This window comes from Lygodium microphyllum, chromosome 19 (genome assembly GCF_053477565.2).
Source record: "Lygodium microphyllum isolate KBCC chromosome 19, Lygodium_microphyllum_v1.1.10, whole genome shotgun sequence".
Classification (NCBI taxonomy): domain Eukaryota; kingdom Viridiplantae; phylum Streptophyta; class Polypodiopsida; order Schizaeales; family Lygodiaceae; genus Lygodium; species Lygodium microphyllum.
This window is the reverse complement of record NC_141153.1, coordinates 45,326,904-45,452,500: the sequence shown is the minus strand read 5'-3', so window position 1 is coordinate 45,452,500 and position 125,597 is coordinate 45,326,904. Positions and strand designations below refer to the sequence as shown.

The 125,597-nt window shown below is 40.4% G+C and overlaps 2 protein-coding genes across 8 annotated transcripts; both read right to left on the bottom strand.

Annotated features, from left to right (window-relative positions):
• Window positions 1-4,793: 4,793 nt before the first annotated feature.
• LOC148019817 (protein DEHYDRATION-INDUCED 19-like) lies at window positions 4,794-19,366 on the bottom strand. 2 transcript variants are annotated; one of them, XM_087699998.1, is made up of 5 exons: window positions 19,100-19,366; window positions 18,443-18,582; window positions 18,225-18,300; window positions 17,558-17,831; window positions 4,794-5,170 (listed from the first exon to the last, which is right to left on the bottom strand). In XM_087699998.1, exons 1-5 carry the CDS (start codon window positions 19,158-19,160, stop codon window positions 5,062-5,064), a joined length of 660 nt encoding a protein of 219 aa, XP_087556124.1. In that variant the 5' UTR covers window positions 19,161-19,366; the 3' UTR covers window positions 4,794-5,061. The 2 variants fall into 2 exon arrangements, with proteins under 2 accessions (XP_087556124.1, XP_087556123.1); XM_087699997.1 differs by having other exon boundaries at window positions 17,558-17,835; window positions 18,223-18,300; window positions 19,100-19,361.
• A 15,987-nt stretch (window positions 19,367-35,353) lies between these two features.
• On the bottom strand, window positions 35,354-80,901 carry LOC148019816 (alpha-soluble NSF attachment protein 2-like). Of its 6 annotated transcripts, none has more exons than XR_015694876.1 (10): window positions 80,523-80,901; window positions 80,015-80,064; window positions 79,773-79,845; window positions 79,567-79,646; window positions 60,816-60,967; window positions 60,566-60,725; window positions 60,429-60,476; window positions 60,273-60,353; window positions 40,640-40,783; window positions 35,354-35,485 (listed from the first exon to the last, which is right to left on the bottom strand). XR_015694876.1 is itself a non-coding variant. In XM_087699994.1 (9 exons), exons 1-9 carry the CDS (start codon window positions 80,671-80,673, stop codon window positions 40,727-40,729), a joined length of 852 nt encoding a protein of 283 aa, XP_087556120.1. In that variant the 5' UTR covers window positions 80,674-80,901; the 3' UTR covers window positions 40,365-40,726. The 6 variants fall into 6 exon arrangements, 4 of the variants coding, with proteins under 4 accessions (XP_087556120.1, XP_087556119.1, XP_087556121.1 ...); XR_015694877.1 differs by lacking the exon at window positions 35,354-35,485 and adding an exon at window positions 36,685-36,841; XM_087699994.1 differs by lacking the exon at window positions 35,354-35,485 and having other exon boundaries at window positions 40,365-40,783.
• Between the last annotated feature and the right edge of the window lie 44,696 nt (window positions 80,902-125,597).

Below are 125,597 nucleotides of genomic sequence, written 5' to 3'. Positions count from 1 at the left end.
AAGACAAGTCCAAACATAGGTGAGTCGAGACTCCCTATATGTATCTTGCCCTTGATGGGTCCTAAGTGAAGGTGGGGAAAACTAGAAAGAGGGGTTAAGGTGCTAGAAATAGAGTTAGCTCTAACCAAGGCCATCTAGCATAACTCGGTTGAAAACCTCCAGGTGTAGTGTAATGTCATGTGAGGATATACTACCTTAGTTTTGGTAATATCTTGCATGTCCATGATGCCACTATACTACCTTGGTTTATTGCTAGATGAAGCTAATGAAAGTAACCTTTTGCTACCAAACTCCTCTTTTAATGTTGGCTAGTTTGGGCAAAAGAGATGTGATAAAATATGAGTAATAAAGGTTTTTCAAAGCTTGAAGCAGATAGGAACGAAAGTAGTAATATATGATGAATGCTTGAAGGGCCCATATAGGAATGAAAGTAGTAATATAGTGGCTTTGGTAATCTTACAAGTCCATGATGCCACTATACTACCTTGGTTTCTTGTGCCAGATGAAGCTAATGAAAGCAACAGTTTGCTATCAAACTCCTCTTTCTATGGTCTCAGAGTATGCTCAATGGTATTGGTCAAAGGAGTGTAGGCTAGTTTGGGTATGTGATAGAAGATGAGTGATAAAGGTTTTTCACAGCTTCAAGCATATAGGAATGAAAGTAGTGATATATGATGAGTGCATAGAGGACCTCTATGAGAATATTGGAATGAAAGTAGTAATATATGATGAGTGCATAGAAAACCTCTACAGGAATATGCTCAATCGTGTTGGTCAAAGGAATGTTGGCTAGTTTTGACAAATGAGATGTGCTAGAGGATGAGTCACAAAGGTTTTTCACATCTTCAAGCATATAGGAATGAAAGTAGTAATATAAGAAGAGTGCAAAGAGAACTCTACAAGAATAGTGGAGACCTGTGTAATGAAAGAAAACACTTGGGCATGCCCAAACAAGAAACAAAAGAACTTTGGGAGATTTTGAAGGATAAACAAAGTAAATGATCCACCCAAATAATGAAAGAGGAGTAAGTTGGAAGTTTTATCGACATTAATTGGTCCTTTGGTGCATGTAATGAGGTGCTAATTGGAACATTTAGTATGATCAAACTCAAAAATTCTAACAAGATGAAGGTCAAAGTGGAAGTCAAAAGATAAGAGTTTTCAAGCTTATATAACAAAGGATTTGCATTGATCAACACATTCAGTAAGAGGCTACAGATAAGGGTCAAAGATTGAATTAAATGGGCTACAATGGTTCATCACTTTGAAGTCCCACAACTTATGTTTGAATTTGATTGAGTTCAAGTTTTCTAAGAGGAAGGAGAGGGATAACTCTAGCAAATGTTGGGGGAACTATTTTGTTTGGAATCCTTATGAATGGCCTTTTTCATCAACAAAGAGATAGTCTTCTCTTCCTCAGGACCAAGAGGATCAAAATCAATGAGAGGCATATCATAAGACTCACTTGCAATAGAAGGAAGAGGATTAAGGGAAGACCATTCAGGAAGAAACGGAAAATTCAAGGTCGCATGCATGTTCACAATTTATATTGGGTAAAGAAACCAGAAGTGCAGTCGGATTGTCAATAAGGGCATTCAATTCTTTCCTAACCTTAACAAGAAAGGCAATCCAATAGTTAATTGAGGCTACCTTGACAGTTGATAAAGATTGGTCAAGTAGAGCTTGAGATTGAAAATCAAGGAGTTTTTGTGAAAATATGGGCCCTTGAAGCATGCCATTATAGATTGCATGGCACGAGGATGTGGTTCAAGTTCACTAAGAGTTGCTTTGAAGCCAAGCTTCACTAATGAGGGGATCTCTGTGTTTTGAAAATAAACAAGTCAAAAGTTAAAGAAAGAAAATATTAGGAAAAGATTACGAACATACTAAATTGTTAAAGATAGTCTTAACTTGACCAAAGGTTAATAGGAATAACCAAAGTATATGCGTGTGTGCGATAAACCATTCCCTTCAAAAATTTGAACTATATATATGTGAGAAAAAGCATGTTGTAAGAATTATTTGAACAAAGTTGTGAATAATCATCTTGTATTAAAGGACAATGCTCAGTTGCTACATCCATGAAAGTTTTTTTTAATAGACTTTTAAACCCCTTTAAACTTCCAAATGTCTTCATCTTTTATTCCTGTAATGTGAATCAAGGGTAGATAGGATCCACAACCACCATTATTGCAAGATGGGAATCAAGGGTAGATAGGATCCACAACCACCATTATTGCAAGGCTGAGAGCTATACTTGCATCCATCCACAAAATCATTAGGTGGAAACACTAACTACGAACTATAACAAACCTTAGACCCAAATCAATTTCATAAGGAGACTAATATGATACTTGTTTACAATGTTTCCTTTTTAACCTTTTCAAGCTATTCTCAATTATTAGAATGGATTTATTTTGAATGTTACCTCCAGGAAAATATAAGTGGGTGTTCAACTAAAATATCTAGTTTTGAACCCACACCCCCCCCCCCCCCCCCCCCCCCCCCCCCCCCCCCCTTTCTACCAAGTCAATTTTAACTTATTCATAAAACTAGGTAAATCAATTTAGTATAAAGTACATTTATACTTCAATAAAACCAACCAATTATGAAATGAGAGTAGTAAATTAGGAGCTTCCTAGTAACCAACTAAATTTTCCATAGTGAGGAGTTATAAGTTCATCAAATGTCCAATTATTTTACCCAACAAGCATATAGTATATTCCGTATTTCTATAGTCTATACAAATTTTACAAGAAACAAGCACACAATCTATACAATTTTCATAGCTCACTACATACAAAACAACACAAACTTTAGCTTACAATTACAACTTTTAAATAGGAGTGTACAAGAGTAATGGTTTATATCTAGAAAAGGCCTAATCAAATTGCTCGTGTTTTACTTTCAAGTACCCTTTCTAACTTATTATTACCAATCCATTGTCTTATTACTATTTTACCAAAAGCAACCAATAAGAAATACCAATCAAAAAATCCTCACCATCAATCTTACTTCAAAAGCCATCACTTATAATCATAAAGAACAAAGTTCCAAATCAATACAACTCTACTTTTATAAAATACATACATTGGATGTACGACTATATGGTAGGGTTGCAAAAATTGTATATTTTTTAAAGTAATGACTCTTAAAATAGTGTTGTTTAACATGCATCTATTCTATCAAATATACAACAAACCATGTTGTCAAGGGAAGCACATTATTGTTTTAGCTCAGTTCCGCCAATCATAGGAAACTACATAGGAGCTATAACAAGGAGAGGGAAATCAATGCCGTGAGGCTCCACGATCCTAAGGAATCATGTTATTTGTGATAACATGTCTTACTTAAAAGAGTGTTAGATTCAATGTTCACCCCTGTGATTTGTAGTTTTAAATATGTTTACTCATTTTCAATGTTGATATTGTAATGACCATAATTCCATCACCTTTGTCTAAATTTCCCCAAGCACCATCTTTCATATACTTACAAGCTTGCTCATCCAAGACTCTAAAAACTAACCTATAATTTCAAGCATCAAAAAAAACATTACCTCAAATGTATATGAAACTTCACCCCTTTCCCATTCCACTGGAAAAATGTGTGAACCACCAATAGTCGAATGACATGAGCCCAACAATAATATTTATGCCAAGTATCAACACTAGCAAATAATAATGATAATGATAATGATTATCAACTACGCATTTCATTATTGCCATCTCTATAGTTTGTTTGAAAGATAGTTGATAATGATTTCGTCGCAGCAAATTCCTCAAACTTGGCATTGCATGCAAACCCTTAATAATGGGGCTAGAATTTAAGACACCAATAGACATTTAATGAACCATAAGTTAATCCTAATATCAACTCAGATACAATTTCCAAAGTCATTTCATATGAAGACCCCAGAGGTTGACTTCTCATTCTCATTTACATCATTGGAACCAAGTAGAGCAAACTGACCAATAATTTATCACCGACCTTTTGCTAGCAAACTCTACTGAGCTTATGCACCCACACAAATCCACACGTTCAAAGAGATCGATGGCTCACTACTGATCATTTTGACCAATTATACAACATCCCTTCATCATAAATGAAGTTTCCGATGTGTTTGGGATTCAAAATAGCAAATATTTTGGTCACCTTTTATACAAAGCATCTGACCATGGAAATAAGCTGAATAAAGTTAATATTGTGCTCTAGATAGTCTTAAACACAAAATGATTAGCGCATCACCTTAGCAACTGTTATTGAAGGGACTCATCAGGTTTGATGTAACCACAGGCTATTGAAGAAAATTTAAATTAACCCCAGGCTAAGCAGGGAATGATTAAGTGCATGAGAAAAATGTAAATATGACCAGTTCATACAAGTGTATGTACACAAGCAATCCATAGTTCTAATGAAAGCCCGCACTTCGACATTACAGCATGTATGTAGTGTGTGGTCATCCATGGCATCAGATAAACCTGACAAGACATACATCCGTAAGTACCGCTAGATGCACAGCATATGTTAAACATAATCACTTGTAGATGTTTATTAATCAAATGCTGCTACTGGATCCACTCACATGTGCAATAGCTTGCATGCAAGCGTTTGCAAAAAACATGCTAGCTTGCATGTGTACACAAGCATATAGACACATGCTGTAGCTTGTGCATTTGCCTGTGCGTGTCTATGTGTTGGAGCATATGCAAAGAATACTTGAGCATACATGCAGAGCAGATTTTTAAATTTAGTCAGTTAACCCTGAGAGACCTTTCAAAACCTTCACCTGAATAGAGTACAATAAAAACAGCCTTGTGGACCTTGGGTCTAGATTTACTTTGCAATTCATTCGCCAATATAAAGTGGAAACAGTTGATATATATCAAAGACTAAAATAAATCAACAGCCAACTTATGTGAAAGCTCATCCTTGAAGCTCTAGGTACAGTGAAGGATTCTGTGACTCCAGTGTCATGAGGAGGCTGTTCATGCTTTCACACAGTTGAGAAACTTTTGAATATTTTGACATTGCAAGTCCAGCAGAGAGCTTTTTAAACATCAATTAACCGTCTCCCAAGAGTGTTGAAAGCACAAGCTGCTGTACAAATTTGGCACGTGACGCTGCTTGATGTACCCGTTCTTCATGCTCTTCAGCTGACAACAATGATCGACTGAAAGAAACACCACAGGTTAAGACTCATGGTAAAAAATCTCTTCAATCCTTTTGATCCCTTCAACCCACACCCCTCCTCACCTCCCCTTTCTCCATGCCTCACCCTCCCCCACTACCTACCCCTCTTCCGATTGTTATATGCAAGTTTATCAAACAAGCCCATTTAATGCCAGACACAAAGAAGATAACAATTCATCATATGGCTCGATTGTTCATGCTGAACATCTTGATGTATCATGGGATGTAGCTGTCTATTGTAAGTGGCGCTCACATTACGAGTTTGTTTTAGAGAGGTATTTTTTAAAACATCAATACAGCCTTCTTGTTCTCATCTTCTTTTCATCCGCATATGGATGAGGAACCTAAAGAGGCAAATATTATTGTCTTGAGGCTTTTTGGAACGCTCTATGTCTAAGCATAAGACTAAATGGGAACAATTTTTGCCACTTGTGGAGTATGCTTACTACAACACAGTGTTTAGTTCCACTATGAAAACACTTTGAGATTGTGAAAGGCAAGGAAGGTCTCGTCTATTTTGCATATCTTTGATATTGATAAGTCTATCAAGACTCTCTGATAGACCAAAGCAAAGCAAAAGAAAGAAGTTGATCATCACTACAAAGCTTTAGCATTTGCAAACGGTGATTGGGATCAGTATGAGGGACTATAGCTTATACATTGAACCTACCTCACCACTAGAATATTCGTAACGCCTTTCAACGAATCTGCTGGCTCAAAAGTCAACATGTTGTAGGCATCAATTGGATCGGGTAATCAGTGCATATGTTGTCTGATAATGATGTTGCATGCTTTGCCAATGGTTACACATGCTTCTATCTCACTACAATACAATCGAGAATAACTGCAAGGATTTAAGGGGAAGATCTATCACAAGAAAGTGAAATGTTAACTTGATGCTTCTTAGGCACCTAAGTTGGGACACTTTATGTTGTGCACATGTGAGACAAAGTTGAATGTGTATCACAAGGGCAAGGGACGCTAGCTGGTAGTAGGGGACATTAGCAAAAGTAGTAGTGGACATGAGTCAAATCTTGGTCAGGGACATTGGAAATGACATTTGAGATCATGGGGATTAGAGATTTGAATGATTCAATTAATGTTTGCAAAAAGTTTCACACTTACTTGCAAAGCCAAACGGCTATTCGCCTTGAATTTGCATGTGGAGGGCCCAATGAAAAGGAAAATTTGCCAAATGTCAAGTTTGGGTCAGTTTTGAGCTACATGCAAGTGTATCCTCCTTGTTGCGCTCTTCCTCTCCCATTTTGGTGTGCTTCTAAACCAAGCAAGGCTGGAGAAAACTATGGAGATCAATTTTGGGACAAGATACAACAGGATTTCTAGCGCTATTGACAGCTGTTGGACGTGACTTTGGAGGATTTGACAACATAAAAGACACCTAATTTCTGCAAGGCAATCTGATCCACAGCATTTTTTTGGGATGGAAACAAATGATGACTATCATGCAAGCTTCTAGAGACAGAGAGAAAGAAAGAGAGTTGGAGAACTCCTCTACTGTATTGATCATCTCTTCCTCCTCTTCAACACCGATTTTTTCCAGCATTGATTTGTTGTTTCAGACCTGATTACAGTAGTAATTAGGGTTGCATGGCTGTCTTGGGATGCATGCAGCAAATCTCAGCCATGCATTAAGGATTATTTTGCAACATGTGTATGAGAGAATAGGCACTTGGAACTACTTGGGACTACCCTCATGCATTCATCCTATTAGCTCAAGTGACATTGTTGTTTTAGCTCTAAATATGTATTCTATCATTTGTTGTCCAAAATAATCAAGTTTTTTTTTGTACTAATATTGTATTGTACCTTATAAAATCCTCAAGGTACTAATTAGTACCATACCATATTGTACCTTTTGTACCTAACAACCCTAATTGCAAATCTTCTTGTGTGTATGAGAGAATACGCGCTCCAATTTCTCTCACATACACCTAAATAGGCACTCTAGTTTCTCTCACATGCACCTAAAGAGCAATCCTCAGCAAGGACTCTCATGGCTAAGAACTAAAGAGTCTCAAATGCATAGCCAAAATTTTGCCACCAAAATAAGGCTTCACAAGTGAATCCCTCCATCAATAATAAGTGGGAGAAGCAATTGCCACATGCATGTATCTTATAAAGAGGACACAATTGTCTAGGGAAGGGTGGACTACACCTCAAAGACACATTCTAAAAGCAGCTATGTGAAAGCAAACTGAGAAGAAGGCTTCTTCAACTCAAAGGAGATATGCTCTTGATACATTACAAGCACCTTCAACCTTGCCATCAAGAAGGTGCACCTCCATTTTCACCCATTTGAGCTTTCCAATGTCCTCCATGAGTAACTCAAGGCAATAGCTTGCGCATGGAGTCCATTATCCATACAATGAAACAAAACTTGATCTCCAGCAAACCATCCATGCACGAGAATTGGATACATTGTTGGTAATGACTTGCACCATATTCAAGGGGTGCACCTCACATGCACAATGCAAAGGTTTTTTGGTGGTGGTGGTGGTTGTGTGTGTGTGTGTGTGTGTGTGTGTGTGCGTGCGTGCACGTGTGTTGTCTCAAAGACATAAAGAGGCTTGGGGAGAGAGAGACACACACACACACACAAAGTGTGTGTGAGATTCTTGAATCTTGTTGTTTAGGGAGAAGAGAGTGTGTGTATGAGAAGCTAGAGCTTGATGCATCATGCAAAACTAAAATTTAAACACACAAATATTAAAGCGTAAGCAAGCCCTGATGACTCACGAGGATCAAGTATTTGTACTTTGTCCATGAGCCTCGGAATATAGACCCACATTTGTAATTACTCTTATCATCTTCTTCCTTGCCATTAAATGCGAGTTTACACTCAATAACTATGCATGCAATCTCAATGTCCACAAGTCGATGTTTTCCTCTAAGAAATGTAGCCGGCCCTCTTACATTACTAGGAGCCTGGGGGAGAGCAGATTGCCTCTTTGGTTGCATATGAACCTTCATCCCTTACCTTTTGTTGGAGCCCAACATGAATATTGATTTAGCAACACTTTCAATGGAGGTATTGGTGGAAGATAAGCCAATGTTGGAGGCTTCAACATGGGTAGATATCAATGTTAACAAGTCGCCTTCTTTTCTAGATGCCCCTTTTATCTTGGAAAGAACCTCATCCACAATGTTTTGGCGAATCTTTTTACTTGGATCAACTTGCCTCCCCAATCTTTGAAAGGTGTTGGAGAAGTCCAGTCATGCCACTTGTGTAGCACTCGTCATAATATTTTGCATATCCAATGGTGTGAGTTGGACTTCATGTCCTTTGACACATGGATGGCATGCAAGGTAAACATGTTGTGTTTCTCCCATATCATGATGGAGGTGGAGGCTTGGGAAGGAAAGAGACAAAGACTAAGAGAGAGGGGGAGATGAAGCGAGAGAGAGAGAGAGAGAGAGAGAGAGAGAGAGAGAATCAAATGACATATTAGTGTTTGCAACTTATGAGACCATGAGTTACAATCATTTGTATGATCGTACAACTGTCTAAAAAGAACAATAAATGAAAATGTAATAAACACTAAAAGAAAGCTAAAATCTAAGTAAGAACTCTGGCTGACAAATAAAGAGCTCTAGCTCATACAATCTCATGGATGTGTAAACGACCTAGCTCTAGCCCAAGCAATAATCTCTTATATCTACCTATGGAAGTATCGCCAACATGTGCACGCACACATGAGAGAGAGAGAGAGAGAGAGAGAGAATCTCCTATATCCACCTATGGAAGTGCCACCGACTTTTTACAAAGATAGAGATGGCTTGAGAGAGAGAGAGAGAGAGAGAGAGAGAGGCTTGAAAAAGGGAGAGGCGAGGTGGGGCTGGGCAATGGGGGCTTAAGAGAGGGAGGAAGACGAGGAGAGGCTTGAGAGGGGCACTCAAAGAGCTAGTGCTTGCAACTTAGGCGTACAAACTCCAAATGTCTTCACCATTTTATACCGTGCTATAGCCTTTTCTTATCCTTTGCTATTGTAACAGCAAAAGTGGATACCTCAATCTTGTATGTGTCAAGCTCATCAAAAAGTTCTCCTTGCAATGCCATATCAACCCTTATATACCTTTTAAGCAATAACATCCACCCTTCATGGACCTCTCTGGGTTTTCCCTTTTCAAACAAGATATATAGAGCCCGCAGTATGCAAAGGTGTATACAAATCATCCATTAGCTTCTTTTCAACATCCTGCATCTTTTGCAACTTCTCTACCATGCGATCAATAGCTTCATAAGCGAGGCTCATTATTGCTCCTTCCTTGTCTACTAAGTAGAATACCTTTTAGATGGAGACAAAACCCTTCAAAATCTGTTTGGCTTCTTGCCAAAATGAACCAGTACACAATTTCAAATGTCTCCAAAGTTTATGGAGTTTCGGTCAATTTCAAATTACCAAACGTATAATTAAGTGCAATGTATATCTCTCATCCAAGAGGCCACTCAACATTACAATATGCCAAGCAAGTTACTATTTGTTTAACCAAATTTATCTTACTGAGACTTCTAAAAATTGCAAGGGCATTAAACTTTCTTGTACCAAATATGGCAATCTTTGTTGTTTTCTCCGATACAAGGGAGACCTAATCAACTTTACCAATCTGAGAGTAAGCACAAGCAATTGCATGCACACCTCTTAAAGAATATAGTTGGCATTCTTATTCAACCAACTCACCAACCCAAACACAATTTGTTGCATGGTCCACAAGCATGAATCAAATTTGATGGCCCCACTTCAATGATTATTGGGTTTAGATCTTGAAATTTTAATTTTTCACTCTTCTAGAGTCTTCAAGAAGATACTTCCCATAAATGTTTAATGGAGCAAGCCACAAAATTTACGATAAGCCTATGTCTTGTGTCTAACCAACAATCACATACATAGAGCATCCATACTTATTCCATTTTTCCCTTGCTGTCATCAACTCACTATCAATGCATTTGACCTCCTCTTTTGGTTTCTCTATGCACAAGTTGTCGTAAGTCACACTGGACAGCTCATTACCTTGGCCATCTTATTTGTTTATAGCTTGACTTGGCAATGGTTTTGAGATAGCTTTGCGGGAAATTACAGCTGCTTGTTTTGCCCTTCTATGCACTTGACTTGGGAATGGTTTTGAGATTGCTTTGCGGGAAATTACAGCTACTTGTTTTGCCCTTCTATGCACTTGACTTGGGAATGGTTTTGAGATTGCTTTGCGGGAAATTACAGCAGCCCGTTTTGCCCTTCTATGCACTTGCTTAGTCACATTATGGCTGTTGGTTCTCGTGACAGTGCTATCTTCAATATTGAAAATTTGGATGGAACCAACTACAGCTGTTGAAAGACAGATCTGGCAAGTTTTAGTGCAAGATTTGCAAGTTAGTTGGCCCACTAAAAAATGAGGGTGCCAAACCCGAAAACATTGATGCCAAGGATTAGGCTGCATTGCATGAGCTATGCAAGTCCACAATCATTTTATCACTCTCTAAGCAAGTTCACTACACTATTGTGACTAACAATCAGACTACATATTAGCTTTAGACACAAATTAAGAATCTTTATAACAAGCAAAGTCCTACATCTCAAATGTATTGGCTGAAATAGTTGGTGGACCTTTGCATAAAGGAAGGGACTTCTATGTCTACACATTTGAATGAGTTTCACTCTATCATCATCCATCTAGCTTTGCAAGAGATTGAGTTCAAGGACACTTTGAATCCTTTATTTCAGCTTGGTACTCTACTTGAGTCGTGGGATACTTTCCGTATGGCTCTCTGTGCTAATACCTCAAAGGGGCTGAAATTGCAAGATGTTGAGCGTGCCCTCTTGACAGAAGAGGCGAACAGAAAGAATGTGGATGCTTCCCGTACATCACATGCATTGATTGTGAGAGGCCGGCAAGACAAAAATGGCCACGGTAGAGACTCTCAAACGTCTCAGTCTAAAACACGTGGATAAGTCCCGTGGCCATAAGTCCGGTTTGCTTGTCATTATTGTGGGAAAGCGGGTCATATTCGGCCACAATGCCATAAAATGTGAGAAGACAAGCACAAGGAAAAGGGTAAAGGGAAAGTGCAAGAGAATAATCATGACCGTGGCATTATGTCTAGCAAGTCTAGTATCAAGATTGAGAAGATTAATGTGGTGTAGCTTGATATGTCTCATGATCTCATATTGGCAACCTCTTCCTTGGATGCTTCACAACTGACTAATGCTCTCTATCAGGATATACTCAATGTTGGTTGATAGATTCAAAGGCTTCCTTTCATGTGACCCCTCGTAGAGAGTGGTTTCACTCTTATCGCAATATGACTCGATCTGTCCATTTGGGTAATGAACTGGCATTGGAGACAGTTGGTATTGGTGATGTCCAGCTACAATTTGGTTTAGGCAGCATGTTCGCTCATCATGATGTATGTCATGTACCAGCTCTCACGAAGAGCCTTATCTCTGCTGGCACCTTGGATGATGCAAGTTATTTTCTCTTTTGGTGATTCCTCATGGAAGATTACCTGTGGGAATCTTGTTATTGCATGTGGTACAAAGTCTAGTACCCTCTATCCCTTGCTTGTATCCAAGTCAGTTAACCATATTTTGACCACAGCTATAGTTCCACATGTATTTCTTTGGCATCGTCGCCTTGGACACATGTCTTTCAAAGGAATGAAAATGCTTACTCGTTTGCAATATCTTCTGTCCCTAGACTACAAGTGTTTTGAGTCTTGTGATCATTGTTTATATGGCAAGCAAATATATAGTATGTATATGAAGTCTAGCATGGAGCGCATGGGTGAGCCATTGGCTCTTGTTCAAATGTATGTAGTCCCATGCCCTATCAATCGCACTAGGTGGTGCAAAATACTTTATCACCTTCATTGATGATTACTCACATAAGGTCTAGGCTTACCCTATTAAGTTGAAATCAAATGTCCTGTCTACCTTTCAACATTGGCTTGCTCTCGTTGAGAACAAGTCTAGTTGTAGGTTGAAATGCCTAAGGTCTGATAAGGGGGGTGAGTATGTCTCGAAAGCTTTTGGGCAATTTTACAATAAGCGAGGCATTAAGCGTCAATTGATGGCCCCCTTACACCTCTCTCCAAAATGGTATTGTTGAACACATGAACAAGACGATTCAGGAGAGAGTCCGCAGTATGCTTAGCCAAACAAGCTTACTGCAACACTTTTGGACTGAGACTATTACTACAACCGTACACTTGACTAATAGGTCCCCTTGCATTGCCATTGATTAGCAAGTTGCAGAGAAGGTATGGACTAGGAAACCTCCATCATATGCTCATTTGCACTTCTTTGGTTGCAAGGCACCTTGCCATATTCCCAAGGACAAGCACAATAAATTGGATCCTAAGTCCGCCAAATGCATCTTTCTTGGTTATAGAGATGCAAGTGAGATGGTCTATTGCCTATGGGATCCGCAAGCTCGCAGGGTTATCTGCAACCATGATCTCATTTTCCAAGAGAAAAAGTTTCATAAGTAGCCTGAGCAGGTAGCTGAGTTACGCAATGTGATCTTTCAAGAGGAGCCTCCTACTCCTATACAGCCAACTAGACAACCTCCAGCAGCCTATTGTGCAAGATTAGCTTGCTTTGAGATGCTCTACTAGGGCTAGACATCAACCTGAGCACTTTAGGCCCTCCATGGATTATGTTATGGCAGCAGATGCAAGTGAGCCTCTCTCTTATAATAAAGCCATGCACAAAGATGATAGTCACATATTAAAGCCGAAGAACCCAAGTGTGATTGAGATGGCTCACACCATGATGGAGCATAAACAAATACCTCAATGTCTTTGGGCCAAGGCTATGGCTACTGCAATCCACATCCTTAATTGATCCCCCACTTCAGCCCTTGTTGGTATGAGACCCTACGAGGCAGATTTTGGATCTAAGCCTGATGTTTCTTATTTCAAGGTTTTCGGCTGTGACACCTACGTCCACATTCCAAAGACACAGTATGATAAATTCGAAGCAACTTCCCAAAAATAGGTGTTTGTGGGCTACAGCTCACAATCCTAGGGGTTATCGTTTGTATAATCCCATTAAGCGAGATGTCTACACGAGTCGCGATGTTCAATTTGTGGAAGTTCCAACCTCAAATAGGGATGAGGAGCACCGCATGCTTGGAGATCCACAAGATAGTTGAGCACTGAGCCACCGTTGGTGCCCGTTCCAAAGACTTCAGTAGATGATGCGCACTGAGAAGAGATCCAACCTCCTTGTTGGGCACGAGACACACTCTGTGATTCAGGGATTGAGGGGGTCCCTAAGGAATGGCAACCGCAAGATGGACTACCGCGATCTCGAAAGAACTAAGTACATGCTACTAAGCTTGTTTGTACTAACTAGTGTTTGATGACCCATGTCGTACAAGATAGAGAGCCCACCTCCATGAAGGAGGCTTCGCAATCACAACATTGGAAGAAGGCTATGGAGTAAAAATTGGATACTATTGAGCAGAATAGCACTTGGAATCTTGTGCCTCAGCCTGTTCATAGAAAGGTGATTTGTGTAAAACGGATCTTGAAGACTAAATATCACAATGATGGTGCTCTAGATAAGCATAAGGCACAACTCGTTGCCAAGGGCTTCACAAAATCACAGATGGATTTCCACGACACCTTTGCACCTACAACTCGAATGTCTGCTATTACAACCGTTCTTGCCTTAGCCAGCCAGTTTATCAACTTGAAGTGAAGTTTGCATTCCTAAATGGTGATTTCAAGAAGGAGATCTATATTGAGCAGCTTCCTGGTTTTTCCTCATCAGATGGATCAATGCACAGGTTGAAGAAAACCCTTTACGACCTCAAACTGACTCCATTGCTTGGAACAAGAAGATAGACTCATTCCTCCAAGGGAAATCAGGATAACAACGTTCCTCTTCTAATCCCCAATTGTATATCCACACCTCAACAGGAGGGCACATATTGTTTGTGCTTTATATGGATGATCTTATTTTGACAAGTGGCCATGCCCAAAAGATCAAGGAAACTAAAGCAACACTACACGAGATATTCGAGATGACAGATATGGGCCGCCTTCATTTCTTTTAAAGGCCATGAGATTTAACAAAAGTAAGATATTTCACAGAACTGTACCAATGAAATGAACTGTAAAAAAAAGATAAGAGCATTTTCATTTATGTATACTCGCTATTTTGAGCTTTAGTTATTTCATTATTCACTTCCTTCAGATACAATCTTTCGGCGGTGTGTCCAGGAGTTTTGGGCCACGTTTGAGATGGAGGAATGTAAGGCCAATTCTACTCCTATGGATCTGAATTGGAAGGCTACAACCTATGCAAATTCTCCGACAACGAATACTACCCGCTACATGCACTTGATTGGGTCCTTGATTTAGCTTCTTAACACTCGGCTTGATTTGTGCTTTCCTATAGGTCTATTGGTCAAGTTCATGAGTGAACCCAGGATGATATATCGGTAGGCTACTATGAGGATTTTGCGGCTCCAGAGAGGAACCCCTAATCTTGGTATTCATTATCCAACAAATACTCGAGATTCCCCTTTGGTTCTTACAAGCTGGACAATAGATTCAAATTGGGCCAAAGATGTTGATCACCCCAGGTCAACAAAAGAACATTGTTTTACTTTAGGTGCAATGTTATCTAGTGGAATGGCAAGAAGCAACCCATTATTCCCCTTTCTTCCACAAAGACAAAGTATTGAGCAGCGTCTTCTACCACATGTGAGATGGTGTGGCTTCGAACGTTATTAGGAGAGATTAACTGTCCTCAAACAAGTCCTTCGACACTTCATTGCAATAATGAGAGTTGCATTGCTTTGGCACGAAATCCAATGTTTCATGCTAGGTCAAAGTACATTGAGATTTAGTACCATTTCATTTGGGAGAAGATCTTGAATGAGATCATTGATGTGGTTTATTGCAAGACGTAGGATAATCTTGCAAATTTGTTTACGAAGGCGCTTCCTTAGCTTCTTCTCCGATAACACTCCAATTCCCTAAGTCTTATGCCACGTCTAAGATCTCAGAGGGGATGTTAGAGATTATTCATCCCCTAGACTAGCATTTCTCAAGTTACCATTGGTGCAATCACTTCTCTCGAAGGTACTCTCGAAGGGCATTATTCATTATTCCTGTCAATCAGTGGGCATTTTCAGCAGACACAATGTACGAGTAATTTGTCAAGCAAGTGATGGTGCCATGTGGTAGCTAGAGGACTGATCGCTGATTATTTTATTCATTTATGTTGTAGTCAACAGTTTTTTTTATCAAGTTGGTCAATTTTTGCGCGCCAACTGCATTATTTTATTGTATTATTTTCTCCTAATTAGGCCCACTTGCCAGCCTACCCCACACACTTGTTTTTCCAAGCGCTGCTGGGAGAGATTCAACTCGAGGAGATACATCTACATCCATTGTATATCTACCCTCTTCATTTCTGCATTCATTAACTACATATTTTTGCATTCTTTTGTCTCTTCTCTCTCTCCCATTCTCTTGTGTTCATTTTCTTTCAATCTTTCCATACGCTTAGAGATTAGCTTAGTTACAATCAACCTAAAAGTCAAAGAAGTATCTCTCTCACACACAAGATCATGCCAACCGATATCTTTACAAGCTAGGAGTAAGAAGAGAAGAAAAATAAACCTTTTTTCAAGGTTAATCAACAATACATTGACATGGCTTTCTTCTTGATCTTGAAGCAAAAGAAGAGCTCAAAAGAGAGGTGTTGTAATGACTTTCCAAGTCTATTGTCCTATAAAACTACCATGATAGGAGGGAAATTGAGTGATTTGATGATGAAAAGTAGATGATGATGGTGAATGTGGGTGGGGCCAACATTGAAGCTCTCTTTAGCTATTGTACATGAGTTTACAGCAAGCAAAACTAACGTAGAATGAAAGAGGCAACAACAGTCACTACGAATCCACAAGTAGCTTGACCACCTCATACTAGGTGACTTGACTAGATAGGCCATACGAGTTGTCTCCTACTTTGGATGTGGACCATCATAAACCGTGTGATTGACACTTGTCCAAGGTTTCATCACCCCTATACTAGGTCATGTAGACCCATCTAAAACACCAATCACCTTCCCACATTGAGAATGGGAAATCAAATACCCAATTCAATCCCGCTCATTAGAATTGAGCTATCTTGGAGGGTGTGATGCCAAGTATCTTATGTCAAGTTTCAACCAAAATGTGCTCCTTAGTCCTCCATATTCCTAAGTATAAAGATTGCTTCACTCCTCGATTGCCATGAGATTCTTCTCCATTAGCATTAGCAATCTCTCTAAGACAACGTAGAGGATTAATCACAAGATAAATCCCAACTCTCTCTTCAAATGAAAAAGAGAGCACCATGTGAAAAGCTAGCCTCATTACCCACAATCATAGCACACTACATATGAATTGCAAAAAAAAAAAATTTATCACCTCCTCCTTGGTCTTATACTAAACATACATTGGTGATAACCAATTATGAGACTTGAAAACGTTTTCCTAAAGTACAACAAAAAATCGAGGATACAAGTAAAATGTTCACCTAAAAGAAGATGCTAATCCAACAATGATTATCTTGGGTACATTTAGACAAATGGACAAACGCAAGGGATGTGCATGAGCAAGTTCCAATGTCCACCTTGACACAACTAGCAGTGTAATCTCCTAGAGTGCCTTCTCCCACAAGATCAAGTGTCTCATACGACCTATGGCTAGCTACTAAGAGGAGATGATTCCACCTAGAAACAACCCATTTCAAAACAGGTTGCATGTCATTATCACCAAACACAAAACCTGTAGCTGCTAGTGAGAGTTGTAGGCAAACCATGTTAGATGCATGTCATTATCATACCCAATGGACAGAAACCCCTTGGAAGGTTATCAATGTTGATTGAAATAATTAGACATCACACGTCAGTGACCTTCTTGATATGATTCACCTAAAAGAGAGATCATAGCAAACAGTAACTGTACTATGTAAGAGTAGGTGCATGAATCATAAACGAGCCATACACACGGTTCATTCGCTTTGTCAAAGCTGTGGGTTTTTTGCTGAACAAAGTGCACATGAAGCTAAAATATGGCTATGTGATTAAGTGATAACTCAAGGAAATGGTGATATCACCCCGATGCTTAAAGAACTTTCCTAAAACACCTTTTCCCTCCCTGCAAAGTGTGTTCATGCAGATTACAAGCAAATAGAAAAGTCCTTGCATTCTATCAGATTTTCATTGCAATCAATGACTACACGATGGATTTGCATGCTAAAAGAACATACTTAACTTACAGTAACATTAAAATTGGAAGATTTACTAGTCCTTATTTCAATGTAAAGTGTGGGAAGAAAGAGTTTTACCTGACATTGTGCTCAGCAACGAGAGACTTGCTCTTTGCAGCAACTTCTTCAACAGCAAAGGTCTTTTTTGTGGAGTCGTCAGGTCCCATGTGAGGAAGACTATTTACAAGTGCAGAAAGCAACGAATCTACAGGGTTTCCACCAGATATACCAGTGTTTCTGAAACTACTACTTCCTAAAAGTGCCTGCAACTGTACCTCACGCAACTCCTTGCCCAAAAAGGACGAGGCTCCACCTGATGTGATGGCATTCCTCCTGAATCTTCGCCTTCTTTGCGAGTAGCAAATGTCAAGGAACAAGATAGGATAGTGAACTTGAACAATACACTGAACAATTTTTAACTGAGTTCAAATAACTGATGGCTGCTGAGCTCATAAGCTGAGAGGCGGCATGTCATTAATAAAATTCCATTGTCACAATAAATGACTTGTCATATGCGTCACGTAGCCCCCAAACAGCTTACTGCTGTATGAGACCTTACAAAGAATTAAAACAATTGACCTTGCACACTGTTGACGTGCAAGAAAAAGCTAAATGGAGCTCATCTAAAAAAGTAATTCCCTTAGTACACTAACAAGAAGCTTACATACCTTACGGATGGCATACAGATAACCCCATCAAAAACAAAAAAAGAAGAAAGTATGTAAAGCAATTTAAAAGGATATTTTAAACAGATGGGCATGCTGAATCGTGATGTGCCCAACGACATCCTTCAGAACCTTTGTAGCACACACAGGGCAAACCTACAATAGAACCGTTTCAAGGTGAGTGCTATATAAGCATCATAAAGCCAGAATAAGCTGTTTGTATTGTGCAAAGGGGCATAGATTCTAGGGTACAGACAAATGCCTATGACTGAATAAAGCTTTCAGGTGAAACGCTCACCACACCCTTAGATTCATTAAGATGCTCGCCTTCAAGATGAGCGCAAAGGGTTGAAATTTCGAACTCCTCGAAACAGTAAGGGCAAGGGAACTCTAAACGCACTTCCTCGTCAACATCCAGGTCATCAATGCTCAGCCGATCTGCATACAAAGGGAGCATCATTAACCATAATGCCGCCTTCCTAAGGCTAAAATTTCACAGGAGCAACACTGAAGATAGCTGCCCTGCACTGTAAGAAACGCCGCTATCAAATAGCAGGGCCTGCGATGAGCAACATTAGGCTGCATAGATGCATGTGCTGATGATTCATGATTTTCCTGTTCAGAATCAAGACCTGCCTGCGATAAGCAACATTAAGTTGCATAGATGCATATGCTGACGATTCGCGACTTTCCTGCCAAGAATTAAGACCTGCCTGCGATAAGCAACATTAGGTTGCATAAATGCATGTGCTCATGATTCAGGGCTTTCCTGTCAAGAATCAAGACCTTTGGTCTTTTTCATGGCTGAGGTGTCCTCACTGCCGTTGGAAGGGGGGGTAAAGTGATGGAAAACAATCCTGTTGAGTGTTTGCTGCGTCTCAATTCCCTGGAAAATTTGCAAAGATTGATGTGCAAAAGGAAAACGGAGAAGAGAAATGCGGGGGCGGGGACATACCCCATGGATGCTGATGGCGCATGACGGCAGAGAAGCGGGCGGCCCAGAATTCTTTGTCCATGGCGAGGAATGGAAGGGATGAGGGAACGGGGAGGGAGGGGATCCGGGGGGTATGGCGAAGGAGGAGTCTGGGGGTTAGGGTTTCAGGAGCAGGGGAGGGTCATGGCGTCTCTCTTTCGTCTGAGAGGGGGAGGTGGTGTTTCTGCGTTGGAAGTCTTCTCGTGTTCGCCGAGACAATGATGGGTGATGATGATGCTGGGTGGAGGTGGTGTGTGTGATGTTGTTGTGGTGTGAATGGGCCCCAAACAAACAAACCAACCCAAATCGTCAAATCATGTGGGACGGAGGTAATCCTCTCGAGTCTCGACTTCCCCCGAGCCTCCCGGCTTGGTGGCTCCCGTGCCTCTCTCTCTCTCTCTCACACACTCTCTCTAACGTGGCCTCTCCTCTTACCTCCAACCAGCAGCCCCCCCCCTTGCATCTTCGTGAGCAAAAGGAAAGATGTGCACACCGCTGCAAACAAATCTGACAACATGCTTGACTTGCTAAACAATAACAATTTCCTTGCATAACAATGTTAAAAACCCAATATTACAAGAATCACATAGTCATCTTCCTTTACTCTCAAAAACATGTATGATTTGCGCTTCACCTGCAAGAAATAGCACAATCCTTGCATAGTTACGTGTAAAAAAAAGAGTCCACAAATCACAAGAGGCCTACTTTTTTGGCTAGCTTTATATGCGTGTGTAATGTCCATAAGTAGGTGTGTGTTTGTATCTGTCTGCGAGTGGAAATATCAACCAATCAACAACGCAAAAAATTTATGAACGTAGCAAGTACAATTGATTTTTACAAGGGTTTAGATCTCTATGCTAAAAGGCCACACCATTCAAAGGAACTTGATGGTCCAATACACGCATTACAAGGTGTCTCTAATATGGGCAAGTATCTCATGTATTCATGTTCCACTACTATCTTACTAGTTGCTCCTTGGTTACATCTTACACAAAGAGATTGGAGAAGGCACCTTCTCTTAGTCTAAATTTGGAGATCTCCTTATAACATTATTTGCATGTCGCCCCATCTTTCACATAGAACATGTTGATCACAATGTAAAAATTCATATCTCTTGCATTCGTGTTCCACCACTTTTGTACTAATTGCTCCTTGGCCATCTCTTAATTTGAATCTGGAGATCTCTTTAACACATTCTTTGCATGTTGCCTCATCTTGCACATAGAACGTACACAATGTGGAAATTTGCAACCACCTCACCATTTGCAATGGAGTCCTTAATCTCCTCAAGGGACTATAAACTCTATTGCATTGTCCACCATTTCATCCATAAATTCCCCATGTTAGCCTTACTTTCATCCATGTTGGAACACAAGACATGCATAAGTTGAATTTGTGAGAGTGCACAACAAAAGAGGAATAACACAAAGAGAGAAAGAGAAATCTACACATAATGTGAAAAGAATGTCAAATATAATGATGGATTGATTGGTTCATGCATGCAAACCAAAGCATCAGCAAGGTCACCGGAGACAATGATGGAGTGTGTAGTTGATAGCCCTTGAAAATGACAAAGAAGAATGCTGCAATCTGAGTGTGCACATGTAGAAGATTGAAAGGAATGATCTACCCAAACTAGTGGGCTGGTTATAAAAAGCCACAAAACACCAAATATGGCCAACTTGAAGTCTAGGGCCATAGAAAAATACTATTGCCCTCCAGGCCACCTAGCACAAATCACAAATTATTGGCTCCTAACTACTAGAAATTGTGGACTACATTGTGTGAACACTCTTGATACTCACTTAAGAAGAGATGCACACAAACTTAGTGCTCTAGAACAAGCAGAGCTCTAATGTCCTCATCAAAATTTGACATGACTCACAACTAAGAGATAATGGACTCACAAGATGAGACAACCTAATACCCCCTCTTAGATCCTGTGAGTGTCTAAAGATCCAACAATCTCATATGATGAAGCATAGAAGCTTGTGGAAGAGGCTTCATGAAGAGATCCACCGCGGTGTCCATCATGGGATAGTAGGCCATTGCTAACTCAAAATTCATAATCTATCCCCAAAAAAAGTGGTATTGAACCTCAATGTACTTCATGTGAGCATAAAACACAAGGTTCCTGAGCTATAGAATAAAGCGCACAATACTTAGCCTCCATAGTAGATAAGGCCACGATACACTGCTTCTTGCTACTCCATGAGATAGCTCCCAAACCAAGGGAGAAAGCAAAACCTATAGTGAAGCATCTTAATTCCACATCATCTGCCCCCTCTGAGTCACTCTATCCAACAAGAGTGGCCCTCTCTCCATACATGATCTCGTAGGATGGAGTCCCCTATAAGTAGTGCAACATGTGCAAAGCAACTAGCTTGTGAGACTGAGCAAGATTATTCATGAAAGAAGACAGCAATACCACCACAAAAGAGATATTTGGTCTAGTATGGATAAGCTAGATTAGTGTTCCAACAAGACACCTCTAGTAGCATTAGAAAGGGGGTCTCCGATAGTGACCAATTTAGACTTAGGGTCCATGGTGCAAGAAATAGACTGACACTTGGCCATAACCAAACTTTGAAAGAAGCTCAAACATGTACCTACATTAGAGATGAAGATGCCCTATGCCATCTAGTAGATCTTCATACCAAGAAAGAAGTGAAGGATGCCAAGGTTCATTACATCGAACTCCTAAGGTAAGATCTCACAAGTCTCATCAACCTTTTGTGAGCCACTTCCTATGATAATCCAGTCATTGAGATACAATATAGACTAAAATACACCATTCACCCACAAATTTGTAGTAAAGGCAAGAAATAAGTCGATACTCAGCCATATCAAACTTTGAAAGAAGCTTGAGCATATACATGCACTAGAGATGAAGATACAATGTGCCACCTGATAGATCTCCACACCAAGAAAGAAGTAAAGGATACCTAGGTCCGTAACATCGAACTCCTAACACAAGATCTCACAAGTCCGATCCTCCTGTGGGTCACTCCCTATGAGATAATCAAGTCATCCACATACAAGATAGACTAAAATACATCACTCACCCATAACTTTGTAATAAATGTTGAGGTCATGATTTGATTGATGGAAGCCACTCTTATGTAAGAAGAATCGATCAGTCCTTTTGTACCAATCCTAGGAGCTTGTTTCAGACCACACAAGGCCTTTCGCAATCTATAGATATGTTTCTCCTTTCCTTGCACAAGAAGACCTAGAGACTGTGAAACATAAACCTCCTCCCTAAGTATGTTATCCAAGAAGGTAGACTTCATCAGGACAAAAATGATGGGCTACAAGAGCCAAAATAGCCCAAATAGTAAACATACAAGTGTTAGATGCGAGAGTCTCTAAATAATCCAAACATGCACAATGTGCAAAACCATTGTTGGTAATGAGCCTATCTTTATGCATGTCCAAGGAACCATTAACCAGATACTTGGTCTTAGATACCCAATTCACATCAATCACATTTTGCTTCCGAAGACACGAAACCAACTCCCAAGTTTGATTACATTCAATTGCATCAAGCTCCTCCTACATAGCACAGTGCCAAACATCCAGTGTAAGAGCCTCATCAGTTATAGTATGCTCATGATCTTGAAGAATCCATGACATAAGAGTGTAGGTCACACAAAGTGAACTATCCCACTAGGCATGTATCCTGGATCTAAGTGGGCCTAAAGGGATTGCAAGAACGTGAGTGACATATGCATCCTCCATGAGCCATTGACACCACTGAGGAATGATGATATACTCATCTTCCTCTACAAGAGAGACTAGGAGGCCTCTTGTACCTGTAATGCACGTATTAGGAAAGGGACTCTCCCTCACTGGGTAAAAGGTGCATCCCCTTCATGAAAAGAAGATGGCTCCTCCTTAGATGGCTCAACTTCACCAAAAGATACCTAAGAGGATGGGGAAGGTGTAGAGTAACTCGATGATGAAGAAGTAGAAGGAGGCAAAAAGGGTAAAAGAAGAGCAAAAGAGGGAGAAGGGGAGGGGGGAGGGAGAGGAGTCAAAGATGAAGAAGGAGTGCCAATAGATAACCAAGAAGGAAGGGATATAGCTAATGATTTGATTTTGGGGAAGGTACAACAATGCAAAAGTCGAAGTATTATTTGCGAATATGCACCATTGTAACAACCTTGGTGAGGTAGACATTGATGCTCCAACTTTGATCAAGCCATCTCAAACATGGTTTGATTGGCATGCTCCACCACACCATTCTTTGATGATGAGTTTGGATGGAAATACTCCACTTGATTATTATTTATTCTTACTATGACAATTGAATAAGGGAAAGTATGCCCACATTGTGACTGTTAGAGTTCCCATATACTGTCTTGCTCTCTCTTGCTTGAACCTCCATAGCTCTTGCTTATTTTTTGCTTCTGCTTGTGCTTCCACTCTTACTTCACTTTCAACTAGTATTAGAGCAAGCATTCTAGGAGCTTCACTAACATTGCATTCAACCCAAGAAGAAAGATTGACTTATAACCTTCATGGCAGCTCCATTTTTGTCCATTTGAGGTATGCATTGGCTTCCCTACCTTCAATACTTGTTCCATGTTAGTTGAGAAGCTTTCCAAGGCTTAAACGAGCCTTGTTGAGTGCTTACCAAGCTAAGAAGTAGCCATTCTATCCATTTTGAGTGGATATAGAGCATGATGTAGAAATCATGGTGGGCAACTATGATAGCTTGATAGCACTTTCATATTTTGTCCATAAATTTTACATACGGTATCGAATTGAGATATTCTATATTTAGAAACAAAGAGCTTGATGAGAACTGTAAATCTAAGTACTCATAGAGTTGATTCTAGGTAATTTTCAGTTCTTTGTTTTACACAAAATAGAATAATTATTGTTTGGACATCAAGCTTACAAGATGTAAAGCTTTATGTATCACGTACCTACATCATATTCGAGTCTTCCATATGCTTATATTGATGCTCAACATTGATATTTATGCTCGAATATGTTTATGATGACCTTTGAAGCTTGGGTCTCAGCTCATTGCAAAATTGTGCCTGAGTCCAATGTGAAGATAGAGGAGATAAATGCCTTGGAGTATAGTTCCAATGATTACATACTTGCAACTTCATTACTTGATGCTACTGGGTTGACCGATGCTTCGTCTTCTTACTCTCATTGTTGGATTCTTGATTAGAGGGATTCATTTCATATTATCACGCATTGTCATTGTTTTCATAGCTACTATAATATCATGTGTTCTATTAGACTAAGAGAAGACACTACATTGAATATCATCAGCTTCGCCTTTGGGATTCCCAAGCTCAGAAGGTTATCTACATCCATGATATATATATTCCGTGAGGAGAAGATCCATATGAGACCAAAGTAGGTGATTGAGATATACAATGTGATATTTTGAGCCTCTTATTGTAGTACAGCTAGCCCCAATAAGACACATGCTACAATTACTAATGATGTAGTGGCCTAGGATCTACTTGTTGTTGTATAAGATTATGATGTTTGATAGAGAGAACAAGTTGTACAAGTCCCACATCAAGTCTTGAGATGCTCTATTAGAGCTTTACATCCTCCTTATCATTTTGGGCCCTTTATGCATTATGTCATGGTGATAGATTCTCATGAGTCCCTTATTTATGAGGAGGCTATGAGCAAATGTGATAGCCTCTTTTGGACAAGGATTATGTAGTTTGAGTAGGATTCACTATAGAAAAACTATACATGGGATTTGGTTCCTTTGTCTGGTGGAGGATATGCATTGCCATGCAAAGTGGATACACAAGTGAATAGCATTTTTACTCACACCAAGTCAATATATACAACAAAATTGGTTGCTAAGGACGTTAAGCAAGAGAAGGGAGTTGATTTTTATGAGATATTTCTTGAAGGGAGTGAGTCCTGAGTGGAAGCTTGCGAGTAGAAGCAAGAGCTATGGTGGAAGAAGCAAGAGCAAGAGACATAAGATGTGGGAACTCCAACAATCATGATGTGTGACTAGCCTTCCCTTATTCAAATGTCACTGAAAGAATAAAGAATGAAGTGATAGTAATGGACGCTTGCTACAATGTACAGGTGTGCGGGTACTGTTAATATAACTAATACATGGGTGGCTAGGCACAGGCATTGTAACCCCCAACAACCTCCCACTTAAAGGAAAATGTGCCCCTAGTGAGGAGAGAATGAGAAAAAAATGACAAAGTATAAATGTACATAAAGTACAACAAGATGAGGAAAATATGCCATCTCATCGTACACCCATCATCTTCGTAAGGAAGGCAAAATGTTCCACTAAGAGACTTTTAGTGAGTAGATCTGCATGATTCTCATTGATCAAGACCTTGACAAGCTCAATAGACTTGTCCTCTACCTCCTCCTTGATGAAGTAATAGCACATCTCAATGTGCTTTATCTTCACATGAAAGATTAGATTATTGGCCAAGTGAATAGCGCTCATAGAATCTAAATGTAGTGTAGGGATCATACCAGTCACGCAAAGGTTAGGGCCTAACCATAGACCCTCCTTGCAAGCCTTAGTGGCTACAACATACTCAGCCTCAGTAAGAGCTATGTATTTCTACACCCTAGACATCCAAGAGAGGTGGACTTTCTATCGTCTGCACGTCCTACATAATCAGAGTCACTGTACCCCACGATTTTTATATCCTAGCCACCATAACATATGCACATATCTATTGTGCCCTTCATGTACATCATGATACCCTTCATGGCATCCCAATGTCGCTTGTCGGGTGTAGCCACATAGCGTGCCATGACTTCTACTATAAATGCTATGTCAAGATGAGTGGCTATTGTGGTATACATCGAATTGCCCATTGTGGTGAATGCATAAAGGATCTTGGCCATCTCAGCTCTTTGCTCATTTGATTGTAGGCAATTGGCTCGACTAAACTTCACATGAGAAGGTAGAGGATAGCCAATAGGCTTACCATCCTGCATATGAAACTGCACAAGGACTTTTTGGATATATCCTTTTGTGATAGATAAAGGAGCCCCTTAGAGTGATTGCACATGATATGCATTTTAAGAATATGTGAGGCATGTACCATGTTCTTCATCTCAAAGCTCTTCTCTTGAGTTGAGTTTTCAAGGCATCCTGCTCATCATGAGCTCTCCTAGCAATGAGCATGTCATCCACATAGAGTACCAAAACCATAATGCAACCATCACGAGCCTTCTTCATGTATAGACATGGATCCATAACACTGCACTTATATCCTTGTGAATATGTAAAAGCATCAAACTTATGGCACTATTCCTTAGGTGCCTGCTTAAGGCCATAAATGCTCTTTCTCAACTTGCACATTAGGTGTTCCTTGCCTTTTTCCTAAGAGCCCTGAGGCTACTACACATAAATCTCATCATGTAAGTCCCCATGCAGAAAAGTCGTCTTTACATCCATTTGATAAAGGTCCATCTAGCTAAGCAACCAATGCTAGTACCAAGTGTAGGGTCATCATCTTAACCACATGAGAAAGACTTCATAGAAGTTAACACCATGTTTCTGCTTGGGATGTCCAAGGACACTCTTTAACTTGTATACCCACTTGCATGGCAATGCCTTCTTGCCACTAAGCAAAGAAATTGAATCCCACGTATGATTAGTTTGTAAGGAGTCAAACTTTGACTGCATAGCGCTATCCCATAAGTGACTATCATCTCTGTGCATAGCCTCATCATAAGAGAGAGGCTCACTTGCATCCATCACCGTAACATAATGCATGGAGGGTTTAAAGCACTCAAGTAGACATCTAGCTCTGGTAGAGTGTCTCAAAATAGGTTGGTCATGCACAATAGATGGATCCTAGGCCATTGGAGCATCAATTGTTGTAGGTTGTCTAGCTGGCTCTACGAGAGAAGGAGGCTCCTCCTAAAAGATCACATAGCATACCTCAACTACCTACTCAAATTAGTTATGCATATTTTCCTCATGGAAAACTACATCATGGCTGTAGATAACCCTGCAAGCCTTGGATCCCATAGGGAACATCCCATCTCACTTGCATCCCCATAATTAATAAAGATGCATTTCATGGACTCATGATCCATAACTTTTTGCACTTGTCATTGGGAACGTGGTAGAATGCCTCATAACCAAAGATGTGCAAATGAGCATATGATGGAGGTTTCCCAATATACACCTCCTCTACAACCTCACAATCAATAGCAATGCAAGGGGACCTATTAATCAAGTGTATGGAAATAGTTACTAACTTAGCCTGAAAGTATTGCGGTAAGCTTGCTTGGCTAAGCATACTATGGACTTGTCTTGAATCGTCATGTTTATGTGTTTGACAATACCATTTTGGAGAGAGATATAAGGGGTGGTCAACTGATGCTTAATATCTTGCTCATTGCAAGACTACTTAAAAGCTTTCGAGACATATTCACCCCTATTATTTGACCTCAGGTACTTTAGCCTATACTCATACTAGTTCTCAACAAGAGTGAGCCAACGCTGAAAGGTAGACAATATATCTAATTTTTGCTTAATAGGGTAAGCCCGAACCTTGTGTGAGTAATCATCAACGAAGTTGATAAAGCACTTCACACACCTAGTGACTAACAGGGCATGGGACCACATACATCTGAACAAAAGCCAAAGGCTCACCCATGTGCTTCATGCTAGACTTCTTATACGTACTATAAGTCTTCCTACCATATAAACAATGATCATAGGACTCAAAACACTTATAGTCTAGGGGCAGAAGATACATCAAACTAGTAAGCATTTTTATTCCTTTCAAAGACATATGCCCCAAGGCAACGATGCCAAAGAGATACATGTGAAATTGTAGCCATGACCAAAACATGGTCAACTCCTAGATACAAGCAAGGGATAGAGGGTATTAGACTTAGCACCACATGCAATAACAAGATTTCCACGGGTAATCTTCCATGAGGAATCAGCAAAAGAGACAAAATAACCTACATCATCCAAGGTGTCAGCAGAGATAAGGCTCTTCGTGAGAGCCTGTACATGATGTACATCATGAAGAGTGAACATGTTGCCTAAACCAACAAACTATAGTTGGACATCACCAATACCGACTATCTCTAATGCCAAGTCATTACCCAAATGGATAAATCCAATCATACTATGATGGGAGTAAAACCACTCTGTGAGGGATTATAAAAAAGGAAGCCCCTGAATCTATCAATCAATATTGAGTATATTGTGACAAAGCATTAGTCATTTGTGAGGCATCTAAGGAAGAAGCTGCCACCACATTAATCTCCTCAAACTTGACCCTACACTTGCTAGGCATAATGTTGCGATCATCATACTTTTCCTACACTTTATCCTTTCCCTTTTCCTTGCCCTTATCTTTGCGCATTTTATGGCACTGTGGCCGAATATGACCTGCTTTCCCATACTAACGACAAGTAAGACCAGACTTACAGCCATGGGTAGAGTACCAAGCAAAAATAAATTATGTAAAGTATCCTTGAACTCAATCTCCTACAAAGCTAGATGGTTGATGATGGAGTAAAACTCATTCTGTAGACATAGAAGTCGCTTCCTTCACATGAAGGTCCATCGACTATTTTAGTCAATGCATTTGAGATGCATGACTCTATTTGTTATAAATATTCTTAATTTGTATCCAAAACTGATATACATTCTAATTATTGGTCACAACATTCTAGTGAACATACTTGGGGTGTGATAAAATGATGGTGAACTTGCATAGCTCATTCAATTCAGCCCAATCCTTGGCATAAATGTTTTCAGGTTTAGCACCCTCATTTTTCAGTGGTCTAACCTATAATATGCACAAAAACCTACCATATCTGTGTCTTCCAATAGTTATAGTTGGTCCCATCCATTTTTTCAATATTGAATATAGCAGCATTGTCATGAGAACCACAAGCCATAATGAGACTAAGAAAGTGCACAAAAGAGCAAAACAAGCTACTATATTTTATTGCAAATTAGCCCTAAAACTCCAAGTCTCGCATACCATGTGTTTAGCTCAATATTTTGGTTCTATTCAATAGTACATAGATGGAACCAAATGCTCTAAGATGCTTATATTTTGACTTGTGGTAAAAAATGAGGTTTGCACACTTGAGATTGGGATTAAGAGGCAAAAATAGGAGACTTGCACACTTGAGAATGAGATTGACATATAAAAATAGGAGGCTTGCACACCTAAGATTGGGATTAAGAGGCAAAACATTGATTAATTGATTTTGTACCAAATTTAACCAAAATCTACATGACTATATTAGAAAAATAGATCAATGAGAAATTGATTCAAAGTTGGTTTGATTGTTAGAGGAGATTAAAGTAGGTAGACATTAACGATCCAAGGAAAAAAAAGTCACTGATTTGTTGTAGTAGAGATTTTTTTGATTTTGATCTTGGTAATTGTTGATTGTTGTAGTAGATTGGTTATGTATAACGATTCATCTATGTATCAGACTTTGTTGTGTGCATTGGGAAAGAAATTAATATAGAAAATTCAAGCTCTGGGATGCATGCATAGCTCTCTAGATGATACATTGTTCTTGCATTTGAGTGCAACTCACTTGAGCATTCAGAGCACTCGAGAGGTAGAGAGGAGATATATGAATTGGGGGTTTTGAGTGAAACTAGAAAAAGAGGATAAGGTGATTTTTCCAATTACTTAGGTACTAAAGGATTTGAACATGCCAGAGTGTAACAAATATCTTGACTCATGAGTGTGAAGGCAAAAGGATGAGCACGTACTTGAGAGATCTAGTCTTTCTATCATCATAGAGACATGAGAATGAAGGAATAAGATAGGGAAGAGAGAGAGGCCAAGAAATCATGCATTTTTGGAAAGAGAGAAGTAGGAGGAAGAGAGTTGCCATTGGAGAAATGCATCAACAGATAGGGGTACTACTGTGGAGTGTCAAAGTAACAAGTGCAAATGAGCCTATCATGTAGTAGAGGGATAGGGATTTGTTAGGAGAAGGGGCAAGGGCTACAATAAATAGAAGATGTTCACAATCAATTCAGAGAGAGAGAGAGAGTGTGTGTGTAATATAGATATTGTTTCACTTAAAAATGATGTCCATGCTACTTCTTGAATTGGCTAGAATCTTTACTCAAGTGATAGTTGCACTTAATTGTGATCAAGACAATCAATTTGATCACTCGGATAGTGGCCACTTCATTTGACTCTCCTTAACCGAGCAACAATTGATTTTACCTCTCAATTTGATACTTGTGATGAAATGCACTTGCATGTTGATGGTTGATTGATACCTATTGATTGCATAATACTTAGCTAAATAAAGGGCTTTGACCACTCTCAATGGCATCATGACTACCACCCAAACCCTCATCAACTTGACATTCAAACTTGTGAAGACATGTCTACCGAGTTAGCTTGACTCAAAGTGCAATAATCATATCTTAGTCATCTGACTAAATTAAAGTCAATGATAGACTGAAGGCCCATGATAGGCTCAAATGCAAAAGGGAATGGATTAGAATGCAAAAAATGGTGATAGACTTGAATTCCTGAGTGTTGTGAAGCCTCGACCATGGTGTGAAGCCTCGACCAAATAAGAATGTTGACTATCATTGGTCATGAGCATTAGCTCCATGTACCCTCATTGATCATCAGCACCAAGAGTGGCATGTTGATCTGATTCATATAATTGATGCCAACTAGAATTGTGTGAGTAGTGCCAGTCAAAATTGCACATTAGTTATGTGACTAATGCTAATCGAATCATCACAAAGGCACCGTTGTCATTCGGTGCTCCATATTCACTGTTCTTCCCTTTTTATAGTCATCTCCATGCCTTCTTCTCCCCAAGAACCACAAGTTTTTTCTTGCTAAATCATTTTGATGGCATTTGCAAGTAATGAATAGCATCTCAAGACACTATCAATGCTACGTCTTCATAATATAAAGGACGAGTATGGACAATGGATAGGGGCAATGTTCAAGAAAGATTCATGTGTGTACATGCAATAGAGAGCAACAATCCCTCATTGAGTAAGACAAGGTGATTTATTGAAGAATCATTAGAAAGGTAGATTGCTCGAGTTTAAGGAGGCTTGAGGCAATGGTCTAGTTGCAATAGTACAACATGTTTACACTATAAAGGATTTGAGGCTTCCTCCCCATGATATGCATCACAGATTCCCATGTAATTAAAATCTCCATAGTAATACCCCTTTTCTTTGTTATGCTGCTTTATAATCATGAATTTCATCTACTTATATGTATATTCTCTCCTTACAAGTATTTTTCCATCAACTTTAATAGATGAACAACCCTTTAGGAGCTAAATTGAATGTGTGAAGCTTATGTTGATGTTTGCAGAACTTTTATGGTTGGGAAGTCTTTGCAAAGCATTCTCAACTCTATTTTTTAAAAAAATTTATAAAAATTTGGTACCTATATCTCTAAATCCATATGGTGCTTTTGAACTTCTTCATTGCCTAGCATTTGAATCCCTTATCGATGTGGTCAATGAAGCTACTTGCAACAAAGATGGTAAATTCACAACTCCATAAAGTTCTCTAAGCTTCAGGATCTATGGACCTTTCTTGATTTGTGTCATTTCAAGTTTTCGTGTATATTTTCAAGGCTACTAATTTTCATTGTTGTCCTTCTACATTTATTTGCAAAGGTATAGGTGAAGATTCCTTTGTATCTATTTTTAGAGAAGATTGAAATAAGATGGATGTCCACCCTTGCACCTTAGGTATCACCCCCAACCTAATAGATGAGTCAAAATCTAGCATGTGGACCTTACTTGACTAGGGTTAATAAAGCCCAAAGAGGTAAATTTACTTTTCTCATTCTTCTTTTACATGCATTTTTTGCATCTTGAGGCATCCATATCCATTTGTTAGTGCAAGTGAGTGAGAACCATGAAGGAGGAGCTTACTCTCCTCTTTTTCTTGTCTATATTCAATCACAACAATGGTGAATCATAGGCTTGGATTGTGGAAAGTTTTCACTTGGATTATGCGGCTATCTACTTCACATTTGATGATGGACTATAATGAGAAGGCGAGTAATAGGTGAGCCTACTACAACTTTGAGTCTTCATTCATTCTTTTATATATATATATATATATATATATATATATATATATATATATATATATATATATATATATATATATATATATATATATATATATATATATAGAGAGAGAGAGAGAGAGAGAGAGAGAGAGAGTGTGTGTGTGTGTGTGTTTGGATTGGAGTCTAAAGAGGAGAGAGAGTCATACTCCACTCTTTTGTTGACTTTAAAACAAGTAAAATAATACATAGACTATAAGATTCTCTATTTATGTGGCAAGGAAGTCATTGATTAGTAGTTGAGATGGGAGAAAAATGTAGCCTATCAAATAATGTAAGCAAAGAAGACTAAAAAGAACCGCTTGTAATCCAAGAACATGAAGCTTCAACAAATAGAAACCCAAAGAGGAAGAATAGTAACCAAGATGATAGCTAAAGGTGCCTAAATCTTAACTTGGTGAGAGAAGCCACTAGTTTTGTCTCCATACTAGTAAGAATTCAAATGCAAGTTTGATCCTTGGCCTAGAGAGAGAGAATAATATATTTATCCCATTAATGGACAAGATAGAAAGACGCAACCACCAAGGCATAGCCAAACATCCAAGGCTCTAGCCTAAGAAGAACGTATAGGTCATGAATGTTGATGCAAAAAAAGAAGTATGATGGCCATAGCTCTCGCCATGGTGTACAAATGTTTGCAATGTGGAAGGAGTGAAATGCATTCCTCTAATGAATGGTGGCAATTGATCATGAGCCCCTTGATCATCTTTATAAATAGGATCCAAAGACTCATGAATTAGAGTCTCAAACTTTGAAGAAGAGGAAATATCTACCAAGGGAGCTACATAAGGTGTCTATGACTAGGATATTTGTGGAGGGAGAAAAACATAATCCTCTAAGAAGGAACTTAAGATGGCCTTTTAATGCTAAATAGAAGAGGGATAGAAGGGGAGAGTGCCGCAAATAATCTCCTCAATACTCATGGTGAAATCTATATTGTGGAGTCATATAAGGGAGTGAAAGTGTATAGCCCATGTGGAACCCCTAGTGGGTGACAACCTTTATCTCAAGATGAAGCAGGGTGTAGAGCCAAAAATGGCAAATAGCCATTGCCTCTTGATGGAGTGTATTGCAAGGTTGAGGATCATGCAAGCCATTGAATCCTAAGACGGGTGTGGAAAACCTTTTTAGTTTGTTAAGTGGTCTCCACGAAGGCTTCTTTGGCTTGATGGCCTTCAAGTTCTCGAAACAGATTAGAATACATTGTAGGCATCTTATTGCCTGGAGTATGTAAGAAGTAGGAGAGGAAACGTTCACAGAAATTTGATGGCAACTTACATTTGTCTCCATGAGGGCGTGTTGTCAATGCCTTGATGTGCTCATTAGCATCTTATTCTTTAGAGCATAGAATTTGATAGCCAGTGTATAACAATTTGTATAGCCTAGAACAATGAGTTGGCATAAGGAGTGCCTTTGAGAATATATGTATACTTCATTTGTCTAGGGATCAATGGTCAATGATGACAACCTAAGATAAATGACCTATCTTGTCACAATAGGTGTGCCCGCTAGTCTATACTACACCTTGAAGAAAAGAAGTTGTAGCTCTAGTGTGGCACACTTGTAATAGGACGAGGGAGCAAAAAATAGTCCTCCTAACATCATTATTGAATCTAATTTGATAGTGATCTTGTCACTCCTCACAACAAGTCTTCTTGATGAAGGGTGAGGATCTTTAGCTCAAGAGTGCTCCCACTTTGGAAGCATGTAAAAGTAGTAAATTAACTTGAAAACACATGTAATGGAAGAGTGATGCATGAAATCAAATGATGATAAAATGGCCTTAGTCCTCCCTATCTTTAGGACTGGGTTTGAGGGGTAAGCCAAGGACTTCATGATGATGGAGTGCTTTGAGAGGACTACTTTGTCTTGGCTGATGAAGGGTAGAAAAAGTTGTAGAAGGAATGCACACAATAATGGAGGGATAAATGTGAGTCTTCTAAGTAGAGGGATGTCAAAGAAGACGTTGAATAAATATGGGTAGTGAGGGCAGAAAAATGTAGCCGTCCATATATTTTGGTGATGAAAAAGTGACTTTGAAGGGTAGCAATAGAAAAAGGCATGAGTTTGTTATAAGAAGATGACAACATTCAGTTAGGAGCCCACTCTAGGATGCTATAATAGAGAATATGGCAATTGTGGTGACAACCTCAAGAAGGTGGGCATCAAGCTATATGAACACAAAAATATTAATGATGATGACCAAAAGAGGTGGAGACTACATTAATTCATGAGCAACAACCTCCAAGAAGCTAACCACAAGTTCACAATAGGTCTAAACAATAACCAGGGAGCAACCAACAAACATGGATGGCATCTACAAAATTGTGGGTGGAGGCTCCAAGTCACTCCAAGGGAGGAAGCAACTCCAAAGAAGGACACATTGCTAAGCACCAAGGAAGAGAAGTTGATGAAGTTGGGATAATGCATGCCAATTCAATGTCAATGCCAGCCTTGATTTTGGTGGCTCAACAATGCTTTCATCATTAGTGAGGCTCCAATTACGTAGCATGAGCAATTCACAACGATCCCCTTTGTTGGGCTTTGGTGCGAAGGCAACAAGTCTCAAGTCATGTTTTCCTATGTTGGTTCTATGCCAATAAGGCCCAATCAAGAACCTCTTGCCACAAGTAATGCTTCTACTTCCATGAATTATATACCAATATTCATGGGTTATTTACATTTGCAACACATTAAGCCCTCTATTGAGTTAGTATAATTGCATGAGTTATTGCTATATTAATGGAGTTTAGACATGTAAGTGCCAAAGAAGTTGCAAGATAACATGTAGTCCTCACTTTCTAACTTGATACACACACCCACAAAGGCTATCTTCAACATTTGAACAAGCTCTCTTAAACAAGTGCTCATCAAATCAAATCATGAAAATCGCCTTAGTAAATGGTGATGGATGGAGTCATGCATGTTGCGCTTGGCCTTAATTTGGGAATCTATTTAGACATGACAATGTCAATATCACAAACTTAGTAGATTGTGGCAATATGCAAAGTAGACTTTGTTGGACATTTGTATTAAAATGGACATTCATAAATCTTGGGCATCCACTTATTGGAAATCCTTGCATTGAGACAAGGGATAATGTAGTTAGAATAAATCAACCTTACAATAATTCATTGAGTTTCACATTTACAATATCTACAGAGTTTCAATACCTCAAATTATTGCAACTATAGTGACTTTGGTATCATTATGACACCCTTGCAAGGTTAACATAGTTGTGATAACATGTTTACTACAACGACAACAAGTAAGCAGAATTAGCATCAATATTAGCCAAAACTTGTAACTCTATAATGACCTCATTAAAACTTGCAACCAGATCAAACTTAGACATGAATCACTCAATACCTTTCTTGGCCTAAAACTTTAAACAATATTGTGTTCACATTGAAAAGAAACTATTTTAATACAATAAGCTTACAATGAATCAAATGTAAGATTTTTTTTCTATAATCATGAGTTGGTAGAGATACAAGTATGAAAGAAGAAGATATGAGAGTTTTTCCAAACATCAACATAAGAGGGCAAAGAAAGAGTACAAGCAACAATAAAGTTGAGGCTCATATCTCTATCATTAAGGATCGTAAAAAGGAAGAAGATACAAAAGATAATTGTGCACAAGTACATGACAAATCAATCTAGGAATGAAAATTGTTTAAAGCTCTCCAAAAAGCTTCGATCTTCGCACAACTAAGGGGTTGCATAAATAGATCTACCAAGTTACCATGTGTAGGCACATAAACAAAGTTGATCTCACTGATAGCGAATTACTCCCATATAGAATGATAGTGCACTCCAACATGGTTTGTGTGAGCATTGAGGACTAGATTTTAGTAATTATTTTAGCACAATCATTGTAAATAGCAATAGGAGATAACTAATCAACACCCAAGTCAAAACCAAGCCATCTAAGCCATAGACACACTAAACGATAGTTCTAAAGGTTGCCCTAGATTCAATCTCATAGGTGGAAATTGCTAGAGTAGACTTTCTCTTTTATTGTGACATATATGTCAAGCACCAATATGAGGCAAAGCTGGCTAGTGGGCATCTTATGATAGAGGCAAAGCTGGCTAGTGGGCATCCTAATATCATAAGAGCCAATCCATCACAATCACTAACAATTGTGGATTAGCACCACATGGATAAAATAAAGGATAATAATGTGCGCAATCAAGTATTGAAAGATCCTCTCCATAACTTACCAATGCCTTGAACCTAAGCTATGTGCAAACCTTCTCACATGTGATATTGCAAACTACACATTTTGCCTAAAGAGGCTAACATAGTAAAGAGACCCAAAAATTGACTACTATAACTATAAATAAACTAAATCACCTACATTTTGAAGTCTAATGCAAAAGTAATCACATGCTGATATCCATCAAACCAAATCTTTTAAGTAAATTTTGATTTATTTTGACATCTCACTACCAACTCCATCATTTTGTTATATGCATTAAGTACTCAAATATTAATGTACTAATCCCAATTTTGAGATTTCAAAATACAAGAGTGCAATTCATCTTTGGAGGAAAAAATTGTAGTGTCACCTGGTTCAATGAGCAACGAATCATCCACTTACAACCTAATGACAAGGAGAACGATTTTGTCTTTTCTCACAAAAAGTGCACTCTCAATTGAACTATTTCACAAACCACAATTTAGGAAATATGCATTTATTTCAAACAAAGCTTAAGGATGTTTGCTTAAGACCATTAGAGCCTATTTTGATTTGCATACTATGGCCTCATGTCCCATAACAACACAATAAGGAGCTTGAGAAATATATACCTACTTGTGCAAATCACCACTAAGAAAATTAGTCTTAATGTTCAACTAATTTACATTCTATCCATAATTGTAACGTGTCCCCTAGTATCATCCAGGACACGTCTTAGCAGTCCATCGGAAAGGATGTCTAGAAAGCTCCGCCCGGCACTCCCATGGAATGTTACGGGTTTTGCGATCTAGTTCTTCCCGCGTCTGCCACGTAGCGGAAGTATCCTGGCCGTTCCCACTTAGGATCGACCGGAATTAGGGTTTTCCTAAAGGGTCATTAGCTAACCGCAACTAGCGTCAGACCCGAGCGAACTACTTTACGCAGAAATGCCAGGTCCGAAGCGGATTCACGCTGCACTTGGTTCAAGGAGAATGGGAAACGAGAGGGATGCAAAGCTCAACCTCTCTGCCATAAGGCATAGTCCCATTCCGTTCCCCTAAAACAGCGTAAATCGGGTAAGACGTAACTCTAGGTCATCATTCTCGCTATTCTTTTTGATGATGATGATCATTCCGCTGTTCTTCGAGATTTTTGAGAAAAGTTCCCGGCTAACCGGGACCACCCAACCGTAGGACGGACCCATGGCCCATCCTCCGCACTTTCCTCGGTTTGTTTTAGTTATGTAATTATCTAACACATTAATTTGACATATAACAATCAGCTTCTTTAATTAATCTTGTTAAGCACTGGTTCCTTCACGTAATCTTATCACGTGACATATAAAAACAACATCAAGCAAGTTCTTTTAGCATCTCATCATTTTATCTTTGAAATACAAGAAGTTCCGCCCGTAGGCTTGTCCATAATCTCCCCGAAGGCTAACCAGTAATCTCCAGGGATCACTATTCCAAGCTTCCGCCCGTCAACTAGTATGCGGGCCTCGAGATCCAATCCCGAGTCACGTTAGTCTCTTGTACAGGACCCGGAAGGCGAGGGATTTACGGCCAGAGCCCCCCCTGGCACCCAAGCGTCCTCCTGCTCCAAGTAGAACTCAACGGAGAGACCTCTCGCGGCGGGTTCGGTCCACGTTCCCGGCGCGGTCAACAACCCCCTTGGTTAGGGTCAGGCAGGCAGTCGGGGGTAACTGAAGCTGCCTCTCCCTTCAGGCCTTTAACCTGAAGTATAGGTACTTATTTAATTTGTAATTCATAATTCAAACAGAGCCCTAAAATCTCTAACAAGCACAAACATTTCCATTAATCAACCCAGTTGTATGGCAAACTGCTAAGGAAGTGTTCTTTCCTTTTTTCCTTGTGAATCAATCACAAAATGATTTCATTCATGTTGCGCAAGTCCTGCGATGGAATAATTTGTTTAGATTCTTTAGGCTGACGTATGTCAGGCCTAGGGTTTCTTCATTTAGGGACAAACCCTAGTTTCTTATCTTTATGAAATTATTGTCCTTACGATAACGAAAGTAGTCAAGTGTTAGGGTATGAATGTTTCTATGTTTAGATTGGTTCGGTTAGCTTGTGGAAGGTAATCTTACTTGTCTTGTCACAGTTTTACTATCCTTGTGACAATTAACTTTCCCAATCAATACAGTTTAATTTGGCATATAGCATAATGCCAAGATGATACAAAGGCGACAATACTCCTTGGGACAAAAGGCCTAGCTGAGAAATTAGTGTATACACACTTTATTAGTCCCAAGTCCTCAAATAGCAGGGGAAAAGTGTTAATAGAGTGTCATCCAGCAATTCCCCATTACATTTTCTTTCCAAATGAGTTCGTATACCTAATTTTTATACTTGTTAATTCCTAACATTTAACTTCCGTTTTCTTTAAAGATGAACTCGTGCCAAATAACAACCGTTGTCTTGCTAAGATGTGCAACTAGCAAAGATAACTCCCTAGTAATTTTAAGCATCGAAAGAAACCTTTCAATGAATTTAGCCATTTTACCATGATTCGTTGCGAAAAGAATAAGACTAATGGTGCAAGATATGATTTCTACACTTATAGTAAATGGTTAATCTTGCCTATAATTTTATAATGCTTGATGCAATTTGAAGAAAGCTAATTTGTATACATTGTCATTCATAAGCTAACTCCGTTAAAAAATAACTCGAACAAATATATCCTATCCTTAACAGACTTAAAACCGAATTGACACCAAGAAGAAAAACCTGGCTTTGAGGTGAGATATCCACATGGATACCGGGAGATGACCCTCCCGCAGCTACACCTTGGACTTTCTTCGGTGGCATCGTAGTTCGAATGTGAGATAGCCTTTTTCTTTTTCTTCTTGGAATTCCACCGTCTTCTCCTTCCTTATCTTTTACACGGCTATTTCTCCCTTACGGAATACCATACGAGGCCATGATGAAGAATTGGATTTTTAAGACATGGGAGTGTGTGGACACCGGCTTGTTTGATAAAACTAAGAACACAAAGCTTAATTAAGAGAGCACTTGCACAAGAAGATCTAAAAAGTGAGTGAAGGAATTAATGTAAGAGAATGGAAGTTTGCAAGGTAGCCTAAGGACAAAGTAGGCCTATGGGTGTGACTTGAATAGTCTAAAGAGCTATGAGGACGGGAAAAGGGCAAGGGCTTAAGGGGGGAAAATTAAAACCGGGAGGGGAAACAAGGGGGCTTAGGGGGAAAATTTAAACCCGGAGGGTAATAAGGACTTTGGGGGGATTAAAATCCGGAGGGGAAAAAACAAGGCTTAGGGGGGGAATTATACCGGGAGGGGGGGGGGGGGGGGACAAGGCCTTAGGGGGGGGAATTAAAAACTCGGGAAGGGGGGAAACAAGGCCTTAAGGGGTTTAAAAATCCCGGGAGGGGGGGGGGGGGGGAAAACAAAGGGGGTTTAAAGAAGAACATAAGGGGGGGTGAAAGGGGGCTAAGAAGGTTCTTTTAGGAGCTTCCCCCCAGGAAGCTTCTAAAGCTTCCACGTGGGGGGGAAAGCTTAATCAGCAGATCGGCGGGACTGGACGGACTGCAGCAGTCGATGGCAATGGTGGAGGGCAGATGTCGGCGTGGCAGTGGCGATTGGTCTTCCTCCCTTCAGCTCGGAGTTATGGCGGCGCTCGGCTCTTCTCTCACGGCCCAGCCTCTTCGTACAGCGGCCCCCTCCCCTCGTTTAAATAGTGGAGGGAGGGGGATCTTTCCTCATGGCGTGTTGGCTTGCATGTCCTCCCTCCCTCCACAGGCTCCACCAAGGAGCTTACAGCTCCTTCTATTTCCCTCCCCCTCCAGCTCGTCAGTCGGCTGGAGGGATAAGGGGGGGGAATTTAAATTTTTTTTCCGTAAGTCCCATTTTTTTTTCCACGCGGAATATTACAATAATGTACAACACCAATGCAAGAAGAGATTGAGTGGTAGTCATACATGAAGTAAGTGCAAAGGCTCAACATAGTCAACCCCTTCTACTTAGCATAACCCTTACACCAAGCTAAGTCTTGTAGCTATCAATGCTACTATTGACTTTTATGTTCCACTAGGTCAACCTAGTATCAATGGCATTTTCCCCTAAATGCAAGTCAAATAAAATCCCATGTGTGATTTTGAGTATAGAGCAAGATCATTAGCAAATGAAAAATAAAAAGCGATCATAGTATGAGTCTTGATAGGAAAAGAAGTCATCGATTTGATACCTTTTATAGTCGAAAAATGCCATTTAGGCCACTCTTTTGACTCATCAATGGTTTGCCTATCTTCAAGCAATGCATTATCAAAATCCATTATTCTATCAACAAGTTCAAATCATTGAGAGATATATGTGGTGGCCACACATGAGTCTGTGTAGATAGCAAAGAAATAATCTCCCCATTAGTATGTCCAATATGAAACAAGGAAAGGAGACTAGTAAGGAGATCTAGAGTATATACACATTTCCTTTAACATGAGATAAAGAATTGCCTTTTACATGGGAGGAAGAACTAGCTACATTTTCAACAAAGAACACATCACTTCTAACAATGAGTTTCTTTATAGTAGGATTATAAAGTCATCCTTTTTATTGTAGATGTTGTATGCTACCAAAATTACACTTCATGACCTTGTCATCTTACTTTGTGTGTGCTTTCATGTATTAAGACTCCTTAAAAAGGAAATAAATATTTCAAACATGCACTACAAATGGTAGATTCATGTAAATTTGCTATAGTCATAAATGAATACTATCATATCTCAAGTCCAAATTGGAACCTTGTGAGGCCAACAATCAATGCCAATTCCATTGCTCAGCTTTCAAACAACAAACCATTATTGCATGCTAAAGCTATGGTACCTTTCAAGGACTAATGTCATGTTCCTAAAGCACAAGTATGCCAAGAAGCAATTGAGCGAAAATTCTCTCTCTCAAGTGTCTATATAATTCTCAAGCTTTCAAAATGTATCATATTAAAGAGAAGAAAACGTATGATGTCTTATTATCCTAAAATATACCAAGAAGTAATTGATCCAAATTCTCTCTCAAGTGTCTATATAATTCTCAAGCTTTCAAAATGTATTGTATCAAAGAGAAGAAAACATATGATGTCTTATTCTCCTAAATTAAGTGAATATGCAACATGAAAACCAAAAATACTAAGAAGACTAGCATGAACATCAAAAAGAAGAATCACAACACCCATAAGGAGCCAAAGCCAAAGAAAGGCTAAAGCTAGGGGAAAAATACCAAGGACATAAACACAAGGAGATAAGAAGAACCACAAGCATCAAGCACCAACATGAAGACCAAAGACACTAAATACCACAAAGCAAAAAGCAAGAGTCCAAAGTTCCAAGCAACAAAGAAAAATATCAAGTGAGCAATTGAAGAGCAAATACTCTCTCAAGAACCCTTGTAACTTATCCCAATATTGTAACTTGAGAGGTCAACCACTGTAGTTTGGGGGGTGGGGTTCTTTATCCACCATCCATTTGACTCTACCAAAGCTATAATAAAGTTGTGAGTTAATCCTATACTAGGCCAAGAGTAAGGGGTAGGATTGTTAAATCATCCAATGTAAAAAAGAGCACAACCTACTATTGGGAGGGGATGTTGAGAATATGCAAGGATAGATCAAGGTTTGCTAAAATTAATATGGTGCAATAGAATCTTAATATAAAGCATGATTGCATGCTAAGTCAATTACATAAATAATGATGCAATCCATGGAAGAGTTTCCTATAAAGAGGAAACTACCACGATTGGAGAATCAAGGTGTATCACCATCGGAGGAAGGTGATGTGTGATTATGGGGCTAACCTTAGAGTCATTGCTAATCATGCACTCGCATATTCAAAAGTGCCTCATGAAAGGCAACAGAACATTTGGGTATGTTAAGCATAACCTCATTGGCATGGCTTCAACCTCCACATGTATGGGCTCTCAATCAAACCTTTACAATGAATTCTCATGCTTCTCCTATATCATCCTTCACTTCTTACTACTCTTGTCTTGCCCATACTTCTCTAAGTTCTCTAGATTTGCTCCTTGTTAGCATGTCATTTGATTCGTATGGTTAATTTTTTGACATATACAAAGAGACGTGAGATTAAATCTTAAAACTACACCATCTTGCTTCAACAAATATACCATTGTTTTAGGTTTTGGAGGAAAATTCAGATTTCAACTATAAAAGAGAGTCTTTTTAGGTTGAGTTTAAAACTAAAGGCTCAAGAAAGCAATTGCAAGACATACGCACAAAAAACCCTTTGAACTCCATACACAATATTTGATTTTCTTCCACAAAACACCCGTTTTTAATAAATCTTCAAACCAAAGGTTCAAGAAAGCAATGGCAAGATTGCCAAAGTGTTATTATCTAGTGATGTGCTGTATACAAGAATATAACATGCTACTGTGGGCATTGTGAAAAGAGATCATACTATATCAAGCAATGGACAAAAAGCTTAGAGATAATGCTACAAAACCATAGGTATACATAATAGGTTAACCATAATAGGAAAAGGGAAATAGAAATTAGAGGGCATGATTACAATATGGTAGAAATACATAGTGTGTTCATGGCATCAACTATCAAAGACTATGTATTAGCAATAAATCCCATCATACATCAAAGCAAGATCTCTAAGATTGTAGATTTAAGATACCTTTTTAGGTCATCCTTGTAGTAGCACACATAACTACACTTCATATGACATTCTAAGTCTACTTACATCACGAAATACCAAACAAGGATGTGCGAATCCAATGGTCATGCTCACATGGATGTCATACCTAGTGGCAATGTGCTACTTTGTCAAGGCACTTCATTTGCAAGGCAAGTCTCAAATTTCTCCATGCAAATGGAATTGCAAAAGTCCTAATGAGGTTACAATGGAATGACAAAGGATTGTAACAGAATGCTAATGTCTAAGAAAGCTTTAAACAACTATATGTACGAAATGAACTGGGTTGCCATTAATGTAAAAGCTTTAAGATGATATTGATTCGTTTACCTTATTCATGCTCTAGGACTTTGAAATTTAAAAGCAATAGTGATTAATCTTGTCGAACTAACTTGTTGCAATCTTTCATTCTTTTGGCTATATATTAATTTGTTTTGTCAAACCTCTAACATGGCTACCATTCTAACAACCCTTACATATTCATATGGTGCCATTTCTATGGAAAGTTCAAGCTTCAAAATAAATTGTATAATGGAACTTGTACTAAATTAGCATGTGAGTGTATAAAGGTCAAAGTCCTTTTCGAAATGTAGTATTTTATTGTCATTTTTTGTGCATATTATAATACATCCTCCAAAAAATTTATTGCAATAATAGACAACACATCATAGTAGTATGCATTGTTTTAACATAGACTTGAAATATTGGAACAATATATTTATTTTTAAATTCATTTCACATGTTAATCCGAATAAAAAAATTCATATTAAAATATTTAAAAAGGCATTCATTTTCAAGTCTGATTAAATGTCAAGTAAATGGTCCACATTAAAATGATTCATTCACAAAATAGCTCCATGATCAATTTATTGGTTACATGATACATAAACATGTCACCTCCTTGTTTCCATTTGATATGAATGTAGCATTGCCTATACTCAATAATCTAATAATTGTTAGTTTAAGGCATGCTAATACTATTCCAATGAGTGCTAATGATAAAAGCCAAGTGTAAGTTTGGGGACACTATGCACCATAAGACTAGTGGGTCCTATATTCCTCTTTTTCTTGCTAATAACCATTGGTAGCCACATCTTATCCATTTAAACTAGCCTCCGAACTTTAATGTGACAATAATGCTTTGTTTATTTTAGAAGCATTTAAGGGGTTCCCTCATTTGTATCTTCACTATCAAAATGGACTTTGATAGAGTTTCTTTTTTGAAGGAGTGTCAACTAAGATATTGTTGGCATCCTTGTTAGCTTCGACACTACCTACTCCATAGTCACACTTTTGTGTAAAATGGTGTAAAATCTTGAGATCCTTGCGTTTCGTCCTTACGTTTCAAATCCATATGTTTGGCTTTCTTGCTTGTGCTCGTATTACTACCACACTTTTGACTAGCACTATAACTTCTTTGCTTGAAACTAGAAGCTTGCCTTAATATATAGTTTGGGCTAAATTCAAACTTGTGATTTGTATCACCATTTGGACCTTGAAGCATAAGCTTTCATATATTGTTCTTGTTAGGTCCAAAGCAAGTTAATATGTTACGTTCAAAGGTTTAAAGCACATATGGGGGGTGCCTTATATCCACGTTCTCCATCTTTTTCGTAATCTCACACCATACCTGGAGTGTTTAATCAATGGAATTGATGGAACATTCAACTCTGAACTAGTGAAAAATCAAAGTCAAGTCACACGCAGCACTGAAGATTACAAGCATGACAATCGTATCCATAACGTATCTTAAGCCTCCAAAGAAATCCCCACATACTGTCGGGACCGATGGTACTACGTCGAGACTAAAAATGTGGTAATGTCACACACACTCTCCTGAGTTGGTACCTGCAGAAGATCAAACAGGTGCCGTGGAATGATAATGATGATGATGATGATGATGGAAAGCTTAAAGCGCATCGTCTACGGTTATTATCCGACGGATCGATCTCTCTCATGGAGATGGACTGAGAGAATGTATCATATGGCTGGCCAGTATGTCAGATCTTGCGCCAATCCCGCTCCGTTCTTTGCATTTGATCTTGCTATGAGAACTACTGACACAGCCAGTCGCATTAGCTGCTGAGGCAAACAGGCCCTCGCATCCAATGTGGAACTTGGAAGCACGCGTGCGTGTTGAAAGTGGATGTGCCCATATGCATTATGTCCCATCTCAAAGTTAACCAAGATTATGAACCATGATACCCCATTAAAACACGTCGAGCTCTCGTTGCAAAATACCTTGGATAAACTCAACGTCCGTCTTTGCAAAATCTCGGCTTCCAGACAAAAGCCTGGAAGGTGAATTGATACTTTGAACGCGTGGCCATGGGCATGTAATAAGGCGGCCAGGGGGAAAAACATCCCTGCAGTGTGGCACTTATTGACATGGATGACATGATGAGCTTGCAACTCAAATTTGGTGTTCTGTCCACGTCCTGCCTTTCTCAACCCTCTTTAGGTGCGCACTAATCAGGTTAAATCAACATCATTCAGCTCCTTCTCCTTAAGAACTCTCTTCGTGTCGAGAAGGATACTTGTTTTCCACTGGTCCTGCATGTGTTATCATAATGATTGAAAGCTTACATTAGAGCAGTTTATCAAAAGCCACACACCTTTCATTGGCCTTTGAGAGAGATGCAGACCACACAAAATCTTACAATATAAAAAGAGAGAGTCATTAAAGACTATTGCAGGCTATCAAGGGCATTATACTAGACACCTTGCACAACAAAACCAACGATGACAACAATGCTAGATTGACAATGTGAAATCATCAGACCATTAGAAACAGGCTGCCATGGGCTTTTAAACAAGAGTTATTCCATCCTACAGCAAACACCTCCACAATGCAAATCATTTCATCAGAAAATGTTATTGCCTCAACTGTCTACTTTCTTTGCTTTGTGGGTAGAACATATGTTGCCAATATGTTTTTTCAGGCTTAGGATAAGCTCCTAAACTGTTTGGCAGCCAAGTTGTGGAGGACATGGGCACATCCATCAATGGCACGCATTCAATAGTTGAGAGCCAAATATTAATTATTTATTTTATGTTCGAGCGGAAAGGGCACGTTGGTTTGTGAACCTTAGTGCAAAAGTTTGAACTAAACTATTGGACAAGAGGTCAAAGTTTGGGCTAGTACACCCAATTTAATATTTATAGCTTAAAATATACTTTCATGCAAAATGTCAAGAAAAAATGCTGAAAAAAGCCAAGCAATGATCATCATAGATTTGGGTGGTGGTCATAGCCTTTGTCACGGGGACATGAAATTTTGAGATACTTTAATCTTGCCAATAACATTTGATTAAGTTATAAATCAAATGTGCAAGGTTGTAACACATGTGATACACATGGCAACTATTTCATGGTAATAGGCCAAGGATCCTGAGGATGCAATGGATGTCAAAGCAAAAGTTGTGATAAGTTATGCCAGTAGCGCTTTGGAGGCTAGTTGGTGTCAATTTTGACCTGACCTTAAAGGACTAGCATTAAGTAATTAATTAATGTCAATCTAAGGGTCAACAAAGGTTGGGGACCACTCCAAGTTGTAAATGACCAAGCCATTTTAATTATAGATGGTCTTATTTAATTTTGGGCAAGGTCAGAAGGGCTAAAATTAATTTTCTGGCATATTTAATCATGAAAATTAGTTAAATGATTGTATAATGCTGAAAAATGAGTTTAAAAGGCTACCACTTGGTAAAAATACCCATGCAAACTAAGAAAAAGTTTTTGGGGGCTAGGTCTTAGTCATTCAATTATTTTATAGCTTGGGGGGAAGAGAGAGAGAGGGGAGGGGGGGAGTTGTTGATTCATTTTTTTATCACAGAACATAAATTTGCTGCAGAACACAGTCATCTAGGGGCCTCAATAGGCAAGGGACAACAAGAAGACACCTTCCAAGGGCTGGCAACATCATTGCTAATCAAGTGACAACATTTTGCAAGTGCCTAGTAGTAGATGACTGCATTAAATGCAGGCTAGAGCAGGCAACAGACACATTTTAGGGTTTTCTCATGAAGAAAATTAAATTTCTCTCTCATCTTGGCTTTCTCTCATCCTTTCTAGTAATTTCTCAAAAGATCTTAGCATTTCTCAACCATTCTCAACAAATCTCAGCCAGATTTGGTGGATAGTAGGAGGATTTCTGTTGTAAAACCCTAAATTTTTGTAGAAAATTAGCGTTTGACAGCACCTTGGGATCTATGCCAACAAGAGAAGGCATCATACACTAAAATCAACACTTGAAATTCGTGGAATTGACACAGATTTCAAATGCCAACCCATCCATTGTAAATTGAGAAAATATTTGGTCGGTTGGAGGTTCCATTTGTACAAGTCCTAGATGAAAATCAAGGGAAAATTGGCCCAAATTGCTTATTGATTGTATGTACAACAAAGGGGTTATTGGATTAGCAAAGGAGATTGTGGAATCTCAACTTGTACACTGTCCATTAGCAATCATAAGTTAAAGAAATATCGAAAGAAGTGCTAGTTTTGGGACCAACTAGGTATCTATTGTCCAAGATTGTTAAGGTAATGTGTGCATTTCAGTTTATGCTCAGTTATTAATTGTTGTGATTAAGTACTTGATCAGATTTTACCACCCTATCCGAAGAGGAAGATTGGTTTCATGGCTCCATTGTCGAGATACCACTCAATCCCTTGATTTGGTGGACCCGAGGCACCCAATTGCAAGCCAAAGCTTTGTGCTAGTACTGATCTTTGCTCTCAGTTGAGAAATTACAACAATGTCTTCATACATTGAGATAGAATCAAGCAGTGATGATGCCTCTCAGTATAAGCATTCACATCGGAATGAAGGAAATGCAATGCTTGATCTTGGACAAGGCTCAAACCATGGACAAAAAGCTGAAAATGTTGTTGTTAGGCAAAATGTAGGTCCTTCAAGGCATAATGACGTTGATGACCGGCAAAGTGAAGAGGAATTTGATGATCAGTTCAAGAATCGGATGAGGGCAGCAACAAATCTCTTTGTTGAATTGGCAAAGGATTCTCACTTCACCTGAGTTTTGAATAATCCAAAGAAGGATAGCAAGGGCAAGAAGAAGAAGTCATCTTCTACATCTTTAGGACAATAAGGTGCATTGAAGAAAATGCCAAAGCCTTCATTTGAAACTCCCAAAGATGCTATGAAAGCAAAAGAGTTAGCACATATGGAGCAAGGAATGCAAATGCAAGGCCATCATGAAAGTGTCAATCCAATGGATTTTGGACAACCAAGCATGTACGCTATGATGGGGCAGCCAAGATACTTCGGTGACAATACGATTTTTCATGCTATGAAAATGATTAGACAGGGACCACATACAGGAACTTATGGCATAAATCCCTATGGTATGCAATGGCCATTGCATGGTGTGCAAAGCCCAATGTATTCGGGTATGGCTGGAAATATGCAAAACCCTATGTATAGTAACATTGGCTTGATGCCTAGGCACAAAGTAGCATGTTTGGTAATGCATCTACACCCTAAATGCTTATGGGGCTCAAGGAATGGGTGCTAGTCATGCAGATGCTCTGTTTGGTGTTGGTTTTGATATAAATTCAGCGAATGCACCCTTTTTGCAGCAGCCAATGTATGACAGCTTGGCACCCAAAGGGATAGCAAAAGACTTTGATGAGGGTTGACTTTCATTCAACAATTTGATGTAGCCTACTTGAGGGAAACCTTCACAAAGTCCTCAAAGATTCGAAAGGCAACCACTTTCTTGAAGGGGAATGCATGGTAATGGTGGTCCACTCTTTTGATGCAAGGTAGAGCATCATCAATATGGGTACAATTCAAGCAAGCGTTTGCAATTAGTTGACAAGTACCTTTGAGGTGGACATCATGACAGCTTGGAATAAGCTCGATGTTAAGGAATGTAAGAATTTAGAGTAATATAATAAGTTTTGGGATGTGTTGCTGATTGTTACTTCTTCTTATCGCCCCGAGTAAGTGGAAAAATATATTTGTGGACTGCCCAAAGAAATTAAGGATTTTTGCATTAAATCCATTGTGTCTAGCATGTCTCGGCTCATAAAGACTATTGCTACAGCAAATACTTTGCTCCATAGGAAGGATTCAAGCTTCCAAGAGAGTGAGGAGAAGCTAAATAAAAAGTTGTTTAAGGTTGAGAAAAGGTCCAGATTTGAAAATTAGCCTGAAAAGAGGCCAAAATAGCAAAGAAATGGCTTGAAACATTGGCACAACGTAGGGAATTGATGGCTACAAAAAAATGTTTTATTTGTGAACAAGATGATCAAGTTGCAAGGGATTGTCCCATATAGGCAACGAGCAAGAAAGTCAAAAAATCAAGGAGATCTTAAGGAAAGAAAAGAAGTCCAAAACATCATTGGAATTGGTGCCCAATGGTGTTAACGATTAGCCACATGATGATGCTATTGAGTTGTGTAGAGCATGGGATAAAATTAGGAATCAACATACATTGATTTTCTTTGATAATGGTACACGAGCCAACTTCATCTCGGTTGACATGGCAGCCCGTCTAAGCATCAAAGAGGATGCATGGGAAAAGTTGAAATGGCATGTAGAAGCCATGCAGAGCCTATCACACCACTCATTGGAAAGCTTCGGTTGCATATATAACGATATGTGAATAGCAGAGTTTTTCATTACTTCACTTGAGGGTTGTGATGTATTGCTTGGAATGCCATGGTGTTACCGTATACATATAGTGATTGATTCTCGTGCAAAAGAGATCACTATTCAACATAAGGAAAAGACACTCACACTTGATCCAAAGTTGAAAGGAAAATCTGTCTTTGTTTTATCTGTAGTTGCCATTTCTAAAGTAATGAAAAATCATCTTTCAATGTACTTGGTTTTTACTAAGGAAAAAGATGATACTGAGAATGTTGGGTCTCACCCATTCAGTTAGTTTACAACTTGGGAGAGAGAGAGAGAGAGAGAGAAGGCAGCATTTGGCCAGTTGGTGGTTCCATTTGTGCAAGTCCTAGGTGAAAATCAAGGGGCAATTGCCCCAAATTGCTTGCTAATTGTATGTATAGCAAAGGGCTTTTAGATCAACAAAGGAGATATTGGAATCTCAGCTTGTACATTGTCCATTAGCAATCAAAGTTAAAGAAATACCGAAAGGACGTCTATTTTGGGGCTAACCAAGTGTCTATTGTCCAAGATTGTTAAGGTAATGTGTGCACTTCAGATTATGCTCAGTTATTAATTGCTATAATTAAGTGCTTCATCAGGTTTTACCACCCTATCCAAAGAGGAAGACTGGTTTCAGCCTTGGGCAGTTTGCTAAGAGAAATAGGCTCTTTTCTCTCTCTTATAAGCTTATGTATTCAACATAGACATGCTAACCAGGGTTGCATGGGGTTGGGCAGACTTCCTCTCACTTGATGACATTGAAATTCTTGTTTGGCTGTGATCTTGATCTCGGCAAATGCTTTTTGAGGCGCTTATACAGAAATTGATGTTTTCAACAGGTCCAGTCAGTTTTTGGAGTCTGCTGGCTCAGTTGGTGATAGCAACTGGTATTAGTGTGAGCAGATAATACTGCGCTGATCTATGAAGAGCAGGTACAAAGACAAATCCCTGGTTAGAGAATGCTAGTGATTGGGCTTCAGAGCAGAATCAGACAGTTGAAACTGAACTGCCACAAGGGGTGCCAAGCTTTTGGGCCACAATCTGTGTCCATCTCTGAGCACAAGCAATCTAGCTCCCCTCAATGTGATTTATTTATTGATTTGTGATTAAGTGAAGTGCATGTTAAGTTTATAATGTTATGTTTTGGGCACATTTGGTGAGTGTTGTTATGACATTGCAATAGTTGATTCAGCAACCTCAGCTTGTTGATTTTATGCAGCTAGTTCCCAATATTAAAGGAAAAAAGGTTGTCCCACATCCTTAACTACCTACTGGGGCTCATGGGCAGTCTTCTCAATCAAAGGCATTGCATGCACTATCACTAATAATACCGAATGTATAGGGACCTCTAATTCAGAAGTATGTTTGTCCAACAAGGAATAATGTGCACTCCGCAGCATGTTTCTTATGAACAGCCAACTATTCCACAACTTGCACCACTTCGTCGACAATACTTTTGCAAGGGTTTCATACTTCAAGTTATGGCTGGTAATGCCCCAAGTCTTAAAATGCAGGAACTAAGTTGCTGGTTTTTACGTTTGGGGGGTTTGTAAACCAGCATGTATGGTAATATTAGCTTGCAATCAAGCAATTAAATTGGTATGTTTGATAGTTGGGAAGCCATGCAACGCAATTTGCTATGCAAGGTCCTGGGGCTGATCCTATTAGCTCTGTAATGGGTTTTGTAGATGTTAGTTTGGCACCACATAAGGCACCATTTTAGATTTTGGAGAGCATGCATGAGGTTTCCAATCAGTTTTTGTCACATGAAATATCATGATTAGTGAGAGCAATTGATGATAAATATTAAGGACAACAAGGACCTAACCAAGGATAATCCAATTAGTTTTGTCGCATGATGGGTCATTGTTCATGTGAGAGACAATTGGCAAAGGCACATGGGACAAAGTGGCACTCCATATAGTCTTAAGAAAGGTCACTGTTAATGTTTGGAATAGATGGCAAATGCGATTTGGAAGAGGATGTATAAAGAATCTGGGGCAAAAATGATGATTGACTTGTTTGTTAGAATTTGCCGATTCTATGGGCAACGCCCAATGTAATTTGTGTGGTGTGGACACTTATTAAAGTGTCAATGTAAGGTATGTACACCTAGTGTCTCAAAAACTTGAAGTAGTGACACTAGGCTCTAGAGTAAAATAAACCTAACTCTAGTTAGTTGGTGGAAGACTGGTTAGGTCAACCCTTGACCTAAACATAAGTTGTACTTTCACTCCATCTTTCATTCAAGCAAGTACACTCTACTCTTTTTGCTTCAGCTCACTCTCTTGCCGTCATTGTCTCTCCTCTCTCTCTCCATAGCTAGCTGCCATTTTCCAACATTTGGTATCAGAGCAGCTGGTACGCACGGATTCCATTCAGCCACCGTCAACCGGTGCCATCCCGCCCAAGGTCCTACTGCTGCCAGCTTGGTTATTAGCTCAAGGAAGAGTTTTCAGCTACTGTGAGGTGCTACTGAAGTGGAGGAGCCGCCGTAGCTAAGCCATCTCTGGTCTACTCCAGATCTGTATAGTTCAGCCATCAGCTCCAAATCTGTCCATTTGCTTCAGATCTATCTAGCTCAGTCATCTGCTCCAGATCTACTGTTTTCAGCCTGCGCGCAGCCCTGTTGTACGCAGTCCAATGCACAATCCCACACACAACCTTGCACGCAGCCCGAGGAGCTGCTGTTTTGGAAGAGCTGCTGTTGTTTTCAGCTCTGCCCGCCATTTTATCAGTCCTGCCCGCCAATTTCTGCAAACCCTAAAAAGTGCAGAAACCCTAATTTTCAGATTTGGGGTTTTCTCAAAATTTCTGGAATTTCCAATCTATTTCAGCCATCTCTTCTCGAATCTCAACTCATGCTACCCAAAAATTTGGGGCTTTTCAGTTTTTTTGGATCCGGCATGCATCACGAGGCAAATTTCGACTATTGTTCACTGCTGTCATGCATCCTTAGGCAACATTTTTGCAGAAATTCCAAAAGGTACAAATTTCTTCAATTTCTTTGAAATTTTAGACAGAAATTTGGGGCTTTTGCCCGATACGCACTCCAAGGCAAGCAACAAGCAATACAACAACATTTAATTGCTATTACAATCAGATTGGGCAGAGAATTTTGGAAAATTTCATTAAATTTTGGAAAGAATTAGCATTAAGTTGCTGTATTTTGTACTTTTGTGGACACACATTTCGAGGCGGGTGTGGTATAACAATATAGTGCTGTAATTTTCTAGCTGAGTGCTGATTTGGGTGGCATTGTGCACACTTTGGCATTTGAGTGACAGTTTGGTTCTTGTTTCTTAATCTCGTGGGAAATTTTTGTACTCTAAGGAGTATACTCTATACTTTAGCATTGAAGTATTTGGCTGCAGATTTTTGTCTATCATTGACAGCATGGCATGTCAAGGGAATAATGATCAGAGCAACATCCTTGGTGTCCTCACTCAGGAGGACAAACTTGATGGCTCAAACTACCCACTGTGGAGTTTTATGGTCCGTAACCTTCTTGTGGCGAAGGACTTCTTGGACTATGTTACAGGTGATTTGCAGCGACCAGGGGATCTTGCACCTCAAACACCTCAACGTAACGCTTCAGGACAGATTGTTGATACTGCTAGTGGTGGTATTGGTGTTGCTACTGCTACTGCTCCTCTCCCTCCTCCTGAGGATCAGAGGAAATGGGACTCAAAAGATGTACAAGCACTTTCTTTGAGTGCCTTGTCAGTAAAAAGGGCAATTATTCTGCACATTCGGTCTTGTAAGACCTCAAAATCAGCATGGGATGTACTTGAGCGTATGTTTGCAGCACACAATGAGGCCAGGATATCCTATATCCTCAGAGAATTGGCCAATGTGAACATGGATGAAGGTGATAGCATGACAAAGCACCTTACTCACATACAGGATTTGCATGAGCAGCTACTCAATGTTGATGAGGTCATTTAGGATGCTGAATTGGTAAACATCACACTGAATTCTCTTCCAGAGTCATATCTTGGTTTCCACACCTCTTTGATGTTGTCTTTGAGGGAGGAGCAGTAGCCTCTCACATTTGTGGAGTTGGAAGGTCGCTTGCTGCTACAAGAGGAACATACTTGGAAAAATGTAGCATTGCATTCAGGTGATGTGGCTATGCTTTCCAAGTTCATAGGCAAAGGAAAAGTCAAGCAAAATGTAAAAAATCAGCAAAAGGGTAATCTTGGACAGCCATCAAATAAGGTTGTCCAAGACAGAAAAGACTAAAAAAAAGGGGGAAATGCCATTATTGCAAGAAGTCCAATCGGCGGTCACTATATCGATGAATGCAGAAAGAGATTGGCCAAAGAGAGAAAAAAGAACTCCAGTTTGGTTGTCCAAGAAACATCAGTTGTAACTAGCCTTCCTTTCGTGGATGTGTGGTAAATCCTTGATTACAACTTAATTACAACAACAAACAATAAATGCAAATCTGAAAATACAAATTTACCTACTGATCTTGGACAATGCACACCCGATTGGTCCCAAAATTGACGCCCCTTTCGGTATTTCTTTAGCTTTATTGAAGAAGAAGTCGATTTACAATGGGATTCTCTCGATTCCCTTCTAAATCCAAACTCCCCTTGCTGTCCAAAGTGACCAGCAAGTCTTCAATCTGATTTTCCCCTTGATTTGGGCACTTAATTGGCCTTCACCCACTTCATAGACGATGGAAATGCCCCAAATTCAATGGCTGGCTAGTCCTTCACCTGAATTTAGCTAAAATTCTGAAATTCACCTTCAGCCCTTTTGAATCCAAGTCTTGGAAACTCCAATTTCTGACACGCTTCTCGAGGCTACTGCTAAACCCTAATTTCTGCTGTAAATTAGAGTTTACAACAGAGAAATCTGCAATTTCTTAGCCTCCAAGGGTTCAAATGCTGAGATCTTCGGAGCAAGGTTGTGAAATGGCTGGGAGATGAGAGAGAAAGATGTAGAGAGAGAAAATTTAGAGTTTTGTCGCGAAGAATGATTGAAAATCAATCAAATACAGCTGCTGCCCTACCATAACAGCTTGTAGATGCAAAGAATCGAAGAAAATCAGTCATTTACTGCTGCTGCCCTGTCTCAACAGCCTATAGATGCTATCACCTGCTGTTGATTGGTCTTCTCCAGCCCCTAGCTGCCTCAGAAGGTCCTCCAATGGCTGCAAATCAAACTAGCAGCATCTCCTTCCTCTCTCTTACAGGCTGAATTTATAAAAATGCCTCTCCAATCTCTAAAGACGTTTTTCAGTCTTACATGGGCATTTTTGACAAGTGGCAACCTTTCCAAATGGTTTTTCCAACATTTTTCATAATTAAATATTAATTTTCAATCTTTAAATACTAAAAATTAATCTAATAATTATTTCAGTGCCCTAAAAAATAATCTGACTAGCCAATAATTAAATTGGCTAGGCAACTTCCATTCTTGAGTGTCTCTGCGCCATCTTTGATCATTAGATTGACGTTAGGTACCATTAAACGCCACTTCTCCAATGTCACCAACTGACACTTATGGCCCAATGGATGACCTAGGCCAACAACTTGCACCAGATACCACCAAGTATCTATGCGGCATAACTTATAGTAACTTTTGCCTTTGACATCCTGTGATTTCTTCATGTCCTCAGCTTGTAAATTTACTTTAACCCCAATTGCACCTCACATATGCAACATTTACTTAATCATGTAATTAAAAATTAATCCACATGTTCAGTGAGGTTTCAAAAATACATATCCTCATAACATTAGCTAGCAAATCTACTGATGATGATACTTCAACCAATTTTGTAGACGAGAACTATCCATTTATCACATGCAGTTATGATTCTTCAATGGCTGATTTAGCATTTAATGCTACTAAAATGCAGCAAACATTGTACTTTGACAGTGGGGCATCAAAGCACATCACTTCCAAGAAGTGTTTGTTTATCTCTTTACATTCAGCCCCTGCTGAGAAGCATGTTACATGTGCGAACAACAACAGTTATGATGTATGTGGCATTGGGACAGTCACTATTACTACTACAGATGGTTGTGATTTCATGCTTCTAGATGTCTTGTTTGTACCTGGCATTACAAAGAGCTTGTTGTCTATCTTTGCTTTTAATAAGCATGGCTTTCAAGTCATCTTTGAGCATGACAAATGCATTGTTAGAGACAGAGAGATGGATTAGGCACTTAGACTGTCCAGCAACTTGCATAAGGGTCTATTTTTGTTGGATACATATGACAGACAATCTCATGATGCTTTAGCAGTTACTACTCTTTCGCCTGCTATGCAAAATGCCGAGCTATGGCATGCTCGCTATGAACACATGAGCTTTGGGAGTTTGATGACCCTTTAAAGATGTCATATGGTAGATGCATTGCCTCCAGTGGAGACTCCACCTCCTCATGCATGTGAGAGATGTATTTTGGGCAAGATGCGTAGGTTTGCCTTCAAAAAGGATGGTGCAGAGCGTGCTGTCCAAAAAATGCAGCTTATTCACTCTGATGTTTGTGGTTCCATGAGGACACGTGCACTTGGAGGTCATCAGTACTATGTTACATTTACTGATGACTACTCTCGGTATACATAGGTGTATGAGTTGAAGGAAAAAACCAATGTGTTCATGCATTTCAAACATCTTGTTGCAAAGCTTAAAGCTGAAACTGACTTAAAAGTGCAGACACTTCGCACACATAGAGGGGAGGAGTATATATCTCGTGCTTTTGAGACATATTTGCTTGATCGTTACACATCAAGCCACTGTTAGAATGGCTCCTCAGCAAAATGGTGTTGCTGAAAGGAAGAATCGGACTCTTATGGAGACGACTCGTTGTATGCTAAAAAGTAAGGGGCTACCTCATAAATTTTGGCTGGAAGGCCTTCAGTGTGCAAATCATGTGTTGAATCGTGCACCCACTAAGGCACTGAAGACGATCACACCGTTCGAAGCTTGGCATGGCAAGAAACCCAAAGTAGACTACTTTCGGGTGTTTGGTTGCATAGCCTATGCACATGTTCCGAAAGAGCCTCATGGAAAGCTTGATGACAAGGCTGTAAAATGCATATTTATTGGCTACAGTTCGGAGAGTAAGGGCTATCGCTTGTATGACCCACGCACAAAGAAAGTCTTTGTAAGTAGGGATGTCCTATTTGCTGAAAATGCTGCATTTTCACATGATCAGTTTCAAATGCCAGCCACCCATGACATTGGTGATGTCTTTGAGGGTCTTTTGCCACTTACTTTGGAGTCTGTGTCTGCTGTAAATGGCAATACAGACTTAATACAACAAGTTGTTGCTGCACCATATGCTCCCGAACAACAGGGTATCGATGATGGTTTGCCGCATGCAATGAAAGAAGCAATACAGCATGAAAGGGCTGCTATAAATACAGCCAAAACAGTCCCCAAGATGGTTGTTACAGACTCTCCAGGAGAGTAAAATGGATGCTCCTATACCTCAACACACTAGAAGGGCTGCCAGAAATGCAGTAAATGATGTAAGGGGGACACATTCGATTGATTTTACGGAAGTAGATGATTGTGATGAGCATGTGTTTATGAGCTCACTATTGGATGATGATGAGCCTACTTCCTTGGACGAAGCTCAGCAAGATGTACATTGGATGCAGGCCATGCAGGATGAGTTAGACTCTATTGCCACTAACTCTACATGGGATCTTGTGGATTTACCACCTGGCAAGAAGGCCATTGGCACAAAATGGGTTTTTAAACTCAAACGCAAGGCTGATGGTACAATTGACAGGTACAAAGCACGGTTGGTAACAAAAGGCTATGCACAAAAGAAGAGCATAGATTATGAAGAAACTTTTGCTCCTACATCTCGTATGAGTACAGTGAGATGTGTGATTGCTATGGCTGCAAATTATGGCTGGAAAGTACATCAGTTTGACATTAAGACAACGTTCTTGAATGGGGATTTGCATGAGGATGTTTGTGTGTCACAACCTCCAAGGTTTGTGATTAAAGGGACAGAGCACATGGTATGCAAGTTGTATAAAGCTCTTTATGGTCTCAAACAGGCTCCTCGTGCATGGTACTCCAAAATTAATGCTTATTTAGCTAGCAAAAGGTTCAAAAATAATCCAACTGCTCCCACTCTATACATTAAGAATTGGGGGGGAGGGAGCCTTGCTGATTATCATTCTTTATGTAGATGGCATACTGCTCAAAGGACCTACAGAAGGAAAAATTGCAAATTTTAAGGCTGAACTAAAACATGCATTTGCTATGTCAGATATGGACTGCCTACACTGTTATTTGGGGATTCAATTCACCCAAAATCAACATGGTATCATCATGTCACAATCGCAATATGTGGATAAGCTGTTACATAGGTTTAGTATGCAAGATTGAAAACCTATGTGCACTCCTATGGAGCCAGGCTTAAATTTGTCTATGCATGATGGTGAAGAGATGTCTGATGTTGCAATTTACAGCCAGTTGTTGGCTGTCTTATTTATCTTTGCAACACACGCCCTGACATTCAATATGCAGTATCTCAAGTGAGCAGATATATGCATAGCCCACGGACCATACATAGGCAAGCTGTTAAGCGGATCTTCGTGTATTTGCAAGGTACTCAGTCACATGCATTATTATTTCCTAGAGGCTTACAATGATTCAAATTGGGCTGGTGATGCAGACACTAGGCAATCTACTAGTGGACATTGTTTCTTTCTAGGCCGTTCATGCGTTTCATGGCTAAGCAACAAACAGCATACAATGGCTACCTCGTCTTGTGAGGCTGAGTACAAGGCAGCCTTCACGGCAACAGTGGAATGTGTATGGCTGCACAGATTGTTGGCTGATCTACATTTACCATTGGAGGGTCCTACACCCATTCTTTGTGATAGTTAGAGTGCTATTGTAGTAGCACGAAATCCTCTGTTTCATGCTCGCACGAAACACACAAAGGTGCATTACCATTATGTCAGAGAGAGATGCTATGCAGGAGAGATCAGCTTGATGCATGTACCCACACAAAAAAATATTGCAGACATTTTCACCAAGGCACTACCATGCAAGAAGTTTGAGGCTTTTCGAAAGTCCTTAAACTTATTACCCTTTGGTGATTAATCATCCTTGAACTTCATCACATCGGCACTACAAGGGACTGTTAGAATTTGCCGATTCTATGGGCAACACCCAATGTGATTTGTGTGGTGTGGACACTTATTAAAGTGTCAATGTAAGGTGTGTACACCTAGTGTCTTAGAAACTTAAAGTAGTGACACTATGCTCTAGAGTAAAATAAACCTAACTCTAGTTAGTTAGTGGAAGGCTGGTTAGGTCAACCCTTGACCTAAACATAAGTTGTACTTTCACTCTATCTTTCATTCAAGCAAGTGCACTCTACTCTTTTTGCTTCAGCTCACTCTCTTGCTATCATTGTCTCTCCTCTCTCTCTCCCCATAGCTGGCTGCCATTTTCCAACATTGTTGCTGTAAATTAGGATGTTTTCAGCATTGTTTTGTGCTGCACAATTAGGGTTCACAGAGGAAATAGTGATCCTAGATCCATTGACAATTAAGCATCAATTTTTGTAACCTGAGTTGGGAGCCCTTCAGAAAATAAAACAAGGGTGCACAAGTGTGCGCAAGAGCATTGCCCTTTTGTTATCAGTATTTTTCCCTAAACCAGGTCATTTAACTCAAGTTAACTAGGGGTAATTTTTGAAAGAAATTACCTCATCATCATACTATTGAGTTATTAGCATTCTTTCCCAAAAGTAGGCCACTTAGCTGAAGTTAACCAGAGCTAATTTTTCAAAGGAAAGTTACCTTGTCACCCTACCATTGTAATAGCATACACCTAAATGGGAAAAAAGACCATAAAGGGGTGCCATGGTTTGGGGCCAATAGATCTCATCATGCAAGTGGTCAAACAACATTGGTGCAGTTCTTATGCAGATTGACCCATGATGAGATTTGACACTACAATTTTGTGATCAGTCATTTACTGTTCAGCAGCCCATGCACTATACTCTCAAGGCAAGATTCCTTATGATGCAAGGTTGCCTTTGGTGTCACAAAGAAGTTGAGGCGAGTGTTGCAGGCTACAAGGCATCAACCTATTAATGTTACAGTGTGTTGAGCAACCAAAGTCCTTGGATGCATCAACATTTAATTGTAGTGCATTATTTCCTAATTTCGATCTCCGTATGTGGAGTGGTTTTACAAGGAAAATGTCTGAGCAACACTATTTCAAGGCTTAGGGATAGGAGAATTATGCCTCTGGTTATGCCTTGGCAGCCTAAATGTACGCGCAAAATCTCCTCTTTCTCCATATACAATTCAAATATGAACAAAGGTTCTCTGGCTTCTCATGATAAGAGAAGTCCGTAGAGGATATTTTCACTCTTCATTTAGTATACACTATCTACATGCTATAAAATACCACACTTCTTAAATTTGAAGTGCACTTGCCATTATCACTTGATTTAAGACTATTCTATTCTTAATTGCAACAATGCAATGCAGCCACACTTGCCAAAAAAGTAAACCCAAAAACTTACCAGCCGAGTCATGTTATCAAACTCCTTGACCACATCAGTGAACTTTTCGACATCTTCCTCCTCAATCGAACTTGCCAAGTCCTAAGAGTTTCACAGCCTCTTTATGATTCACTAAACAAAAGAGTGAAACACATAGATGCCAATGCAAAATCTCACCCTTAGAAACTTGCATTCCCGACTGTTGGCAAAAGCAGGGTCTAACTCCTGCATTAAAACAAATGCTTGCCAATTGAACATCTGGAGCACAACTTTAATTGCTCCACAAGAAGAAAATCGCTTCAAATTGTATGTACCTCGTACTTCTCTACAGCATTCAGTATTGTGATAGCATCACATTCACAAAGGTGGCAAAGACCAGCATTCAGTAAGTATCCTTTAACACTATATCTCAGAAGATTGTTGTCCATCGATTGGCGTGCTATAGACTCGAAAATTCCTATGGCTTTTGAATACCTAAAGCACAAAAACATAAGTAGCTGAAAACTTAACAGACAGACCAAAAAATGTTAACAAAAGCAAGAAAGTCATAACACTTCTACTTACTCCTTTAATTGGGCTGCAAACTGTGCTACCTTTAGCTTGCACTGGTTTCCTGCACTGGTAGCTTCTTCACCCTCATAAAGCTCTGCAGCCCTCTCGTAATACTCCATTGATTGATGCAAATCACCTTCTTTTTCATAAACTTCTGCTATTTCCTAGAACATAATAATTATAAAGTTCCAAGTATTGCTGGTCAGAGATTCACCAACCTTAATGTATGTGTGTGATGCAAAAAATGTATAATAGCAAGAAGAAAAGTGCACACCCACAATAACATGTATCATCAACAATGAGCACAAGAACAATTTTCAGAGCACTTTTCAAAATCAGTATTTCAAGCCCATTTTTATGCACGTATGATCTAAAAGACTGTTTCAAAGCCAATGAAAGAGTACAATGGTTGTTCACCATCAGCTCACAAGTCCTGCAAATGACTGTGAACGAGACAAATCAGTATACAACAAACTAAAAAGAAACTAAATCTAGTCAAATGCATCTCAAGTCTAGTCCCTGTCTAGCATGACATAAGAGTAACAATCATGATGAGTAGTGACTCCTAAGTAATCTACCATTAACTCCATCCAGTGGCTATGACAAGATGTAATAGGTGATAGATTTTGGAAGGCATCCTTTAAACCCTTTGCCTATTGAGGCTCCACCCTCTGGGGAAGAGCAAATTGCTTAACCATTGGATTCGTGTGTTGAGTCGACCCCTATGGATATTCTAGAAAATTCGGCAAATGGAGTATGGTGGGGAAAGTATCAGCCTGCTCGTCGGGCTCGAGACACTTCGTGATTCAAGGATTAAGGGAGTCCCTAAGAAGTGGCAGCCACAAGATGGTCCACTGCAATCTCAAAGGAACCAAACACATACCACTAAGCTTATTTGTACTAACTATTGTTGAATCACCTGTGCCATACAAGATAGGGAGCCCACATCCATGGAGGAGGCTTTGTAGTCGCAACATTGAAAGAAGGCTATGGAGCAAGAGTTAGATGCTAGTGAGCGGAATGGTAATTGGGATCTTGTGCCTAGGCCCATTCATAGGAAGGTGATTGGTGTAAAATGGGTCTTTAAGACCAAATATCACAGTGATGGTACTCTGGATAAGCACAAGGTGCAACTCATTGCAAAGGGGTTCACACAACGGCCACAAATGGATTTCCATGACATCTTTGCACCTATAGCTCAGATGGCTACCATTAGGGCTGTTCTCACCTTGACCAACCATAGAAGGTAGCCGATTTATCAACTTGATGTGAAGTTTGCCTTCCTAAATGGTCATTTGAAGGAGGAGATCTATGTTGAGCAACCTCCTTTCTTTTCCTCATCAAATGGACAAGTGTACAAGTTTGAAGAAGGCCCTTTACGGCCTCAAACAAGCTCCATGTGCTTGGAACAAGAAGATAGACTCATTCCTCCAAGGGAAGTTGGGTATCAATATTTCTCGTCCGATCCCTAAGTGTATGTCCACACCTCAACAAAGAGCATGCATTCTTCCTACTTTATGTGGATGATCTTATTTTGACAAGTAACCATGCCCAAAAGGTCAAGGAGACGAAGAAGGTACTATATGAGGTGTTCAAGATGACGGATATGGGCCTTCTCCATTTCTTTTTAGGCCATGAGATTTACTAGACTCCAAGGGGATCTTCATCTCCCAATAGTGGTATGTGCAAGAGCTTTTGGCCACATTTGAGATGGAGAGATGTAAGGCTATTTCTACTCCTATGGATCCGAGCTGAAAGGCTACAACCCATGCAAATTCATTAGCGATGGATGCTTCCCGCCACAGGCAATTGATTAGGTCCTTGATTTAGCTTATTAACACTCAAGTTGATTTGTGCTTTCATGTAGGTTTGTTGGCCGGGTTCAAGAGTAAACCCAAGTTGGTACATTGGCAGGTTTCTATGAGAATTTTGTGGTTCTTGAGGGGGACCCTCAATCTTGGTATTCATTATCCAACAAGTACTAGAGATTATCCTTTGGTTTTTACACGTTGGACGGATTCAGATAGGGCCGAGAATGTTTATCAACAATGGTCAACGACATGATATTGCTTTACTTTGGGTGCAAGCGTTATCATGTGGAGTAGCAAGAAGCAGCCCATTGTTGCCCTTTCTTCCACAAAGGCGGAGTATAGAGCGGCGTCTTCTACCACATGTTAGTCAATGTGGCTTTGATGAGAGAGCTTGGTTGTCTTCAAACAGATCCTATGACCCTTCATTGCAACAACGAGAGTTGCATTGCTTTGGCATGGAACCCAGTGTTTCATGCAATGTCGAAGCACATTGAGATACAATATCATTTCATTCAACAGAAAATCTTAAATGAGACCATTGATGTGGTTTACACTAAAATAGAAGATAATCTAGCGGATTTGACATTTGTTTACGAAGGCGCTTCCTCAAGTTGTTCTCTGACAACACTTCAAATCCTTGAGCCTTATGCCACATCCAAGATCTGAGAGGGCGTAATAGAGATTAGTCATCCCCTAGACTAGCATTTCTCAAGTTACAGTTGGTACAATCAATTCTCTCGAAGGAACGTACGCATTTTTCGTGTCAATTAGTGGGCATTTTCAGCAGTCACAATGTACAAGCACCTTATCGCAAGCTAGAGCAAACTGATCAGGTTGGCCAATTTGCTGGCCGACTAGCATACTCTATTGCTTTCTTCTGTGCTATCTTCCAACCTGCCTGCTAACAAAGATGAGGAGAGTGGAGGCACTAAAACCTGATGATAGCAGACTGAAATAAGAGCAGTAATAAATAGGGAGTTAACGCTGAAAGGACTGATGTACTATAATGGAGGACAACATGCTGATCAAGAAGAATGGCCTTATCATGCCGTCCAACCTAACTAAACAACTGGTTGCTGCAAAACTGTCCACCCTGCTGTACACTGGCTGGCTGCTCATAAATGCTGACCGATTTTGCATAGATGCTGTACAACTGACAGAAACTGATACAAACAAGAGCTAAGCCTCAACACAAGGTGTGGTAAGCCTTCCCATGAAGCGTTAGCATGGTCCCTACAAAATGAGGCACCCAGTAAGTGAGAAGAAATGTAAGCAATAGCAAAGCTGAGTGCAAGAAGGAGAGCAAAAGAGAGACTGTCCAATGCTTCTAGCAAAAATTGCAGTCTTAGAGTACTTATGTTCCATGGCTAGAAAAGCATTGGCAAAAGGCCATATTGCACCACACAAAAGGTGAAGAAGAGGAGGAGGGTGGCCTTAATAACCAAAACAGGTGGCAAGAAAGAGACACAAGGCTATAGCAACACAGCTCCAGCCAAGACAGAAAGGGGCCAAAACCTAAAGGTTATATGGGAGTCAGCCAGGAAAAGCGGAGATAAAGATGATACGTGGGCTGCAATAGCAGTGTCAAGGCAACAATTGCTATGATTGGGTGTTGGCAACCACAACTACATCAATTGCAAAATACAACAGCTCATAATTGGATTCCCACACATGGGTATACACATTTCCCACACGGGAAAAGTTGTTTCAGATGTTGGGTACAGAATTTTTTTTTTTAAGGTAAAGTGGAAAAAATTTACCTATCATGGGGTATGGAAAAAACAAGAGTAGGAAAGTCTAGGGATCTCATACTTGACTTCCTCCCCCCCCCCCCCCCCAAAAAAAAAAAGTCAAAAAACAAGGAAAAGTGACATCTTAGGTTGGCAACCACATTCTGGGAAAAAAAGCCTTTGAACTTGCAGCCTGAAGTTCTCCAAAAAGGCCAAGCGTGGTGGAAATTTGTGGTGATGACAGGCTGGCTTAACAAAACACCTTTCGAGTCCAAGGTTTTCATTCGGGGAATGTTGATTGGTGCGATTCCCCTTGCCTCAGCACTCTCCAAGCGAAGGATTTTAAATGGTTACTGCTTTTTTTGATAGACGTCAATTGAAACCCCCCACCATCGGTTCCTTACTTGGTTGGTCATGAGGAAGGTTTGGTCACTACTATCGGCCATTTGGTTACGAGTGGTTGGGCTATTAATGCTTCCAAAGGACTAGGTCTTTGGACATCCGAAGTTTGTGGACCTCGTGCACCTGGATATGAAAGTGCTCTTTCCTTTCTTGAGCTTCTGGGGTTGTTGGCATATATGGACCATGAAGAATGCATTCATCTTTGATGCTTTATCGGGCTCGCTTGAAAGGACTTCTTCATTGGTAGCTAGGCTTGATTGAGTTAACAGATGTTTTCTCTAGACAAGTGGACCTCGTGCAAGTGGATATGAAAGTGCTCTTTCCTTTCTTGAGCTTCTGGGGTTGTTGGCATATATGGACCATGAAGAATGCATTCATCTTTGATGCTTCATCGGGCCCACTTGAAAGGACTTCTTCATTGGTAGCTAGGCTTGATTGAGTTAACAGATGTTTTCTCTAGACAAGATCTACTTGCTTGGCACACTATAGTTTCTTATGGTCCCCTTTAGCCACTCTGCTTCCTTTGTACCTTCACTACAATGTCTGATTTTACACACGATGGCCTAGAGCCATTTCATTTTACGGAGAGAGAGAGAGAGAGAGAGAGAGAGAGAGAGAGAGAGAGAGTGTGTGTGTGTGTGTGTGTGTGTGTGTGTGTTTTTTTACTGTTGTAATTAAGTTTTGAACAGCAGTGAACATTGAACAGTGAAAAATTTTGAAATTTTTAGACATGAGATGAGAAAAAGAGAGAGAAAAGGAGGGGTCTAGGAAACCTACACTCCCCCCAAGTGCCTGAAAATAGAGCCTTTAAGCATCACCTTGCCTTGCAAGCCCAAGGCATGGAGATCATTCTCAGTGCAACTGATAAGGGCCAACTTAGATGCATTAATGTATAGTCCCGAGGCAAGGGCAAATAAGTCCCATGTGGCCATTGTTGTTTGTATGTTATCCAGATCAGCCTTAAGAACCATGAAGATGTCATCTTACCCACCAATTGTTCGTACAAAGGGGGAGAGAATCAGACCACCTCACCATTGACCACTAGATGAGACAACATCGTCAAAATGGGGTGACTGGCCAAGGCAAAGAACAAAGGACTCAATGGGCCACCTTGCCTAACCAATTGACGAATGAGGAAGGGTGTCGTGACACCACCATTAAGCAAAACTATTCACGAGGAATCCATACTAATAGTATTGATAAGTGCAGACATTCACGGACCAAAACCCATATCTTGCATCAACTAACCCAAGAAAGACCATTCCAAATGATTGAAGGCTTTTTCCAAGTCCAACTAAACCAGCACCATTTCCTCCTTTGTGTGTCGACGAGCATAATCTTTTCCCATCTGGAAATTCAAGATTGTGCAAGATATTGCACCCTTTGATAAATCCATACTCAGCAAGGTGAATAATGTCCGAAAGATATTCATGCAGTCTGTTAGCTAAAGGTAAAGATCTTATACACAAAGCCCATCAAGGAGATTGATTGCCAATGCTTCAAGGCTAAGGGGGATAGCACTTTGGGGATCAATTTAATCAAACCCACCTTCCAAGAGAGTGGCACATGCCTGGTTGTTCAAATCTATTGATATAAGGCGGTCAAAGGTGCAACCAAGTGAGTGGCATAGGTCTCAAAAACCTCCTCAATGTTACCATCCCACCTTGGGCTCCTGTCTTTAGGCAAATGCAAGAGGACATTCATGACCTCATCTTGTGTAATGTCCATATCCAAAGTGTTGGCAATATCTAATGTAACTTGATCTTTAACCAAAGATCAAAATAATGAATGGGCCGCACCGATTGCAAGAGAAATAAAGGAATGCGATCCAAGCAAGTCCATGAAATAGGTTATGCACATTTTCACAATTCCCTGCAAACTCGTGATCATTTCACCATAAGAGGTGCTCAAGCGGACCACATTCTCTCTAGCAAAGGAGGCATGAAGGCCACGATAAAACTTATGTAACTAACAAGAGGCAATCATTGCACGTTCACAATCCCACATAGTGTTGGGTGTAAAGGCCCTTTCGCTACTCTCGTGTAATTTACTTGTACATGTGAACACACCCTTGCGGGTGTAAGTATACCGTACCCTAACTATAAATACATTCTTTTATTTTGTGTGTACCACACTGGTACACACCCATCTCGAGTCTCCACTCTCGCTGCACACTCTCTACTGCTCAATACACCTCCTTTGGCATCCACATTACCTGAGTACTTCTGCTCGCGCCCCCTTCGAACTAGTATCAAATCTGCGACAAGAGTGCACGCAAAGAATTCTGCAAGTTGTTTTTCAGCAGGCAATTGCATGTACAACAAGGCGACATGTTTCAACAAGTTGTCACCTCCCACAAGTCAGGTTGTTAGTTTTCTGACCTCCGTTTACAGTCTGTAGCATGTGTGACCAATTGACAGTCAATTTTTTGACCAAGCGGCACTAGCATTTGACTAGGCGATAATGTTTTTAGTCAGGCGCAGCACCCCAAGCCAGTATTTCAGCAAGCAACAGCTCGCAAGCAATCGACGGATCAATAGCTGGGCTTTTCAACACTTTCAGCCATTTTTGACAATTTTTAAATTATTTTCCTACAAGTAGGCCCCCTGCTCACATTGACAAGGGTTCACACGTATAAGCATAGGGCTCATATTTGTGAAGATTTGTACCTAAAAATTAGGGGCTATTCCCAGATTTGATGTTGTTCATGTGAAATTGTGACATCTGACCCAAAAATTGCAGACATTGTGCACATTTGTTTCAAAATTTTGGGGCTTTTCATTTCCAAGTGAAATTTTACTCAGATGAGCCAATTTCACTATAATTTGTGCATAGTTGCTTCAAAAATTTGGGGGTTTTGCAGAATTTGTGAAATTTCTGCAACATTTACCCGTGTTCGACACTCGAGATGATGTATTATTGCAAGTGGGGAAAATTTGTTGCAAAAATTTTGGGCCTTTTCGCATCGGTGATGAATTTTGAGCCAATTTGTGCTTTAACAATGAAATTACAACAGATTCACTACTGAGTGGGAGAAATTTTGGACTTGGGATGTATTGAATGTTGTTAAAAGGCAGCTTCTTTTGGTACATGTATTGCTGAATGCTCATTATGTGGTGAAACAGTGGTACATACAACACTTGGGTTATTGCATTTGGGCGTTACGATGATGTATTGTTGAAGTGGGAGCTGTCATTTATGCATATGCATCAAATTTGGTTCATGTACATGCTGTAATCAGCTCTTGGGACTGAAATTGCAGTAAAATATCTACTTCTTGGGCACCTTTGAAAGTACAAGTGTGTGTACTTGCTGTTATATTCATCAACCTTGCTATTGGCTGAAGGTATTCGGCACTTTATTGCAGTTTTTTATTGTCGAAGATGGCTGGCAGTGCATCTACATCTGACACAGAATCTTTTTGAGATTCGTAAATTTGATGGCAATGGCTTTGATCTTTGGAAAGATCGTATGCACGGTATACTTTTTCTAGAGGATTGTGATGATGCCTTAACAGAACATAAGCCTCTTGCTTTGTTAGATGAGGATTGGGCTAAAATGAATAAGAAAGCCATTACTTACCTCAAAATGGCAGTCCTTACGGATGATATCGTGGTTGATATCAAGGGACTTACCACCATTGCTTATGTAGCTTGGGAGAAACTCAAGGAACTCCTTTCAATCAAGTCCATCTCATATGACAGTTAGTCAACTTGAAGCTTGATGAGTCTAAGCCTGCCTTTAACTGGTATTTTGAGTCAGTTACAGGATGTAGACTTGCCGGCCTTTGATCCTAAGCTGAGGGCTATCTTTCTTGCTTATGATTGTGCCAGATTCACGGAAGCATTAGTTGTGTCATTGAGCAACAACCCCAACTTGACATTTGATTGTGCATGGTTCTATTCTCAATGAGGAGAGTGGGGAAAGCAGTGGATCAAACTACAATCTAAGAGGACGAACTGAAAAGAGGTCAAATGCTACAAATAAGGACAAAAATCACAGCAAAAGCAAGGAAAAACAGCAAGACATTACTTGCTATTAGTGTGGACGCAAAGGGCATAAAAAGCCCAATTGCAAGTACTATAAAAAAGAGCAAGAACGCAAGAAGTAGGCTAATGCAAAAGGCAAAAAGAATAAGGAGGATGGCAACTCTACCCCTAGAGAAACAGAGAAGGCAAATGTGGTATCTAGTGTTGTTATTAAGGAAATAGAAAAACATAAAGATGTCGATTTGCTGATTGCATCTTCAGATCCACATGCTATGACAGTGGAAGACATGTATATCACTAAAAGGGATGTGATAGATGAGTGATAAGTATGGCAGAAAAAAACTCTCACGTACCATAAAGTAAAAAAAGTGGCAACAATTGTTTTGGGCTCCTTGTTTTGGCAAGATGCTAAAGATATCGTGAATCTAGAAAAAAGACGATAAGACTCCTTACTTTACAAGAGATTACTAAGAGAAGAGGACATTTCAGCTGCTCTAGTTAGAGAAAGAGTGAATGGTGCTACAACTTTCAGTAGCTCCAATGTTTTGCAATCACGTAGAGAAGTAGATGGGATGACAGTGATGAGGATGATAAGGAGGATGAGATTGGTACAGATGACGAACATGATGAGGATGAGAATGAGGATGAGGATGCATATTGAGCCTTGAGGCTTGTTAGTAGCCACTAATTCATTTTTTACTAATGTTATGACTCATATTACATAGAGTCTTGTCTCTCAGCCTTTGGGCTTTAGTCTTTTCTTGGTCGTTTTGATGTAGTACTTGCTATGGTCTATCTACTTTTGCCTTGACTTTTGAGAATTGTTATTGTGGCAGTTATTGAGTCTTGACTCATGAGTCATAATAACTTTTTAAATATTGAGATTGTGTGTTTTCATGAAACATGTGAGTTTAAAGTTTCAACAATGAGTAATGTGAATAATCTTTTATTTTTTATGCTTTTTAAGATAAAATTAGGGCCACAAATGGTTCAGCCCCTCAGACTCAACCATAATCTAATCATACTTCCATACTTGCATGCATATGCCATATGGAAATGTATGGAAAACAACTATGTTATTATGGTCTCCACGACCACAACAGAAACACAGAAAACACCAGATTACCTGAAATTACTCTATTGCTGCAAATAACTTCCTAAATCATTTTACAGCCATTTTAAGCATTTAATATTCACACGAAATATTATATTCATTAAAACAAAACTGCTGTCCTGAAAAATATCACACAATTTGTCATCATCACGATCATTCTTGAATGAATAACTCGAAATAGACAACATTAGTTTTCCGGAAACCAACATAGATAGATAGAACCAAAGATCAGCTACCATATTTAGACCTTGTCTTGAAGATTTTCTCACTCATGATAATAAAAAAATCTAAAAGGTTACAACTTCCGATACCCAGGACAAGCGCCTTCACTTCAAGTAAAGTCATACAACATCTAAAGTTGCTTTACACACACTGATCCTATAAGCATACACGCATATAAGTACTAAGGTATAAAAATACTAAACATATGATGCAATCTGAGCCCTAACACCTGGCACAGCCTGGTGGATGACTGAGACAATCAAAACTCGAACCCACCAGCATGCAGCTAACTATCAGAAAGTATGAAAATTGACTATGATGAAGACTAACACAGAGAACACAGTTATACCTTGCCAAAGGCCTTGCAACCCTTGCAAGCCACACAGAGCAACAGTGAGTACAGCCCCTCTAGGATAATCAAAGCCGTCTAGTGCAACTGCATAATTGGCCCTAAAAGTCAATTCAATGAGCTAAAAATTGACATGAGTGAAAACAAAAAGTACAAAAGAGATGAAAGCTAAAAAGCTCTAGCAACATAAAGGATGATAACCCTGCATGAAGACATCTCCATCACTGAATCATCAGCACTAGGCACTGCAACAGTATCATGATCCATAGCATTAAACTCCTCATGAACTTCATGAATCACCTCTTGAAGTACAACCTCGCTATCAGCAAAACCAAAGTCATGTTGCTATAAAGAAGCCACATAGTCGTCACTTTGTCTTTTTGCTTTCAAAGCATTTTCCAACTTCGCAATCAAATCCAAACATCTAGTCTCCAAATCATGCACCTTCTGAGCCAATGCATTCTTCTCCTGCAGCAATGCATCAAACTTTTCAACCACCATTTGCCATGCATTTTTAACATTAGCAACTAAATCATTTCGGATATCCTGGAATTCAGATTTCAAGACCACAGAAGCATCCACATCAACTTCCAGATTTTGCAGAATCTGCTTCTCCACCTCTTGAAGAGGCTGAAATCTCTCAATCAAAAGTTTATGGTCCATTGACATACATTTCCATGAAACTTTCCGTTTGTGCCATACATTTAGTTTGAAGCTCATGTGTCCATCTTTCAAATAAGATAATAGACTTTTTACAATGCATCAAATTTAACCTGCTTATCATGCAATTATTTAGCCAAACTGTCACATTTCTTTTGCTGAATACAAAGCTGGACCTGCAACTGTTTTACCACAGCTGCAGTCCAAATACTATCTTAACCATGCTGCTGCAAATAACTCATCATTTTCTGCATTACATCCACTGCATCAATGACACTAGCAACTGTCAAACCATCCATCTGAGAATGCATAAAAGTAGATGGAGCATGAACTCCCTGAGTATCCACATACTCATCAGCCAATGAATCCTTAACATGAACTTGAGAATCAAGAGAAACACCCTGATGGTTCTCTTCCGACATAGGCATACTCGTAGCCAAATCTTACCAATTTTCTGCTGCTTCTTTGCATACATGTGACCTTCAGTTTGAGATGTATCCACATTACCCTATTTTCCTGCATTTACTACATCATCAAGACAAACATCTTTATTGTCTCATTTCACAAACTCTGAAGCAATTTGTTTTGCATAGGCCTCATCATAGCCAACTTGTATCATATCCCTATAAATAACTTGCTTATCTTTGCCCCATCAAACATGTCATCAAGATCATTATCATGCTGAGTTTGATCAGAACCATCAACTTGAACATCTGCCTGTGCTACATCATCTGACAAAGTAGTTGGATCCAAATTCAGTAAATACTTTGCAGTTAACTTGGGATACCTAGTCCTTGCATGTTCAAACAATGCAGCTGAGAAACATCCCATCCTAGATTTATGGAACACCTTCGATTTAGGCACATTGATCTCAGCCATTAGCCTTTCCTGCAACAAACCGGCCCAATTTGGAATTCCAAGATTTTCAACGTAATAAATAATGCCATAGGTCTCTCTAACAATGCTATCAGTCTTTATGAACATCATGAAGCGCTCCACAAACCACCATAATTGCAATTTACGAACAGCATCAAGGCTCTTCATAACATAAATGTTCCTGGTACCTGTAGGATTACCAAAAGCACAATTCATTTGTTCTTCCGAAAACCGCCATGATGTCGGATTGACATTCGTGGGGAGAGTAAAACCACTGCTACAGTCAATTCTATCCAACCTGCAATTCAGCCATTCGATTGCCTCAAAATATCCAATTGCAATGATGCATGAAAGTTTGAACCCCATCTATCCCATGGCAATCGGGCATATCCATACAGGCCAATTTTCTCCAGCCACATGCGATGGACCTCCTCTTCAACATCAAGAATCAAAGTCGAATCAACAAAAGGAGTACCTACAACACTCGGGCTAGAGACATGACCAGCATGCTTCGATGTTGCCTCATCTTCTTTTGACTGCACAGACCTGTCATCATCAGCAGCATCAAGCTCATCATCTTCATCCACATCCACCTCCAACGGAGCGCGCTTAGACACTGAGAGTTTGCGTACTGAAGTGCGCCGAGTGTGAATCATGGCGAGTGCAATAGGTCGACATTGAGAAAACGATGGTGAGAAGGAAAAACAACCAATTTCAGGCTCCATTCGAATAGAGAAGTCCAAGTCCACATTGAGTTTAGGCCCTTTTGTCCCAAATGTCATTTCATGATCATGTGCTTGTGACCATTCACAAGTCCAAGTCCACATTGAGTTGAGGCCCTTTTGTCCCAAATGTCATTTCATGATCATGAGCTTGTGACCATTCACATACATAACTGTCCTTAACAGATTCCTTTGTCCAAGTGGGCACAATTAAATTAATAGCTGAATGATAAGGTTGAACGAGCCTTTTAAATCTAAAGCCATTGACTGCAAGTTTCAAGACATTACCTTGCAAATCCTTCAAAAAAAATGTACCCTATCCATTATCCTTCCAAATAATAAATGGCCTCGCATACCAAAGCTTCAACTTACTCGGAAATTTGCCAAGACGAGAATTGGAAACCACAACCCAATCCCCTTCTTCAAAAATTTTCTTTTTGATGTGTCTATTCACCCAAGCTTGTCTCTGTTGATGTGTAACTCCTAATACATAGGCAGCTAACATCCTATCTTCCTATGACCTGAGAAGCTATTCCATCCTATGCTGCATTGATTTTTCACAATCCAACTTATGTTCTACAGCAACCTTGAGACTCAAGACCACAAACTCCATAGGCACCACAGCCTCTAATCCATATACCAGCTTGAAAGGTGTAAGTCCAATCGTCACCTTGTATGCAATCCTAAAAGCCCACAATACAAAATCCGACTTTGCATCCCAATCTTTCCTGTTATTCTCAACTATTTTCTTTAAAATATGAAGCAAAATCTTGTTGGAACTCTCTGCCTGTCCATTAGCCTGGGGATGATAAGGAGTAGCCTTCTTATGCAGAATCATGTGTGTAGCTATCAACTCCTAAATAAGCTGATTCAAGAAGTGCTTACCCTTATTACTGACCAACCCTAAAGGGCATCTGAATCTGGTCATGATGTTAGAATATAAAAACTTGGCTACATTGGTTGCCTTGTTATCTTTTGAAGCCTGAGCTTCTACCCACTTTGTACAATAGTCAGTGCAAACCAAAATATATTGATTACCCGTCTTCTTAGCAGTCAACTTGATGGGTCCAACAAAATCTATCCCCCATTTTGGAATGGTTCAAGCCATAATACAAGATGGTCCCGCATCCTATCCCTGTCAAGAGGCTAACCCTCCTTCAAACATTGCAAGCACTCTTTAGCATACTGATGAGCATCCCTCAAAACAGTAGGCCACCATAATCCTAACTGCAAAATTTTCCTACTTGTAATCTCCCCAGAAAAATGACCTCTTGACAATCTAAAATGGGCTTCATGAAGGGCTGCTCATACTCAAGCACACACCTTCTTAATACATTATCAACTCCTCTCCTATACAAAGTATTCATAATGACCTAAAAGGATCTACTCTTCAATGCCAACTTCCTTCCTTGGTTAACTATAAGGTGTACCAACATAACCTCTTCCTGTAGAAAATGTAACAACTAGTTATAGTATGAATCAGGGTCTACAACCTGCACTTCAAAGGGTTCCGCATCAAGAAGCTAATCAGGAACTCCTGCTTCTACATCATCATTCTCCAATCTGCTAAGATAATCAGCCACAACATGCTCTTTCCCTAGAGTATGAATAATCTTCGAGTCAAACTCTTGTAGCAGCAACATCCATCTAGCCAATCTGCCTATCAGCTGAGGTTTATTGATCGAGAATAATAGGGCCTGATGGTCGACATGGAAAACCACTTGATTACCCAACAAATAATGCCGAAATTTCAGCACTATAAACATCCTTTCAACACCACGTAACCTCCTACTTGCATAATAGATCAATCTATACCAACCAAATAATTTATCCTGCATAACATAGTTGTCAGGTACGAAAAGTACGATAAGGTATAGTACGATAAAATACGGTACTAAATGGTACTTTAAGATTTTAAAGATAATAGAATAGATATTTCAAGTCTAAATAGCAATGCTATTAGAGTATATAAGATGAGTACTTGAGGGTAACATGCCAAAACCTAATGATGCATGCGCAACATGCGCTACCGCTACCTATAACTTATATCTACATAGATGGGAGTGGATACATCATACATGCATGATCATACAAATAAGAGAAGTGTGGGCTTGAGAGAGAGAGAAGGTTAAGAGAAATTGTTTGAATCTCAAATAACCTAATCTCATGGGAGAATCATATTAATATAAGGAGCATTTAGCTCATCCCAAAGTGCAGTTCGATGGGAAAGATGTATCCATTAAGTTGGTACCTTATGGTACTAATACGTAAGGTACAGTACCTAAAGTATGGTATAGTATCAAACCTTTCATACGTGATACTAGTGCAATTATGCTGCATAAGAACAACTCCCACAGCCAAGTCAAAAGCATCAACAAATACGTGAAAAGATAAACCCCATGCTAGGGGCTGTAAGATTGGAGCCACCACTAGCATCTTCTTAAGAATATTGAAAGCCTTTTCCTGACTTCCCTCCACACAAACTACATGCCCTTATTGGTTTACATGGTAAGAGGTGAACAAATATAGGATAAATTCCTCAAATATCTATTGTGCCACTTCCCCTGTCTGACAAATCTCATAATCTCTTGCACATTAGATGGAGCTTTAGTCTTCTGGACTACTGCTATCTTCCTAGGATCTATTGCCATACCTTCCTTAGACAATGTGTGGCCCAGTAATACTTTCCTTTTTGTTGCAAATACTGACTTGAAAGGATTTAATGGCATACCAAACTCCTTGCACCACTCAAAGCAAAGCCTAAGATGCTTCGGGTGCTCTTGTCTTTTGCCAAATATACAAAAGTCATCAATGAAGACTCACATAAAAGATGTCAAGTATGGACCAAATGTCTTATATACAACTCCTTGAAATTCTGGGGGGTCCATTCTTGAGGCCAAAATTCACGACAGCACTAACAAAGGCTCCCCATTCTATAATAAAAGCAATCTTATCCATGTCATCCAAATGCATCCTAATCTGATTGTATCTTAAAAACCCATCCAGAAAACTATACATCTCCTGTCTTGCTACATCATCAACAAGGAATTAGTAAACGATATTGGAAAAGGATCTGAGATTGTAGCTGCATTTAATTTCCTATAATCCACACATATTCTGATCTTCCCATTTTTCTTAGGTACTACAGCAATAGGGGATAACCATGTCACCTCATTTATTGGCTTGATGAACCCAACCCTCAGCAACTTGTCAATTTCCTCCTTTACCTGCTTGGCATAATTTGGATTCATCCTATATCTCTCTTGAATTATTTGCTTAGCATCCTTTTTCAAATTGATTCTCTGCTAACACACTACTAGATCAAACCCCTTCATATTTGTATAATCCCAAGCAAAGATGTCCTAAAACTCCCGACATAATTTGATAAGATCCTCTTGAAAGCTTCCTCCACATAGATGCTCATCTTGATGGGTTTACTCTCTCCTTCATCATTCAAGTTGACCTCCTAAACTTCAAGCCCATCAAGGCTGTCCATACTCTTAGAATCCTTAACTGCTGGTTTTCAGATTCCTCTTTCAGTCCATTTTCAAGATGACTAGCTTCTACATCCTAAATTAATTTAAACCCCTCATTTCCTATCATTTCTTGAAAGTTAGGCTGCTCTTGATCTTCACAAAGGCTACTTGAATGTTGTCTTGACTAGTTTTGGCCTATAGAATAAACAGTTTGCTATTCCAAAACTGCATTTCCATCCCTTGTGGGAGAATCCTGATACTCCTGGATAATACTATCAACATCTATCTCAAACATTGAAACTACTAAAGGATTTTCTTGCAGAAATAATTCTTCCTCATCATCTTCCACTTCATCTACAAGATTGATAGTCTGAGCTACCACATGTCTAGAAGAACTCTTCAAGTTTACCTTATTGACTGTTGATAATCTGATCTCCTTGAGTCCTGTGGGAATACATACATAATCATTTTCCCAGTCCTACTTCAATTTGGCTAATTCAAACCATAGTCTACCCAAAAGCATTTTATAAGAATCCCCAATTTCTGACATCCTTAGCACAACAAAACTTACCCTAAACTTCAAGCTAGACACTTTGATTTGTTGATTCTTAAGAATACCCAATGGTTGTAACCTCCTTTGGGCTACCATCCTAACTTCAAATGGAGCTCGTAAAAATTCCTCATACTTAGTGGCCAAATATGCATGTTCAAGAAGTATGTCGACTCCTAATCCCCCATCCAACAATGACATCTTCATGCTTCTTTCCTACATACTCAACTTGAATAATGGACACATGATAGTCCACAACCTCCTGTTGGATTGGTATGACTACCTGACATTCAAGAACTACCTCATCCTCCTGAACTGATTTAACGTCAAGAACTTCTTGTTGCTTTGCCTGATCTTCAAGGGCAACTTTTCCTTGAATCTTGATATTAGGTCCAAGATTTGCTCCAAGGTTAACTACAGGGAACACTTTGCCAGAACCTGAAATAGCTCTTCTGATCCTCCTTCCTAAAATTTTCTTGATATCCTGTCTTTACGATACTGATTCTGTTGATCAGGATACGCAATACCTCGACCCTCCTGATCATCAAACTCCTCAGATATTGCTTTCCTTGCCACTTTTTGCAGCTTCCTAACTTGCTTTGTTGTCTTTTTCTTTGCATTCTCTTATTCTTGCTAATCAAGTTTCAAGCCTACTTGGCTTCTAGTAATACCTAAGGACAATCCTCTACTTTAATGCAATTAGAACAATCACATTCAACATGCATACTTATAGCATTCAAGTTACCTGACACCTCCTCTGCTCTTTCTTGAACTTTCTCTTGATGAGTTTTCCTATAACCAACAACACCTCTACCTTCAAGAAGTTGCCTTTGCTCATCTTGGTCAGATAACTCTATAAGGACTACTACAACTAGGGCAGGTGGATGTTGTGGATGAGGTGCTTCTGCAAGTCTTCTGTCATTGCGAGTCCTTGCTACTGGCATTCCTCTCCCAGTCCTTTGCCTTGCCCAAAGTTCACAACTTGGTCTAACAAAGTGCCATGGACCTCCACAATAGTGGCATGCTCCTATTTGAGAAGTTTGCTATTGTGCTTGAAAATATCCCCTAGGCTATCTTGCCTACATTCTTCTAGGTCCCCTAAAGGACCTATGAGGTATTGTGTCAATAATAACCCAATTGACTGCAGCTAGCTGCACAAGTCTTGGCCTAGGCAGCATCACTGGCATCTGTTGTGCAATGCTGACATTAGAATTGTAGCAACAAGTCCTGGTTTCATAGCCATTTCTTTAGCATATTTCACAATACTTTTCCTTCCTGTTGATGCCAGAAAGACCTAGATCTTTCAACTTTTGTTTAATTTTCTTATCCAGTTTACTCTCCTCTATCTTTTTCTTGGTCGTATCATTTACCTTCTTCTTCTTAGTCTTGGCTGAACCTGATTTCTTCTTTTTCTTCCTGTGCTCCTTCTTGCTAGACTCCTCATCATCTGAGTAACTGAAATCTTCCTCTAATTCTGAATTATACTTACTATCCTCATCCACTGTTACTTTCTAATCTTGAATCTGAATCTGCACCAAAATCTAAATCCGAGGAATCATCATCCTTATGGGTTTTTAATCGAGAGGTACCAAGCCTCCTTTCCACCCTCATAGCAACCCTAATCATGGTATCTAATGTACCATTCTAACCCAGCTCCACATTAGCAATTGGGTTCTTGATTTTACCCCCCAAACCCTTAATGAAGTGATTTGCATCTCCATAGATGGTGCATCTGCACCATTCAGCCTATTAAGCAAGTTCTTGAACTTCTGGGCATAATCTTCAACCATATCTTCTTGATCTTCCTCAGTATATCTCCAAGAGTTTTATCCTTCCTAAGCCTACCTAAAAATGCAATCCTTAATGCAAAGAGAAGAAGAGGTGATGAAAATAATGTTACTAAATGGATATCCAATAACAGCAAGGACAAGCACCAATGATCTAGGTCTCTTTGAAAAATAGTTAGATTTTCGCTGAATCATTGGGAGATTGCAAGGTTTTACCTTGATTGCAAAACAATCTGAATGTATCCGTGCATAGAGATACAATTGTGCACTATTGATCAATCTTCCATTTTACAATCAAACTTTCCGCTATGTTTTGTGCTCTTAGCATGCTATCGTGAGTTTGCTTCACAATATGTACACCATAGCCATTTTCAAATAGCACTATCTGTAATAAATTATATCATCTTGCACGATCCTGCCTTTTGCAGACCAAGATTCATGCATCATTGTAATGGTTCATCCATAAATTTCTTGGGTCAGATATTTATCCACAACTCTCGTTAGCTTGAAAATTTAGAATATACAGACATTTTTCTTGAAATTTGCAGATTATAATCTGTCCAAGTTGGAACCCATATTGAAGGAGATTCTTATTTTGTACATCCATTCACCCCCAAGTAATAAGAGGCAGACACTTTGTCACTGGCAAAGGTCTTTTGCTGCATCCTTCTCAGGACCTATAGCTGGGTATAGCAGTGTGCCTATGTGATCTGTGGTGCACTTAATCCATGCATGATCCCATATCTACAAAAGCCAGTTTGCTTTCCCTGCTCATGCGCATACCTTGAATAACAGACCACATGTATAAACATCAGAAGTCCCAAAGGCTACCAGTGAGCATTGAAGTTTAACAACTGTTGCTCCGACTCTTCCCCCAGACAACTTATAAGACCATCTTGAAATTTAGATGCTTATCAAAAATAAATTCATCTTTAAATTATTCTAGAACCTGCTTGATTATTCATTCTACCATAACTTCCGCTTAATTTCCAAAGCCCAAGAAGCAGACAAAAAGCTCAGTATAATACTCCAGGCACTGCTTCAATACAAGTAATGATAGAATAAGGTTACAAACCTTGTAATGCTTTGCAGCCATTGATAATCTTCCATTCTCAATAAACAACTGAGCTGCCAGATTGAAGAAGTTTGCTGCCTCTGAAGAAACAAAGATTGGTTAATATGAACACGGAAATAACATCTTGAACCACATGTGTAACAGGTTTTCATGGTTTTGTGAGACAAATTCGGTGGATGAATTATTGCAACGGATCAATAACATACCCTTGGGGTTTGTCTTCTTGAAACAATTTGCAGCTTCAACATATGCAGAGCCAGCATCGTGCTTGCTTTCAAGCTGTCATAAAAACAGGACGCAGAACAGATTTTTTTCGGGACATTACTTTCCAAAAAAGCCTATCTGAATCAAAATAGATGTATAAATTGAATTCACTACCCCTTGCATTTTCACAAACTTGTGCCTCGAACAGAATAATGATCGTTTTAGTCTGAATTGAAGTCCAGACCTTTAAATGGCAATTTGCAAGTTTGATATACACGTCTGCAGCTTTATCCCCTGAAAAGACCAACAAGTTTGTGGAACTTCATCTATGAAGCTGCAAGCTTCAACTATGTATGTACCATGTCGATGCATATGCTCCAACCCTACTCCCGGGAAAGTGAGAGCTTCTACATTGATGCTCTGGCAATTCAGGATGCACAGAATTTCAGTTTGGTGCATGCCTAAAGGGACTTGTACCAGGTTTTGTTATTTTGTGCCAGGATTCCTGTCAAGTATCAAATGCAGGAGCCTGTGTTGTACGTAAGGTATGAAATTCCGGAGGCCAGGTAAGCATTAGTCGTGACAATCCAGGATGACGGCGTTTGAAAAGCTATATGCAATGAACTTGTGGCTTTTACATGAAAAGCACAAAAAGGGATGACTTCGCATAGCGGCCGCGAAACAAGCGGAAGTGTCCATACAAGAAGTCGCACAAACCGAAACACAGGCAGAAGAAAGGAGGGAGGTCTTACAGCATTTTGCGAGTTTGTAACAATTGCCTGCTTTTTCGTAGAGCTCTGCGGCACCGTCATACTTGTTCCCTAAAAGACTCCAGCCTTTCAGCTTCTTCTCTGCCTTCTTCTCGAAATCGTTCCCTCTCGCTTCATGATCGGACATGGACATTCGCGGCTTTGGATAGCGAGAATATGGGATTGCTCAGACAAAGGACAGAGAGGGCAATTCTTTCTTACTTTGTGCCTTGGTGCGCAAGGGATGGTGGCCCGTAGATTTCCTCTCGTGCAGGCAAAGGTGGTCTGCACAGTAGTTTAAGCAAGATGTTGACGCTACCTCTTTACATGATCAAAGTGGAGGGAGAGAGAGGGGTTTTTCCTTGTTCTTTCAAATAAATCGACCGTATGTCAAGGTTGGGTATGCATCGGCCAAGATGTGGCAACACATCAATTGATACTGAATTACCCATATTCAAAGACCTATGGAAGACTATAGCATGACACTATACAAGTTGATGGCAAAGATAATAGCGCTCAGGCTCAAGCATATTCTATCAAGGATTATTCATCCGAGGACGGATTCATCCATCAAAGGAAGATCCAAGATGCCAACCTAAATTTAGCAGCCTCAATGGATTGTGCAATTGTGAGCAAGCAGAAGACAATGCTTGTAAATATGGATTTCGATAAGGGTTATGATCAGGTAAGTGGCACTTCATTCTTTCGACCTTAGAAGCGCTTAGATTCGGGCATATGCTGGTCGGAACCCTATTTTTCCAATGCAGCTGCTTAGGTATGCATAAATGGCTCACTCACACAAATTTTCTCATTGTAAAGATTGATGAGGCAAGTGTGCCCCCTAGCCCCACTCCTCTTTGCCATAGCAATTGACCCACTAATACAGCATATTGAATGGCTAGCTCAGGGAGGCATACTCGAGCCTCTTAGGTTACTCAAGGGAGAGCTCTTTGTCACATAGTTTTTCGCAAACATCAAGTTAAATATGTTGAAGGCAGGGTAGGAATAGTTGGATGAACTGTTTGGTGCCTATCAATTCTTCTCAGAAGTGTCAGGTTCCATGGTAAGCCCTCACATAATAGAAATATTACCAAGCAAGATGACACTTGAGAGTGGCTAGCAAATTCTAGTTTCAAGGTGATTATGAAGGGAGAGGTCTTCAGATATATTGGTTGCCACGGCTGCTGGGGTTGGGGGCCTTACCCAATAGCAAAGATTTGACCAATTCTCGTGCAAGGCCCAAATCCAAAGTGCACGCATGGACGGAGGAAAAGGAAACGTAGGGGGGGGGGGGGGGGGGGCACTAAAAATGAATTCCATGCTAGTGGCTGGCACTAGCAACTTTTATAATAGCAACCTTAGGCTTCAATGTGAGATGCTAGAACAATCTAGAAAAGCACAATGTAAAGAGAGTGTCTTGATGGTCTTTAGTGGACTAAAGTCAAGCTATAGAGCTTTTGTAGCCTTTTGTCTCCATGTTGTTTTCCACTTAGCTTTGTCATTATTTCAATTCACTGATTCAAACTAGACAAGGTTGTGCAAACATAGCATCACATGCTAGAAGAGTGTTGTTGCTTATAAAAGCTCCACACATACGCATCCTATTTAATTATTGTGACCACATGTCCCACCCTTATGGCTTGTGAAAGAAGTGAGGACTCTGGAGCATCAAGTTGGTCTCATTGCCCTACTAAAAATTGTTTGGAGATATGAAAGAGCTCTTTTGCACGATTGACAGAATCGCCTTAGTCTAGGCAAGAAGAGCGACAAAGCACTTTATCATATAATCATAGTCAAGAATGCCAAGGGGTTTGATGGTAGCCCTAGAGGTGTTTCAAGGTCATGTTTGTGACCTAAGGTAGGCCAATACAAGGGCCATGCATGACATGGTCCATCAACCCACCTACATGTACAACAACATACACCCACACGTCAACACTGTGAATGCCCACAAAGTAATCCACATGCATCGCCTGCACTGCCTCTCTATCACCGTCCCCACCAACCACACCTCATCTTCTACCTTATTATGAAGTTGTCATGAGGTCAAATCTTTCCTAAACTAATAATGAAGCCATAGCATAGAAATGGCCAAGTGATGCTTCAAGAGAAGAGGTTGACAATATGAGCTATGACATCAATGAATGTATGAATGACCTCTATCATTTAGGATTTGTGTGTCTGTGCACGTGCGAGGCAAAGCCATTAACTACTAATGCACTTAACCAACCAATTTGTGCCCTTATGGAAATGCCACATGCCCACCAGCCAATAACAAATTCAATCCATGCTTAACAATTTATTAAGGCTAGTAATAGCTACACGAAGTTCCTCTTACTCTCGAGTATCATAGCTCTACTCATGATGTCAAGCTTAATTCTTAATCGTCCCATATCGAGGCAATTTCTTGTAGGAAAATTTGAGTTAGAGAACAACAATGATGCACATAACATAGTAGCTAGTTTGACCTTCCATGTCTACATATAATGCAAGATGAATGCATGCCTTGGCCCTTTTTGAAAGCATTCACGTAAAGCTGTGGTAGCTAGTTTGACCTTCCATGTCTACATACAATGCAAGATGAAAGCATGCCCTAGCCATTTATGATGGCATTTATGTAAAGCATTACCAAGAGTTGTGACGCATATAGTTGTAGTGTAGTTTCTTAAGCCCACTCCTACATGTTTTCACGAAGAGGGATTGGATAGGGGATGTTATGAACCTTCATGGGACTTCCAAGTCGTAACATGTTATGAGTGTGAAAAACACGGATCTAGACCATGGCAGCTATGGTGGCTCATAGAGCAACAATAGACTCATGAGTACTTGGACATGACAAGAATCAAGACTTGACTAGAGGTACAAACACAAGCAAATCAAGTATACTAAGCTGAAGAACAAAAGGACAATGACATTGCATTCATCATATATGAAAGTGACATCCAAGTACAATGTTATATAGAACAGGGTAGGTGACAGTCTTCCCCTCAATGCCTATGGGATTCAAGTAGCCTGCATATTCTCAACCTATCTGCTTCATACAAAGAGGTAGCATGGATGTGATTGCAAATCTCAACACCCCTCCTCAATCACAACTAGAAAGTACAAAGTGTGTAGAGGCTTTAGTAAGCACCACTTGCAAAGTGTGGGCATACCACAAACATGGTAAACACCAGAGGCTGTCTCGCAGAAAAGGCTAAGTGTGGGTACCAAAAACATGGTGGACATCCAGAGGCTGTAACAAGGGCCTCACAAAGTGTACAAAGGTTGTAGTACAAGGTTACATGAGGAATTTACAAGCTTATGCTAGAAGCATTAGGGCTAGGCAATACAAGGCTAGAAAAGTCAATCAGAATAGGAGTAGAAGGACTGATGAGGCTTGTCCTGATGGTCTTCTTCTTCTTCTTCTTCTTCTTCTTCTTCTTATTCTGTTGCTCCATGGTCTTCTTCTTCTTTAACAGCAGCTAGATAGGCCTTTTGAGACCTCTTTTTAGCGTGGCAAATTTTATCCATGTGTCTGATTCTTTTGCAAAAGTTAGCTAGTCCTTCTTCCCTTTGTACCTGCTACTAATATACAACATTTGTTTATCTTTAGAGGTGCTTGGTTCTACCTTTGACTTTATCTTCTTTTCCTCCTCTAGCAAGGAAGCTTTAATGTCAACCAACTTAGGGTTTGGCATGTTGATTAAAGTGGTTGAAACATTGTCATAATCAGGATGCAAACTTTTTAGCATGACACCAATACAAATATCTTCATCCATCTTGAGATCAATCCCTGCAAGCTAAGTAAGGAGACTTTCCATGCAATTTAAATGAGTTGCAACAGATGTGTTAGGTTTTATATCTAGCTTGAAAAATTCAATCAGTAATCCATACTTAGATGACTTTGATTGTGCACCAAACAAAGTATCTAATCTCTTCCATGTATCATTAGGGGTTTCGCAGGTGGATGCAGCTGTCATCCAATTCCAGTTTGATAATGGCATGTGCCTTATCATCATTCTTTTGCCATGCGACTGCAAGGTCTGCATCCCAAGGCTTCTTCTCTTTGCTTTGATGTTGGAGTAGCACAAAAACTCAAATTTGATCAAAGGTAAAGCTGATTGTGTCAAATGACACAAGTGACAAGAGTCACTAGATCCGTGTCAAGAGACACTATGCTTGACTATGCTTCATTCTTGCCAAAAAAAAATCACCAAGATCTCCCCTCCTCAATGATTTGTTGTGAGAATGTTTGCCAAATCCAATGATAGTTGAGTGGTAACATTGTGACTTGAGTGGAAGGAGAGAGAAAATGAAGAAGAGATAAAGCTTTTGAAGGATTGGCTATGGAGTCTTCATTAGGGTTTCTGCTCTATGTGCATTGTAGAATCGATCATTTCCCAAACTTTTTACATGGATAGAAAGCATATCTCATGGGCTTTCAAAACCCCATGGTGATGGCCTAGATCGCAGCACGTAGGAAGAGCAGAGATAATACAAACAGGCTGTGTTTGTTCAGGGACTGCGAACATGAATTTCCATAATGTCGGACTACAGAGTGATCAACGTTAGACATTTTCGTGATAGAAAGTTGTGGCCTAACTTCAAAAATATTTTCCTAGAAGGAAGCGTGAAGAAATATGGGTTATAGGAGTAGATCAAGAAGCTCCAAGTGAGATAGGTATTGTCTGGCTATGGTAGACAAGAGGGCAAAGTAAAGATGGATGTGTAAAATGAGTTCATGCACTCACGACATGAGTTGAGAGAAGTGAGAGGAGACCTGTAGGAGTAGAGAGTGAGCTAAAATATGCTAAGCCATGCTCAGCTGCGCTTTGATACCTAGAAGTACAGACACGAGCAAATCAAGTACACTAAGTTGAAGAACAAAAGGACAATGGCATTGCATTCATCATATATGAAAGTGACATCCAAGTATAATGTTATATAGAACAGGGTAGGTGGCAGTCTTCCCCTCTATTCCTATGGGATTCAAGTAGCCTGCATATCCTTAGCCCATCTGCTTCATACAAAGAGGCAGCATGGATGTGATTGCAAATCTCAACAATGAGGTACAAAAATGGCATAGCGAAAAGGCACACAAGGTATATCAATAAGGAATCCTTTGTATTCATGATATAGAAAGATACAACATTGAGGCACGTCTCAAGACTACACCCTCGTGATGCCGCACATGTGAGGGTTCAGCATTGCGTATAGGGAATCACATGTAGAGTGGAAACCAAGCAAGGCTCAGAGTCACTACTACTCCCGATATAGGTGTTTCTGACTCCAACACCATAGTATAGGTACTACAAAGCCTATACCCTTACACTCACCCCCGCTTAATGGATTGCTATCCTTGATAATCTAAGGGTGGTTTTCTTCACTCCTTCCAAGGTCTTAACACAACTCATTATATCAAGCTAGTTAGTGTTTGTTGGTCTAGGACTTGACTCATTAGTGGGGTCTTAATGCAACTTTTCTATCAAGTTGGTCAGTGTTAGCCACACTATGACTTGGGGGTCTTAACATAGCTTTTTCTATCAAGCTGCCTAGGGTCTTATCCATCTAGACTTAGTTCTTGTTATTATTTTTCGTTCCAGTCCACCCTTGACTCAATTACATTTGAGGAGTGGATGCTTCAGAGTATTTGGCTTGGTGCTTATAGCTTGGCATGTCAAGCTTTGTAGGTATGCTTCCAACTTGTCGCATTGTCAAGGTTTAGATGTGCTAATGCGGTTGTTGCCATGTTGTGCCATGCCTTAAGGGAGGTAGTCCATTGGGTTGCTCCTTGCATTGTTCATCCCTTTCTTCTTGCCATAACCTTGGGGACTTGGGTCTCTTGGTTTGTTTGCCAATACGCTTTGCCCTCATCTCCAAGTTAAGAACTTGGGATATTTTCCTTGGCCTCTTTGCCGAATCTTTCTTGCTTGCCTTGAACTTAGACAAACTAGCTGGTTCAACTTGCCTTTTTGCACGAAAGGTGCAGTCTTAGTGCATGGCACCTCTTTGGCTCTTCTTAGTCTCATTTGGAGTTGAAGTTCTTGGGGGGGGAAGGGGGGGGGGGGGGGTTTTGGACTAAGACATAACACTTAGACCATAGTTTGGGTTGCGAAAGTAGAGGTAGCATGGAAGTACTTGGGGTGATGCCCATATCTAGAGTGCTTGGTGTGTCACGAATCTAGAGGATCGGGATGACAACTCCTTGCATTGCTTGTGGCCTGAATGCTGAGATCTCGATCTTTGCCAGCATTGAGAATGGTCCCAACGAGTTCCATAGTCCAAAGATATTCACCTTAAGAGTGAGTCGGAGGGTTCTCCAAGACTTGACTAGCGAGGTTTTCTTCCATGGCACTAAGTTATATCGATTAGACCATATCTCTAGCACTTCCTCATGGTCTCCCTTCTTTGAGGCTTTATTCTCTAACTCATTCTATCCAAGCTCATAAGGGTTTGTCTCTTTGGGCTCAAAGGTGTAGCTAATGACTCTAATATTGAAGTACATTTGGTTCCTACTTTGATTCGAGTTGGGTGGGATGGGATGTGGCCCTGGATTGAAAGCTTGGTTTGCTTCATCCTTAGCTACGAGTTTAGCTTGGGGGTTTTTGGAGGCATCATCATTCTCATCTCTCATCTTGGCTCTAGCGGCCTGCCTCTGTTTCTTGGCATTTGGTTTTTTATTCTTCTTCTTCCCATTCTCATTTTCCTCTTTCTCTATCTTTCCTTCCTCTTTTTGGCCTTCTTTGCCTAGTTCTATCTTTTGCTCCTCTTCTTCCTTCTTTTTCTTGCCTAAGTTTAAGTCAACTTATATCTCTTCTTCCTTGGCCTTCATGCCTTGATCTGCCTTTTCTTGCTCTTCTTGTTCTAGCTTATATTCTTCCTTTGGCTTCCTAGCTCCCCACACTTGTTCTTCTAACTCGACTCCTTTGCCTCTTTCTACTTGCTCAATCTTTTTCCTAACTTTATTGTTCGTTCCTATCATCTTCTTCTATTTCATCCCATATTTTCATGATTCTCTCCTTCAACTCTCTTTTTAACATATCATCATTGAATTTTGTAGGTTGTCGAGGTCGAGGTGTTCCAAGATCTAGGCTGAGCTTGTCCTTCCCCTTCTCTTCTTCTTTGGGTTACTATTCCAAGATTTGGGTTTTCCTATTTGAGATTGTGTAGCAGATCTATTTCTTTGTGGATCTTCTCTAGTGCTTTGATGGTCTTCTTTGTCTACTTGATCAGTTTGAGCCACAACTCTTTCATCTTGTATGTGATTTTGAGCCAGTCACATAACTCGTTGTCCTCTTCAAAGAAAGTTTCATTCCATAGCTTCAACTCTCTCCAAGACATTTTGAATGGTATGCCATGTGTCCCTATCACACCATGGCATCACAACATGGGGTGTCATGCTGTGTCATGTTGTGTCGTGTCGTGTCATCTTGTGTCATGTGGGGGTCATTGCATTGCATTGCGTGATATGTTATGGTAGGATCTCCTTCGCATCTGTGAGCTTGCTTCCCTCTCGAGCTAGTATGCTTTGCACTAGAGTTGCTTTGATACCGTGTTACGAACCTTCACAGGACTTCAAGTCATAGCATGTTATGAGGTACAAAAATGGCATAGCGGAAAGGCACACAAGGTATATCAATAAGGAATCCTTTGTATTCATGATATAGAAAGATACGAGGCACATCTCAGGACTACACCCTCGTGATGCCGCACATGTGAGGGTTCACCATTGAGTATAGGGAATCATATATAGAGTGGAAACCAAGTAGGGCTTAAAGTCACTAATACTCCCTATAAAGGTGTTTACAGCTCCAACACCATGGTATAGCTAGCATTTTAGTGGACTACTAGAAGCATTACATCAAACTACAAACTAGATAACATTGTCAATGAAGCCGATGAGACCAATAAGCCAATGCTATTATGGCTAGCAATCCTTAAATGTTCCCACTAAGAAATTGCAACCCACCCTTTGAGACTATAGATTAGCTTACACTTCACAATTTCTCTGTAGCTCCCGCTAAAGCCACCACAACCTAGCCCTAAGTACTTTGTCTCCAATCTCATGTTCCTTTTGAATCATGTTATCATCATAAATTCCTTTTTGTCTCGCTTGTGCTATTGCTAGGTTATTATAAATTGTCATTCTCTTTTATGGTTGCTTTTGTTTTGATTCTAGATATCAACTAGCAACAACTTTGTATTTAGTTGGTATTTTAATAGTGATACTTTGGGTGGAAATTTTGGGTCTCTTCCATATAAGCTTTAAATAGGCTTACTTTGGTTGAAGCTTGAATAAAGTATCTTTATGCATGAATCACATTCAGTAGGATTTTATCCCAATATTATTGTGAATGATCTATATAAATTGAAATGATTTGCATAAGTGTTTATAATTTATATGTTTTGTTACTCCATTTTTCAGGGGATGATAACTCAAAGAGAAAGTGTAGTGGCAAGAGCTCACACTCAACCGCCAAGTCCCATGGACTGCTTATTCTTTCAAGCATTTCAAGCTGAGCACTAATGGCTACCTTTCACATAGCTGACACACTATCTATCTCTACGAGTGTAGTGAGCTTACCTCCATGCCCGATTGAGTTGCCTCCTCTCCTGAGCACTTCGGTAGCTCCATAATCCAAGTGCAAGCTTTAAGCGATCTCGATCCTCAAGCTCCATGCTCCAAGATCTATTGTTGTGAGAAAGACAAGAGAAGAGAAGAAGAGAGGAGAAAATGGAGAGCTTCTCCACCACGGTCCCTCACCCTCACACATTCACTCACTCACACTCTCACACTCCCTTTCTCAAGCACAAGCTCATGCAAGCAAGAAGAAGAAGAAGAGGAGAGCTACTTTTGGCCACACGCAAGAATGAGCTTCTCATTCACTTTTCAACTTTATATACATAACCCTAACCCTAATTTCCTTTTGGGTGGTTATCCCCTTTTTTACATGGCTGACCATGGCCTAGGCCCTTTTTCCCATTGTCCTCCTATCTTCCTAGCTTCCTTCCTACTACCCATCTACCTTTACAATTTGCACAGGAGGTAGCCTAGTGCTCTTTTACAAAAAGTGTAGGGGTGCCTTGCATTTAAAAATGCGCTTTTGCCTTTGACTTAGCTTTTGAGACTACCCTTGCGCTTTTGGTTGTTTCCCTTCCTACTTCTTCCGTTGTGTCCTATTCCCTTTGGGCCACCTCTTTTAGGTCCCGATTTGCGCCTTTCCACTTTTTTCACTTTCTTCTTGTATTGAGGTTAACATTACCCCCCTCCTAGCCTAGTGCCAGTCCCATGGCACTGATGGATAGCAATTGGAAGGTGGGATGGTTGTAGCTAGATGGCTTTTTTGAGTTGGTATACAAGCCCTTGCGGGGATGGTGTTAGATAGACCGGCCCTTGAAATTGAAGATATAGTTGGAGCGGGACTCTCCTTGACGCTGACCTTGAGTGGATCTGTCCCTTGAAGTTGAAGATGATCTTGAATGGATCCCCTGGGGAGATTAGCAGGGGGTGTATCCTTCATCCTTGACATGACCTCCCTCATCCTTGAGAGGACCTTGCCAAAGTAGTTGGAGCTCCCCCATATTTGTTTAGAGATTACCTTTTACTCCACTGTGCCTGCCTGAGCACAATAAGCTTCTTCAAGCACCTTGTGACGGGGTTTTCCTATGCATTATATGGGCTGCATGGTGATACATCATGTGACAATACCCCCCTCCTAGAGACAAGTGCAAGTTCCATGACATTGGCAGTTTTGAGTTGATGAAGTTTCAGGAATTAAAAGGGAAGTCGTGTGAGTCGATGAGGATGGGGCTTGTGGGGATTGGTCTCGAGAAGAGACTGATCAACTAGTTGAGGTGGTGGGGGCCAAGAGCATATTGCATGGATGATGTGGCCTCTGAAGTTGGTGGATTGCAAAAATTATAATTACCTGAAAAAAAAGGAGGTGCACTACATGGGTGTGTGTCTACTTTACTGTATGGTGTGTTGTGCTCGTGCTAGTGGGACTAGGAGTTGGGTCGAGCCTGGGTGTTGTCCCACACACGTGAGGACCCAGCTCGTGCATCATTGAAGGTGCGGTTCATGGCTTAGGGAGACATGTCTAACTAGAGGCGAGTGTGACCTCCCTCAGTATGTCCTGCCCTTGATGTGCCGTAAGCGTGATGTGGGGAATCAAGATGGGCTAGGGGGTTAGAGATGGAGCCGATCGATCGAAGCCACTAGATGTTCCTAACTTGAGGACCCCTAGGTGCAGTGACTGTGACCTATGTGCATTAAAAAATATATATATACACATTGAGCCAGCCATAGCACATATATCTTTGCCGGCATTGGAGGTCAAAAAGAGTGGTGGGGGTATCCTTGCCATAAAAACCTCCCTCTAAGGAGCCATTGCTTGCTGCCCTCTTTCAAAACTTAGTTCTATGTCTTCAATCGTCCTTCGCCTTTCTTCTCCCTTATGCTCTGGTGGCTTTGCTTATGTGCACCCTACAATTTGTGTTTGGACGTGTAGCCCATGCCTTAGAGCCATGCGAGTGATCTCCAGTTTTTACTGTAAGGACTCGACGGCCTCCTCTTCTTCAGATTGTGTGGTGTCCAAGAGACTGCAAAGGAAGGCGCGTTGTTGGGCGGCGTTCAAGGTCACCTGTGTAGCCTCTGCCATGCTCTCTACTAGCACTTTGTTGCCTTCTGCAAGGGCTAGTTGGCGCGCTAAGGCACTCGATTCTTGACAGAGGATATGAGTAGAGTGGGGAAAAAGTGTAAAGAAATCTAACAAGGGGAAGAAAATGACGGTGGAGGGCCCAGCTATATTGAAAGTGGAAAGTGTCCTTCAATCCTTGCAACACAACATGTAGGACTTTAAGAAGGAAATATCAGTAGAACAAGCCTCCTCGAGAAGAGAGAAACAACAATAATTGGCATGGCCCATGGGCCAACATGAGTAGGAAGGATGACTACTAGTTATAGTAGGAGGGTAGGTTGCACTGGAACAATTGTGTGAGGAGCTATGCAAGGAAAAGGTACAAGCCATCAATGCGAGGGATGAGCTACATGTGCAATTAAATGAGACCCAAGGGTCCTAGAAGGGATTCCTAATACAATTTGACCCATGACACCAAGAACTCTAAGCCTAGACAAAAGAGAAGGATGAGCAACTAAAAAACTAGAGCAAAGTGCATTTTTAAAAAAGGCAAAGAATTAGAAGAGAAAGTTGAAAGAACTAAAAGGGAAAAGCAAAGAATTAGAAGCGAAAAATAGGGAGCTAGAAGGGAAAATGGAGAAGAATAAGAAAGTGGAAGGGAGAAGTAAGGAATGGAAAGAAGAGAGATAGCTGCCCAATGAAGAAGATATATTATAGGAGATAAAAAACGTGAGCTACTACTGAAAAAATGACCTATTTCACACAACGTGATGTTGCATTAGTAGGCTGAGGGCTATGGGGGGACTACTCCAACTTGCTCGAGAAGGCTCAAAGAGTGCCCAAGAAGAATGCAACCGATAGGAAGCTTGAATGGAGTGGCTATGGTTGCCAACGAAGAGATGACTGTTGTAGGTATTCGAATGGAAGCTGAGAATGTGCCAGACCAAGCTCGAGCTCACAAAGAAGAAGAAGGATCTGATACCAGTTGAAGGGAGGTGAGCCCTGAAGTGGAAGCATGAGCGAGAGCAAGAGCAAGAGCTATGGTGGAAGGAGCAAGAGCAAGAGAGAGAGAGACACACAATGTGGGAACTCCAACAATCACAATATGTGACAGACCATCCCTTTATTCAAATTTCATTGAAAGAATAAAGAATGAAGTGACAGTGATGGGCGCTTGCCACTTGCAGTGTGTAGGCATGGGTTCTGTCAGTATAGTAATACATGGGCGGCTAGGTAGAGGCTCCTTTACCCCCAACACAATGGGGAACTAGTTAAACCCTCTACCTACCTTAGGGTTAAATTAGTAGCCTTTAAGGAAGTCTTAGTCAACACCCTCATCAACAAAGGCTCAAATTTCAACATCCATGTTATATCACTTTTAGAAACATGTAGGCCATCCCATAATTGTACTAAATGATGCCAAAATTAATTCATACAAAGACCAAGCCTATTCAATGCCTAAAAAAAGCAAGCTCATGATGATAATAGAAAGCAAAAGTATCCCAATGGTCTTCTATATCCTTGTTAGCATAGAAGATATCATATGTAAAATTCTACTAGGTTGACCATTAAAATTTCAAGCCAACTACCACATCAACTATGAGGAAAAGAACATCCACTTGGCTCTCCCAAAAGCCAGCATAATCTCCACCTACAACATGGGGAAAGTGGTCAAGAAACTCCCACTAGACTAAACCAACCATAGCTCCTATGCCTAGCAAGCAAAAGTAAGCCTTATTGCAACATCTATTGATGGCCCAAGAATAGAAGCCAATACCATTAGTAACCAAAAGATTGAGTATCCACACTAAACCTAATCTAATCTCACCAATAACACCCTAAAGCATAGGCAAAAGCCACAAAAACCTTGTTAAGACCATGCAAGCAACTCAAAAGGCACAAGAAGGCCACAAAAGGAAATATACCACATTGAAGTGAGTATCTAAGGCCTTGCTTGCATTTGAAGTGACTAAGCTCTAAAAAAAGTGTAAATTTCAACACATTCCTAAAAACCTAATATGGCCATCATCTCAACATTGTCTATAATGATAATCAACTCATAACCAACATGTAGCAACAACATGCTATCAGAATTTTACAACATGACCCCACCCACAGTGATGGCAACTTGCTTAAATCGATCCCAATTGCTCAAAATGTAACCTTTCACATAAAATTGGAGCAACACCCTCTCTTAGACAAGATTCTTCACATAGAAGAATCATATGTCGCAAAGCAACTTGAAGGGCCATCCTTAGTAACTAACATTGTCACCTACCTTTGCAAGGTACCCTACCAACCCTTCAACTTGGATTCCAAACTCCCAATAGAATCCTAACATCTATGAGTGGTGACTCTCCAAGGATGTCAAGACACCACCTTGTATGTAAATGAATCAATCTGCCTTTATACATATGCAAATATAAATTTATCTTCCTTACCACACATTTCAAGGACCAATATCATCTACATTTAGCTAGGAAGCTATCCACTATTGTCCATGGGAAGGCTATGAGAGTAAGTATCAAAAGAAAATTTTGAAACAAGTTAGAGATGCATAAAGTGGAATACTAAGATTGACAAATTGGAATACTCAGAATAGGAGGCATTAAGCATTGTAATACTAATGAATCCAAATTGTGTTAAAATATTACCATTTGAGCAAGAGATCCTCAGCTTGCATTGTTGTTTTTGTGTAGATGCTATCTTTATGCCAGAGCAATAACAAGCATTCAACCTTTGAACCATGCTCTTTAATGTGGGAGATATGAAATACTACTTACTCAATAGAGGTAGGACAAGGAAAAATCATAAGCAACTGCAAGGCCAAACAACTTATTAGTGAATGTGGACTCAAAGCATATGTCAAGCCATGGCTGAAAGAGCACAATTATTAGGTTGCACAACCTTCCTCTGGAGGAGTACAAGTAGGACACCAAGATCTATATGCATCACACATAGGGGGGAAAGGAGACTCACAAAATACAAGTTTATCTCAAAACTAATAGACTAAGTCTTGGACTTAAGAAGGTGAGATGAGTGATGTGGCATGTTTAAGAAAGCAACAACAATATTAAACATGTGTCGTGATGGAGTGCTTTTTAGTGCCATCTTTAATGAAGATATGAAGGTTTTTGCTCAAGAATTTCATATGATGCTTTCATATGTTAGACCTAATGCCATGTATTAAAAGAATCCCTAAAGGCTTGATGAAGATCTATTGACAAGAAGGATCACCAAAAGCAAAACTTTAAATGCCATGTGGCTTGAGATAGTTATCAAATCCATCACAAAGGCCTAGAGCATCATAAAGAGACCACTCTAGAAATAGTTGTCTAGCACAAATGCAACATCAAGGATAATAGTGTGTGCTTTTTTCCTCCCGTGCTCATAATTTGCCAACCTGTGTGCCTCAAACTCATGCAAACATCAACCCCAAAAATTCAACCACAATATAGTCCCTCCAAATTGATGGAGGCTTGACTCCTACAAACCAAACTCACACCAATGTCTAAGAAGAAGATCAACGAGAACCTTAGAGTGGGCCCCATTAAGAAATGATAAAAATAAGGTACTAATGGTGGTGGTAAGGATAAGAAACCAAGAGACAAGGAGGAAGATAATGACTTGGAGGGTTCAAAGGAGGAGGTGAAGAAGAAGAAGAAGAAGAAGAAGAAGAAGAAGAGAGGAGGAGGAGGAGGAGGAGGAGGAGGAGGAGGAGGAGGAGGAGGAGGAGGAGGAGGAGGAGGAGGAGGAGGAGGAGGAGGAGGAGGAGGAGGAGGAGGAGGAGGAGGAGGAGGAGGAGGAGGAGGAGATTTGGACAATCCAAGTATGAGAGGAAAAACTTTAACCAAAGGAATCCTTAAAGGATTTGCAAAAATACCAAATAAAGTAACTCAAGGACTAGGTAAATTTACTCATTCACATGTGGGAATCTCTCTTAGAAGGCATGTGCAGGAGGGAAGAGGAGTTGATGTGGAGGATGTGGAGGATGTTGAGGAAGTGCCTTGGTGGAGGATGTGGAGGGAAAAAGTATCGGAGTGGGCTTTGACCTTTTAGGTAGAGTCGTGAGCACCTCTATTTGATTTCCTCAAATTGGGACAAGATTCGATGAGCATCCAACCAATAGACAAATATTACTGGGTGACTTCTAGGGATACATATCATCGAATTTTTTATTTGGGTTTATTTTGACTTTTCTTTGCACTACTACTAGTACTACATAAGTTATTTTATCATTTTGTGGAATTTTTTTTACATTAGTCATTTTTATAGTAGGTAAGATCCCTTACAATCTCATTTATACTATGTTACATCAATGGCCGTGCCAGCAACAATAACAATGTATTTTGTATGTTAGTTATTGAGGACAAGTTCGATGGAACCAATCATCTATTGTGTGGGCTTATATGATGCATCATGTATTGGTTACAATACAATTTGTTTTGTGTGTTGGTTATTGAGGATAAGTTGGATGGAATCAAACATATGTTGTAGGCTTATATGACACATCATGTATTGGTTGCAAAAGGGGTTTAGAATATTGTACATGGAATTAAAAGATATCCTAGTGGTGTTTCAAAAGCTACAAGGATAGTAGAAGCAACAAAAATAGGTGCTATTAAGGATGTTGCATGTTTCAGTTCTATTTCAATTAATGCTAGAGAACCATCACCACCTACTCCTCATCAGATTATTTGGGATGGTAGACATGCAAAGGCTTGTACTTTGATTGCAATGTCTATTAAGCATACAATTATCCCACATATTTACTCATGTAAGATAGCTAGGGATGCTTGGGATACTCTTGCATGCTTGTGTTAAGGAAGAAATGAGGTTGTGTTGGTTACCTGCATAGGCAATTAGAAAGTGAGCATATAGATGAAGGTGGTTCTTCCCCACTAAGACTACACATAGCATGTAATATTTTTGGTTGTGCCTATTCTAGGAAGCTAGATTTAGAAACATAAGGCTCCTATTTTGGGTAGCCTCAAGGCTTTGAACTTTGATATTTTGACACCATTTCAACTAATGAAAGCTATTATCATTTTCACAACCTCAAGCCCATGGACAAAAGTATAACAAGTTTAAAACCTATTACTAAAGTGAAATATATTAACAAGATGTGTATAGCATTTGTACTAAAGGGAAATATTAATTTCCTAGTTTTGTGTAGTGTTTGCCATATCAACCTTTTGATACTTTATGTTATGAATGGTACTTCAGTGTTTTCCATTTTAAAAAAGACTCACGAATCCAATAGTAGGTGTACTACGCTTGCCACCAATCTACAAATATAAGAACCTAGGCAAAGGATTATCAATACTCATTATTAAAAATTGCCTAGCATTTGAAGCTCTTGTCGATCTTTTTCATAGTTATGTGAAGACTAGCCTCTTGTTGTTGCTTGCTTGATCGAGTCTTTTCACCCTTCAAAGAAACCCATGTGACATTGAATCAATTCTTAGTCTCTTGTTTCACATGCATTAGTGACCCCATCCAATCCTTTAATGTAACAATAGGCTCAAACTTTAGGAATCTTTTACTTTTCTAGAAACTAACTTTGGGCAACAAATGTAGGAATTAATGTAACAATAGGCTCAAACTTGAGGAATCTTCTAGTTTTCTAGAAACTAACTTTAGGCAACAAATGTAGGAATCAAGGAGCTCATAATGAGAAAGGGGATCGTAGACATGGGAGCTGGGCTTAGTGTGCTTAGCCATGCAGTGCTTCAGACTTGGGAAAACCCACCTGTTGAGACTGCTAAGCTCAATGTCACAGTAGCAAGTGGTATGAGAGTGAAACCACTCGGGGTGCTAAAAAATTGGCCAGTGAAAATCGCAGGTGTCCAGTTCTTTGTTGACTTTATAGTCATGAAGGGTGTGGACTACAATATCCTATTAGGCCGACCCTAGATGCGCAATGCCAGAGTCATCGAAGATTGGGGTAATGGCTTAATCTTCCTTGGCAATAGAACGGACGTCGTCGTGAGGGTAGAGATGGAAACCTGGAAGACCTCACCAATCGACTGGGATGCCATCTCTGTGATGCTTAAAGGGAACACTCAAGTCAAGAAGTCCTATGGACCCTTGACCAAGTATATTCCATGCCCAGAAGACGAGCGAGATTGGATGCATGTTCTTGCTACAATCGACCTGCCATTCTCGGATCATGAGGCATACGAGCAAGCTATCACGACAATCGGTAAGTCTAAAGATGCACCCTTCGTACAAGTCTGCATGATGGCAGGAACCCTTCAGAGGAGACTTAAACCTGTCACCTTCCAAGTGTCCAATAACAAGAGAGAACTCCGAGAGATTCTGGAATATTTTACGGGCAAGCTAGCCGGCAACCCAGCAACAAACTTCAAACCACTCCAAGATATCCTAGACGAAACCAAGTGGCAGTGGATCGGGTGCATGACTTGAACCTCATGTACAACTGGGCCCTAATCCCTGATCAAAGACAAGGCATATACCAAGACCTAGGAGATGACAAGCAATCTAACGAAGAGGACTCCAATGATGAATACAAAGACTACCAATCCTTCAATGACGAAAGTGAGGGTGAGATGGATACCATAGAATACAACACTGAGGGACGGGAAATAGAAAAAATACGGGTAGACTCCAAGCCATAGAAAAAGAGTGCCTTCAAGATGGAGCAAGGGGTCACGCACAACGATTATGATCGCACCTGGTTGGAACACATAAGGGCCATAGATTTCGATCAAGCAGGTCTAGCGTAGCCCGGTATGGCACCAGTGCTTAGGATAGAGTCACCCTCTGAGTGGCGACCACCTCTTCTGGCGCACAGACAGGGAGTTCGACTCTAAGTTGGAGGTAAGTTTAGATAGCGACCCAGAGATACCTAGGCCGGCCAAGACCAGAAGCACCAAGGGGGACCTACCCGTCCACTTGAGGTGCAGACAGTTGAAAGAGGAAAGGATAAAACAACCCAAGGACACACGAACAGAAGAACAGAGAAAGCCGCAGGACCTCCCTAAAAGATTTACGAAATTCAAGAAAGGGGATAGGGTAGTGATCTTGTTGGGTGCCAAACGTCAAGGGCAAATGAGTCAACTGATCAAGGGACCAGCCAAGGTCAAGGAGATGAACCTAGCCTAGGAAGGGGAGTCACCTCGACCAGCCTTCATTGCCAATGACCTGATTGAGGAAGAGGAGACGAGTCTTGTCACTCTCCTGCGAGAATACATAGATGTATTCGCTTGGTCCTTAGAAGAGCTTAAGGAGGTAGATCCGAGTGTAGTGACTCATAACATACCCATGACGCCAGATGCTACGTCGGTCAAGCAGCGACCGTACCCTATGAATCGAAAACACGCTCACGCAATCAAGGAAGAGATTGACAAGCTGATGAGAGCAAGATTCATTTACGAAATTGAGCACACAGATTGGGTATCGCCCATAGTCATTGTCATAAAGAAGAATAGAAAAATCAGAGTGTGTGTTAATTACAAGAAGGTGAACGCTGCTACTAAGAGGGACAACTATCCATTGCCGTACACCGAGCATATGCTTGAAAGGGTGGCTGGCAAGGAAGCCTACAATTTTTTGGATGGCTTCTCGGGATACAATCAGGTGCAAATGCATCCTGTCGACAGGCATAAGACTGCCTTAGCCACTGAGTAGGGCATCTTTGCTTACATAGTCATGCCCTTTGGGTTGACTAATGCCCCCGCCACCTTTCAACATCTCATGTGTGCCATATTTAAAGACATGCTTCGTAAAGAGTTGGAAGTCTTCGTAGATGACCTGTGCGTTCACTTGACTTGGAGAGAACACTTAGAAAAACTCCAAGCAGTCTTTGAGCGGTGTCGCCTATATCGTCTCTCCCCGAACCCCTTAAAGTGCTAGTTTTGGGTGAAGCATGGATGCATCCTAGGGCACGTGGTGTCAAAGAACGGCATTGCCATTGACTTCTCAAAAGTCCGGGTTATTGTTGATATTCCGCCCCCAATCAACTATAAGGGAGTTCAATGCTTCTTAGGCCGCACAGGATACTATCGACGGTTTGTGTTGAATTACGTGTCGATTGCCAGACCTTTATACAAGCTGCTAATTGTCTTTAAATAGACTAAAGCATGCCAACAAGCATATGAAGAGCTGAAGAAGGCTCTAACTACAATATCGATTCTACGAGCCCCAGATTGGACCATTACCTTCCATGTGCATATTGATGCCTCGAAAATTGTTGTGGGGACAGTGTTGTGCCAACCTGGCAAACACAATCTGGACTACCCAGTGAGCTTTGCTAGCAGACAACTCACTGAAACGGAAATGAATTACTCGACGACAGAGAGAGAGGGCTTGGCCATGGTGTTTACTGTGAAGAAATTCTGGCATTATCTATTGGCTATATCCTTTACCTTCTTTGTGGACCATCAAGCCTTGCTATATCTAGTAAATAAACCTTGCGCTATAGGACGCATAGCTTGATGGCTCCTTCTACTTTTGGAGTTCGACTTCTTCGTGGTTGTACGGAAAGGAAAACAACACTACATGGCTGACCATATGTCACGCATCCCCATGGGAGAGACTGCTGGAGAAGGCATTGCCAATGAATTTCCCGACGCCCATCTCTTTAACCTTTCTAGCGAGAGAGATTTGTTTAAGGTAGATCTAACGCCATATTGGGCAGATGACATAGTCCAAGTGCTTGAGCACAGACTGCCTGAGCGACCGATAGACAAGGCAAGACTTAGGCGACTCATCCTCAAGATCCAACCCTACCAGCTAATAGCTAGCCAACTATATCAACTAGGGCAAGATGGACTGCTGCGTAGATGTGTGTGTGAGCATGAGATGCACAATGTGCTTTGAGAAGCCCACAGTGGAATCATTGGTGGGCACTTTTCGCGGAGACACGACAACCCGCAAGGTGCTGCAATCTCAACTATGGTGGCCAATGCTATTTCGTGATGCAGAAAGATTCATTAAGCATTGTGACGAGTGTTAGGAAACTAAGGTCCCGATTCGCAAGGATCAAATGGAATTGACCCCAATCATTGCACGATAACCCTTCGAAAAATGGGAAATTGACTTCATAGGACCCATCAGTCCAGTTGCACAGTATTCACAAGCCAAATACATCATTGTAGCCACATACTACCTAACGAAATGGGCAGAAGCAAGAGTGACACGAAAGAATGATGCTAGAACAACTACCAAGTTCTTGTGGGAGCAGGCGATTTCACGATTCGGTTGCCCCATCGAACTAGTCAGTGACCAAGGTACACACTTCATCAATGAAGTGATAGCGCATCTTCTATCCACCTTTCTAATTATCCATCGAAAATCCTCTCCATACTATCCTCAAGCAAACGGCCAGGTGGAATCCATGAATAAGATTCTTGCAAACATCCTGACCAAAGTAGTCTCTGCTTCGCGCAGCTATTGGGACAACGAGCTGATGGCAGCCTTGTGGGCTTACCATACAGCTTATAAAACAGCTGTCGGCCAAACTCCCTTTAGGTTGACCTACGGCACTGAATCAATTCTCCCTGTAGAGTTCTTCGTTCCTACCCTGAGAATAGCACTTTAGGAACGATGGGAAGGGAAGGAGGCATGGACGCAACGCTTGGTTGAGATCGAACACCTCTCGAAAACTTGCCTTCTAGCCACTCATGCACTCATATGTGAAAAGGCATGACGCAAGAGCTGGTTTGGCAAGCACGTCAAGCAGCATGATTTTGAACAGGGAGACTTAGTACTCCTGTACTCAATGAAAGGGCATAAGTAGAAAACAAAGTTTAGAGGTCTTGGACCTTTCAGAGTTTGTACAATCAGCTGAACTGGCAATGTTGAGCTCAAGACTCTAGATGGCGAGGGCTTAGGCTTCTTCAATGGTAGTCATGTCAAGAAGTACTACCCTCCCACGCATCCTCTGCATGAGCCACCAATGTTAGAACCCCTTGTAAAGGTACGAGTAGCCACGATCACTAAAATGGATCATGAGGATGAGGAAGTCGTAGAACCTGCATACCTACACATCAGGGTCAGTGCGAAGCAAACATATGCTTTCAATGCCTTGATCGACGAGGGAGAAGACTTCAATGTCTTAACTAATGAGCATTGGACCCAACTGGGCGAACCACCACTATAGCCAACCAATGCCAAATTAAGCCCATATGGGGGCCGCTCATACGCACTTCTCGGCAAGTGCAAGGCCACCATTTCTATCAAGTCTGAGATTGTACCAATGATCTTCTACGTGTTGCGAAACATTGAAGACAACACTGAAGACGCAGGCACGGAATCGCTGCTAGGGCAAACCTTCAAGAAGCAAACTCACTGCAATGTCGATTATGAATCGCAACGTATCCACCTCGCCATAGGCAACATTCGCATTGTTACAGCCTTCAGCAAGGGCTACGTGACCTCGTCAGAGTCCGCCAGACCACCGGTAGAGATGTTAGCAGCCAAGTCTAAGAAGGGGGTAGTGCTCGGCCACCACCCACCACATCTCTAGAATCACCGCTCACAACAACAAAGGTTAAGGTCCAACAGCCTAGGCTTCAATGGAGGCCCAAACAACCACAATCGCTGCCTAGGAGTTGACACTCACACCCTCATAACACTAGAAACTCTGAACCTAGGAGGCCAAGGTGCAGTTACAGAAATCAACGCATGATCAAGCCAAGATGGGTCTCTAAAGTCCTCTTGCATATGCAAGGCTACTATGAGGGAAATGCCTGGATATGGATCCCTAAGGCCCGCATAGCCAAAGGCACCAATCGCACATCGCCCTCAAGGTTAATCATACCAAGCCCCATAAAACGTCAAAGCTAGAAGCCATAGCGCTTCCAAGACCCATATCCATCAAGCTCATCCACACATCCGCCCAAGAAAGTCGAACAAGCCTATCGGCCCAAACTACAAACATTGTCACATGACTCAACTTGGATTTAGGCCTACTGCAAGAACCCTTTGCAAATAAAGTTCGAACCATGACTTGTTCTTGGGAAATGTTTGAATTTGCATTCGCAAAAGCCTCTAACTCCACTGCTGAATTGCTCACCAGTGAGATATCCAAGGAGTAGGCCATCAAGCAACGCCTCATCACGTCCCATGATAAATGAACCACTTTCGCCATTACTGACCAAGAAATCACAGAATTATCAAAACTTGCTGCTACTGAATCCCCGTTCTTAAGGCATTGGTACACTCTTCGATTACAATGGAAAGTTGAAGGATGCCAAATAATGACCAATGTTGAGCAGCGCCGCGCAATCAAAACAGTAGAGTACGACCCCACTTACGTCGCGCCAACCTCGTATAGAGTGTTAACCACTCTTCATGGCCGACCCATGGAAGTGCACATCAAAGGACACCCCTACCTTGATCGCCTACTGACTGAGGAAGAGTTACATATTGCTAGCTGTGTCGATTCCGGTGACTTCCTAACAGATGTTCTCACATACCTCACACAAGTCGGCATTCCACCCGTTGCTCTAGACTGTGAAGCACAGTTAGAGTACAATCCCAATTTCTATACTTGGCTCCTACGCATGTAAATCCTAGAAAGGATACCCTTGACCTCCTAAGTTTCAATCCTAGGAAGGATCCTTCTCAAGCTGGAAGGGGAGGGGGGTAAGGTGAATCAAACCAAAACCAAGGAAAATCAAGCAAATGTATAAACATGTAAAAAACGAGTGAGGTAGGAAAAATAGCACGAGAACTTAAATTAAAAAAAAAAACTATATTGGATTTTAATGCCTTCCTTCAATAGACACATAGAGTCTTTCTTTACCAACAAATTATCATTTTGGAAGCACTAATTAAAACTCAGTTTCATGATAGGAATGAAAGATGCTGTAGCAAGACCGTGCCCACCGGCTCCCGTTCACGGAGGAGGAAAGGACGCGATATTGCATCACCCTAGAAAGTCGCGCCTACAACTAGCTCAAATTTCCAACCATCTATAACATAGAGGGTGTGGTGGCCAAGGAGGGAACAGCCAAGAGAGTTGTTGAGCAGCGCAACCTCACAAAGTACCTTGAGAAGTTTGCACAGGAGCCCGACCACACGAAGTGCGTGGAGTTCCTCAGGATGTACAACCCAAACTAGGAGTGCGGCACTGTGACGGTGGGAAGGGGAGACACGGCCAAGCAGCAGGTGTAGGTACACTTAAACCCAATCTTGGTGGAGAAGGCGTTGGGGTTGGAGCCAAAGATAGAGAAAAAGCATAAGAGAGATGTTTATGCCATGCTTAAGATGAAGAAGGAAGAAGTGCTGACCAATGACGACATCAGCATCCAGGACATTCCTGACGCAGAAGCCCATCTACAAGCAAAACTGGTGCATGTGCTCTTCTCCAGCCAGTGCTACAACTCCTTGATGCATCAAATCAGCGTGCTTGTGCTGGAGAATGTGGCAGCTCGCACCTTGGACGAAGTCAACTGGAATAGCTATGTATGTAAGGCCATTGACCATACGGCAAAAGCACTAGCTTTGGGCAGTAAATTAGTAGGTGGGGATTCCCCAGTGTGTCCAAGACCACAGAAAGAAAAAAGGCCTCCTCCAAAGCCTCAGTCATTGGCTACGGAAGCATTTTGACTGCCCTCATTCAAGAGGCAGTAAAACAGGCTTAGGATGCAGAGGAAGGAGAAGGAGAAACACTTGAGAGATCGCCCCCTCACCATGACAAAGAGTTATCTAGTGATAGAACTGAGAGTGAAGAAGAAGAAGAAGAACAGAAGGAACAGAGGAGCAAGAAGATAGCAAAGAAACTTGCTAAAAGGATGACACAAAAGAAGAAGCAAGACAAAGGTTGGGAAAAAGAGAAAGAGGATTTAGAGAGGGCAAAGAGGGAATCCCTCAAGGAGGCCGAAGAGAGGGAGAAGAAGAAAAAACAGGAAGCAGATAGATTAGAAGAAGAGTCTAGGAAAATAGAGAAAGAAAGGGAGAGAAGATTTGCTGAAGAAGAGGAGGAGCTAAGATGGAAGGAGGAGGAAGACTTGGCCGAAGCCACGCGTCGATCAATCAAACAACAAAACAGGGCAGACGACCTGGGGGCTATGAGCCCCCCTAGAGAGGAGGGGCCCGGTTCCATCACACATGTGCTAGAAATTGTACAGTCGGCCGTCATTGAGGGCAAAGGCAAGGCTCCCATTCACCCTATTCCGACCCTACTGGTGCCTCCCACCGAAGCAACAACTCTCACTTCGAGCATCCCCACTAATGCAGATGTCTCAAACTTCGTGATGTGGATGCAATACTTTATTAACAAAGAACTGGTCCAAGGGAAGAGCACTGAGACCATAGCCACATGACAGAAAAGGCCGGTCACGGACACCGAGTCAAGGCAGGATCCGAAGCGCCAGAAAGTGGAGGCCTTGACCACTCCCATCCACACAACAATGACACCACCAGCTAATTACAATGAGTACGTCGCCGAGCTGCTCTCACAATTGGAGAAGGCTAAGGAGGAAAGGAAGATAGATGTGGCTAAGTTGGCGATAGAAAATGAGTCGGTGGCTGCATTTCAGCTCGAAAAGACCCGAGTAATAGCCATGCAACAAAGGGAGATCTTTGATCTCAAATAGGAGCTGAAGGCTAGGGATGACAGAGAAGAGGGCTGGAGGCAGAAGCTGGAGAATGAGACATAGGAACTCGTGAAGATGCAAAGATAATACAAACTCCTAATCGTGCAACTTGAAGAGTTGACTGTAAAAACCGATCAGATCGAAAAGCTTATGGCCGAGTTTGCCCCACCAGGGACGAGGAAAGAAAGCAAGAGTTAGAGTTGCAGTAGAAAGAGATCAAAACCATGATCGACAAGCTTGACCAAGGAAAGAAAGAACAAGAAACCATGAGCAAAGAGCTAATGGACCAGGAGCAGAAACTCGTGTCCTTGGTCCAGAGGCAAGGTGAAAGCATGGAAGAGATGAAGAAGAGAGTCGAGGAATAGGCCGAGCAAAATGAAAGAAGGGTGAAGACACTAGCGTGGCACCTGGCTCTGGTAGAGAAAGAGAAGATCCTTGCAGAGAGCAAAGCAGAAGCCGCCCAGGTAGCCTTTAATACCCAGCAAAAGGCCTTCCTAGGTACATTGATGGACACCACCTGTCCTGACGTAGGAGAGTCATTGGAAGTGGTTAAGAAGAAACTCAGTATCGCACACCGATTCTTGCACGCAAGGCTGCACATGCCACCCCAACCTGCGGAGGTTAAGTTGAGCCTCGATGATCAACGAAAGTACCTGTTATTGGCCGGCCTAACCCCCCAAGAAATTGATGCGATAGGGTTTGAAGAGGGAACACAACAAGGAGACCGGCAGGGGGAGGAAGCTGAAGTTCAACTTGATATGGGAAGGTTTAGAGAAGAGGTGATCTCACAACCCCCCTCGTCGCATTCCCAAGAGCAACAACTGGTCGACACATCTGCGGAAAGACATGCCGGCTCAGGAAAAAAAGGAAAAAATTAGTAGAAGAAACCAGAAAGCAGCTAAGGGTCAAGCCAGTCATGCAGCCATCCGCACCCCTCCCACCATGCCCTGAGGACATTCCCACAGGATTCCAAGCAGAACTGGTAGTTTGGGAGTGACAGAAAAGAGAGAACGAGCCATTCACTTTCAGCTTCCTCATTCTCAACAACCTGCAGAGGGTCTTACCACTCAAGGTGATGGAGGAGGTGATTGGGATTGGTAGCCAACTAGGATAGAAGTGGCGGGAAGAAAGAGAGAAGAACCCCACCCTTTGGGGAACTGAAGAAGCCGAGTTCTGGCAAAATAAAGTGTTCGAAGTGCCGCATTCCATGCAAGGTTATAATTACTAGCCCCTATGGAGGAGGTGAGTGTGCGATATTAGCATGCTTGCCTGGATGGCTTTTTGCAACACCCTACCCTACGAGAGGAACAACCCCACATTTATGGCTTACCCTCGTAGGGTAGGAGTGGATTTTGCTGCCCCCCTCCACGGGCGATATGATTTTCCTATTATCTACAACTCTAATGTTGTTTCTTTTAAACATGCCCTCATCTTCAACTCGGAAAGCTTGGATGACTCCATGACTTGCTTCCTCGTTGACTTCTCTTCTTGCCCTGATCCAGCTTTCATAGCTACATGTAATTATCTTAGGCTTCTTAAATTATTACTTAAGCAGGACCCAACTCCACAAGAATGTGGCCTGCCTCCCCTCTTCTTCGATCCTAACGCCATCGACAGCTGTGCCATGGCATGCCTGATGATGAGGGCTAGCCTCCTCCTTCTTTTTGCCTAGCTCTCCTGGAAGACATGAACGACAACTAGTTCACTAGATGTAATCATCCCTTCGTCTCCACCACTTCACTCCACGTTCGCATGAATCTTAAAGGATACATGCAGAGCTGGCATTTTTTGAGCAAATCCATCCGACCTCCTTCTCCACCTAATTCACACGATGAGAATTAGGGACTGGCTGTCATCCTACTAGTGTAATACTTATATTTTAAAAAAAAAGACAGAAAGAAAGAAAGAAGAAGAAGAAGAAGCAAAAGAAGAAAAAGAGAAGCATGAAAGGAAAAGCAAGAGGAACATCACTCAAGGACATGGGTCCTCAAGTTAGGCGTGTCCGATGGCTTCGGTTGGCCGGCTTCACTCCTAACCCCCTAGTCCTTTTGCTCCCCCACTTCACACTTAGGACCCACAAGGGCAGGACATACCTAGGGAGGTAACACCTGCCTAGGGTTAGACCTGTCACCCTAAGCTACTTGCACCACACCTCCCTTTGCATGAATGGGGTCCTCAAGTGTGGGATGCCACCCAAGCTTGCTTGTGGTTACATCCACCTCCCCATTTCACTAGCACAAGCACGATGCACCACACAATAAGGTAGCCACCCCCCTTAGGTAGCGCACCGCACCTTCTCCTTTCAGGCATTACAAAAGGCGACAAACGACCAACTTCGGAGGCCCCTTCATCCACTTGTTGGCATCCAATTGGCTTCACCAATGGACATCATTACCAAGCCCCCACAAGCACCCGAATCTACATGTGGCCCTACCCTCACCTGAACAATTTGCCAACTGCCTACCATTCCCGAACAGCAGCTAGAAGTGCCATGGGACTGGCACCCATCTCGGAGGGGGGTAAATGTTAACCCAAGTCGAGATAGCGGAGAAAGATGGCGGAAAAAGGAAGAAAAAAGTGGATAAAAGAGATAAAAGAGGGGAAAAAAGCAAAGACATGCAGACGGCCTCTAAAGCTAAGCTGGGGCAAAAAGTGCAATTTTAAATGAAAGGTGCCTCAAAAAGCTCTAAAAACCCTTGTAAAAGAGCGCCAGGCTCCCTCCTGTGCCAAATATAAAATATTAGACGGATGCAAGCTAGAGGCATAAGGCTAGAAGAGGGAAATAGAGAAAGGACCTTGCCACAACGGCCAATCATGTAAAAAAGGGACGCGTGCCCATGGGAATTTAGGGTTTTATATATAAAATCCAAAAAGTGAATGAGAGCTCATTCTTTGGTGTGTGACTATGGTGTGTGACTAACAAGAATTCTCTTCTTTTTCTCTTCTTCTCTCTGCCTTGCTTGTGTGTGCTCTTGAGAGAGGGAGTGTGAGAGTGTGAGGGAGTGAGTGTGTGGGAGTGAGAGATCAAGAGGGTGAAGCTCTTCACCATCTCCTCTTCTCTTCTCTTCTCTTTTCTTGTGCACGCGGCTATGGTGGATGGAGCTTGGAGATGGAGGAAGCTTGAGGATGCTTGAGCTAGCATCTAGGATCGTGGAGCTACCAGTGTGTGCGAGAGAGGAAGCAACTCATTTCGGCATCAAGGTAAACTCACTACACTTGTAGGATCGACGGTAAATCGGCTAGGTGAGAGATAGCTATTAGAGCTTGCTTGGAATGCTTGAAACAATAAGCAGTCTGTGGGTCTTGGCAGTTGAGCAAAATCTCCCACACTAGCTTAAAAGAAATTCTTGGTTATCTTCAATATAAGCCCACACCAACTCTTACCAGTCATTTCGATCGCTATCCTTAACTGGAAACCCTCATTATCATCTCATATGTAATGTTTGCAAAGGACAAGGTCATATCGAAAAGGATCGTCGTCAAAAAAATAGATTCAACAAACATCACTCAAAAGGTCAAGTTCATTTTGTTAGCATTGGCAATTATGACATAGAAGAGCAACCAGAAACTATCTTGGCAATTATGACAATAAAGAGCAACCAAAAACTATCATCAGCCTAGCCACAAGTGTTTGGGCACCTTCTTCAAACTCCAAAGAAGAATATGCATGGTTCCTAGACTTTGGAGCTACTCACCATATGACTTTTCATAAAGAATGGTGGGTCAAGAGATGTCCACTCCACTCAATGTTGACATTGGGGACAACAACATTCAGCAAGCTCATAGCTATGACACTATTCAAGTGGAGCTTCCCTCCAATTACATAATCAAGGTACATAAAGTCTATTATGTTCCCAACCTTAAGAAAAATCTATTAAGTATTAGTGAGCTCACTTCTCAATCCTCTCTCATTGCTCACATCTACAAAGACCTCTGCATCTTGCAACTACTCTCACCTTCTCTCAAACTCACCTGCCCAAAACTAGGTCGGCTTTACACACTTGGCTATTCACTTCTACAATCTTCTATAAATGCTTTTACTAACTTCACCTCACTCACAAGTACACCACAACACACTCTCCTATGGCACTTGCGACTTGGTCATGCCTCTCAAAATGCTCTCCAACAACTTATTCATAATAAACTTGTTCCCTTGGCATTCCACCTTCCCTCTCTCAACTTCCATTGTGCTCTCCGTAAAGCCACAAATCTTCCTTACCCGGAATCCTACCCCATTACAACTCAACCTTTTCAATTAGTACACTCTGACATTTGTGGTCCTATCAATCCTGTATCTCTCACTGGAGCAAAATACTTCATGGTGCTCATTAATGATTACTCTAGATATACTATGGTATATTTTCTCACAAGGAAGTCACAAGTCTTCTCCAAGTTCCAAGAATACAAGGAAGAAATTGAAAATAAGCACGAGTTACAACTCAAAGCTCTTCGTACAGACAATGGAGGAGAATACACATCATGAGTTTGAAGATTATTGCAAAGCTTTTGGCATTCAACATGAGCTTACCATACCACATCATCCACAACAAAATGGAGTTGCTAAACGTAAAAAATTGTACTCTACTAAATGCCGCAAGAGCTATGCTATTACTAGCTCGTCTTGGAAAAGAATATTGGGAGGAAGCAATTGCGATAGCAACATATCTTCAAAACAGGTTGTACTCAAACTCTCTACATAATAATATTCCTTACGAATTATGGTTTGGTCACCCTCCTGACCTATCACATTTAAAGGTTTTTGGATGCACTGCTTTTCTTGTAAATGTGGATCACAAATCCAAATTCTCTCCTAGAGCCACACAATTAATCTTTGCATGATATGGTGAGCGCTATGGTCACAAAGCTTATCGCTTTTATGATCCACACAACAAGGTCTTCATTTATGGCAGGAGTGCCATATTTCATGAAGTTAATCTCCTTCCCATAGGTTCCACCATTACACAACCTCAATCTTTGACCTTCTATCCAGTCGCCCCATTTGCCACCACATCTTCCCAATCAACATCCAAGAATACTCCTGACGGGCCCACTATATATTCACTCACACAATCCTCTCTTCTTGTCCCCTTCCACACATGTGCTCAAGTATGATCCTCTCCCTTATCCCATCTTAACTTTCCCTCACCACTTGCCACATGTGGACAAGCTCTAAATCCCGCCAAAATTAATTACTCTAACCTTACAAAATCTCATAGACTACCTTCCAGTTCATAAATACAGCACCACATTGGCAACTTGGTGCCTTTCTTTGCACTGAAATCAGTGCAAATCTCACATTTCACAACATTTGCTGTCACACTTTCTCAACATGCCACATAGCCACAGTAGCCCTCATCATATCACAGGGCACCACATTTGAAGGCACAACCGCCACGTCAACTATCCATGTTGTCCACTAGTAAGTTCACTCCTCATCCAACTCCCAAGAAATCAACAATTGAAGCCTCTTCTCTCTCTAAAATTCCTAGTACCAGCTCTCCAACCAAACATTCAGAGCTCTATATATCTTAGTAGTCCCAAGCTCCCATCATTCCATTTTCCAAGGCCCAAAATCCTACAGCTAAATCAGTGTCTCTTAGTCCACATACAAACACCTCCTCTTCTAAAAAATCTTCTCCATTCATCCTTGAAGAGTTTCCCATTGGAATTCCCACAAATCAAGCACCCTCAAACTCTCTTCCCAACCTTTGAAGATCTACCTGCATAGCTGCAATGTCCTCCACTTCAAGCAACTCTTCTCCTACTGCTTTCATTGTAATTGCTCTCAAATCCCCATCTCCAATTTGCCCTTTTATGCCCATTACTCTCTTCTTCTCTTTTGACTCTGAGAATGATGAAGTTATCTCCCTACCAACTCAATGTTACAAGAGCTTACATGACCTTCATCTCCAAGCCAACATTGCCCTTGGACAAGCTCAATAGTCACCTCCAAACACCATTCCCGAGCCACCCAACTGCCCTTTCTTCACTCACACACTTAGGAGTCATGAAGCCTCTCAATGGCAAGCTACAATGCTTGAAGAATACAAGGCTCTTCTTCACAACAATACCTGGACATTGGTCTCGCTTCCTCTTAGAGAATCTGCAATCAATTGCAAATGGGTACTTTGCAAAAAGCTTAAATCAGATGGCACTATTGACAAGTACAAGGCCCGACTTGTAGCTTGTGGTTTCAAAGAAATTGAAGGCCTCCACTAACAGAAGTATATTCTCTCCCATACTATCTTTGACCTCCTTACACTCATTTCAAATTTATTCTACGTCATGTTGATGTGAAAACTGCCTTCTTACATAGTCACTTAGATGAGAAAATCTATATGTCCCAATCTCCAAACATTGTTGATCCAAAATTCCCTACTCATGTCTGTTTATTGCATAAAGCCCTCTATGGCCTGAAACAAGAACCAAGGCATTAGTACACTCGCATTCATTCTCACTTAATACACCATGGCTTTAGATAGCTAGACACTAATCATAACATTTATGTTCTTCTTCAAGGCAACACCGTTATTATCCTAGGCCTCTATGTTGATAACGTTTCAATTCTCACCAACTCTCCTCATGCCATGTCCAAAGCCAAATCCATTATATCCTCCCAAATTGGTATAATAGATTATGGTCCTATGCATTATTGTATTGGCATTGAAATTGAACAGACACCCACATCTATCAAAATGCATCAACATACCTATATTATGTCAATTCTCTCACGTTACTCCATGCTCCATTGTAACCCCATGGTCACTCCACTTGCCCAAAATCTCCAACTAAATCCATCCTCATCTCACTCTCTTTCAAATGAGCATGCTTGTGAAATGGAAACTATTCCTTACATAGAAGCACTCGGATGTGTCCAGTATCTAATTACTTGTATTCGTCCAGGTTTGTCTAATGCATGACATATTCTTTCCAAAGCCATGCATCAACCCTCTTATGAACATTGGAAGAAGTTGAAACGTGTCTTAAGATACCTCAAGGCCACGTCTCATGTGGGGCTATGTTTTACCAATGACAGCAATGATTTTCTTTTAAGAGCAATTCAGATGTAGATTGGGGTGGCAATCTTGCTACATGAAGATCTCTCATTGGTTTTATTGTTACTCTAGCAGGAGGTCCTATCTCATGGAACACCAAACAACAACACTTAGTAGCATATTCTACTACAGAAGTTGAATATGTGGCATGCAACATGGCTGCCCAAGAAGTTATTTACCTTAAGAAACTCTTGGAGGATATCAACTTTGTATATCATCCTTAGCAAATTCCCATCTTCACTGACAAGAAAGCATGTATCTTTTTTGTTCAAGGCCCTAAATTAAGTCTCAAACTCCACCATATTGATATGAGATATCATTTTGTACGCGAATCGGTTGAAATTTTCCATATTTTCCTTCAATATGTACCATCATGTGATAATGTTGTTGATTTCCTCACCGAATCAGTTCCCCACTTGAAGCACAAAATTGCAATGCAAATCTTTTGCATGCTTTGATGGGGAGGGGAAAATATTCTAGTTGAATTGAATGTACTCTCTTATATTTTTATAGATTTCCCATGGAATCCTTTTTAGGGGGGATGTTAGGATAAAAGTTTGGATAAGAAAAGGATAGGCAAATACATGGACGAAAGGATCCCACAGTTATCCAGCTTATAAATATTTCAGATATTTAGAGAAGAAGCTCACCTACCTCATTTTATGTACCATGTATATATACAACTACTAGTAATGAAATGATCAACTTCAATTCACTCCATTTTCTACATTGTCTCTATCTATTTCTCTTATTGGCACAATGTCCTTTCATCTACAAATCCTCTAATTCCTAGTTTTCACTATAGACTGGGCTTATTTAGATCCCCTATACAAGTCTACTATCATTTTATCACTCTCTAAAGAGGTCCACAATAATGTTATTGAAGATGAAGATCAGAGTGCATGGAATCTATGGGAAAAAATTTAGGAACTTTAAGCAAATCAGAGCCCTACTTCGCAAATGTATTGGCTTAAACAATTGAGATCTCTGCATGAAGAAGGGAACCCCATTGTTTGCTCACTTTAGCTAGTCTCATTCTATTATGAAGAATCTACTTCAATAGGCCATTGAGTTTCAAGATAATCTGCATCCTTTGTCTCTGCTTGGCACTTTACCTGAGTCTTGGAATGTATTTCGCACTACGATCTGTACCAACAAACTTGATGGGCTAAAATTGAAAGATGTAGAGAGTGCTCTTTTGATTGAAGAAATTAATAGGAAAAACAATGATGCTACCCGTATTTCACATATTTTATCCGTTAGAGGTGGCAAAAGTGGCCAAAAATATAATGATTGTCATGGGAAGAACTATCAAAAGTCTTGGTCTAAGTCACATGGACGCAGTAAGTCCCGTGGATGTAAGTCTGATCCTACATGCCGTTATTGTGGAAAAGCAGGACACATATGGTTGCAATGCCATAAGATGCACGATGACAAGTGCAAAGAAAAGGGGAAAGAAAAAGTGTAGGAGAAATCCAATGATCACAGTATTATACCTACAAAATCTAGCATAAAGATTGAGGAGATAAATGTCATGTAGCCTGAGGAGTTCGATGGCGACTACATCTTAGCAACCTCTTCATGTGATGCCTCTCATCTAATCGAGGCTCAACCTATGCATGCAAAATGTTGGCTCTTGGATTTGGGTGCATATTTTCATGTGACCCCCTATTGTGAGTGGTTTCATACCTATCGCAGTGTATCTATTTCTGTGCGCTTAGGTGATGACCTGTCTCTTGCTATTGTTGGCATTGGTGATGTCACTCTACAGTTTTCCTCTAGTAGCACTTTTGTTCTACATAATGTATGCCATGTACCTGCACTGACTAAAAGTTTTATGTCTGTTGGGTAGCTTGATGATACAGGTTATCATATATGCTTTGGTGATTTTGCATGGAAGATAACTTGTGGGAGGCTTGTTCTTGCAAGAGGTTCCAAGTCTGGTAGCCTCTACCCCTTGGTTGTATTTGGTATCATTGACCATGTTTTGATAGTGGGTTCTATCCCACAGGTATCTCTCTGGCATGCTCATCTTGGGCATATGTCGCTTAAGGGAATGAAAATGCTTAGTGCTTTACAGTATCTTCTGCCTTTTGACTACTTGTATTTTGAGTCGTGTGATAAATATTTATATGGTAGGGAGACTAGAAATTTGTATAAAAAGTTAAAGCACAATTTCGTATATTGTTGAAGAGATGTGACATGCTTTTACAAAATGTCTCGAAGATGGTGGCAGCATGCCTTGTTCTACATAATATATGTTTTGTGCATGGAGATAGTTTTGATAATGCATGGATACATGAAGTGACAGCGGAACTTGAGAGAGAAAGTAATGCACCTCGTCAATACATGTACCGGCAAAATAGTTTGAGGAATTGATTAGTAGAGGTTGTTATGCTAACAAACACAGGTATCATGCAAGCAATTCAAAGAGCTCAATTAGTGGAGCCAACATTGGGGGCAAGCCAACCTGGGGCAGCAACTTGAAGAAACAACATTGCTTGAGCCATGTTTCAAGAGAGGGAGAACACAAATTTGAGAACAGTCTTTGGTGATTTTGACTCTATGGAGGAGATCGACAACGAAGACAACATTGACTAAACTTCTGTAGCATCTGCATTGCAGGTGGAAAGTGGAAAGAGGGGTGGTGTGCTAATAAAATTTCCCTCTTTCCATCTTTTCACAGAGAGCTAGGTTTAGGGTTAGGTTTATTAATCACTCCCCACTCTCTTTTTCATTACTAATTTGTGTGAGTTTTATTAATCACTTTTTTAAAAGTTTTGTAACATCAATTTGTGATACTTATAGCCAATGATTGTGTAAATTGTGAATTGCAATAATAATTGTAAGTGCTAATAACGATTAATATGGATTAGTATGTCAGTAATATGTGTTAGTTTTATGAATTGTATCCCCTTTTCCCCATCAAGAACATGAACTTGTGTTATCTAGCATCAATGATTGTGTTTAATTAGGTATTCAAATATTAATTATTATGTTAATAATGATCAACATCCATAGCATCCCGTCATTCACATGTGATCAAGGGATAATTTGGGAAGTGTCCAATGTATAGGTAGTGGCCAGTGTGTAAACGATTGGTGCGGACAAAAGATGGATGGACAAGAAAAGTGTTTGCTGCCTAATGTGTAAGCAAGTGGCAAGGACAAGTGACCACCCAAGTCAACTTTTCTTGTGCCCACCAACTAGGCCCAGATTGGGTGGGCAATGGCAATGTGTAACCATCCTTATTGTATTTCTTCTCCTCTCAAAGGGCCTACTACTCCTTGCATCACGATTTCTTCACTCAGTTGCTCATCTGCATGTTTCATCTCCTTGACAGGTATAACTACATGTCTACATGGAGAAAGCAACCTGCAATAGGTGCTCTCTCTCTCTCTCTCTCTCTCTCTCTCTCTCTCTCTCTCTCTCTCTCTCTCTCTCTCTCTTCTCTCTCTCTCTCTATAGTTAAGCACATCTTCTTCATACATATGTATGGTTGCATGTATCGATTGAAAGCATGCTGGTGGAGGTGTTTAGTCTCTGAATTACCAATTTCTTTTTGCAAAGATTGATGGTTGCATTTTGGTAGGGGATCTGCAACATGAGGTGTTGATCTATGCATCAAATAATTGCATCCGCTAATTGAAGGCTAGTTCTTAGGAGTTGCTACCACAAGTGCTCTCTCTCTCTCTCTCTCTCTCTCTCTCTCTCTCTCTCTCTCTCTCTCTCTCTCTCTCTCTCTCTCTGTGTGTGTGTGTGTGTGTGTGTGTGTGTGTGTGTGTGTGTGTGTGTGGTGTGTGTGTGTGTGTGTGTGTGTGTGTGTGTGTGTGTGTGTGTGTGTGTGTGTGTGTGTGTGTGTGTGTGTGTGTGTGTGTGTGTGTGTGTGTGTGTGTGTGTGTGTGTGTGTGTGTGTGTGTGTGTGTGTGTGTGTGTGTGTGTGTGTGTGTGTGTGTGTGTGTGTGTGTGTGTGTGTGTGTGTGTGTGTGTGTGTGTGTGTGTGTGTGTGTGTGTGTTGCATGGTTTTGAATACAATGGATTATGGTTGTTTATAAATAGATTGATGCATGCACTGATATAAATACATTCATCAATTTTATTATTAATAGATTATGCATATGTGATGTGGATTTTGAAATGCATAATCCGAGTTTACAAATTATGCTTATGATGTTGGGGATGCATAAACTAATGCGATGATAGTATAAAATAATGCATAAATTAATATCAAGATAGCAATCAATTTTTTAATTAATTGACTGTGCATACATTGATGTGGACATGGGGATGCATAATTTGAGTTTACAAATTATACTTATGACATTGGGGATGCATAAACTGATGTGTCCATGGTGTAAAGTGATGCATAAATTGATATAAATTTATCGATTTTCTTTTTTATACATGGGTTGTGCATGGATTGATACATACATTAAATTGCATAATTCAAGTTTACAGATTATACTTATGATATGGTGGATGAATAAAGTGATGTGTAGATAGTATAAATTGATGCATAAACTAAAATAAAGACTTTGAACTGTTTTAAAAAAAAGAGATTAAGCATACATTGATGTGGGGTTTGAAATGCATAATTTGAGTTTATTATGCTTATGATGTGTGGGATGCATAAACTGGCATATACATAGTATAGAGTGATGGATAAGCTGATGTAAACTCATTGATCAAATGTTTTATAACTAGACTATGCATGGATTGATGTGGACATTGAGTTGCATAATCCGAGTTTATAGATTATGCTTATGATGTGTGGAATGCATAAAATAATGGGTAGACATTACAAATTGATGCATAAACTAGAATAAAGACTTTGATTAGTTTTTAAATAAAAAGATTATGCATGCATTAATGTCAACTTTGAAATGCATAATCTCAATTTTGGTACTATGCTTATGATGTGTAAAGTAATACATAAATTGGTGCATAAACTAATGTATAAATTAATTCATAAATCAATGTATAAATTGATGCCTAAACGAATCCATAAACTGGTGTATATGGTAGTATAAACCTATATCAATTTATGTATTACTTATATCAATGTATGTATAAGCTATACACTCATGTATGGATATGCATAAAATAATGTGGACATTGGAATATATAAAGCAATTAGGTTTCTTTATCAATGTTGTTTGAATACAAAGGAGATTACATATTTTTATACATAGATTGATGCATACACTAATATATAGACATTAATCACTTTTTTAATACATAAATTATGCATAAAGTGATGTGGACATTGAAATGCATAATCTGAGTATAGATTTGTACATTGATGTATGAAATGATTTGTATTATAAATAAACCGATGTTCAAGTTTATGTATAGATTATGCATAATGTGCAAGATTATGTGGATTTTTTCAAGATGATGTATGGATTATGCATAAATTGATGTTAATAAGAATGGACAAGACCTTGTTTCAAATGCTAAAACTCTCTTTTTCGTCATAAGTTTCAACTTAACTTCTTGTGTTCTCGAACATCTATTAAAGGTAATTATCATGTGTAAGATGGAGCTGAATGGAGTCATAAGAAAACAATCCCATCGAGGAGTTTCAACAACTCATGTCTCAAATGAGCTAGGATGCAATGTGTAAGAATGACTCAATGTAATTTCCTACATCACCTTGGCCTCCACACATTCCAAGCCACACTACTATGAGTGCATTTCCAAGCCACCCTCCATTGATCACTCCTTAGCCTCCTCAATTTGCAACATTCCAATGACCAAGATGATTGGGTGTAGAGGCAACTATTCTACACCCAATACTACATAGTACTTAGCATGGCCCCTCACAAATATAGCATGTATCACCTCCACAAGGACCACAAGCAATGAGTTCTTGTGATCCAACCCAAGATACATGTGATGAGTTTGATGTGAGTAGACCCAGGTGTCAATAGTGCCACAAGTCGAAAATGCCAACTAGCACAAGATCCAAAAACTACAAAAGAATAGTTTGCTCAATGCAAGGATGCATGGATAGTATAGCACATTCATATCTAAGCATCAATGAGTGTAGAGTTTTCCAAACCACCAAAGCGAGGAGTGGAAATTTGGTCCAAGGTAGTTACACAACTAGCATCATTATTTCCAAAGTTTGATAAGGATGGCAAGGCATGCAAGAAATGTTGGGGATGTGTCCATGAGTCATATAGAAGGGACAAGGCCCACAATTCTATAGCAAGTAATGATGATAAGATCACTTGCCAATGGTATGATCTTGTGGATACATATATATGGAATTGTGCCAATATTGACAATAACACATGCATTGGCCATGAGTGGTTTGTCTTCATTTGAAGATAATACTACAATTGTTTCCAATTATCCATGTGCAAGTGCTTAGGAAGACATTGTCTCCAATGAGCCTCCAAAGTTTGGGCTAGATCAAGTGACCACCCAAGGAGCACACCAAAAGAATGGTAGAAATATAGAGGAGTCTCTCAACAATGTCATGGATAGCACCACTTAGTTAATGTTAGCCAACCAAAATGCAAAGTCGAAGGAAAAGAAAGCATTTGAGAAGCATAGGCTCCTTATCATGGATACACTTGCCTCCCTTTGTTTGGTCTCTTAGATATAATCAAAAGTCTCAAAAAAGATTGATCAAAAAGTTACTTTCAAAAAATTAAGTTTCTCAAAATATGTTTAAATATAATAATAAATCTCTCCTCAATTTGTCTAATAATATTATATCCTTTTACAAATGAATGGAAAACAAAAGTTTATTGATAACCTGTGTAATTGGAGTTATATTTGCTATCATGGCAATGTTTGAGTTACTATTAAGTGATGTGGATGGTACCGATGAGGACACTATAAATTTTCATATACTAATGGAGTGCATGGCACAAGTTTATGTTGCTTGTCGAGCTAGGATAGCTCATTAATCGTTGATCATGATGGGCTTATCCTAGACCATAGACTTTTATGGAGTTGGGGCTTTTGGGGAGTTATTCAAATAGAATGTTTCAAAGCAAGTAACGAGTTAGTAGGCGCACATTTTCATATCTCGTTTTGTGAAGCTGGCACCACAAATAAGATGCAAGTACACAAATGATCAAAGAGCAATACCTGCTGATGAGAAGCAAGTCTTTGTGGCCCTACATCAGCTTGTGAGTAGCTCAAATTTAGGACTCATAGCAAATTTATGCAGTGTCTCGATATTGTTTACACAAATGGCTATTTTGGACTTTTGTGATGCATTGGTTGCATCTAGCTTGCATGGTATGTACATAACGTGGCCAACAACACAACAAATGCAAAAATATATAGACACATTTCAAGGCATTTGAGGTATACCATTTGTTGTTGGTGTAGTAGATGTCAATCATGTGCCAATCATTGCCCCAAGGGAAAACCACGAAGATTATTTTAATAGAAAGGGTTTCCACTTCAGTGATTCTTCAAATCACTATGGTGACCAATTGTGCTCTTTGGGACTGTAATATTGGTTGGGTGGGCTCTGTACATGATTGGAATGTTTTTCAATGTTTACATTTAAGAAAACGATGCTCAAACAAAACTTAGGGTCAATATTTTCTACTAGGTGATTATGCTTATCCTGCATGCTTTTAGATATTGCCTCCTTTTAAGGGTAGCAACAATGGACTATCGCTAGGACATTATTATTTGAACTATGTACAATCAAATAGTCGTATGTCAGTTGAAAGAGCCTTTGGAATCCTTAAAGCATGATATTTTTCATTTTATTGAAGAGATGTGATCTTCTTTTACAAAACGTCCCAAATATGGTGGTAGCATGCATTGTTCTATACAATATATGCATTATATTGCAAAGATAGTTTTGATGATGCATGGATACGTGAAGCGATAGCAGAACTTGAGAGAGAAAGTAAGGCATCTCAATAAGACATGGACCAACAAAGTAGTTTGAGAAATGGATTTGTGGAGGTAGCTACATTAACCATCACAAATATGATGCAAGAAATTTAAAGAGCTCAATCACCAGAGCCAACACCAAGAAATTTAAAGAGCTCAATCAACAAAGCCAACATCAAGATCCAACCAACTAAGGGGAGTAGCTTGAAGGGACAATTTTGCTCAAACCATATTTTGAGAGAGAGAGAGAGAGAGAGAGAGAGAGAGAGAGAGAGAGAGAGAGAGAGAGAGAGAGAGAGAGAGAGAGAGAGAGAGAGAGAGAGAGAGAGAGAGAGAGAGAATGATATTTGGAATTATGACTCTACGGAGGAGATCAATAACAAAGATAACGAAGAATTCTCTTGCATTTTGCATTGCAGGGGGGAATGTGGAAAGAGGGGTGGTATATTAATTAATTTTCTCTCTTCCCACCTTTCCACACAGAGCTAGGTAGATCTATGCCTCACAATGTTAACCCTCAAAAGACCAATATAAAAAATCTGGAAAATCGGAAGTGGAAGACAGCCCCAAGGCAAGAGGAAGACGGAGGGCAAATGCGCACTAAGGAAAATTTGAAGACACAAAGCACATGAAAAAATTCTAAATGTAAGAGAGAGGTACACAAGAATAAGGGCACCTTAATATTTTTGGAAAAAGAGTGCTAGGCATACTGTAATCTATTTTGTAAAAGAGGACTGGGCTCTCTCCCGTGCAAGTACACTAATAGGAAAGGAGGAGGAAAAAGGGTGGAGAAATGGGGACCAAAAAAGGGATGGCTGCCCAAGGAGGAGATAGGGCATGTATAAAAGTTAAAAAGTGAATGAAGAAGCTCATTCTTGGTGTGTGGCCAAACTTACTCTCTTCTTGTTTCTTGCTTCTTGCTTCATTCTTATGTATGAGAGAGGGAGAGAGGGAGTGTGAGAGAGGGAGAGTGTTGTGAGAGAGTGAGGGACTATGGAGAAGCTCTTTTCTCCTCTCTTCGTATTCTCCTTCTTCTCTTCTCTTTTTTCATTCCCATGGCTATGGAGCTTGAAGCTTGAAGCTTGCTTGAAAGAGAATTTTGGTATCATCGCACTTGTATGTTCCAAGTATGATCTAAGTCTTCCTTGATGTTTATTGAATGAAGTTAGAACCCTGGGTGTAGCAATAAGTGGTGCATGCAATTGTTTCAATCGATTTTGTGTCATCATTTGGTGTGTTTTATTTGCCACTCGAACGACGTCCCTAGGACTCGGACTGCCGAATCCTCACACTAGACTTGGACGTTCGAGTAACTTTAGTCCCACTCAGACTCGGATAGTCCACTTGGACTCATACTTCTAAACCATCTTAAGTCCACTTGGATACTCAGACTCGGACCACTTTTGGGCCTTCGACAATTGACCCATAGCCTCGGATGGTGAACTTGGACACTTGAATGGGCACCCCTCATTTGAGTTCAAGTGACCACTTAGATGGTCATAGAGCCCACTCGAACAATGAAGTTTGGGACTCAGACGGGTGGTCTAGAACACAATTTTTGACAATTTTGACTACTCTAGGACCTGTTAAGGCCAACATCTAGTTGGCTAGCAATCCAGGTTGAAACTCAAACTTGCAGATGAGACCATAGAGTTTATTGTCATGAGAACTTTAACCTAAGAGTCCAAGAGTGATTGAAATCCCTTGGTAGATAGTCAATTTGACTGCCTTGGATGATTACCCCATTAGACCACATATCAAAACCCATGAGAGATCCAAAATAAACTGTTATAAGTAATCACAATTCATGTGAAAGAGCTACAACTGCATGAAAATAATTGATAAAAGTGTGGATGTGATTGATTTCATCGAAGGTTGCACCCTACATCATAAACACTTAAGTGCATATGAAAATTGAAAAGCCTAATTTCACATAGCTCATATTAAGTCGCACCACTCAAGTATGTAAGTGTGTATATACTTGTGAGATTGATTGGATTAACAAGGAACACAGTAAAGGGGATTAGCTAAGAAACAAACCCACCAGTAGGAGTGCAACTCCAAAAATCGGACAAGTGATCCATGACACCAAAGACAAAGATATAGGAAAGATAGAACCATTAGGCCACTGGAAAGGAAGGACCAACCAAGATTAGAGGCACTTCTTTAGCCGGCCTATTCAACCTCATAGAAATACTAGTGGGTCAAGAGACAACCACCATGGCAAGTACTAGTTCAAATGAGAATGACCTCGAACTTGACCTTGACTTCAATGTAGCAGGGTACTCGGATGCCATCTGATGACTTATCACATAGTATGACCAATAGATAAGGATAACACATAATGGAAGACCTGGCCAATATCATAGTCGATCTTGAGGATGAGAGGAGGCTAGGAAGAATTGCACTACAGTGTATAGTGACCTATAACCAGGAACAACGAGCTTAGAGATCATGCCAAGAGAGAGATCTCAAAGGGGTTCACAAGATCCTATCCATCTTAGGTAGAGATAGAGTGGGAGAAAATGCCAATAGGGAGAGAGCCTTAGAAGAAGATCTTACAGTGAGCAAGCTGCTCATAAAGCGATTGTTAGACAACACCAATGCTGAGCAAAGTGGAGTAGCCTTGGCAACATCATTGCTAGATGAGTTGGGAGTTGCTCCAAATACTAGAAGCCAAATGAAGATACCCATAGTGGACAAGAAATTGGACAAATATCAAGTAGGAAATAACCCCTACAACTTCGTCGAGTATTTTAAGAAAGTGTGTGAGGCTAACAACCTCATGGACCCCACTCAACGGGAATAAGCATTTGTTCTTTGCTTAGGAGATGAGGGACGAACTTGGTTTACCAGTCTAGATAATCCCAAACTTAATAATTTCAATGGTCTAAAGGATCTTTTCATCAAGAGATTCTCGAAAGGCAGGATACTCTGACAACCTCATCATTAAGCTGATGAATATTAGCCAAAAAGACAAAGAGGACATACAACACTACATAACTCACATGAGGAGTCTCTACAAGAGGATACTTGCAATGGTTGAGCATCCAGTGAGAGAGCGATATCCATCGTATTCATCAACAAGATCTGCAATGAAGGACTCTATAAGGCCTTAGCGAGCAACTCGAACCTGCAAAGGGATGTGCTAGCAAGAGTCTTTGAGGAGGCTATATGAGTGGATGACTTGCTCAAAGAGAAAAGCTCTAGGGCTACACAGCAAGAGAACAACACATTTAGAAATGCTGAGAGAACCACAACACTTAGCGAATGATTATCCCCTAGCAAGCAAGTTAAGGGAAAGAATGTTAGCTGGACCCAAGCGATAGTTGATCTAACAGAGTTGACCAGACTACAAGAGTCATTGCAAAGGCCAATGCGACCTTACATGCAATGTGTGCATTGTGGAGGGAACCACCTACCATTTGAATGTCTCGATCCCAAGTCCCGCCCTTGTGCCAACTACATAATATTTGGGCATGATACTATGCATTGCCGATTGCCAAGACGGTTACCATACCAACAACCTTATGCTTAACCACAGTAGTCAAGAGTTAGGCAGCCTAACTTTGGAAGAGCCCCTTTGGCTCTACTTGCACTAATGATTCAAAGCCGAATAAGTCACTCCAAGGATTCGATAGGAATCCCTAGACCACCAAGACCTATAGTGACCCACCCACCCAAGCGATGCTCCGGTGCACTTTGTAGAGGAATCACTAGAGGAAGGCTCATACATAAACCCTTATGTTTTTTATGACAAGGAGGGTAATCCCATACTAATTGACTTTAGACATGTGCCAGTCATGGCTTTAGGCAAAGGGAGAGGTAGAGGCCTAGAAGAAGGTCAGAACCATGAGCCCATAGCATGTTGGACATGTGACCATCCAAGGAATATCTCATCCCACTACCTTGAAAAGGAGCAAGAAAATAGAGAGAAGACTGACTTGAGGTGTCTTGAGAGTCAAGCATCTATTCATTGATTGTCCTAGGAAAAAACCCTTCACTAGTTCAATAATCGTGCCATCTTTCTTAGACTCTTTTGTATCGAGTCACGTGACAACAATGCCACAACCATCCCCATAAATGTCATGACACAAGCCCAAACAAAGCATGCCAATATTTCATTACCTAGACCTAGCAACCTAGATGTAGCCTCTATAGGGAAGAAGAGTCTGCGAAGGAGAAGAAAGGGGATTGATACAAAATAACACTCAAAATAGAGATACAATGCAAAAGGGAATCGTAGACATAGGAGCAAGAGTTAGTGTACTTAGCCATGCAGTCTTGCAAGCTTGGGGAAATCCACCGGTAGAAACTGCACAGTTCAATGTCACTCCTAGTGAATGTGATGAAAATCAATTGGCCTTTAAAGGTAGCAGAAATTCAATTCTCTGTGAACTTTATAGCCATGAAGGGAGTGGATTATGATATTTTGCTAGGAAGATCTTGGATGAGAAATGCCCAAGTGATAGAGGATTGGGGTAATGGCATGATATTCTTAGGCAATAGATTAGAAGCAGTCCTCCTAGTAGAGATGGACACTTGGAAAGCCTCATCATGGACCTAGATGCCATCTCTGCCATGCTAAAGGATGACTCACAGACTAGAAGTAATTATGGACCTCTAACTAAGTACATTCCTTATCCTGAGGATGAGTGAGACTAGATGCATGTATTGGCAACCATTGATTTGCCATTCTTAGATAATGAGAATCAATATAGGCAAGCTATAGACTTAGCTAGCAAACCTAACAAAGCCACAACTTCTAACCTATCGACCATAGTGCCCCTATGCATGATGGCCAGGAGTTCCATTAGCCGATTGACACCAATCACCTATCATGTCCCAACTAAAAAATTGGAACTCCATAGAATCCTCGAGTATTTGTCAAGTGACCTAGCTGGCAGCCCAGTTGCAAACCTAAAGCCCCTCAAGGATCTCAAGGAGAGTAAGAAGTGTCGATGGACTAAGGTCCGTGACTTAAACTTGTTATACAACTAGGCTCTCATTATAAGTGAGAAAAACTTGAGGACATGAATATTGAAAACAACTCATAGTCTGAGTATGAAGATTTTGATAATGAGTATAAAGACCAATGTTCCATTAGTGAAGAAAGTAGAGAGGAAGTGGAGACCATAGAATATGACAAAAATGGAAGAGTGATCAAGAAAATTAGAACAGACTCTAAACCCTGAGAGGTCGACACAAGGAGTTGTTAAGGTAGATTGCGATTGAACTTGGCTAGAATACCTAGAGATAGTAGATTATGAGCACGTAGGATTAAACCAGCTTGGCACCACATCATTATTTGGAGTGGAGTCACCCTCAAGCTATGATCACCAGGGGAGACAACCTCTTTCAGTGAGGATTGTGAGTATAAATCCAAGTGAGAGGTAAGCTCTGATAGCAACCTTGAACTGCCTCAACCACCTAGTACCAAATGCACCAAGAGGGACTTCTTAGTCCACCTAAATTGCAAGAGGATAAAGGAAGAGAGAAGGAAATAGTTGAAGTCTTCAGAAGCTGACCAATTGAAGAAATCCTAGGATTTGCCCAAGCGCTTCATGAAGTTTAAGAAGGGTAATCGAATAGTGGTGTTAGTAGGATCCAAGTGGAAAGGGAAGGCAAATGAACCCATTGAAGGACCATCCAAAGTTAAGGAAGTCAACTTGGCAAGGGAAGGGGACAAAGCCTTGACCCTTGTACATAATGGATGACCTAACTAAAGACGAAGAGACTAATCTCATAAATCTCTTAAGGGAATTCTCCAATGTGTTTGCATGGTTCTTAGACGAGTTGAAAGGAATAGATCCAAGTATCATGACTCATAATATTCCCATGATCCCCGATGCAATACTACTTAATCAATGACCATATGCCTAAGCATGCACATGCAATGAAGGAAGATATTGAGAAGGTATTAAATGTAGGATTCATTTATGAGATAGAGCACATGGA

What these genes read in the sequence shown, in the direction of transcription:
- LOC148019817 (XM_087699997.1), bottom strand. Translation starts at nt 19,160, where the DNA reads ATGGACAAAGAATTCTGGGCCGCCCGCTTCTCTGCCGTCATGCGCCAT. An exon ending in GCGCCATCAGCATCCATGGG is followed by an intron (nt 18,583 to 19,099) that starts GTATGTCCCCGC and finishes CTTTGTATGCAG; the next exon opens with ATCGGCTGAGCATTGATGAC. An exon ending in AGCATGCCCATCTGTTTAAA is followed by an intron (nt 17,836 to 18,222) that starts ATATCCTTTTAA and finishes GACATTTGCTAC; the next exon opens with TCGCAAAGAAGGCGAAGATT.
- LOC148019816 (XM_087699993.1), bottom strand. Translation starts at nt 80,673, where the DNA reads ATGTCCATGTCCGATCATGAAGCGAGAGGGAACGATTTCGAGAAGAAG. An exon ending in GGGAATGCAAGTTTCTAAGG is followed by an intron (nt 60,354 to 60,428) that starts GTGAGATTTTGC and finishes TGAAACTCTTAG; the next exon opens with GACTTGGCAAGTTCGATTGA. An exon ending in TTGATAACATGACTCGGCTG is followed by an intron (nt 45,657 to 60,272) that starts GTAAGTTTTTGG and finishes TAACACATGCAG; the next exon opens with GACCAGTGGAAAACAAGTAT.